The sequence below is a fragment of the Haemaphysalis longicornis genome, unplaced genomic scaffold (assembly GCF_048455015.1).
Source record: "Haemaphysalis longicornis isolate Haplotype H1 unplaced genomic scaffold, Haemaphysalis longicornis Haplotype H1 scaffold_1, whole genome shotgun sequence".
Taxonomy (NCBI): Eukaryota; Metazoa; Arthropoda; class Arachnida; order Ixodida; family Ixodidae; genus Haemaphysalis; species Haemaphysalis longicornis.
In genome coordinates, this window is record NW_027526203.1 from 327,499,437 (window position 1) to 327,643,615 (window position 144,179).

General features: G+C 47.1%; 2 protein-coding genes across 3 annotated transcripts; one reads left to right on the forward strand and one right to left on the reverse strand.

The window, feature by feature from the left end:
* Positions 1-23,067: 23,067 nt before the first annotated feature.
* On the reverse strand, positions 23,068-35,670 carry LOC144151936 (uncharacterized). 2 transcript variants are annotated; one of them, XM_077683128.1, is made up of 6 exons: positions 33,492-35,670; positions 31,718-31,787; positions 31,453-31,641; positions 30,886-30,953; positions 29,202-29,272; positions 23,068-23,494 (listed from the first exon to the last, which is right to left on the reverse strand). In XM_077683128.1, the coding sequence occupies exons 1-6, from the start codon at positions 33,531-33,533 to the stop codon at positions 23,377-23,379; spliced, it is 558 nt and encodes a 185-aa protein (XP_077539254.1). In that variant the 5' UTR covers positions 33,534-35,670; the 3' UTR covers positions 23,068-23,376. The 2 variants fall into 2 exon arrangements, with proteins under 2 accessions (XP_077539254.1, XP_077539244.1); XM_077683118.1 differs by having other exon boundaries at positions 31,718-31,823; positions 33,492-34,655.
* A 7,268-nt stretch (positions 35,671-42,938) lies between these two features.
* Positions 42,939-115,181, forward strand: LOC144151950 (neuromedin-K receptor-like). The gene is made up of 4 exons (XM_077683139.1): positions 42,939-43,946; positions 80,984-81,084; positions 107,493-107,583; positions 115,056-115,181. The coding sequence occupies exons 1-4, from the start codon at positions 43,122-43,124 to the stop codon at positions 115,173-115,175; spliced, it is 1,137 nt and encodes a 378-aa protein (XP_077539265.1). The 5' UTR covers positions 42,939-43,121; the 3' UTR covers positions 115,176-115,181.
* Positions 115,182-144,179: the final 28,998 nt, after the last annotated feature.

The window sequence follows — 144,179 nt, forward strand, 5'->3', positions numbered from 1 at the left end:
AGACGACAGGATTCCTTAATGTGAAAGAAGAGGTATCTCCTGCATAATGCTGAGCTTGCTATTTCCGGTGATCGAAATATACGGAGGAATAAATGCAAACACAAAAAGAAAGGGCACGCAAAAATCTGCAACCCAAAACGAAGACACCGAGACAGCCACAAACTGGCGCGTAGTCCGGAGACTTTAAGGAATCACCCAAGAGCTTGCTAGCCCCGCATTACGTTGTCACTACTACTTTTGGCTTAAAAAGGCCATGCAGACAAAACACATGTTTCCCGAAAACACACGCTGTGGCGGGAGAATCAAAATTTTAACCTAAATTGATTCATTTCTCAGTGAATACGGCATCGTTTGCTGCCAACCATAAAAAACGAACTGTTTCGAATAAAACGAACCGGTATTTTGTCTGCATGGCCCCTTTAAAAAGTGTTGTACCCAAAGATTTTTCAGCCGCAGTAACTTTTGCGCTCCCGCTCGCTCCCATGAGATGCGTGGAAAAGCGCATTCAGTGTCCTCCCGACATCACAGTGGAAGGGAGTACAAAGATTACTTCATTACTCCTATTTCATTACTCCTATTTTATTATTCCTGATTTCATTACTCTTGAAGAGAAAGGTTTTGGAAAAGGCAACTTCAAGGTGCGGGTGATTTATGCCCGAATAAATTGATCCGGTTAGACCTTGCGGAATTTGAACAAACACTGAGTGTCGAGAGCGCAGTGGGGCGTACTGCCCGACCGGAATCGGCTAGTGATCGAGTTGCATGCGCCAAACCGTGGCGGCACAGCGTAGAGAAATGAAATTTTACTTCGGACCTCGGGCAACGGCCGTCGCGAGCGAACTCGTCCTGAGTCACATTGCTCGTGTTTGTCACTATGTCAAGGAAGGACACTAGGCAAGTGCTGTCTCAATGGTTTAATGAACAGAAAAACGCACTGCAATATGCCAAAATTTTTCTAAAGAGCAATAAACACAGCAGGTGGTGTCAATTACAGCTAGTACCCCCGCAGATGAAGCTTGCCGTTTTTTTTTTGTGCATGATGTAGTTTTCACTCTGGTAGTTCTGTCTAATTTAGCCGATAACCTACGTGTCGAACACGTATACTTTTGTAGTTTTTGGAGAATTTACTCTGAGAAACCACTAAAATTGTTTGAGAGGTGTTGTCTCCCCGTTTGACCCAATTTGTAATATAAGACTTATCTCTCTATTTGTGAATTATTGCTATCCTTGTGATGTCGGACGCAATAATGAGCACTGAGACCTACGGTAGTGCGGGCTCAGGTTTAGTTTGCACACTTGGTGTTCGCTGACCGGATTTCAAGCATCATACACACGGAAATGGTTTGCTAAATGTTGCTTTCAACACAAATGCAGGCACCCTTGCATGAAGCAGAACCTGTGACCTTGTGATTAACAAGCGACACCCTGATTACAATTTTTGCACAGTGTTCTTTAGGGGTTGTCTTGCCCGCAACGTTTCTAAATATTTTCTCCAAGGGCCTGGCGTGAATCGGTGGAAGCCCATCGCTTTGCAATGAATGCTTACATGAATTCAGCGGTATTCAATGACTAACGGTTTCTCCAGTCTGCAAATGCGAAGTAATAATTTTCTTACACTTCACAGATTTATTGCTCATTCTGTCGGCGGCTGCACGTGGCCCGTTCTGTTTTAACCCTACGTAATGCACAATGCTCTATACAGCAATTAACTCTTAAGTTTTGCCTCCTTACGGTTATTTTGGTAAATAGTTTACACGGAGAAGACAATACGGAAGTACCAAATTGTTTTGGAATTTCTCACCTCTACGATACCTCATTCTTAACTACTACAATTGTGTTTTTCTCAGGTATGCTTCTCTAGAGTAGGGTACAGGGTGCCAAAGGTTAGTCTAACGCTTCTCGTGTTGAAAGTTAGTCAAACAGTGAAATCAGAAAATGAGAAGGAGTTCGACGAGGAATGGAACAGAGAGAGGTAAGTCGCGAACTATCTCAGATAATAAAACACGTCATCAACAAACATTAGGTTATGAAAATATAAAGAAACAGAAAGCAAATCGAATTTGCGGAGTTGTCAAAATTTAACAGAAGCTGTGTTACCTACATTCGTGCTCATAACAGCAAATACTGAACACACATTAGAAACACGAGAAAGCTTAAGGGCAAAGAGAGAGAAGCTTGCTAGTGGCATAGTGGCAGAGATAGCACGCATTCACTTGGGGCGGGCAACTTTCGATGCAGAAGTATACCCTGGCAACGCTAATTCAGAAAACACTACCGAAAGGAGTCACTTGGGGGTGAAGTTCTTGCAGTAACTAAAGGGGACGTAGAAAATCAATCAAGGCTATACGAAGAAAGGGTAGGCTTCCGTAGAAGACGGAATAACAATGTCTATACAAAAGGATGGAAAATATATCGTAACAGCAAAGTTTTCCAAATTAGGTTGGATATTCGCCCCCGTTAGCTTTAAAGGTACCAAAAGCCTTAGAAAACAAAACCATAATTGTACTACGCGAAATGATGTCAAAGCCCAAGAATAACATGATAAGCTTCTATTTTGGTCAAGTTGTTTATCAAGGTAGTAGAGTCAATCCAATAAGCTACCATCTAAATTTTCAACATCAGAGATTAGAGTTTGGTGTGAAAAATTCCCCGCATTTCCCCGAGGGGAAGAATGTGAAAGTGCGAATGCACGAGTTGAATTTGCGCGGTTCGGTAATGTTCCGAAAGAGAGATCACACACACACTCACACAACTACAAAGAAAGAAAGATGCATTTATTCACAGACACCTATTTGTGTTGTCGTTGTACTTGATTGCTAGAGCGGATCTCAGCTTTGAAATTCCGTGTCAGTACTCCTTTAAGCGGGTGCATTAGACCTTCTCACGCCCGATTCTTGGCCAATCCCCCACGTGGGTATGTGCCATGTCAGCGGCCAGGCAGCGCGCGCCCATCTCCCCCCGTTGCCAAGGAAGACGAGGAGATTCCTGGCCAATCCCCCACGTGGGTATGTGCCATGTCAGCGGCCAGGCTGCGCGCGCCCATCTCCACGTGCGCGGACATCGCTGGTGGACGCAGGTTCAGGGTCGCTTAAGAAGTTCATTGCACTTAAAAAGGTTACTCAACGACGAATTATATTTCTGCTATCAACCCCGTATTTGAGAAATGCGCGGATTATGGTAAACAAGTGGGCAGAGCATCTATACATTACTGAAAAGCAATAGATTCAGATGATATCACCAAAGTAATGGAACCATTTGAAGACAATGGAGCACAAGTGGCTAAGATAGGGCTTTTAGAAAACATACACAAAAGATGGAAGTGCGCAATGATTTCTTCACAAAATGACTGGTTTCTTATAAAGAAGGGTGCAAGAGAAGGAGCCGATATCTTTTACTGATCATTTACAACCAGTCCAGAGGGAATATTTAGGATGCTTGACTAAGCGAAGTCTGGGATAAAAGTAAGTGTAGAATTTTACTGAAATTGAAACTGGACCTAGTTGTTACATCCTTAAAGTATAAAGAGACCAAAACAATGGCACACGAGACAAGAAGACACAGCGCTGACTCTTCCGCACCAGTCTTTTCTGTTTGGCGTGGATCCTGCCATAAAAGGAACTGCGTTTGGTGAAACGAACTTTGTCGTGAGTCAGCGTTGTTTCTGGTTGTATTCTGTTGTTTGTGTTCTCTTCAGATGATAACCGCACCGAGCACAACAAATTTCAAAATCACCGTTTATGTTCTGTATTTCGACGCCTTGGGTGGGCACCGGCTCGTCTTCAACGGCGTCTCTTCCCTAGCCCCATGCTTGTTCGCTGCTTTAACATATCTCATTTCGCATTACGGCAAAGCATTGTATGTCAACTAACTGAAGCCCAGGTATTCGATAGAACTGCTTTGCGCATGTCCAAGTGACAAACTTGGTCGTGAGAAATGGTGTGCAGACTGCAGTTCTTTTAGTAGCACAGGTCATGCTCATGCTTCATGAGTGTTTCCGTATTGCAGTTCTTGTTTACCATCTACGGATGGTGCCCCCTGTAAACCCGTACTAGTGCAAATGGCAATCAACCACAAACTGACCCAACAAGCACAGACATTCTACGGCCATGATGCGGCAAAATTAATAATGTTGATTGGTGAATAATTTTTGCTCTATGTCCTAAACGAGCGGACTTTTCAACGACCGGGCGAAATCATTCATAAGAAGTTTGGTGGTCCGCATTCACTCGTTTTTCTGTCCGCAGCAAGCAGCGAAGCGGGCAAAATAAATTCGTTCGTCTGGGGATTTTTTTCTGGCAAACATCATTAGCCCGCGAGTTCCGCCGCAGTGGTAGCGGTGCCTCCTACGTCTATGCTGCCACGAATGCCGGCGTGATTGGGATGAGCTCTCCTAAAATAATTGGAATGCTTTCTTGTACTTGTGATATTCTACATATTCCTAGCCCGCGCCGTATTGGGTTTCTGAGCTCAAATTATACCGCCACTGGTTTCTCATTAGCTCTTTACTGGAGCTTCATTACGGTGGAGCTGCACCACAGCGAACGTAAACCCGATCTCAGGAAAGACATATGACGTTTTAGAGACTACTTGGGAAAAAAACGCAGAGACCATGCTCGAAGCCCGAAAGGACGCCCTTCTACGAACAAATTGTTTTTCTACTCCAATTAAAACATCCAGTATCACGCATGGCCGCGGGGAATCACCTCCCACTGAACCTATGCGTAGAAACCCCTTTTTTCCGCAGAATAGAAGCGAAGCGAACCAGCAAAAAAAAATACTAAAAACAAAGGGCGTATCTAATTTTCCGATATATATTTGCCCCCTAATATAAGTCTACTTCACAAATGCTCGTCATTTTATGATGCGGTTGGTTGTAGGGTTTAATGCGGTGCCGCACCGCAGGCGATGAGGCGCGCCGTAGTGGAGGGTTCCGGATTAATTTTGACCACCTGGGGATCTCTAACGTGCGTAGAAATCTCGTACACACGGGCTTTCTTGCTTTTCGCCTCCATCAGAAAAGCGGCCGCCGCGGCCGGGGATCGGACCCGCGACCTTGTGCTCGGCAGCACAACGCCTTAGTCACTGAGCCACCGCGGCTGGTCTTTATTTTGCGGTTGTTTAGTAGCTCGACGATTATTATACTAATGACAAAACAAATCTTTCAGCTAAATATTAACTAGCTCGTAACCCGGACGGTCCTTCGGGAGATGAAAATGGTTTCAAGAAAGAGCCATCGAATAAGTGATCCAAGAAGGCTACGCCAAGAAACCTGCCCTGGCTCACCGAGGTATATTTTGCGTATAAAAATGCCATGCCCCCATCATGGATTACCACTAAAGGACACTTGTGATTCATGCCTGCTTCCGATCGTTCTGTGTTAAGAAAAATTTTGATGCGAAAGCATTAAAGGCCCGATTACGCGAAAATCCGGCGTCCGGCGTCGGCGTGCCCCAACGGTAGTCCCGAAAATTACCGTTGACGCAAGGAGAATAAAATAAAGAAAACTCAATTGGATAAATTTAAGTGTGGCATTCAAACCCAGGGCCCACGCTATGCGAGTTGAGCGTGCCACCACTCCACACTCTAAGAAAGCCCCGTAGGGCGTCTTCCTCACAATGACCCATAATCACGAATCGAATTGGTTTAGTGAGCAAATTCGTTGAATGGCGTGGCCGAGCATCCAAGTTGAATGAAACAAATAGCTGCGGCTTAGCTGAGCTAACCATGGATATGCAAAGCGAAAGCTTCGTTTAGCCTCGTTACAGAGATGGCAAAATTACTTCTAAAAATTAATTAAATTACATTACTCATAATTTTCCTAGAATTTTCTAAAATGTAATTAAATTACATTACAAATTACAGGTGGCCGAAAGTAATGACAATACATTACTATTACTTTTCCAACGTAATAAAATTACTTTGAAATTACTTTAAGAAAAATTCATCCCTCATACACTAACAACTCATGTGCACTTTATTTACACCCATATACATTTACACTGCAATCTCAAAAATACTTGATGCGTTTATTTAAATGCTCAGCCAGATCCAGAAACCAAAATTGAGTCGGATAAAGATGCAGAGACAAGAAAAGCTCGCCATCTTTCCCCTAAAAAAGAGGAGGCTAAAAATATTTCAGTTGACGCCCTGAAAAAGTGTACGCAAATCGTAGTTCCTATCGAAAATGAGCCAGATCCTGCTGTTTCACGGACCAAAAAAAGCAAAATGCATTTGCCCAATGCGAGTTTGCTTTTGGCTTGAGTGTTCAGACTGTTTCCTGAGTGTTTTCTTAAGTTTCTTTTGTTTTTTGCGTTTCGGAGCTGGCTTATTATGAATTGAAACGGGAATAAGTAGATCGGCGAAACATCTGTCCCAAGATGTCAACGACGAAGTGAACGGAAAAACTGAACGAAATGAAACAGAGATGTGAAACAATGATTTCATTTCGTCTCCCCCGTTCCTACGACATAACTTAGGTTATATTTTTGCACCGATATTCACCATTTAAGTAGTTAACTAAATAGCCATCGCTTACAAGCCCTGGTAAATCCCCCCCCCCCCCCGCTCTTAGATTACGAACCACTTCATTACGGTGAAGAACAACACATGAGTAGCCTACTTGTTAAGCGTTTTAGAAATTCATGGCAAAGCAATGAAAAGCTTGCTTACTTCGTTATTGCCTTGAGGCGTGCCCAAGATTACTATCCTAAGAAAGAATTCGAAAAGAGCAGCTACTGGTGCCAAGAGGACTCACTTGCTCTCCATGTATAGTTCTATTGTTCTTAAGGCCCTGTTTCGTACTTTTAATGCCTTTCCTACCAAAACTCAATCGCACAGTGCTTGAAAGTCAATTTAAATAAAGTTTTCATAAGAATGCAGCATCAACATGAGTGTTTCGATTCAGTATGAGCCAAATACAAACTTATCACCCAACTATTGCTCAATTCGCAGCATAATTTTTAATACTTTTGGCCATAAACTTCCCCTGGCTGACACGTAAAATATACAATATAAGAGTTTTGACGGCGCTGCATTTAGGTCCGGTAACAAATGTCTGCTTGTTTCTCAAATTCGAGTTTGGTGGATCTGGCTCATTTCGAGAAAATGAGCCAGATTATTTGCAGTGCTATACAGTTTATTTGCAGTGCTATACATTGATATGTTAGATATCTTTATTACATCTCAGAAGAAGCTGCGATTTAAAGTGGGCATCGGAAAGGTGTCCCCGTTTGTACGACAGAATGTATTTTGCCATGCTAAAAAGACGCTCCGCTGGCGTGAGTGAGGGCAGGGTTGTGTTGAACATAAACTTCTTCATTTTCGGGTACCCTTTGAAAACAGTAAGATCAGCGAGCCGCTGCTGCTCCAACGCTCGAGTCCATCACTTGACAACTGAATGCGCCCGTTCCTCCTAATCTTGAAGAAGTCATCGTCGGCATCTTCCGTGCTTGTCCCCGCCGGATGAAAAAACGCGCCTTCCTAGCAGCGGGCTTACACCAGTGACCAGTGTAACGAAGCCTTGAACACAACCTGCACGTTTTCGTTTAACCCGACTCACTGTGGCCACGGCATCCCCGGTACACATGAAAAGAAAACGAAGAGGCACGAGAAAGCAGGCAAAGATCTCATCGAAACGTTGTTTGCTTCGAATTCGCAGTGTTGGAATGCCCCGAGACTCTTGGGCACTGGAACTGTACTTGGTCAACTTTTTATGCCGTACGAGACGCGGACAGGCTTTATCGTAGTCAAAAGTTACTGGGAAAGTAATGAGTAATTTTCATGAAATTACTGGTCTGAAGTAATTTATTACATTACTAAATTTCCAACACTTAAAAGTAATGAATTACATTACTCATTACATCAAAAAGTAATTTAACTACTGTATTTCATTACTGCCCAGTCTGCCTGGTAAAGTATTGGTTTCACTAGGTGAATCTATTATTTAGCTGTAATTATTATTCTTAGGTATACACTCACCATTAAGCCAGGTGTGACAGCTGGGCCTAGGATAGTAGCCAGCCAAGACTGTGATTAGGCTTGGATAGACACACTTCCTCAGTCTCCGACACTAGCTGCGCACGCTTGGCATTCCGGACCCTCTCCAGCGAAGCAGCGCGCCTGGCGATATCCTCAGGGTGGTCAGACGCCGGTTTCCGACGACGGCTCAAAGCTTCCCGCAATCACGTGCTCAGGCGGCGACCTAGCGACCTAGCTGTGGAGAGCGTATGAACCAAGCCGACGGCGGTTCATGAACCAAGCCGATGAAATAATATTTTTCCCGAAAATTAATTTCAACACCTCCGTGCAACGCCATAAGGTGCGCGAAGTTCAGCCAACGTTGGCTACCCAACGCATCCCAGGCGGGAGCCCAGTACCACCATATGACTGCATCTCACCGCTGCAACACGGTAGCATCTTCCAATCGCTCGGCTGCCACGCCACATGAAACCGGCCACATGGAACCGGCGTAGCTCATTAGCTAAATGAAACTTGGAAGGATTAGACTTTTCTTATAGCAGACAACATGGGGTTCTCCTTTTCCCTCCCACATCTTAGGCATCTTACAATCTTTGTAACAAATCACCCCGAACCACAGTGCCACGTATAACAGCAGTCAGGTCGCTTCGGGCCATGAGATGTCCTTGCTGAAATCCCTGACCAGCCCAACGGGCATGTTTATTATTTACTACTGTGGAAGTACGTCATAGGGCATACGCTCAATAAAATTGACTAGTCCCGTCTCCACAATGAAGCTCAGGAGGAGCCGGTATTGGGGACCGTGCGTCCCGCGGCAAAGTTCAGGCGGTCGTCGTGGGTGATACCCGAGGCCCTTCATGGGATGTCATCGATAAGCGCTAGAGCCTGGCTGCACGTGCACACCGCCTCCACCCCCCATGCACGTATAAACGGCAACCGGTTATGTGCGCGTGCTTAGGTGGGAAAGCCCTTGCAGCTGGAAGGCAAAACACCGGCAAAACATTCGCTGCGTATCTGCTCACTTCTCTGCAAATGGCATCGAAAGATGATAGTCTTCTGCCTCCTCTGTCAAGTAAATGCCTCCCCTCTCTTTCCAGCACACCTTTCATGCACTTTCGCCCTCGTCACGATCCTCCTAGGAAAAACACGGCGGAGGTTTCTTCAAGTCAATTCAATTTTCCCGCGCTCCACTGTTCTCACGCCAGCTATTGGTACCTTTCGTAATGTTGGTCTTCTTCTAATGCCGCCACTTTTGGTATTTTTGGGATTAAATCGGCTGGCCAGCAACGAGCGTGCGAACCGGCTTGACCTGGTACATAGGGCCCGTGCAGCCAGCCATAGCCAGAGGATCCCGTTCTGAGGACTCCGTCCAACGGGCGGGTGAACTAACAGTAGCACCTATTATTTATTAAAGATTTTATTCATCTATTCAAAGCGCATTTTAGTGCGCAGCACTTTGGCGTCCGCTACCGTGGTTTGGCGTCGGCATCGTCGATATTCACGTAACCGAGTGAGCGAACGAGCCACCGAAGGCAGAAAGAAAACGGAGAGAAGCGCCTGGTGTGAGGGAGAGGGCGGCACGCACTGCGGTGGTGTCATCTTTCTCACTGCTTCCCCTCCCACTTTCGCCATGCGTCGCAGCCGAGGAGCGTCCTCCCTCTCACACTTTCGCTAGGCGATCCTCAGTTTGCGGTTCATTCGAACCACGTGACAGTTGCGTGGGAGGTTCAAACACGATTTAGATCAGCATTTGATCATTCAATGCGCAGACTAGTTGCAGGTTGACATCTACGTATGGGTCTTAAGATGTGAGACGCGATAACGTTACTTCAACTGACAGGGAGCGTTTTCGAACGCAGTTGCTGATTCACGAGCACTGAAGGTCAGCGATGAGAGAAAAACTATCAGGGAGAGTTTTTAATCGCCATGGCCCAGGAGAGACAAAGTCCTTCTGCATTTATGGGGCATAAGACGTAAGGGTACAAGGTTGCGGCTGCTAATTGATTGTTGGTCAGTTTGAGCGAGAAGGTGTTAGTGTCAGCATTTCAAAGTGTTTATTCTCTGATGCTTAAGCCGGACTGAATATTTTTGCTTTTAGCGAAGAGAGAGAGAGAGAGTGTGTGTATGCACATCTTTGTTCCGGAAGAAATAATTGAGCTGTAGGAAAAGGGGGAAAAGAGATGGTAGGGAGATCAAGGGTGGAACTTGAACTCCAAGGAGCCAGATGCAACACCTCCTTTTTTTGTCCTCTCATCAGCTCGCGCCAATCTGGAGGTAACGAGCGGGTCGAAGCTGCCTGCCGTGTCTTGATAGAAGTGGAATACGTAGCGCTTGAGTTGTTCTCCACTGAGCACACCTTTGGCCACAGCTACGTTGTGTGGAAGAGGATGGACGTTGCTAATATTTTAGCAGAGTTAAGTTAATGTGTGATGTTCTCACCAAACTTCCCCCAGTAGATTTATCCTCCACAGAGTTTGCGATTCTTCGGCATTGATACCCCCTTGTAGCGAGGGAAAAATTGTGTCCCTATAGGCGTAGGATGACGAGACATTCTTGGCCTTTTTCTTGCAGGGAAATGCGGTAGTCGTGGTCGCAAGGAGAACTGTATGTGAGTTCCCGTGCCTCTTGGTCGGTGCCTCCTTCTCTTCCATGCCCTTGTGTCTGGGCGTCCAGGTGACGCTAATAATTTTCTAAATTGTTGAAGGTAGTATCTTACAGAAGCGTTTAGTTATTCTGCCTGCAGAAAACAGTCTAATGGCCTTTGGGAGCCTGTAATTGTGTTTACGCTTTTGTTCGATACTTCCGCTAGTCGGATTGCCAAGAGGATATCTCCAACTTCCGTTTCTTTGTTTCTGTACGTAGAAGGGCAATGCAATCACAAAGATTGCCTAAATAGTCAACTACGTCAACTGCTGCCACTTACTTTCGTAAGTGCCGGAGTCGGTGTATACTGTGGTGTCACGAGTTTAAAATTTTCCTCATATGAACTTGATCCTGCCACATGCCGGTTCTTGTGTAGGTTGGGATCCACGTTTTTGGTAGAGCAGAGTTTTTATCCGCAGTCGCTGAATCGGTGACCTGTGTATCAAGGCGCACAGTCGTTTCTTTTCAGAGGGGTAAGCTGTGTTCCATACGACGGCCTGTCCCGATTTTGTTTTCTCAGCCTGGGTTGGGTTTTCCCAAGAGAGGGGTTTCTCTGATTTTTTCAAGAGCGTTCAACAGCGTTGGAAAAGAAGACGAAGATCCACCGCTGAGCCCCCCTCGATCATTTGTCTGTGCTTTAATGCATGTGTAGTGCAATTTTTCTGTGGAAACCAAGCAACAACTGTCATCAATGTGCTGCTAAGAGCTTCGTGCATCGATAGACACCAGAATTTTCGCAGTTGACCAACGAATGGCCAAGTACTGGCCTGAAACCCCGGCTACACCACCTGGCGCGGTAAGCCTAACGCCCCTGCCGCTATGGCGGCCGGCGATCAACCTTCGCTCAGCAACCCGCCAGCCCCATGTGCAAACGCAATGGAATATGACGAAAACAGCGGAAGAACAATCTATCATCCTGGACCATGGCAAACTCTGCTCAGGCAACGCTGCGTCGAACCCCGCAGCCCCAACCTCCATTGCTTGCCTCCAACTCCCCTGTGCACCAAGTCAGCGAGTCACTGGCAATGCCTCGGAAAATTTCTGCTCCCCAACTCCCCGAAACCGAATATAAAGACGTCTATCGACCTCGCGATGGCCTGAGACTTGCCCCATGGAGCGATCGACAACTAACCAACAGGCTTCAGCAGGCTAGCAACATCCCACAAAACATTTTTTACGAGCAAGTCAGGCTGCAAGTTCAGGCCACAAAGAACATTATGGTAGCTAGCACCCCTAGGCCTGCCTACGCGGCCGCCCTCAGTGCGGTCACCAGCATTCAACTCGGCACTGCTACATATGCGCTCGCGCCGTACATCAAGCCTTTCCATGGCACTGTTCGTGGTGTAATCACTGGCATGGACCCAGGCACAACTACCGAGCAGCTCCCGGACATCATCACCTCCCCACGTCCCAGAATCCTACGTGCCCGAGTGCTTGGCTCGTCTACGACAGCAGTACTCACCTTCGAAGGGCCGCACATCCCTCTCTACGTCAATCTCTACGGTCTACGAACAAGAAGTCGGCCATATACCGCCACTCAATACAATGCTGTGCGATCTGCGGGGATGTGGGTCACCCCCGTGACGTATGCCCAAACCCTGACGTGCGAATCTGCTCCCAGTGTCACGAACGCGACCCCAGCGACAATCACCAATGCGCCCCGAAATGCAGATTGTGTGGCCTGGAACAACAAACGGCAAGCAAGGAGTGTCGAAAGAAACTCAGGCCTCTTACACCCCCTTACGAGTGCGGAAACGACTTGCCAAACTGCCATCCAACGCACGTATCCCCCAAACTCAATCCATCCCCTCAAACACAGTCGCCGCCACTTCGCCTTCCCCACCGCCACCACTAACCATGGAGCCCCGTCGCTAGCCGGCACCCACCCCCAAATACTGACTTTCCCACCTTACCCCCCCCCCCTTACGCAGCCCATCGTCGACAACCAGGCTATGATAACTGCATTCCCGCCAACCTTGAAAAGCGTTTAGAAGAACTACCCAGCAAAACCACATCCACCCCCAAAACTACCCCTCCTCCCCTCACCCCATCCTCTGCCAACCCTACGCCACCCCCGAACCAATTCACGTCACCGGACATTGCTCGCCTTGAAAGCCTCATCCGTGATATCACCCAAACCCTCTCGGAACGCATAGCTGCCCTTGAAAGCAACTCTGAGCTCCCCGCCTCTCTAGAGCCGAAATGCCGCATCCCACGGAAGTACCAAGCACCATCAACCAGCTCCATACCAATGAACGAATCTGACGATGCGCACTTCTCACCAAACACCCACCGCAGTAAGTGCCACACTTCTTCGCACCTTTCTCCCTGGCAATGAAACTGCAGATCATATCGCAACAAGCAGCATATACACAATGAATACGTCCTACCGAAACCTCCCACTCTCATTGCGCTTCAAAAAACGCACACAGAACCCCCCCCCCTTTTAAGGATATACCATATTTGTCGCCGCCTCTGGTAGTCGAACGGCCATACTAGTGCAATCGCACCAGCCTGCCCAAATTCACACCATTCCCACTAAGGTAGACTACGTGTTTGTGGAATTCCTCTCGTGCATTTGCCAGCTTAAAAGCACTTTTGTCCTGAATATCTACAGTCCGCCCTCTCAACAGCTCCTCACATAACTCCCACTTATTCGTATTGTGCGGCAACGCACCAAAGGCCATGCGCTAGTAATTGCCGGTGATTTTAATGCCCCCATACCACCTGGGGTTACCCCGAATACCCCAAGAAGGGCACGCAGGTTTACGAAGCCATACGGCAAAACAACCTTCACGTATGCAATACTCCCGGCACAAGCACCCGTATTGGCAACAGCGTACCTCGTGGCTCTTCGCCTGACTCGTGTATGACTTCTAAAGTTACCGACCCAATGTGGACATGCTTGTCAGACACACTAGGGAGGGATAACCCCATCATCAGCCTGCTGGTGCTTTACACAAAAGCTATAAAAACTCGTCTTGGCACTGCACGGTTAACGGATTGGGCACAGTTTCGTCACGACACCCCTGCCGAACCTAGTCTTTACATCGCAGAATGGTCGGTTGCCATCCTGGACACAGCACGAAGCACACAAAAGAAATTCCGCTAACTCCGGACACCCCGGTGGTAGGCGCCTACCTCGATCATCTTTGGGCTGCCCGCCGCGGTCTAATCAAGCGATGGAAAACTTGGAAGACCAATCGGCGACTCCGCATTCGGATCGCTAAGCTGACCAAGGAGGCTGCTGATTATGCCCAGCATCTTACCCAGCAAAATTGGGCTCAGTTTTGTACAAAGCTTCAAGGAACGCTACGCACGAGACGAACCTGGCATCTTCTCAGATCGCTACCGGACAATAACGAAACCAAAACAGCAGTGGCCCACCAACTGCACCGCCTAATACAAAACTATTCCGGCACGGAACAATAACTTCTAGAGGAGCTAAAGAAACCATGGGCACGACCAGACGGGGACCCGTCCTTGCAGCATGCTCCTTACACAGGCCCCCCAAAACGCTGACGTGGAAGCGCCATTCACCCTTCCAGAAATTGAGGCAGCCGTCCGTAAGCTTACACGCAATACAGCATCGTCTAAAGACCGCATCCAGAGCAAATACCTGCGCAATATCGATACCGTTCTTGAAGCTTTGTTAGAGTATATCAACAAACAATGGAATGCGGGTACTCTACCACAACTCTGGCGGCATGCGGATATTACTCTTATCCCGAAGCCAAAAAAACCTTTGCCCCATATCCCTGGCATCGTGTGCTGGGAAACTGTATGAATATTTAGTACAAAGCCAATTGGTAGCACACATCGAGGATAATGATCTTTTCCCACTGATAATGTCTGGCTTTCGACCCCATCTGTCCAGGCAGGATATTTTAATCCAACTTAAGTCAGACATTATTCATCGGCTCACGTCATCCCACAGGGGTTGCATACTCACCCTCGACATCAATGGTGCTTTCGACAACGTTTCACACTCGGCAATACTTGCAGGACTCGCATCTCTCGGATGTGGAGAGCACACGAATAACTACGTCAGGGCCTTCTTAACGGACTGTACAGCGATAATTGGTCTTGGGTATCTTCGATAGTCCAATTTCACGGTTCACGTAAAAGGTACACCACAAGGCTCGGTCATCTCGCCACTGTTATTTAACATCGCCATGAAGTACCTCCCACCGAAATTGCAGTCAATTCCCCACATTAAACACGCGTTATACGCGGATGAACGTACCGTCCGGAGGCCTACTGGCTCCATTGGAGAAAAGCAAGATACTTTGCAGCGAGCGGTTACCTTTACCCTTCACTACCTCCAGACAAAAGGCCCGAAAAATCGGCTTTGCTGACACTCCACTCTCGGCCTTCTCACAAATCGGCTCGAAGTATATCTTAACCTCAGCTCACCATTGCAGGACAGCCAATCCCCAGCGTCCCGCACCTGCGAGTGTTGGGTCCCACAATACCCAAAAACGGCTCTGGACGTCATACCATTTTACCGCTACAGTACTTGCGCCGAAATTTACGTTTTTGTTCTACATCCGTCAAATTGCTAACCTATCAAACACTTATACGACCGAAACTCGAATACGCATGTGCAATCTGGGATCCCCACCTTTCTAACTTATCTAATACATTTGAACCTGTACAAAACCGTGCGGCAAGGTTTATTTTTTCGGACTATTCCTATCACACGAGCGTCACTAGCCTAAAAAGTCAAGCTAATCTTCCTCTACTAGAAACAAGGCGCAAAGTTAGGCGGCTCTGCTTGTTTCATAAGTTTTATCATATTCGAACAGCTCCCAACGTCATTAAAGAAGTACATCGTCATTCTGACCGCGTCCACCACCCATTGGCTGTTTACCCAGGAAAGACGCTCACCTCTGCCCATAAGAATTCTTTTATTATCAAATCAGCCAAAGACTGGAATGATCTTCCCGCCGACGCCGTGGTCCACTCCAGTCCCATCCGTTTTCACCAAGCCATCGAAGAAATTTTGTACTGACTTTCAACCACTGTATTATTAATGTATGCCCACCCCTCATGTAAAACCCCTGTACAGGGGCCTTTGAGGTATAATAAATAACTAAATAAATAAATAAATAAATAAATAAATAAATAAATAAATAAATAAATAAATATATAAATAAATAAATAAAACCTTGTCACAATTGATGCACCTTCTACAACGCCTCTCTCCCACCGCCGTAGAGGCCTTAAAGAGCAAGATACACTCAGAATCCTGCAAGCTTTGCTTATTAGCCGCATTACGTACGGAACCCCGTACCTCGCTCTCAAAACAACAGAAAAGGCTCGGCTCAACACCATGATTCGCCAATCGTACAAAACTGCGCTTGGCCTCCCCACTGCTACTGCGACCCACAAACTACTCGTTTGGGCAGATCATAACACGTGGGAAGAGCTGCAAGAAATCCATCATTCAGCTCAACTACGGCGCCTGCAATTGACTCCCACAGGTCGACAGGTCCTCACAGCATTAGGACTCCGTACGATACCCCCGAGGGAACAAAAATAACACATTCCTCTAGCCCTGCGAGATGACATCCGGGTGGCCCTAACCCCTCGAAATATGCACGCCAACTACCACCTTTTCCGCCGAGCTTCCCGCGCTTGAACCCTGACTGCGCGATACGGGAACGACCCCACCGCCCTATATACAGATTCTACCCCCTACCCTGGGTGCGCCGGCCACGTAGCCTCTGTAGTTACTCATACTGGCCATTGCGTCAATGCCGCCGCTACTACCACAAGCTCAATCGCTGTTGCCGAAGAAATAGCCAGTGCCCTGGCCGCGATTTCCCGCCCTGACCCAGTCACCATCCTCACCGATTCGCCGACAGCCTGCCGAAACTACCAGATCGACCGAACTTCTTTATCAGCTCTTCACATCCTCAAAAACTTCCGCCATCTCCACGAAGTGGATGATGATGAGAAGGGCGAAGCAAAAATGCTTATCGGTAAAACTGTGAAACATTCGCCCGCACATCATATAAAGTCTCGACACGTCAAGCTTTCCACCGCTCCGTTGACAAGCCCGTCGACGACGTCGATGTTTGTGGTGGTTATGTAGGGGTTGTTTTGGACGATGAGAATCTCCATGGGTAAGTTGGCGAATTCGGTGTGTGACATTTTAGCCACCTTGGCCGTCGCCTTCTGCAGAGCGTCTTGTGTCTTGTACCCCCGGTACGTGTCTTGAGCTCGCAGGCGACGAACGACAACCTCTTCTTCTTCCTCTTCTCCTTGTTGGGTGGCCACGAACGCGTTGAAAGTTTTGTCCTCTTCGGCCAATCTTTGGTTGGCCAATCCCTAGGGGGATCCTGCCACAATCATCGTTAATGTGCCGTGCCATATACAGCAGCAACGAGGGACGGGACAGGGCCCGCGAAAGAGAAGCTTCGCCCCTAAAACTGCTCAACGACCCCTGACATCCGCACCGTCTGGCCTCCTGGACACGCCGCCATCCCCGGCAATGAAGTAGCTCACGCCGCGGCTCGCGATCTGATACACCGAGCCATTGCCGACGGTGGCCAATGTTTCCTCATGATCAACCCCACCCACTCAAAGGCTACACGGAGATTCTCGCTCATTACAGGCAAACTCGCCGTCGCCTCCCACCACCACACTGGCGCCCCTCCAGAGAGGAAGCTACAACTTGGCGACGGCTCCAAACGATTATCTACCCACATCCCAACCGCCTCCACCTCATCTTCCCCACCCAACACCCTTCCCTCTGTGCTCGCTGTCCTCAGCCTGGCACCCTCTACCATATACTATAGGAGTGCAAACGTACTCTGGACTTGCCCCCAATTCCCAACCCCACGTACGAGCAGTGGAGGGCTTCCCTGGCCAGCCCAGACCCGGATACCCAGCTCATCCTGGTGACCCGAGCAAAGACAGCCAGCCGAATTCAAGGCATCCCGTACTGGGGATGCCTTCCACGGGGCGAGGCGGATTCATCAGCCTCTGCTCGACAAATAAAATATTTATTCTCTCTCTCTCAAGAACGGAATTAAGGCACAATTTTAGGGCCTAATCATCGGCATCATTATCAACATCCTATTTATGTCGACTCAAGGACGAAGGCCTCTCCCATTGACGTTCACCGCTCTTGTCCGGCGCTGCCCGAGTCCAGTCTTTGCGTACGAATGTTGATATTTTAGATGCGACTGCATCTCATTCACTCGCCTTGTTCCTCCATACGGCGTTGTTGTTGTCCGTCCACACCCCTCCCCCATTCTCCTCGCCGCGCGAGCTGCGCTCTCCGCCGCTCACCCCCTCTCCTCTCCGATAGCGAACACACTCTCGCGAGGGGCATTGGATTGGATTCGATTGGGTTGGCTTGGCTTGGCTTGGCTTGGATTGGATTTGGATTGGATTGAATTAAAGTGTATTGTGTGGGATTGTTTTGCGTCTTAGCCGCGGTCGTTCCAGCACCGGCGTTCCGATTTCGGGCACGTGCATAGACTTGATCTCCGCTGCAAATTGCACGGTGGTCCCGTTACTTCACCATCCACTACCCGTACACTTCAGCGACCACAAGGCCGTCATCGGTAACGTTACGCCGCGTGTTAAATAAAGAATACATCATACGCATTCCTCACACGTTTCACGCAATTAGAGAATCAACCCAACGGAAACACCAAGTGAACCGCCAAGATGCGTCGCATCTCCACAGGGTTCCCCTCGCGGGTGGTGGTGGTGAAAACGTTTTATTGAGCTGGAACGGAGTTAGTTGAGCCGTTCCTCTCTTGTGGGGGGCGTCCTCAGTCCAGGAGGCCCTGGGCACGTGCGGCCAGTTGCGCCCGGGATATGAGCTGTTGCTGGTCACCCAGGTCGCCGCTAGCCAGCTGGCCCTCCCACTGCTCAGGGGTTGGGTTGGGAAGGGGGAGTAGAGTTGGGGTTAGGTGGCACTCCCACACGATGTGGTATAGGGTGCATGGGGATGGGCAGTGTTTGCACTTTGGAGAGTACTGTGCAGGATACATAGCATGAAGGCGTGTGCCATGAGGAAAGGTGTTGGTTTGCAGCCGTCGTAAGATGCACTCGTCGGTCTTGGGAAGGTTCGGATGGGGTGGAGAGAAGTGATGGCGTTGTCGGCGTAAATGGGCAAGGATGTCAGCGTAGCGGAGGGGTATGGGCGGAGAAGCACTTGGGTCGTCGGCTCCCGTGGGTGCCCGGGGTATGAGGGCGCGGGCAGAGGCGTGGGCCGCCTCATTCCCAGGGAGAGCCGTGTGACCCGGTGTCCACACGATGCGGATATCGGGAATTGGCGCTGATCGTTGGGCAAGAATGCGGAGGGCAAGGGCCGAGATTCGTCCAGCTTGGTAGTGGCGGCAAGCGGTCTGGGAGTCTGTCAGGGTCGTCACGTACTCTAGATCGGTGTGGGCGGCCAAGGCGATTGCAATTTCTTCTGCTGTTGTTATGTTGTTGGTAGGGGTGGTAGCTGAGTTCACAAGACTTCCTGTGGAGTCGACAACGGCTGACGTGTCGGCTGAGTGAGAGGAGTATGGAGAGGCATCCACGCATCGAGTGTCGTCCCGAGATCCGTACTTGACGTAGAGGTGGGCAGCCCGCGCCTTGCGGCGGCCTTGGTTATACGTTGGGTGTATATGGCGGGGTATAGGGGAGACAGTGATGTGACGACGGATAGCTGCTGGAATGCGTTGAAGAGTATGTTCCGGTGGGGGGAGCGGGTAGCCGAGACGACTTAATATTGAGCGACCGGTGGTTGTCAGGAGGAGGCGTTCTTTTTGGCTGGTGAGATGTGCCTCGATGAGCTCCTCAAGGGTGTTGTCAACCCCGAGTTGTTGGAAACGGATTGTTGACGTGGTGATAGGTAGCCCAAGTGCCATTTTGTAACTTCTCAGTATGAGGGCGTTTAATTTATTACTTTCAGCAGGTTTTAGTGTGAGATATGGCGTGCCGTATGTTATGCGACTTATTAGGAGAGCCTGTACAAGGCTTACAGTGTCGCGCTCCTTAAGGCCTTGACGGCGGTGGGTGATTCGTCGAATGAGGCCGACTAGTTGCATTACGGTGGTTTGCAGTTGGGTGAGAGTTGCGTGGCTAGCCCCATCTTGTTGAATTTGAAGTCCTAGTACCCGAAGAACGGTCACCTTGGGAACGGGTTTACCCTCTATGGTGAGTGAGGGCTCAGGCGGTGGAGGTGGGCGTCTGCCACGAGAGCGGGCGCGGAGAACGAGTAGAGACGATTTTTCCGGGGCGCAAGTAAGTCCGCAGGTTGTCAAATAGGTGAGAGTGGCATTGATAGCTTGCTGGAGTGAGTCTTCCTGGTCGCCTACTGATCCACCAATAGTCCAGAAGGTGAGGTCGTCGGCGTAGAGTGAGTAGTGAATGTGAGAAAGAGAGTCAAGAGCTGGTGGTAACCCGAGAAGTGCGACGTTGAATAGGAGTGGGAATATTACTGAGCCTTGTGGCATGCCCTTGGGTGGTGGGTGGAAAGCAGAGCTACGGAGGTCACCGATTCCGATCGTAGCTGTCCGGCCAGTTAAAAATTGACGTACGTAGTTGTAGGTGTGGAGGCCGCAATTGGTGCTTTGTAGGTTCTTTAAGATGGCAGCATGGGAGACATTGTCAAAGGCTCCTTTGACGTCTAGAGCCAGGATGGCTCGTGGGGTGGATGTGCTGAGATGGTCCAGAACCTCTTCTTTGATTTGGAGCAGGACGTCTTGCGTTGAAAGGTGAGCTCGAAAACCAATCATCGTATGCGGGACTAGATTGTTGTCTTCAAGATAGGCTGTAAGGCGAGTATGAATGAGGCGTTCGTAAAGCTTGCCTAGACATGATGTCAGGGAGATCGGGCGGAGATTATTAATGGAGAGCGGTTTGTGAGGTTTCGGGACAAGTGTTATATCCGCATGTCGCCACTTGGCTGGAACAGTGCCTTGGGTCCATTGCGAGTTGAAAAAGTCGAGTAGTGCTTGGAGAGAGTCGTTGTCGAGGTTACGCAGGGTTTTGTTATTGATGCGGTCGTGGCCGGGAGTGGTGTTGCGGGTGAGCTTGGCCAGGACGTCTTGAAGTTCTTGAATTGTAAAAGGGGCATCTAGGGTGGGATTTGGGGCCCCTGAGTAGTCTGGATGACCTATTGTAGAAGAAGGGGGAGGCCCAAATAGGGTGGTTTTGATATCGGAGAGTAGCTGGTCTTGGGGTCCGGGGTAGTTGTGAAGCAAACGTTTGAGGTGATGTGCCGTAGCAGATTTGGAGGGTTTGTCCCAGAGAAGCGATCGCAGTATGTGCCATGTCGTTGTAGTTCCAAGCGTTCCTTGCAAGCTGTTACAAAAGGTAGCCCAGTTTTGCTGATGTAGCGTGAGGGCGTATTGGGCTGCCTCTTGGGTGATCTCGTTGATCCGGCGGCGGAGTTTCTTGTTATGTTTTTGTTTTTTCCATCGGCGAAGTAGGCCCTTGCGGGCGTCTAATAAGTGGAGAAGATGAGCATCCATGACTGGGTTTTCGGAGGTAAGAGGGAGAGTTTTGCTGTGCCGGGATACGGTTTCTTGAATTTGAGAGACCCATTGATCAAGGTCCGTGATGGTGGTGGGGAGTGGGTTAGGATCTTCGCGAAAGGCTTTCCAGTCAGTAAGGGTAGCTTGTCCAATTCGCGTTTTTGCTTTATGTTGGGGGAGAGTCACTTGGATGATGTGGTGATCGCTTCCGAGGGTTTCGTTGAGGCGTTCCCAGATGAGGTGGGAGTGTTGCGTGAGGTGAGGTCAGGGTTTGTATCACGGGTGACGCTGTTGCCAATTCGAGTGGGAGTGGTCAAGTCATTCCACAGATTCGCGGTTGTGAACAAATCCTGGCCTTTCCGTCTGTCCGAAGAGTAACCCCATGAGGTGTGGGGGGCATTAAAGTCCCCCAATAATAGTAAAGGGTGCCTATGAGAATGACAGAGGGCACGTTGGACGAGGTGGTCGAGCGAAGCGAGTGATTCTCGTGGGGGCCTATACACGTTAAGCAGGAATATGCCAGCCCAGCTGCAAGCTGTGCTCCCTTCCACACATCACAGCGAGTAAAGACTGCCCCAAGCGTTTTCTCCCCCAAACAACAACGAAACCCAAGACTTCGGCCGACCTCGTCGCACAGAAGTTCACCATTCTACCAGCCAAGCCTTCCCACCACGTCACCCAGGTAAGCTGGTCGCAAGTGGCTGTGCCTTTTCCCACTGCTCAGCATGCCGACTTCCCCCCTCTACCTACTCCTGTCAACACACCCCTTTCCCCACCTTCTTCCCCCTCTGAACTGACACTCTCCCAAGCACAAGCTCAATTTCAACGACAACTCAATCTCTTGATGGAACGAGTTGACAAGCTTGAACATCAAACGCAGGAATGCCTAATTCAGATAGAGACTCAGAATGCGCTACTAATAGAAAAGATCAACACACTCCCAGTCTTCCAATCGCCCGAGGAAACAACCGTCCTCATCGATCGAAAAATCACAGAGGCCCAAACCACAACGACCAACCTCATCCTCCGAATAGAGGACGCCCTCACCACACGAACAAAGGCAATCGAACAACAAATCACGGCCATGAACTCAGCGCTCGTGAACCTTACGAAACAAGTCTCGGACCTCTCAAGTCGAGAACATACACCATACCCAAAGAAACAGAAGACCTACCCTCAACGAGACGTGGAAATGGCAGCAACTCTTGATGCACTCCAACATGAATAATAATCCGCAAGCCATACAACGTCCCTTAACCATATGGCAATGGAATTGTCGTTCATTTCAAAGCAAGCGTATCTCCCTCTTACATCTCAGTCAGGACAAAAAACCAGATGTCATTGCCCTCCAAGAAGTTGATACCGCCCTTGTCACCCTACGGGATTACGAAACACACGTCTCACCAGCCTCCCCTCGCACGGCAATCCTGGTGGCACGCCATCTCACCGCGCAGATTATCGACATTCACTCCCAAATTGGCCATACATTTATAGAAATTCTTCCTACACACTAAGAAAAAAAGGAGTCCCTGTGACCCTCTTTGGGGGGTATTTACTTGCCACAGATTTGACTCTTCATCGACCCCTTTCGCAGAGTCACGCTACTCTTATTGAAAGGGGGTCACACGGACCCCGTCGCAGTAGTCACAGTAGAATATGGGTGACTACCTCCTTAGAGTCAGCACTGACTGCCACGAAAGAAAAAAGAGAGTCACGGGACCCCTGCCTGATGATCATCGCGACCCTGTAACAAGAGTTGTGAGGACGCCCCCTTTTAAAGAGTCCCGTGATGCTTATGGCGACAGAGTCGTGGAAGTGTATGGGTGACCTTCCCAGAGATGGTCAGTAATACTGCTGGTGGAATCATTGCAGTACACGTGCAAGTGCAATTTTAGCCCACATGCATGCAGCTTCATGAGCAGTTTCATACAAGTATAGCAAAGCAAACCAAAAGTATTTGAAAATTATTTTATTAAAGACGAAAGTGATACACATTTGAATGAAAAGCCAGCTTAGGGTATCACAGCTGTTTTAAACCACAAAATAACCAGCAAATAGCCTAAAAATACAGATACACTAAGCATGTTTTACTGCTTGCTATGGCTTGTCACAACGCAGGTTTGCTAGACTAACAGGCATGATATTAAATCACAAAAACAAGTTTTGTGTTAACCAGCTTTGCATACCTGCTGGTGCAAGGTTAAACTGGTGTGGAAATAAACTGCAATAATTTTTAAAGGCTTCTTTCCTTGTTGCTGTTTTTCTAAGGCAGACTTCTTACACAAGTCCATGAAGTCAATCCAGAAATCTTCACAAGCCGTGCACAAGCGTTGCAAGGTGTCCTCGGGTCCTGGCGTCTCGGACCAGGCCTTGTCTCGGACCTGCCAGAAATATCAATGAAAAGAAATTGAACGATAAGACAAAAGAAAAATGAAATTGTAGCCAGCACAGTAAAATCATCAACAACAGGCTAACTGCCCAGTGCCTGACAAAAGAGAGGGCGAGGAGCACACCTCTTGCCATTACATTTCCTTGCTTCACCATTTGGCTTTTGTTATGAAATGTTTTGTATGAGGGAACATATGTATAATGTATGAAGTCACATATGGACACCCCAGAAATGCAAAGGCTTCAAAAATTATTGCATCCATAAAGAGGATCTGAAAGCTCCAGGGAGGGAGACTAAGAATTTATGAGTGCAAAAGGCTGCTACTCCCCCCTTTTGATGGTATGAAAATATCTATGTAAAGCTTAAAGGCAGCACGAGTAACAAAGCAGTAAGTGAACTGAGACACCTGCTGCACAAAGGGCATGCTCCACACTGCAAAACACTGGAGGGGTACAAAGTCTCACTCAACCTGTTCAGTAAAAAGCATGAGGCAAGTTGGTACATAGTTCTTAAAAAGTCGAGTCCATAGCACATGACAAAGAAGATGATAGGACAAGCACTTGCTTGCAACTAAGTTTATTGAGTGCATCGTCTAAAATGACACCCTTTAATAGTGGGCCGCACAATGGTAACAAAGGAATCATAGTGAAGTTTCTAAATATTCAAGCTCATTGCAATACAGGTTCACTGTGCTCCTGTTTTTTATGTAATAAACATCTAAAAGCTCCCAAATCAGTGCTTTAGCTTCTTTGCAGAAGTCAAACTTGGCCCAAGAAAGGCTTGTACTTGCATGATTCGCAATGAGTGGGTACATGCAAAACGCCAAGGGACAAATTGGATACATCGACTTTCCAGATGGGGACGACACATCATAGATTCCCCCCATTCCCTGGGCAAAAACCGCTGGGTGTGCTGCTTGTTGCGCTTTTCTTTTGCTTTTAGGCTTGATAGCAATTTGCCTGAACCTTCTATCTACGCTTCACTGATTAACTTTGACGCTTTTTTAAAGTTATTCGATACGCTGACTATATTTTCTACTCTGCATGCAATGTCTGCACCCCGTTTCGTTTTTTCCTTCAACAGTTTTTAGCTTAAGTGAAAGCATGAAGCACTAAATAATGCTTACAGTTGTAGTTATCTAGATCAGACTTATTACTGATGGAAAAGAAACCTAAGTTGTCAGTACAAAGGGCACCACTGCCTTGTTACGTGCCTCGGTTTCTTCATGTTTTTAGTGGCCACAAGAAAAAATTTTAAACCACTTGTCTATTTGAATTATTGTCAACGCGTTTAGTTTCTGTACCCTGATTTTTTAACTTCTCATATAATTAAATTTGGCACAAAACTTGTTCCAAAGTTTCTAATTCCCTGGATGGGCTTTTCTGCACGAGTTGTGAGCGATGCAGTAAAGCTGACACTACAGCCTTGATGGGACATGCCACAATAATTAGTTTCCCTATCCCAATTTATTGACTTTGGATGTCCAATCGAACTTCTCATGCACAAGAGGGGCTTCTCTGCACAAATTCAGAGTCATGCAGTAAAGCTGACACCAGCGTTGATTTCAACTCTTTTGTTACCGCAGAAAATTGACCAGTTTTTATGGCTCTAAGAAAACATTTCTTTTTGCTAAATGTGTTGGTTAGGCACATAGTGCAGTGGCAAAAATGCGGATGATTCAACGCCCTTGCTAGCACCAGTTGTGTAATGTTTGCATAAATAATGATCGCATAAAAAAAAAACCCAAATCAAAATTTTGTCACCGTAAAGAAAAATGAAAAAAAAAAAGTTGTGTATAACAAACCACCAATAGTGGAAAAAATTTAGAATACGCTTGTGAAGGTTTACATTAAAAAATCCTGTCCAAGAAAAAATTCACTAGTGAAAATTAATTTGTCCCCGTGGTGCCCACATGGTGCTTGCACGCATGGTGCCCGCGTCTCGTGGTGAAGCCGAACATTCATTCCAAAATACACAATTTTGGATGGTTCTCTGAAATGGTTTGATATTATTAGGGGTCCAACTTAGTCCCCACGTGATGTAAAAACATCTTATTAAGGACTACAGCAAGCACCAGATTCACGGCAAGCAAGAGATGCCAAAAAATCCACTTGGAATTTAAAACCAATCTCAGTGGTGCATTTTTGTTGACATTCTGATCATCACTTATCTACCAGAACTTCCACTTGCGGTTTATTGTCGTCTTCTGACTCGCTATGGTAGCCCTGCTTGCAGGAATAACTTGCGATGCACTAGAATTGTGCCCAGCAAGCTTTCACACGGCGAAAAGAGTGCTGCCTAACATTTTCAAAAAGGCACCATATCAAACCTTTTGGAGACTGCCAGAATAGACAGTCGCAGTAAGAAGCAACACTAGACCTCCAAAAATAGCCTCGTAATAACAAAACTGGCCAGTGAACAGCTGGCAGTGTTCAAGGCTGATTGGAAATCTCTACTTGTCTGAGCTGATATCCGATGACTTGGTGTTATTTTTTGAGTTTCAGCTGGAGCTGTTATCGCAAAAGTAGGGCATGAGTGAAGCGATATCACAAAAGGCGTTCTTTTTTCGAGGAATAGTAGAGGGCGACGGGGGTGCTATGGCCAATCGGCTTGAAGTTGGGTAACTGCGTAGTAGCACGAAATATTAGGTTTGCAACACACAAACAGAATGAAAACTGCTCGATTCGCAGCCGCGGCGGCCGCTTTTCTGATGGAGGCGAAAAGCAAAAACGCCCGTGTGTACGAGATTTCGGCGCACGTTAAAGATCCCCAAGGTGGTCAAAATTAATCCGGAGCCCTCCACTACGGCGCGCCTCATCGCCTGCGTTGCGTCGGCGCGTTAAACCCTACAATCAATCAATCAAAATGAAAACTGCTGGAAAGTGGCTCAAAATGCCAGGTCCACTTGATACACATGCGGGGAACCTTCAGAAATAAGCTTTCACAAAATAAAACGACCCTTTCTTTGAACCAAAGCTCAGTAGTGGAAAGCTGGTGTCATTTCCAGGTAATTATCATCTGTCACTGCCATCGGATTGCAAAACTGGCAAAATGATTTGGTATTTGGCTTGCTGGAAGACTTTTGGTCAAGAAAATTCCATGGTAATGCAGCATGACCACGAGTCGCATGCTTTTTTATCAAGCGCAGCAGCAACGCTCCCTTCTGAGAAACATACACACCTCACCTTGCAAAAAACTGCCGAAAATCTCAAGGTTGCCTAAACGTGTAGTGTCTAGACTAACCACCGTGGTACATGAGAAACAACTACAACATCACAAAATCGGCAATATAAAGCACCGATCACCGATCATCAATGCTGTATATTCCTGATATCCATGTTGTCATTTCTCTTGCAACTAACGCATCCCACTGGTTAGTCTAGGCACTGCAGTTTTAGAATCAGTTCTAATTTTCCTGTTCTGGCTACACTGAAATTTCTGACGGTGTTTTTGAGGGTTGAGCAGCATGTGTTGTTTCGATAGGTGCCATGGCTGCTGCGCTATACAAAAAAGGATGTCACTTGTGGTTACGCTGCATTACCATTAGATTTTTTGATCAAATGGCTCACAGAAGTCAAGTATCAAATGATGTCGTCAGCTTTGCAATCCGACTGCGTTTAAAGGTGAGAACTACCAGAAAATGACACCAGGTATGCACTAGTGAGCTTTGGTTTAGAGGACAGGTAGCTTTTTTTCAGTCAAAGTATTCGTGGATGTCTCCGCATGTCTGACAAGTGCACTTAGCATTTTCAGCCCTTTTCCTGTCATTTGTTTCATTTCTGCATTGCGCAATTTATATTTGGCACTACTAGACAGAGAACTTCAACCCGATTTGCCTTAACGCCTTCGTTGCCCACTACTTTTCCTCAAAAAAAGCATGCCGTTTGTGATTTCACTTCACCCATGCCTTACTTGTGCAATAAGAGTTCCAGTTGAAAGTCAATTGATAACCTCAAGTCATCGGACATCAGTTAAGGCAAGGAGAGAGAGCTTAAAATTGGCTTCAGTTTTGATTCTGTACGAGGATATTTTCGGAGGTCTAGAGTTGCTCCTCAGTAGAACTACATATTCTGACAGTCTGCCACAAGTTTGGTATTGTTTGTTTTCTAAAATGTTAGGTGGAGGTGCAATGCAGGAGGCTCATAGAGCTGAACGCATTTTTCATTTGTCACGCAACAGTTACTCGGGGATAGCTAGCTGGGCACTGCTCCAGTGCATCGCACCTCATTCCTGAAAGCAGGGTTAGAAAAGTGAGCCAGAAGATTATAACAACCAGCAAGTGAAAGCTTCAACAGGTGCATGATAGTAAACTGACAGTGAACGAGTTTTGTTTTCAGCCCCAAGCAGTTTTTGTCCTATCCCGAATTTTTACCTTACCATTAATGCGATGTCAACCATTGACAAGATGTTTCTACATCATGTGGGGACAAATAGTGCCTCTAATAATGCCAAACCACCCGATTTTTTTCAGTAAACTATCCGAAATTGCATATTTTGAAACAGAGGTAGGGCTTCACTGCAGAACGAGGGCACCACACATGGTAACATGTTTTTCATATCTGACAAATTGTACTGGGCAACTAAACTTTTTTCCAAGATGTGTTTTTTATGTTTGGCAAAAATTATACTCCAAACTTTTTAAACTATTTGCGAACTGATATACACAACTTATCCATATTTGCAACGTTTGGCCAAAAACTGATTTTGTTAATTTGCGAATCTGCTCTTGTTGGAAAGGGCATCGAATAATCTGCATTTAGAGCTGATGCAGAATGTGCCTAATCAATATGTTTACACAAAAATGCTTTGTTAGACCCCAAAAATTGGTAGACTTTCTGCGATAAAAAGAAAGTTACCGCCCTGTCTGCGTGCCATATTCCGAAGTCTATTTTTAGCAGATACCAGCGTCAATGCCAGAAGTAGTGTACTTAGCGAGCATCGCAATGCATACGGCAGCTTCTGGATTTTCGGGCCGTCTCGAGCGTTTTGATGTTCGGGACAGGTTTTAGTAGTAGGAAGCATCGCTTCGTTCACAGAAAAAGAATTACCTTTAAACTCTAGCTTTAATCAGCTGTCATGAGACAAATTCAACCAAGCTATTTTTCTTAGAAAACTGTTACTAAAGACAACTGTTTTTCTAGTGGCTCATTTTATTCATGACTATGTTGGCTGAAGTTGTTGAAATTGCAACTGTGTGAGAGCTTTTTATGAGTTGAATATGGGAGCTTTAACCTAATTGCTTGTAGTATTAGCACGACTAGGCCGATCTGGAAGACCATTTCGTGAGAAACGAGCGTTATCACTGCCAAAATAGCTTAAAAATACAAAACCCACCCACACATGAAGATATTCATTGATGCCAGGGTCCGTATGGGAAATTTAGGAGGTGTGTCACGGTGTCACAGTGGTGGCGTGGTTATCAGACCAGGTAGTTGTTTTGAAGGTTGGTAGCTAGTAGCTCACAATATGCCTTTTTTGTCTGCTTCTTCGGGTTTTTGTTTTGGAAGATTATTCGGAGCGAGATATAGAGAAATCGATAGATGATTTTTGAAGACTGGGAACGATTCCAAGAAATTTAAGCAATTTCGCTGACACAACCGTTTTTCTAAAAATTCTAAAACCACACAAAGAAGCAACACTCAGTTTTTCCAAAGCTCCTGCGAAGTGATTTCATTAAAAGTAATTACTGCTGTACTCACCAGTGGTTCTCTGAAGGCTTCGACACCACTTCGAAACAGGCCGCAGGACAGTGTATCCACCCCTCTTGCATCTAATGATAAAAAAAATACATATCACTGACATGGAATTTAATAAGATATGGGGGACCAACAAAAGAGTATAGAGGAGGCCATAAGGAAAAATATCCACAGGGCTCCAGCTTAACAAATGCAATGTGGTAATTGCTACGTTCCTCATATTTTCACGGTGTATTAACAATTGCTTTATTATCAGGGTCTCTACTTCCGCACTACTTTCATTTAGCAGTATTAGAAGTGGAACTGGATTACAAGTTTGTGAAAAATGCGGAATTGCTGTAAACACACAGATGACAACGTCAGCACTGTTTCTGCAGCAAGCAAGGAATAACACATGCAGTAAAGGGTCCATAAAGACTGAATACAGCTTTGTTTAGTTTGAAAGAACTAGCTTTTCAGTACTCACTCGGCTCCCTTCCAAGCCCGAAATACATTAGTCAGAAATACGCAAGCAACACAGAATATTTTCAAATTTCTCACTGAGGCTTTGGCATGAGAGACGCAATATGGGCTAGCACTAAAAAATGTCGACAGACAAGAGTCTTCTGCCGGCCCTGCTACATTAGAGTGGCGCTTCTCCACCACGTCCTCTTAGGTGTTTTCCTAGCATTTTCTGGGCATGTGTTCGCTTCTAAACTTCACTTCACATCAGACTACTGCCCTGGTCAATGAAGGGAGGAAAACTGCTTCTTCCTGTGTTGTGGCCCACAAAAATGATTAAACATATCAGATGTGCAATATACATAGCAAAAGTTGCCGCAAGTGAAGACAGAAGCCGCACCGCACATAGTGAACTCCGTCTGGAACTTCTATCTAGCCTGATAATTTTACTTAGATTTTGTTTCGACGGTAGGCCATATTTGGCCCCTCGCACCAATTTGAGCCCTCCGGGAAGGCGTTGTTGCACTGTTCCCTTCAAGTTTCCATTCTTCTATTGCTCCCTTTGTCAATTTCTGCTCTTAAGGCTCACCAGCCCTCCTTTTCTTCTGTCCCCTATTTTACCCTACCCCAGTCTCCTTTGCCTTTGTGCTATCGAGAATAACTGGTTTGCATGTTTTCATTTATGTTGGTTACATTGCTCACAAAACCGGAGGGTGGAAAAAAAAACTTTTCCGAACTAGTGTTTGCCGTGCTCGGCATTATTTTAGTGTAATATTGCCTTGAGGAAGCTTTGTCCACTGATCAAATCTGTCTGAATATTCAAATTCTGGTTAAGGTTTCTACAGCTGTTGTATGAAGGTTTCGACGTATTCATAGTATTTCAGGATTCCTTCACCTGCTTTTCTCAACGGAATTGGCGGTGGCCAATTTTTGGGCCAGAACGTTTCGCGTGGAATGACCCATTAGTATTATGAAGCTTTGGTTTTTTTATGTGAAGCCTTTGGTGCGTAAACAAAAAGCACAAAACTGACACAACCTCTCTGGGAATAAAAAAGAAGTGACAACAAGGTTCAATTTTTAACAATTTTCACAGCATTTTAACATCCAAAGATGCCTTCGTGCAATAACAGTAGCTAACCGTTATTTGGAATTAATTTGAAATCAACAATATTTATGCGATCTCTAGGAGAGCAAATGGTGGTTACGAGCTGAACTGAAAGAACTTAGAGACAAGTGTAATACAAACCTCCAAAAAGGCAAAGTACGCCGTGAGCATGGACATCCACAGGACTTGAGGATTAAGAGCAGCCATACCTGATAGAGCCAAAGGTGAAGGCAAAAAGTAAGGGCAGGAGCAGTTGCAACAAATGACAATTTTACACAGACGTCAACCGCACAAGCAATTCGAAGTCTCAAGGGCCAGTCCAAAGCAGGCACAAGCAAATTTTATATCCCCTGAAACCTACTACAAACCCGCTTAACCTCACACAGCCATGTCGATGAAAATCTGCAGCCCTGCAAGATTTTACCTGCTGTTATGACATGTTTCAAATGCTGAGTCTTTCCATGCCAAACAGCCAAGTGTATGGTGCTTGACACTCTAACCTTTCGGGAAAAATTAATTGTTGATGCGAAGATTCTCTTGGCCTTGCAGGAGTGTGACACGTTCACACGGAACTCGGGAGAAAGGGAACAGAATGAGTTACAATGGCGAACGGTGAAAGGGAAACTTAGCACCAAACAAGGACACAAGGGTCAACGTGCAGCCCCCGAAATCCAGTTCAAGCGAAGAGAAAAACGGAAATGCTCTCACCAACACGAGAAGCCCCATTCAGCGATGTGTGCCGCGGGTCATTGTTGGTCCAGGTTGCAGCAGAGCATTGGCCCCCGAATGCATGTACTGCTCGGACAAAGAAGCACCACGCCCTGCGTGGCAGGTGTGGTGATCCATCCTGGGCCGTGGCCACCAACCGCGGCCAGGTGTAGAACCGAGCCCGGTTGTCTGCAAGCCAACTCGCTCGTCTGGAACCTCTGGTACACAGAATCCGCAGGCCCATCTCCAGTCCTGGTTAGCTCACCAGCTTCAGAGTCCTCTGGTTCCGCGATCGGCCTCCACCCGAACCTTGTTCCTTGCTTGAGCACCTCCTCCTTAATTAATGTAGACAAGCTGATGTGTTTATGGCTCTGAAATACAGTACATACAACATATAACGAGAGGGAAGATGAAGACTTGGTTGCTGGCTAGTTGAAAGACTGCGCAAAAGATGAGGGTGACAGGAAGAACGCTGAAGCATGTCTACTTGTGCAACACTGGTCTGCACGCTGGAGTAATGCCCAAGTGACAACATGTCTGGCAGACAATAATGATGCAAACAGGCGACTCACTAAATACAGAAAGTACACTCTGAGTGTGTGATCAGGACATGTAATATTTTGCACAGCTTTATGTCGGGCTAATTGGTGAAGGAAAATTGCTCTTGTTACGATCACAGAGACGGGCACAAGACAAACGTCCGCTTTCACGAGAAGATGGCGCCGTCTACTCGTGAAATTGTACGTAGTTTTCTTGTGTCCGTCTATGTGATCATAAAAAGCACAACCTACCTTCAAAAGAATATTTAGCATGCTCCAGGCTTCTTTTGATGCCTATATTAAAGGATTCATTTTGCATTGGGGCCTATTTTCTTTACCTGCAAATATCGCGCGAACGTGACAATACATGCCAATATGCCATTCATAATGGCTTTTCCCCATAAAAAGGACACTAAACGGTCCCAACAAGTTTGCCTATACGGGCAGACCAGTGTTAAAAATGACGCTGCACCAAAGGGTTCAAAACGATTTACACGCCCCATGTACTGTTTTTTTTTGTAGTTCGGTTTGTTATTTCACGAAACGTCAAAGAAGAAAACTACAGAATAAAAAGGGAACACTTGACACACTTTTGAATAGCCTGCCATTGCAAACTAGCGCCGTGTATTACAGAATTGTACCGCTCCGCCCAACAGTCAAATGGTTTTCTGTGACCGACGGTGCAAAAAGCAGCCGTTAGACAGCGAACACAACAGTAGAGCTAGAGACAAGCTTGACGTGGGCTAATGGACGAGGGCAAAAGGAGGGTGTGCTGAAGAATACGGACGGCATGAACAAGTTAGAACAGGCGCCTCGTAGGCGCTGTAAAATACCCCTCCTCCCCACACACACACCCCGAGACTTAATTCCCTGCGAGGCCACATGTCCGCCTTTCACCTCCAATTTCCACGTATATGAATTCTGTGCCCCTGTGAACTCTACGTGAACTCAAAGACGGGCTTCGTCATTAGCTCGTGAAGCTTCGCAACGTCAGGCGTTGTGGAACTGCCGTACTCGCTCGCTGGCGCGCGGCCCGAACTCTCTCTCCGTGTCCTGCATTTGCATACTATTTTCTCCCCCTTGCACATTGCAAATTCTCATCTGTTTAACTACATTTCCTGCGTCCTCACCTCTTGCCAACTTTTTTTTCCCGACAACGCCGCCAGCACACGGTCAACGCGTACGCTGTAGGGGCGCGTTGGCGAGCGAGTACGGCCACAGAACAGGGAGTACGGCAGTTTCACGACGCATATCGCGGCCCGCAGACCGCGAGCAGCCGCGAGGAAGGGCGGTCGCGGCGGCGGCAGCCGGTCTCGCGAGCGCGATAGCTTAGAACAGTCTCAAATAGGGAGGAGGGGGCGAAGGAGAGATTTCACAATGCTTACGAGGCGCCAGGCAGCAAGCAAACAAGCACAGCATATGCAACTTTTTCGGCATGTGTCCGGAAAGCTAACCGAGACAACTATTTCACTTGGTATGATTAGCAGGGGCAGTACTCACGTGAAAAAACACGATGACACAGCCTTTGTTCCGGCTTCGCATTCAACCGTAGCACGCCGTCGACTTGCCGAACTGAAGAACTCTAGTAGACGATTTCAGGCGGTGCGCAATGAATTCCGCACAGCAAATTTCATACCGGTGTCACGCCGTTTCCATTCCGCAGCGGTTTTGATACGCGAATTCGACAAAAATGCGTCAACTCGCCCCGCTGCCTTCGCGCCACTCACTGGCTTACTCTACTTGGCTCGCAGTGGATTCTATTGATTCGCGTTGTCTAAAATATTTGCATTTGTATTCTTGTTATTGAGTTTTAAAGCAAACGCTAGACAAAATAAATCTGGTTCTGGCAGCAACTTTTTATATATGTACGTTTTACGTAATGTACAGAAGTTTTTATAAAACGAACGCAAATCAGTCACGTGACTACTTCGCGGCTTTTTTAAACGCACTAAAAGAGGCGACGCTCGCACACAGGTTCAAATATATAATAATTGTGAGCAACATGCATTAATCATTTAAATAAAAAGATTGTCGCAATATGAAGTAGTTTTTATTGAATAAAAGCAACTACAAGTAAGGATTTGAATGACTAACACTTGAATTCTGCTTTTTGGTCGGGCAGCTTGGTGTAAGTTTACACGACATCTGAACCCAGAGCTCTGTACGCGCGCAAGTGCGATGCCTTACATCGATATGTACTTAATGTACAAAATTACTAGTGGCACATGAAGCAGTGAACATACTGCTTAATTGGTAAAACGCGAATGAGAATAACATCTGCAGTAAAGTAGGCTTTGTTGCACGACAACGAAGCTTTGCAAGAAAGCAGGCACGCAACATCGTGCATAGAGAGGCTGAATTGTAGAGCGGCAGAATTGTGGCGCAAAAGCTAGTTACGTACACGCCACACGTCCTGATATTCTCCCGCCTATTTTGTAGGGTTCCTGAGAAGGCCATTTAGTTGCGTAGCAATATATATTACGAAGCATAGTTTTATTCGTGTTCTTATTCGCAGAGCGTTATCCGGTGCACAGTTGGCAATGTTTTTAACGTAAAAAATAGACCACCCATTTAAATCATATACAGAAGCAATGTCAATCCTACTTTCTGCTTATTTCATCAACATTGAACAGCATTGCAGTAAAGACTTTAATTCGTATATATTAAGTATATTGTGTTATTGCTACATGTGGTTTCTATGCAATGTTAAAATATTTGCTAGTCTTTGCGCACTTTAGCATTTCCATTCGCCCAGAGTTACCGACAATTGTAAGAACAAAATAATTTGGCTACCACAGGTATGGTATGTATTGTAGATGATTGCTTTCTGATACGACATATTCAAAAATATTGTTAAAGTGAACCTCTCTATGCCCACTCATGGCGCTTTTACGGCTGTACGCACTGCAGGAAAGCCAGCTTTATCAAATGGGAGGGCTTACGGTGGTGATGATGATGATAAACTCAGCGCAGGAAAGCCAACTTTAAACAATGGGAGGGCAAATTGTGGTGTCGTTGATAAAACGCGAAGTAGGAAAGCCAACTTTACAAATTTGGAGGGCACATATTGAAAAAGAATAATAAGAAGACGAAGAGGAGCAGGATGAAAAAGGCGAAGCTTTCTCCAATACAAATGAAAAGTCCACACTCCTATCCGCCAAAGTCCAAATCAATGACAACACTGAGCTAACCGAAGCAGCATATTCAGATGACCCAATTACACTCTAAAAATCATAATCACCCCATTAGCTTAGCTCAGCACTTTGCATTGTGGACTTTGCGTTTGTATCGTAGAAAGCTTGGCGTTTCAACCTTGTGTGTTCCATAAACAGCGTTATATTTTTTATGCTTTACAGTCCTAGATAATCAAATTTTGTATCGTTTGCGCAGAAGCGGACAAAGTCACGGGACACACACCTGTGTGCCCTTACTTTTCATGTTTTTGTATCTGCGCCACTAAATCTTGCAATACGGTAGCAACAAACCTAAGTATCACTGTGGAAATTCAATCAGTCAATAAATATATGCTAAAAATGCTGTTGACCCGTGACTCCCATTGCAAAGTGCAAGGGTCCCGTGACCCCTCCCTGTTTTAAAGAGGGTCGTGGAGCGTAAAAGAGAGTCTTAGTAGAGTCTAAGGGAGTCATTGCAGCGACGACTCCCTTTGGACTCTCTTTTTTTTTAGAGTGTACTTCGCCTACCACGCCTAGTCCCCTCGCGGGAAGGTGGGGTAATTTCTTCCCTTCGTCGAGTTAATGGCCTTCCTCTTCTTCTAGACCCATCTCTGGTTCTCCATTTTGTTACCCTGGTGATCCACCGGTTGTCAGTTGGTCTCACGGTTAAAATTGCGAGGTTGAGGACTGCCCTATATGCTATCCTGGTGATGGTGTTTTATTCTCTTCGGTGCGGGAAAATTTGTGGTACGATGGTAAGCTCTGCAATATCAAGCTCGTGATCAGTGACTCTTAGAGTCTTACCGTTTCTTTCTTTCCTGCTCTTTTCTAGGTTAGACGTTTTATAATGTGGGTGATTGGTTACAGATTTTCTTTTTTTCGGTGATTCTGAGCTCGGTTCTGCCACGTCACTCTAGAGCCAGCCGAGCACCCTTACGTGACTGTTCTCTGGGAGGACATCCGTACCTAACAAAACTTGTTGCTGAGCTAATTGGTACATATTTTAAGGAAGAAGAAAACGTGGCGCAAACTAGACGTCGACGAAAGAAACGAGGTAAGACATATATAGGCGCCCGTATATGTCTTACCTCGTTTCTTTCGTCTACGTCTAGTTTGCGCCCCGTTTTCTTCTTCCTTAAATAATCCGTACCTATTTTAAGGTGATCTTTACCTTGGACGCGTAGCGTCCTTCGTCGTTTGCCAAAGGGAGCTTGCAGAGGATACAGAACCACGGAAATGTTGTAACGTAGATTGAAAATTTATGTGATTATACCCTCGGAATTTATTTTAGTTCGTTTCTACTCATAATCAAGGACTTCCGTGATTTCTGAGAGACTGGCACTAATCCTTTGCCCCCGGTTTTAGTTAGCTGACCCAATGCTGGTGGCGGCATCAGTCCCTGTGAAAACTCGCCGGGGTGGCCAGTGGGTAAGGCGTCGCGCTGCCGAGCCCAAGGACGTGGGTTCGATTCCCGGCCCCGGCCGGCCGTCTTTCTGATGGAAGCCGAAAACTGTAACGCCCGTGTGTCGACACTTCTGCGCACGTTAAAGATCGCCAGGTGGTCTTAATTATTCGGGAAACTTCCTCGTAGCCCAGGTGTAGCTTCGGCTTATGTATTGCAGAAATTTTCTTTTCATCTTCCGGTGGAAAGACGCTTTGATGTAGGGGCGTCAGTTGCGGGCGTGGCTGGCGACCGAGTCTGTCGAGTAAGCTACAACGGACTTGGCGTTGAACAAACTTCACTGCGCAGGCGCAGCACCTGCTGAAAATGCGCGTCCCTTCTTTCGTCTCTGCCGTAGTTTAATTGTCCTCCTTTCCACACTTCAGTTCCCTTAATGCAGGCCAGCCCCTGAATCTTGCTGCTTCAGTTGTAGCTTACGGCTGGCAGCGATGGCGCACTTCCGTGCACACTTGATGAACCCGACTGACTGATAGCGGACGGCTAACAGGCACGGGGAAATCGAAAAATGAGCCTAATACCGCTGTCGCGTTAAAAAGACTTTTGTCGTCTTCTTTATTTCTTCGTCATCGTGTAGCCTCCGCGTTGAACGTTCACGTATGATATACCAACTCGCCCAAACCTATACCTTGCTATTCATCAACATGCTTGGCAGCGGCGACGCGCTGCGTGATAACGGCAGAGTAGCGAGCGCCGCCCAGCGTTCGCAATTCACGCGATCACTTTTTGAGACGGACGCAGCAGCTATGCGCCGCGACTGCCGTGACCGAGCAGACTGCCAGAAGGCTGTCCGCAAATAGCCATCGTCAGTGCTTCTTTTATTTCCTATCACAAAAGTCGATTTGGTTGTAGGGTTTAACACGCCGACGCAACGCAGGCGATGAGGCGCGCCGTAGTGGAGGGCTGTGGATTAACTTGACCACCTGGGGATCTTTACGTGCGCCGAAATCTCGTACACAAGGGCCTTTTCGCTTTTCGCCTCTATCAGAAAAGTGGCGCCGCGGCCTGGAATCGAACCCGCGACCTCGTTCCTATCCCAAAAACCAAACAGCTATGTATTTTAGTCAAAATAACATTGTACTACTTGGATTAGATGTTTTGCCTCAAATACGCCCAATCTTTTCGTTTTAGCGAACAATGTTGACAAGTATGAACATCGACACCAGATTAAGTAGTTTGGAAATGTTTTGCCCGTAAAGCATCTCGTTCAGGAACTCATTTACGTTTTGGCCGGGATACTCAATCGAGCGATTTAAAGCAGCCGAAGAAAGATTGTCTTTAAAACGTCCAACCAGGTGCCCTTGAGAAGGACACGTATGCACAAAACACTAGCGCTGGGATCCTAAAAATTTCCGGCCAGTGCCAATTTATTAACGTATATACGTTGTATTGGAAACCATAGAAGGTGTGGAAACATACACAGTTTCGATGTAAAACTCTTGCCAGCACCGCTAAAGCATCTTGGGCCAATTGGGGGCTCAATCTTCTCTGCTGATCAATCGATGCTTAAAATTGGCTTTTCCCCATTATTCATGTGCTTGCAGTGCACCATGGTTAAGAGGCAGCTTTGGGATCAGATGGCTGGCGGCTCAAAACCGTACGACAATCTTGCTAAGTGTGCTTCGCTTCTTAAACGAGACCTAGATCTAGTACTAGTCTCTCACTTCCCTCAAATGTTGTCTATATCCTTCGTACTCCAGAAGGGTTTCCTGAAGGGCCAGTGGGTACATTGTACTACGAAGAAAAAACAGCGCAAAAGACAGGACGAAGGGAAGACAACAAACCACAGGCGCCGACGAACAAGTGGGCGCTTTATTGCAACACAAACATATATATATATATATATATATATATACGACAGAAATAGGAATTGGCAGTCAAGAAGACCTCGGCAGTCAAGAAGACATATATATATATATATATATATATATATGGTATAAGGTAGAACAACGAAAAAATGAAAAAGGAACGAAAACAGATATCTCAATCAAATATGATAGCTCGTGACACAAACGTAATCGCCCACGTGGATTTTCGGTGTTAAGATGCTCAAGACAAGTAAACTATTTCCTTCTCCAGAAAAGCAACAGACGGCTCTCTCACACACGCGTTTCCTCTCTTTTATATTTCAAAGGCTTCAAATATTTCCCGCTCCCTCTGTCCACGATACCGTGCGAGGATCGCGTAGTCATGGAAGAGTGGAGTGCAGCCGCAGGAAGCGCAATGTGTTGCCAAGGTGCTACTTGTGGACGACCTTAAATTGTACGCATGCTCCCTCAGGCGATCATTTAGGCAGCGGCCTGTCTGCCCGATGTACGTACGGCCACACGGCGACAATGGGATTTTCTACACGACTTTTTCAACACAGTCGACATAGCGAGTGCTATGCTTTTTAGGCATGCGCTCACCTTCGGAGCTTCAGCGTTGACACGCTTGCACAAACGGCTCAGTTTGTTAGGTGCGTAGAATGCGAGCCGTACAACCACCTTACTGACAATCTTCTTTAGGGCATGGCTAACACAATGAAGGTAGGGAATGACCGCTGTTTTTTGTCTCTCTTGCTGAGGGAACTTTTCCGGAGGTCTAGAGGAAAGTTCACGCATCAACCTTGACGCCAAAGTGCACATGAGGTCGCTCGGGTAAGCAGCAGACTTCAGGGGGTGTACTCGCCGGCGTAGCTGGTCACACGAACAATGGGACCTTGAACAGGATTTTCTTCCTACAGTGTAAAAGGAAGAAATATTTAATTAATGAATTCTACACTCCAAGGTCCTCGTTCAGGTCTCCTGAGTGACACGAACTTGAATCACGAATTGCTGCCCCCAAAGAAGCGAAATCGACAAAAGACATGGTCCGGCATACGATTGGCCTCCAAAATGTGGGCTGCGTTGTGGAATTTTTGAAAGCTCACAGTCTTCCATCACCGAATTGAATATCGTCCCAAATTCACATTGTTTAGTGAAATCGTATGCTCAGTACTTTTATTCGGAAAATGCGTTCCAATGGGAGACCGGGGTACTGATTCAAACATTCTGTAACGAAGCAGACCTATTGAATTACCTCATAGTGGGGCAACCGCAACCACGTCGGCTGATTCTCCAGTGTTTGGCTAGAGGCCGCGTGGTATGGCGTCAGCTACATTGTCTCGTGCAGAGCAAAAAATTGTGAAACCTCATTTCGCAGTACTCAGTGGCTTAAAGCAACCAACACCGTTTTTCGACATTACACCAACTATTTTGGGGAGCTGGTCCTAACTCATTGTGTCATTTTTCTGTGGGACTAAGGTTAACCAGATCGACGCGAACAAGTTCCAGCTGGCCCCGACGCCTGACGCGATGCGAAAAATGTAGGCGCCACTGCTAGGGTGTTCGACGCACGATGTCATGTCTTCCCGTCGCTTGCAGAACGCGCGTCGCGGGGAATTTTCACTGACGCTGCCCAGACGCTTGCAACATGATCGCGTTGTTAGGCGTTTACCTCATTATTTCTGGTATAAATCATCTTATCACGCCTCTTGAAGGTGTTAAGGGCTGCTTCCTTATCAGTTTTATGTACTAAAATTTCAAATGTGCCCATTTTTTGAAACAATTCTTGAATTTTTATTCGTTCGTACTATCTTGATCACAGTTAGGGTGAACACGGGAGCCGCCTGTCTTCGTTCCGGGTAACTTCGCACGCATGCGCAGTTCGTTTGCAACGAGGCTATGTGATCCGCGTGCGAAGTTACCCGGAACGCCGACAGGCGGCTCCCGCGAATTGAATGACCCGTGCTCCCGTGTTCACCCTAACTGTGATCAAGAGAGTACATACCAACGAAGCGAACGAACAGCCTCTCAAATGAAGCTGTCTCCCATTTTACGGCGTAGGTCATACAGTGTTGCCAGCTAAATATATCCCAAGCCCTCATTGCGGACGCCGCAAGATATATTTAAGAAAAAAATTAGACCAAAAATCTAGGTAGCTCTCAATAGTCTGTACGATGGTAACTGCCGCGTGAGCGCTGATTACTGGAGACTTCTATTCTCCTCGTCTGCTTGTGATAACGAAATCATAAAATAATTTGATGCAGGTAGCATTGCAGTTTAGCCACGGTGCAATGAGGTCCTCATAATTTAATACAATAAAACATTCACTTGCTGTGAAGCCAACATGAACTGTACCTATGAGATTATTGGAAGTAAGTGAATGGATCCGAATGACCGTATTATGAGATTACTTTGAACTGTAAAGACGGGGCCTTTGAGCTCCGTTGGGCACCAACAGGCAGCGTTGCGTCGGCTGCTGATGATTAAAATTAAATTTACACGAATTATTTCAGTGCACCTAAAAGGTACCAGATTATCTAATAACGAATTTACTGCTCTACTGTTACGGTCACCCGAAAGTTTCTCAGCATACAGGGGGAAACAAAGCGTGACAGCGGAAACTTAGTAGAACCAAGGCGGCGAGAAATCATTCTTTGCACGTTTCTGGTTGATTGCGTCACCACACACCATAGCGGTCATTACATAGTGGCGAGCCTCTGTAAGAAGTTGCGAACACGAAGTGCCTCTCTCCAGAACAACGTAGCATAATCAACTGGAAGCATCGATTTCGCGAAACGGCGCCAACATTTCGTGTACGTGCGCTGCTGCACAGATTAGGCGGCTGCAGCCACGAACACTTGGTCCATTCCACTCACGGGTGTCCTAAGCAGACCTCTGCACAGGCCACCTCGCCAACCACGTCTCTCCGGAAGAGAGCGAGGCGCAAGCGAGAGCAAAGCTCTCTCGTCAATATTCCCCGTCTCTATTTCGGCATGTACTTACGCGGAGCAGCGAATGGTGAGTATTTTTCTCTACGTTAAGTTGTTCCAAGAAACCTACCATATTGCGCTCATGTCAGCCAACATACCATTTGCGACCAACAGGACGCGACGCCTCGCCTCAACCATTGTCGCTTTTCTTAACCCCCAGCTGTGGAAATTAAAACGTATTTTTAGGTTGTGTGTCGTAGCTGACTTCTCTCAAGGTCTAGAGGGAAGCCGGCCGCACGAGTATTAGTTTGTACATTAGCTTGATAGCGACAGTATACCACCTTTTTTTCTGTCGTTGTACCTTGTCTCATCCTTTCTTAGAGGGCAACATATTATTTTTTATATAATTTGCACTTATATGGCTTAGTTTAGCATAATGGGGATTAAAGTATCGCAAACCGCTGCCACGAAGCTAAAACGTGTTACGCTGACCGTAGGCCCTATGTTGGTACGTAACAGTGAGCACTTCAGACTTCATTTTAAAATTTTCCATGGCAGCGCAGACCAGCCTGCGAGAAACCTTGTGTCCTGCTTTGTGCATACACAAAAACGCGCATGCATGGAGCCATTGACACGAGGACGTCACTTGGAAAGTTAGAAAAAAATAAAGCATTGGTGAATTTAAAAACAGGCTCTTCGCCTTTGCTCTTCTTTTGGCTAACAGATTACTGCTCTGTGTGGCAACACCGAGAAAACTAGAGGCTTATGAGGTAAGCCCAAAATACTTTCCACAACCGTGTTAAATTATACCTATCGTAAGCTGTTCACGGAACAGGCAGAAGGTTGCGTTGACAAGTCAGTGTTGTTCCCTGTCTTCATGCATACCGCGAAACTTAACACTTAAAGGTACTACTCGGGAAGTTCAAAGCCCTTCAAGGCCCCGTTACTGAGCTTGCTAAAAAATGTTATGCATAGCATTATAGAGTCATTAACCACTCCACGGCACATTAAGGGAAGCCATGTCTGCGTATAAATGCTCGGCATGCATTCGTCTTAATAATAAACCGTGAGTGGTGGAGCAGGGACGCATTCATTGCAGTTCGTGCTGACATGGGACAGTAGTTTGCTTCCACACAGGCTACAGCACTTGGTCTTGGAAATTACTCGAGTTGAGCATACGGCTCGCCTCCCGTTCCCTTTTTGTGCATTTCATTTTGTGCTTAGTAACAACCATTAACTGCAGACACCCACTCGCTGGGAAAAAAAAAACGCATACGCCCACCTGATGTTTAACACTCCCGAGGTTAATGCACACGGTGTATCAACATACCAAACCCTTTTGATTATTATCTTCTCTAGTCAGTTCTCAGAAGCTACGGCATGAGGTAAATTGTGACGCACCAAACGCGTAGGAGCATCGCCTTTCCGGTGAGAACCGACGAACAGAGAGAATGAGCGCGCCTTGCTTTCGCGCGGGTTGAAACTTCGGAGGAGCCGGAGCCCGAGCAGAGGGCGTGGGTCACGTGGTTGCTAGGGCGCTCTCCCTATTTCCCTCTCCCGCACCGAGACTCGCGGCGGAACGGAGCGCTTATGGAACAGTCATCGCAGACTCCCGTGCGAGACGACAACTCATTCGCAGCGCTGGCGGGCCGCGCGGCGAAGGAGTGCGCGATGCGTCCCGCTGTTGTTTTCGGCGTGCGCTGGCTACGATAAGCGAAACTAACTTGACGGGACACGCGTCATTGCCTGTTCAGAGACGAAGTATGGAGGTTGGGCAGCACTTTGATTTGGCTAGTCTCAACCTGACAGATGGTGCGGACAACTCGAGCGCGCTTCAGATAACCGCTGTGGTGAACATCACAAACGACGTGGGCCTGACCAACAGCTCAGCCAAGTTGAACAACTTGTACGAAGTGCCGCTGGACATTGTCTTGCTGCTGTCCTTCTGCTACGGACTCGTATCCTTCGTATCCATCTTCGGCAACGTGCTCGTCCTATGGATCGTGGCATCATCGCGGCGCATGCAGACCATCACAAATCTGTTCATTGCCAACCTGGCAGTTGCCGACGTCATCATTGGCGTATTTGCCATTCCGTTCCAGTTCCAGGCGGCCATTCTCCAGCGATGGGCGCTGCCGTACTTCATGTGCGCCTTCTGCCCCTACGTCCAGGTGGTGTCGGTGAACGTGTCCGTGTTCACCCTCACCGCCATCGCCGTGGAGCGCTACCGGGCCATCACGTCACCGCTGAAGGCACGTTTCTGCTCCAAGACCACAGCCAAGCTGCTCGTCCTGATTATCTGGCTGTCGTCGCTCGTCGTGGCCAGCCCCAATGCCCTCGCCCTCCGAGTGGTTCTTGTCGTCGACAAGCTGAGTGGACTGCGCGAGCGGCCCTTCTGTGTCAACACCGGCATGAACCCCTTCACCTGGAAGGCGTACAACCACGCCCTGGTCTGCGCCCAGTACTTCCTGCCGCTGGGGGTCATCTGCTACACGTACGGAAAGATTTGGAAGAAGCTGCGCCAGTCCAAGGCTCCAGGCAACATGGAGAGTGTCAGGGACGCCAACATCGTTCGCAATAAAAACAAGGTGGGCTCCTGCACTCTTCTGCGCTGTCAGCCAGCGAGAGGAGATTTGGCTAAACACGCTGAACTGACAGATTTAATCTCGGTGCCAGTTGAGAGCGTTCATTGCCATTTCACTTCCCTATTTTCTTTAAATTAAACGCGGCGACGGGCGTGCCTGCTTTAATTCAGAGAAAACAAGAAGCTCTGGGAGCGCAGCGTTGGTTCAGCAAACGTTTCGCACTCATAGCTCCGAACTATCATTCTTGCCACACGCGACCATTGATCGAGTCCTGCTTATCCTGGTGTACTAGTTGAAAAAAAAATCAATATGGCCTATGTGGGCGCTTTTGTGTTTGCCTAGCACATCTGCCCACACGTCGACGATAGCTGTTTCGCGTTCTTGAACGCCGCCGTGCGCGCGAGAAACAAAAAAGACAGCCCACTGTGGCGTAGCAATAAAACACCATTGTCCCATAATTTTTTTAAATGTGAAAATACACAGCCCCTTGTTAAAACAAGAACAGGGGCGCAGAAACGAGATGACATTGCCGGTAGATGATTGATATAGTCGCAGACGTAACCACGGCGAAAAGCCTTATTAAGTATGTTCCAGATATAAGAATACCGGACAAAGCTATCGTAACAAGCGTTTCTAATGGCAGTATTCTGAGTCTTTACTCCACTCCATGTGTTTCCTCGACTGGGCTGAGTGGAGGATACTGCAATGCATTCACATGCGAAAATAGCTTTTAAGGATTTCCTCCCCTGGAAGCTCGAGTGGAGGAGAGATTCAGAATACGGGCGTAAGTTTACTTAGTTCGCGTTCCGCTGTCAATATATTTACTCATCCGTATCGATAACATGAAGTACTTTCCAAAGGAAATGATTGTCCAGGGTACTCTAACTGGGAATTTTTATGCTAGCCATACGTGATCACAACATCCTTTAAAATAAGTGATGTCACCATCTGTTCTAGAACAAACTATAGAAGCTGCCTAAATATGGCAGTAGAGTACCTATTCATGCTGTGTTTGAACTCCACAAAGCTTTCTTGACCAAGTGACGACTTCAATTAAAGGCATCTTGCCATCGACGGGATAAAAAAAAGGGAAGAAATTTTGGCTTACTTCTTTTCTGCACCGGACCGGGTATCTTCATTTCTGCAATGTATACGAATTATAATGATATTCACCTCGTGTCTAAGTGAGTTCCTGATGCGTTGCAGTAGCTACGCAACACGATAGAGAGGATTCGATTCCTGCCCACTGCAAGTGTTCCTTTGACGGAGGTACAAACAGAACACCAGTGTACCCGAGGTTTTCAAATTGAAATTCCATTTATGGGGTTCAACGCACCGAAGTTGCACGAGGTGAGCCGCTGTGGAGGGCCCAGGATTAATTTTTACCACGTAGGGATCTTTGACGGGCGCGGAAATATCGACACAAAGCGTTTTCGCTTTTTGCCTCCATCTAAACAGCGGCCACCGCGGCCGGGATCGAACCCGCGTCGTTAGCCAGAGCAGCACAAGGGCGTAGCCACTGAGCCACCGCGCGGGTATTTCGAGGTTTCTGCCCACGATGGAGGTTTCCGGGTCTCCAAACTATGTTTGTACACATCCATTTACTTCGGTAACCCACATAACTCAGCCGAAGGTTCGGCGCGCAGAAAAAACAAGCTCGGATTTAAATTTTCTCATTTAAAATGCCATTTTATTTCGAACAGGTCGCCCGATTTACGTTAGAAGTCCTATATCGGGAATAAACCAATTAATAAGAGCTATAATGCCGTTTGAACACCACGGGACCGCTTCCACTTCTTTTTGTTGAAGCTTTTAGTTGGATATTCTTACTTATTGCTAAGCGCTTATGCTTAAGAATTGGTAAAGAGGTTTAATGCATTATTTATCGGTCTAGGAAAATAATTCTTGCTTGTACCAGCTTTCAGCGTTTTTGCCAGTCTCGTATCTTTTGCAAGGTTTTTTTTTTTTCTAAGGTGGTTCGGACTACTATCAGGAAGTGCATTATTATGTAAAGAAACCCTAACTTAGTGTAGCTTAATTTTTCCGGAACGGCGTCCTCACCCACGTGAGAATTACTTCATTTCTGGCATCGAGAAGAGGCTGGGACAAATGGCCATCCAGGCCTGGTGGAAGTCGCAGTCCCCGTGACTGTGCGTTTAGAGCAGTTCCACAAAAATAAAAAAAGGAGCTCACATAAGGTTTGTACTAAGTTAATTACGAAACATATTACGACACACAATTTAAAAATCAATACAATAGACATCTGTATCCATATATGAGGCATAATCCACATCGAGCAGCCCATGCCCTCAATGGAATAAGAAAGGCAGGTACGTTATCAGCATTTTACGAAACACGTAACTAAAAGAGAAAAGTAAAAAAAATGGACATAAACAATCTGCAAGAAAAGAGTTCTTCAATGTAGGTGTGCTGAAATCATCAAATAATTACATATACATCCGAAAAAAGCTACACAGTGCGCCATTAAAGGGGCCCTGAAAGGCGTTTTGAGCACACTAAATGAAGTAGCGCTATCGTTGGGTTGGGTGCTCAACGTCATCTGTGCCAAGTATAACTTTTTTTGCGTCCAGCGGAAAGCTCACAATTTCATTACAAAGTTCGTTGACGCATTCCCACCCTTTCCTGTGTGTTTCTGGGCTCCGCCATGTTCTCGCGTATACGTAATCGATTCCCCCATGCGCACACGCGGCAGAAATCTTGCAGTGGGACGGCTTTTTCCCGCACTTCCGGCGAAGAGAAGCGTCGTCTGCTCAACGTCGACGGCTCGCGGCGGCGCCTTTGGTTAATCAGCGCTTACTGCAGCACGCTCAAAGCTATCGTGTTCATCTGTATTTATTTTTGTACTCTATTACCGCACTTCTCGTTAAGGCGCGGTGGCTAGGCCGACGCGACGGTGACCCCGGCTTCCGAGTTCGCAGAGCGCCAATTGTCATGTGACGCCGACGGCGACACGAACACGTCAACCGATCGAAAGTCCGCGTGGTCTAACTGGCTCGTTGACTGAAGACGCCGACAATTCCGATCGGCCGAACCGTCGTCGGGAAGTGATCGAGAAGCAAAAACTGCATGCGCCCCGACAACATTCGTGCTTTAATGAATGCGGCTCTGTTCTGTTACTTCCTAGAGTGTAATAAACATAGTAAGGTCCATGAAGTTCATACAAATCACACTAGCGCTAATGTAATCCGTATTTCGGCTTACGCGCTTCGGCCGTTTGCTTTGGCAATAATTCGTTTTTGTTGCAAACTGCATATTCCTGTGCGACCAGCAAAGCTTGTAGAAAGTATCAGCTCAGTTAAGAGCAGAATAGGAGTTACAGAATGTTTATTAGGTAATACGGAATTAACATCGACCAAAGCTTTTAGTGGAAACCGCAAAACAAAAACGCGGCGAGCACTATTCCCGCAAAGGTAAATCGCAGTCGCACCCAAAACAGTGCGGTTTTTGGAAGTCAGCAATCAAGTACAATATACAGGTTATTTCCCCCGGGTCTCCTTAAGTTCGCTGAAGCAGTGGACTAACGCCTCGCGCTGGCTCTTTTAAAGTCCGTGATTCGAATCCCGGCATGTTGCGTCTTTTTTTTATATTTTTCTGCCTTCTAAGGGGTATGGTTTGCGAATCGTGTTCGTGAATCCAAAACAAAACTTTTTGGTTGAACTGTGAAACTACCACATCAAACGTCAATGCATCGTTTGAGTAATGGGCACGATTTGTTGTTTTAAACTCGTGCTTTGTACATTTAAAAGGCAATTGTACTTTCAGGTGATGAAATAATTGTGTGTGTATCTTGAAAAATGGTGTGTCTTTATATAAAGTAAGCATAGTTTCCTCCCATCCACTTAAACAATATACAAGGTAGATTTTTTGGGGGGGCTGGGGTGGGGAGGGGGGAATATAAGGTCGCGGGCGCCAACCAAACAATCCACATATGTCAATAGGCACCATTGAGCACGTAACGAAGGGACGAACAGCTGTTACAGAGAGAAAGGGGGCTCCAGGCCACAAGAGAAAAAGCGAGTGGAATAATTGTTTAGGGCAATCATCTGCATAGTCGAACAAAGAAGTAGCGCGCATGTCCCCAAAACTTACACTACTCCTCCGAGGCCACTCGTAATATCTGTTACGATGTACTTGTCCAGTAGTTGATAAACAGAGGGTCGCGTAGACGTTTCCCGGAAAGTAAGGGCGAAGGGGGAAATGCATTCCAAAAAAAGTCCCTGTACCGTACCGTGCAACTTTTAGACTGTTTTTTTTATTTCGTTACGGTTATAAATACAACCCATAGAATAACTAAATGGAATACTGCAACTGCCTGTGGACGCGCGTGCATGGCGTCACCACAACACGGCCAAGCTCGAGCTTGGCGGCAACGAGTGGCCAATTGGGCAATATGCAAACCGACGTCGGTTTTTAACGCATCTACGTGCTCACTCTACCAAATTTTGAGGCGATTCTTTCGTCATTCGCTCACATTTTATTAGCGACTGCAATATGTACCAAGACACGTCGTCGCTGTAGTCGCCGCGAACGCGTGGTGACAGGGTCGTTCATTGTTCGCGTGATCTTTCTGCGTAGTGTGGAAACGTAAAAGCCACGCCCCATTCCTTCCATCAGCTTTTACAGTCGTGAGCGAAGTGCAGGATTCATAAAATGATCAAAAAATGGCCCAAACAGAAAGACCAAACTCAGACCAAAGACCAAAGTCTCAAAGCGATCCTGTGCCGCAGAATATCGCAGCAGACGACGCGCGCCATCGGATGTTCTTGGAGACGTCACCGAGAAGCGAGGCATCATGCGCAGTCGCGCTCGCGCGGTGCGAGGAGGGAGGTGGACGAAACAAGGGAAATCGTGGCGCGTCCGAAAATGCGATGTTTAGATTTCCAGGAGGCGATGATTTGCCATTACTGCAGTAATACTCTTGAACCCGTCGCGGTGGCTCAGTGACTAAGGCGTTGCGCTGCAGAGCACGAGGTCGCGGGTTCGATTCCCGGCCGCGGCGGCCGCTTTTCTGATGGAGGCGAAAAGCCAAAACGCCCGTGTTTACGAGATTTCGACGCACGTTAAAGATCCCCAGGTGGTCAAAATTAATCCGGAGCCCTCCACTACGGCGCGCATCATCGCCTGCGTTGCTTCAGCGCGTTAAACCCCACAATCAATCAAACAAAATTCTTGAAGGAGGTGATGACTAGGACATTAATTTACCTAAAAATGCGATCATGCATCAATAAAACTTCCCTCAGGGCCCCTTTTACACTGACAAAAAATAAAGAAATCTAGAAAGTAAATCCAAAGAGTGGTATATAGATGTGTCTTTGCAGACGTAACGTGCAAGTAGACAATATCTACTCATACAGCATACACACGCATACGATGAAGCGAATAGAGAGCGGAATCACTCAGAACCGAACAACGGTTGCGCCAACAGCCGGTTGGGGTCAGATATTTATGACAGATTACCTAGAAAACATGGTCAGACAAGTGTCTTTTTTAATGGTTTGAACTTCCAATCTAAAAATCAGGGGAAAGCGAATTAAAACAAATTAGGTTTAGCAGAACAGTGCAACAGTAAGATCCCAGCCCTTATTATTCAGTTCAGTGAATACAACGCCGATGGGTGAAATCGGAATAACTCAAAAGTAGCAGTAGTAGCAGTCGAAAAAAAAAAAAAAACGGCCGAGGGGCATGTATGTATGGCTTGTTTTCAAAGCACTCCCTTTCTGGAGATAGCACGCCTGAAGAAGAAAGCTGGACGGCATTTCGTCTGATCAGGTATCGTAATATAAAAGATGAAGCCCAGGTCACTGGCAAGGTAAAAAGTAAAAATGACGCTTCGAGAGCGCTACGGCTCCCTTGTTCACAATGAAAGCAGCGAGTCTGCTTTCATCGTCCTTCGACTAGTCTGCTTTCATTGTGAACAAGGGAGCAGTACCGCTTCGGAAGCGTTATTCGACTTGGCCAGTGACCTGGGCTTCACCTTTTATAAGGATCAAACCTGTGATGGGGCTATCCATGGTATTTGTCCCGTCAAAACCTTTGCAGGCCTATTGAGGTGAGATGCCTTTGCATTCCCCGCAGGAATTTGGATGTTCGCGTTACGTAATGCTTCATCGAAAAAGAAAACTGTCTATCGGACGCGCAGGAGCGTTATTACCGAATTGCCATTTGCTATAGTAGACACGTCGTATTTCAAGTTTCGTGTGGCGATGTTTCCTGAACTTTTTTGCTGCCTTACGGTTTTTATCCTCAGAGTTTCTGGCGATTGATTCAGTTCCTTATTGAACAATGACTTCTGCGTATTCGACGCTGCGTTGCCGCACTGTTTCGCATGGCCCGGCCTTCTTCAGGATCAATGCCAAATGCAGAACGAACTAAATAAAGGCAATCATTAAAATAAAGGGCTTGTACTTCGCCCGGCCTTGTTATGGAATGCAAAATTGGAACAGAGCTCAGCTTTGCGTATGGGAACTGCCCCAACCAACGCTTCCAAAAAAATTAAGAAGTGCAAAACTAAAAACGCCAGAATTTATTTTTGCATGTATGACAATAAGGTACACGAGCTTTAAAAAGACTTCTCGTGCAGTCATCAGTCTGCGATAACGCCATGCATTACCCCATGCGTGAAATGCTGCGAGCATTTTTTATGGTAATCCCAATGCAATAACTGATATATTTGAGAGGAAAAAAGCAGAATGGGGAAAGGAAAGATACTATATAAAATAATATGGACCCGTGCGTATTAGGAGACATCAATGGCAAATTGCTTGAACGCGTCTTTGAAAGGATGCCTAGATGCAGAGAGGATGTCTGCGTTTAAGGATTTTTATTGGTTTTTCCTACCATGATGCCCAGACAGGGCTGGCTAGGGGTGCATCGTATGGAGTGAGCCGGGCTCTGGTTCAATAGGTTCAACCACTGTAAGCTTTCTAACATGCGCCCACCAGCGCGTGATTTATTTTTTGTGCTTTTTTACAGCTCTTTTGACATGCTTAAAAAAAGTGTTTCAAGTGGCATCTGGTATAAAGTAGATCGCTGGCACAAAAAGGTGTTTTAAAACCCCCCTCTAAAGAAAAAAGAAACTATGAGTGCATCTGAGAAATCCCTAAGACGTGACCCACACCGCGACATGCGGAGCGTGTCGCAGTGTTTGTCGCTCAGTTATTTCGCTGACTTTAGTGTCGCGGCTTTGTGTACATACACGCGACGTCCATATGAACGTGTGCATGTACACGACGTCCATAAAGCATCGTCCATATGGACGTCGCTTTGCTGCGGCAGGAAGCTTAGCGCCTCTTCCTGCGTTTCTATGGTCTCGTACTTCGTCGGCAGTGAAGTGGCGCTGCTGAACAGCTGGAGATGCCGCCTCCACCGCCTCCGTCTTTCTACGTGGCTCTGCGCTTTCCTAGGCGTTGCCTAGCTGCGCGCGCTCCCGATACACACAATGGGATCATTTTATTTCTTAAATACTTCGTAAGCCCGCACAATCAAACGCGTCGCAGCCGATGAGAAGCATTTCTGTGTCTCTTTTCTGCGTGTCTTTTCTGCTACGTGCATTGCTTTCTGATGACGGCGGGGTGTTCAAACCAATTAAGCACATAACGCTATCGTGTTAAAAAGTGTCTATTGCGCTGTAGACACTGGCCCGAATGAGAGCTCTCCCATATCATTTATTAAGTATGAATTGAATGCTGGATGTCTTAGTTACCAGGGAACGTAGAAAAACACAGCGCTTTTTCTCATGTACTAAGACTAAAATAAACAAATGTGGCAGCAATAGATGATTCAAAATACGCGCTTACTTCGGAAGTAGAAACTATAGTAATCAAAGTAAGAATATTTGTGTCTTACCCGAGAGTTCTGCAGTGCGATAGAGCCAGACTTTTATTTACACGGACGGATCTGCCGACAGATTCACTGGCCGTGCCCATGGAACTTAGCTCGGCGGAGGTTTTAAGACGCGCGCCACCAATTTGCTTGTTTTGTGCCCTTGCAAGTAATAGTTTTTTTGCACGACGAACATCATAGCTACATTTTACCGGCATTGTTATTCTGATCACTTAAATTTCCGAGCATTATTCCGGTTCCTGACAAGTAGTTTTGGCATTCGTTTCGTGTACTTCTTTTTGACGGACTCTCGATCCTCGTATAATTCGTGCGAAGAATTCCTTTGATTCTGCATGGCATTTGGCATTTCTCTCACACATTAACCACAGGGGTAACAATGCGAATTATCCCGCATATCAGCGCTCACGTGCGGAGTATTTACTACGGGTAATTTCTGGCTGGAGTATTCAACGATATCACGTCCAGAACTGAGCAGGAAAATTGGTCCAAATGAGTCAGTGAGCTGCCGAGGAGTCCATTTTGCCATCTATCCAATGGAACACTACACGGAGGACGTTTGGAGCAAAACGACCAGTATTTTTTTCCACAGTAGCAATTCTTTCAGAGAGTACATGTACGACGAACTTTATTGCGAGGCAATTTGCAACTTCATGTGAATAAGCAGATCGATGTTCCCCAAACATTCATGTTTACAAGCACCATAGGCTGGCGCTGGGTCGTCAGATTATTACATCTGGATCGTCAGATTATTACATGGGAGATTACATGTTTCCTCGCTTCGCTCACTGCGTATACCACACTATAATTTTCGTTCATCAAGGCACGTGCCTCTTCCTGCTGTCAATAAGAATGAACCAGCGCAACAAGTCGGTCATCGATCTTGCTTGTGATACGGCGTGTAGATGGGCGTCGACCGGCATTAGCAATGAATTACTGAACCCTGCTCCCTAATTATCTATGAATATTTGGAAGGTTCTCAGGGAAATCGGGATTTTCGGTACAAGTAGCTCGTCTATAAATGTGTTTGTATAATAAATAAATTCTCGCGGTTTGTGGTAACATCGAGTGTTTTAATGGAGTAGGAAATACTGTGAGCTTTTTTTTATCTATTCCCGCTTCAATTCTGCTCAATGGGCCTTCAAATGGCTCGAAAAGGAACAGACGTGTCGTTCCACTCACCTGTGAAACTGTTATGGTCCGTCTGGAAGGAAAGTACGGCGTTGAGCGGCATGCAAAGCCCATTTTATCAAGCGGCTCAGTTGACAACTAACCGCATAAAAATGCCATAAAATTCAAGCAGCTGCAGATTCTGAGATGTTAAAATTTCCGGTGAACACTTGTAAGGTATCAGAAGAACCTCGCCAATGCGTGTATCAACCACATTTATACCACGTTTATACCACATTTAAACGACATTTATAAACCACGTGAAGCACCGTCACGTGGTATTTTTCATATTTCGTGGGGTTTCTTTATCAGTCAGAATAAATGAGTAGGCAATTAGTTCGTCGCTGAAACTACCGCAGTTAGATGCCTCTTGACGGTACCTACAAGTGCCTCATTAACCCTTTAATGATTAGGATTGCACTTCTCGAGTTAGATAATTAATTATAATTAATTAATTAAATCGCACTAACGAAAAAAATTCCGGCCGCTACTCCAGGGTACTGGAAACATTATGCACTAGGGTTTCTTCGAGCAACGCCATTGCTCTTTTTTAAAATCTCGGTGCATGATAGCTGGAACACCCTGTATATGGCCGAACAAAAACTTGGCAAGCAATGCTGCATTTAGCTCCTGCATTTTTATACGGACTTATATGGACAATATTTATTAACGACCGTGTCGAGAATTCTGAATGTGGTTTTACGTGCAGAGCTGCTACCATCTGGCTATGAGGTATGCCGTATAGAGTGCTAAGGATTAATTTAAACACCTGGGTGTCTTTACAGCAACACTGAGTGAGTTTGTCGAAGCCTTATTTTTAGCATCACTGAACTGTTTATCCATGCGTTTCGTTATTTAACAATGTAGCTAAAGTCTATAGCGCTAGTTTACCGGAAACGGGGGACTAAACTGAAAATACCATACACTGTTTGTGGCTGCCGCACCAACTAAGGTAATGACGGCAACACCGGTTTCCAATTAAATGTCCCCTTATCAGTGGCTAAGGCGTTGCGCTGCTGAGCACGAGGTCGCGGGTTCGATTCCCGGCCGCTGCGGCCGCTTTTCTGATGAAGGCGAAAAGCAAAAACGCCCGTGTGTACGAGATTTCGGTGCACGTTAAAGATCCCCAGGTGGTCAAAATTAATCCGGAGCCCTCGACTGCGGCGCGCCTCATCGCCTGCGTTCCGTCGGCGCGTTAAACCCTACAATCAATCAAATCAATTAATTGTACTCTCAGCCTTGAACATTTTGATCTTTATATCTTTCATGACTAATAGGCGTTTTCTATGTTGATGTGTAGAAAGCACAGTTTAAACAAGCTAGAAACCCGCCAAATTTATTCCTAGAGAGTTACCAGTCTGCCACTCGACACTCGCCGCGAGCAATACTAACGCTCGACATCAAAGGAGCTTTTATAACGTGTCGCACGAGGCAATTCTGCGAAGCCTTACAACGCAGGTTGCGGGATGAGAACATACAACTACATTGTAGACTTTCTTTCAGACCGCACAGCCACACTCCAAATCGGGGATATCACTTCAGATCCCATCACCCTCGGAAGTAGAGGTACACCCCAAGGCTCGGTCTTCTCCCCACTCCTATTTACCATCGCGCTCTTGGGTCTCACGGCAATGCTGGGGAGTATTCCAAATTTAAACCATGCGCTCTACGCAGATGATATAACAATTTGGACTGGCGCTGACTCATTCTAAAGAATCAAGACTGCCTGCAGCAAGCAGCCGACGCTGTAAACCAGTACGCAAAGGAAAGTGGACTGGAGTGTTCCCCACAGAAGCCGCAACTCTTGGTGGTCCGGCGTCTCGCACAAACAAATGACAAGGACAGCATCGAAATCAATTTGGAGGGACTCACAATTAAGCCCTGCAGCTCACTCAGGATACTTGGGCTTTTTGTGCAAGCTGACGCAAAATGGGACTTAATGCTCCAGCGCCTCACTAGAACGACCGAACAAGTTGTGCATATGATTCGTAGAGTTACAAATAGACACCGGGGCGCGAAAGAAGACGATACCATCAGTCTTATCCAGGCCTTTGTTCTATCGAGGCTGACATACGCAGTGCCCTACATGACTCCGACCAAAACAGATACGGAAAAACGTAAGACTCCCCCGTAAAGCCACGAAGCAAGCCCTTGTGATCCCCATGAGCGCGTCAACCGATAGGCTCCTTCGCATGGGTCTGCACAACACGGTAGACGAGCTCATAGAGGGCCACCTCTCCAGCCAAAGAGCACGGCTTGCAATGACAAAAACCGGTCAAAAACTGTTGAACCGAATCTAATGGAACTCCCCAGACGTGAAGCCGAACAAGCAGCTTCCTGAGCGGGGGCAGCATAACGTTTTATCCAACCCACTGCCAAAGAACATGCATCCGGTTCACCACTCCGGTCAACGAGAAACTAGAGCGAAAGCCTTAGACAAGAAATACGGCACCCTTCCGGAAACGGTCTACACGGATGCAGCCACAATCCAAGGTAGAAGAGCAAAGACAGTGGTAGTCACCACAAAGGCAGAGCTCCTTGTCAGTGCCACCGTATTAACCGCACCGACCAAAGAAGTGGAGGAGCTACCTGTGGCGCTGGCCCTCACGCAGACGGAAGCCACGGTGGTTGTAACAGGCTCACAGGAAGCGTGCAGGAGCTTCAGGTCGGGTTGCGTGGCACCAGAAAAGCACCGCATGCTCTCAACCAAATTCCGCCACAGAAAAGTAAGGATTGTGTGGACGCCTGCATATGCTTCCATGGAGGGCAACAAAATTGCCCACCAAAAGGCCCGAGAACTTGCCGACCAGGCCTAGGAGGATGTGGAGAAACCCATACCTCTTGTAACATACCAGGAAATAATACAACATTACAAGCTTAATCGACGGACGTTCCCGCTACCTCACCCAAACCTCACGAAATCTTAAGAAACAATACCTAGACTCCTACAAACCAAAACCTTCACGCATCCAATTAGGCACACCGGATATCCCCCACCCAATATCCAGCAGAATGCAAATACTGCCAAGAACCTGGTGCACTAAGGCATATTATCCTAGAGTGTAGAAAAATCAAGCACCACCACCCCCTTTCCCGCATCCCAAATCCAAAGAAGCAGTGGGAGACACTGCTGTCCAGCCCCTGCCTCTCGGACCAGCTGCTGCTGCTCACCGAGAGGGCCGCCAGTGCTAAGACAGCTCATGGATTCCTCTGAAGAGGGAACCACTCCTACAAGAACACCGCAAATTCTCTGGCAATAAATGTCTCTCTCTCTCTCTCTCTCTCTCTCTCTCTCTCTCTCTCTCTCTCTCTCTCTCTCTCTCTCTCTCTCTCTCTCTCTCTCTCTCTCTCTCTCTCTCTCTCTCTCTCTCTCTCTCTCTCTCTCTCTCCCAGTCTGCCGTCGTAGTTGACATCATTTAATCGCCGGGAAAAATAGTGCGAGGGAAAAAGGTTTTACAAATGCACCTTTCTCTTTAAAATGTGCGTAAATTGACCGCAACAGCTGTGAACAGTGTATCTGAATTCCGTACTTTATATATGCTATAAAGGCAATCGGTTAATGTTTACAGCTCATTTCAGCGTACCTTTATTGTGCTGCAAAATCTCCATACGCCATCGATCCTGCCATCGGTTTAATCATAAACTCAGCCAACGCGTCCGGGAATCGGAGGCAGTTGAACGCGTGCTCAATGGAGCAACGCATTACCACTGACCGACTACAGCGGCCGCCTTGTCGGGGGTTGGGCTAGTCTGGACATGCAAGGCCGCAATGAGCATAAATGCCCCAATTCCCGATTTAACCTAAAATTTATTAGCTTTTATTTTCAGTCCACATATGTTATTTTCTCCTTTTTTCGGAGTTTTCGCCTTGAACACAAAAATTAAAAGGCAAGTAGATTCGTTCGCTGTCGTGGAGGTTGCAGGGGTTCTCAGAGTTTTCGCCATCAGTGTGACCAAGAAAGTTTCGCTTTAAATCCAAATTGCTTCGACCATGTCGCAGTGGCGCAATCGATTGGACGTCGGCTTCATAATGCGAGGGAGCTAGGTTTGATTAAGGCCACCGGAAGCGTTTTCTTCTCGAGGCGCTTGATGTGCCTTCGCTTATCATCGTTATCACCATCATCATCGTCGTTTTGTGAAACCCATTGTGTTAAGTTGGATTTCATGCATTGCGTTTTGGTGGCGGGACGGTCGCCATCAGTGAGGCAGAGAAAGATTCTCTTTAAAATCAAATGGAAGTAACATTGGTACAAAGCTTCCTTTACTTTCGTCATTTACGCAAGGAAGAAGTTCTAGGCAGAAAAGCAAAACACGAAAGCTAATGTAGGAAAAGGGAAAAATTCAGAATTGTTAAGTCGACTACGCAAGCACCTTTACTTACGAAACTAAGTCTACACGAGCGCAGCTAAGGCTATTGTGGCAGCCTTGTTTCAAGTCTGGTAATAATAGATGCAGTGGGGAGAGAATAAATTTGCGCTAATTTGCTTTTCCCCGTTCGGTGACCCTCAGCGTCTTCGCCTCGCATGCCGCCCAGTCTGGGACAATGGCTCGTTCAATTTGCCATCCAAAGAAGCTCAAACTATTCTCTCGTGAAGGCGTGGCCTACTCTCTCTCAGCGACCGTTAAGCAATATTCGCTTGCGAAGTCAAAGTCGTTTTGGTGTACCCGGGATTTATTTCTAGTAAGTACAGGAGAGCTGCGGTAGCATACGAAGTGCCGAATGCGCCTCGAAATCAAGACCGTATTTGGTCGCGTTCAAGCATAAGGATAACATAGGCTCGAGCTATAAAGTAAGACTGCCAGATTGTTTTTTGCGTGTTTTATGCCTCCCTCAGCTCACCGTTCACGGGGTACAAACTTATACGCTGCGACGTGAATGGCCTATACCTTGCGATAAGATATATAAGGATAAGATATATTCGGATAAGATATAAGATAAGATAAGATATATTCGAGAACTTCGAAATTTTTGGCCCCTCGACGTACGCGATTATGTAATAGGGGGAATACTGAGCAGATTTAACGTTAGCATCCAAGTGGTACAACCAAACGGACCTCCGGACACCACTACTTAGCAAGTCATATTTCCCGACAGCGGCTTTGGTCAGTGGCGCCCGTCGAACAAACAGGTGCATGTGGAGTGTAAGGACCAGGCGAAGAAGTGGCTCGTGCGTCGCCGCTTCGTTATTTGCTTTCCCTAACACCTACGTTATTTTTTAACGAAACTTGTGGGGGGGGGGGGGGGGGGGCAGTTGGTTCATGATTCTTAACTGTATTTAGCGCAAAAACCAAAGACGGTACACAAGAAAGGAGGCGGGACAAGCGCTATTCCCGTCTCCTTTGTTGTGTACCGTCTTTGGTTTTTGCGCTTAATACAGTTAAGAGTTATTTTTAAACTTCTTTTAAAATACGCATCCTTGTTATTACCTCCAAATAATCTGTTATACCAAACGTGTATACTCTCTCCAAGACCCCTTTAATTGCGCAACCAGAAAAAGAAATTGCGCACGACTAATTCTATAGTAATGTACACAAAATAACTGGTGCAAGAATTGTACGCTTGGCGCTTTCTTTCTTGATGAAGGCACGCTGCCCTCTGTTAGCAGAGCAGTAACCAGAGTTCATCCACATATATTCTGTATGCTAGGAACACCTTTTGTCTGTCTTTTATGTTAGGTGTGTAAAAGGTTCCTAAGTAATTAAAACGTATGGAGTGTTTGCCGAACCACCGTTATATTAGGAAAATTACAACAGAGTGAGCGTCCCGTTGCCGTACGTGTCCTCTCGTTGTTGTCATCTGCTTTTAACTTTGGCATATTTTTCCTCTTCTCTCGGGTACTATGACTCGGCCCATTCTCATCGCCAAGAAAAGGGGACATTCTGCGGGGCAGTACTTCGCTACTCCCCTAATTGCTTCTTCTCTAATTACCATGCTCACATTACTCGCTCAGGCCTGTGTAAATGTCCCTAACAAAGGCTCCTAAGTCAAAGGCCACGAAGCATTCACTATAGGTCTAGCTTTATCCCTTTGCAACACTTGTTTCTTCTCTCCGTTAGTGTGACTCGGCACATAGCCGCCATGGCGTCTTTAAAGAAACAGAATAATTAGCGACAACGTACTTTGCTACTCGCCTAATTGTTGCTTTTGTGTGGTCGCAATCGCACGTGCGGTCGCTCCGACGGATTTGTTTTGGTTTCACTCCATTGTCTGGGGAGGACTCATGCAGTATATTGAGGAAGGATACAAAACACCGCCTCCTGTAGAACAAGGATCGTCTGCCAGCCTCGATGCCTGTATTTATAAAAATGATTAAGCAACGAACGAGAGCGCCTGTAGATATTTGGAATTTCGCTCCCGATAAAAGAAAACTCGACGGAGCATATCGTCGACGGAGCATATAAACTGCACGCTCTTACGACTCATATACAGCTGCAACCGGAAAATCTCTCATTTTATTTTTTTGAGAAAAAAAAGAAAAACAAATAACATCACGCCGCACATCACTTCAGTGTCACTCTTCATGAAACTTGTAGAATAACATGGCAATAATATTAACAGCAAGATATGGCTAACGGTAGCTATACTTGATGGGACAGAATGTTGAGTATTTCGCCTAACGTTCTTTTTATCGCGTAACTTTCATTTTATTTACTTAGTAAACACAGTCACTGCTCATGTGACTGCACTGATCTCTCACAGGACGCGTAGCGCTTCACGAGCATTGAGCCGGTGAGCTCCACAGTTAAGTTCATAGCTCCACCCGGGAATATTTGAAACAAACACATATTTAATAACAATGATGATATCACTAACAATAATATTGACAATAATTTTAGCCATATTAATAACAAACTTTGCCGGGTATCTGCTTGCTTCACCCCCTCCCCTTTCGCGCCTATTAAATTGAATTCCATAAAAGTCTGTGCAATGCAATTCAATTTTCCCGCTTCGCACTGCCGGCGAGCCATCTGTTAAAACATCGTACATATTTCCCTTTATCTCTTGTTTCTTGTTCAACCTCGTATAGCGTGATTTCGAGCTGTTATTTTTGTCTTTGCTTTCATCCTCGCCTTTCTATGCCATTTTTAAAGGGTTGTTTTTACATTTGATATCCTAAAAACCTACCCAACGTGTGTTCTTAATTAAAAAACCGCGGCTATTCTCAGTCATGTGCTAATATTTTTTCCTTGAATGTGCCTGAGGTTTCGTTCGCCCTAAATAATGTGGAAATGTATGACTCATACCAGCAGGAAGGTGGGAAAAGAGGTAAAGGAAAGGCAAGAATGTCAACATGCTATGGCCTAGTTTGCTAACCTACACGTGGGAAAATGGAACAATGGGAAACAAAGAAGAAAACAGAAAAAGAAGGGTTTAATACTTTGGAAAGGCCCTCCCCATATACACTTCGCGGTCAAATAATTTTTCACTTTGTCCTGGTGGATGAACAGCACGGCAGACAGACAGACAGACAGACAGACAGACAGACAGACAGACAGACATACAGACAGAGAGACCAGTTTTGGCATTTAGGTAGGCCAACAGATAGTACCGTCTTTAATAATTATAAAGCTTATTGACATCTTGCAGTAAACGCAACAAAATGTCGGGACTGGCAAAGCCAACTAAGAGCCTTGAGGGAATATGGTCAAGGATCGAAGCAGCAATGAGACACTACATAAAAGCGAAAAATATAAATGTACTGATAACTATTGTCACGAGAAATCGAAAAGCAGTCTAACAATAAATTGAAAACATTCACAGTTGAATATTAGCAGTCTGAACAAATCCTTCGGCGCAAAACCTGCATACATGTTTAGAATGCGAAACAAAGCGAAAACGCCCGTGTGTACGAGACTTCGCCGCACGTTAAAGATCCCCGGAGGGTCAAAATTAATCCGGAGCCCTCCACTACGGCGCGCCTCATTGCCTGCGTTGCGACGGCGCGTTAAACCTTACTATCAATCAGAATGCGAAACCGCTATACCTGCCACTGCGCGCTATGAATCCACGCGGCACGTCCTCGTTTCGGGCTTTAACAATGCGAAAGAATTATGAGCCCCATGAGGCGGAAACCCCTCCTTGAGAACGGCGGGTGGGGCCAACAACCGGCGCGTTGTCATCTCACTAAAATAACCGTGACAGGGAAGGGAATCGAACCCAAGGTCTCGCGGTGACCGGCAGGTGACTTCGCCACTACTTCGCCCGAGCGACATGCGTAACACAGTTTTCGAAGTACTTTAAATATAAACAAAAAATTGCCTATAGGGAAAAAAATCCCGGCGACACTTAGATCTCCATAAGCCCGTTGAATGGGAAAGAATTATGAATTGCCCTGAATCCCCGGAGGCTGCCACGCGGCAGCGTATGATTAAAGTTTCTTTGCTAAAGAGTGGAAGTAAATATTTGAAATTAGGCGGCAGCCACTATGCACTTTAAGCTTCAACAATTTCAAGTTAAATGTTAAAAACACACCTAAATACTGTAACGTGTAGCGTACTCTGCGGGTGGACATGAACATGGGGGACCAGAGTGATTGTTGAACACACCGTACGACTACTACTTGATTCCTGAACACAATATATTTGTTTTTTCGTACATTCACCTAAAGGCAATCCTCGGAAAACAACATCAGTATGGTGCATAAAGTATCTTTATGGTGATGATAAAATTAAAAATAACCATAGTCACAAAACAACTTTCAAGTCCCATAATAAGCACAGCACATCTGGTAACCAATCTGTCCAAGCCAGCTTAAGGTTATTATGAGACCTGAACCTGAAAACTCAAAATGGATTACTGCTACTTCCTTAGTAGTGCGAAAAATCAAGTGCAATAAAGTCAAGTACGAATGTTTTCGAAACCAATTGCAGTCCATAAAGAGAATACACGGAAGCTCTACATTGTAATACTGTGTATTAAGACGATAAAAAAAAAACATTGGAATGGTAAATCCATTTTACTTTAAAGAGAAATTTCAGCAATAGAAGACGGCCTCAACCTTGATTTTAGGATCCTTTTTGATCGTTCAGAAGAAGGTTTTACTGTATATCACTGAAAATCTTAGGAACATTATTGCAGCGTCTAGCAGTACACCGTGCACAATTGGAAGAGTGAGGCTTCATAAATTGTACGACTGTTCGGAGTGGTCTCGAAGCGACGTGCTCCTCTTTAAACGTACGGTATGAGAAATTATGCAGAACAACTGTTTGTACGAACAGTAAACGAAAATGAGGGAGATTTGGCTCGTAAAAAATTTCCAACGACGACAACAGACAAAAGTTATGAGCCACGATTTTCTCGATGCATTCCCTAACAGGCCGTCCACACGGATTTGCAATTTCTAATAGTCGAAAGTAAAGGTAGTAATCCTATATCCCAGTAAACTATGTTATCGCAAACCATCCTTTGTGAACCGGGTTGTTTGTTGCCAGCGCCTGATCTCGCATGGTTATCTCACACTCTGCTGAAAGCGAACGATCCTTGTGTGGCTTCCGGCGCTAGGCGGCGGCCAGCTATGTAGTTTGGTAGAAAAAGACTGTAACCCGTTTTACATTCACGTGTGATTTTCTCGACCAGATTTCATGTTTCTGAAAGGAACGGCGCTCGCACACACTTGCACAGGAATATTGTTGCGTCGGGATAGACGCAGGCAAAAGCGGTTGTACGGTGGTGCACCGATTTATTATGCGCGGCACCTAAAATGGAAAGGCGAGAGAGAACTTCAAATCTCAACGAAAATGGCTGACCGAATCAAGCGCGCGGGGTCCGGGGCACGCGTTTTATGTCGTCGTCTTCGTGCTACCCGGCTGACCATGAAGCACGGCACTCATCCATCACTCAAAGATTGTACCAAGTGCTATAACCGGTACAGACCTAAAACAGGGGATTACCCTGCTTAACACACAATCCACGCGACATTTTATCCAGGTAAAACACCGCGGCACTCGGTTCGTCGATGCTACCCTGTGCGCGTTACTGACTTGTCATGTTTGTGTTTTGTATAATTCACTGCCGAGAACAAGTTGATCCCAAGCAACTTCAATTTCTACAGGAACCTTGAGTCATGCTTGACAACGTCACGATATTGTCGAGATGCCGGCTACATGTTTGTTCTTTGCCCACTTTGCGACGAAGGCAAATTGTGTTTGTTTGAAAGCGGCTTGGACGACAGATGGGCTGCTAAGTTCACGTACCTCAGTTAATCAATGAAGACCGCCGGCAGTTGAGTTCTCCTTGTTGTGTTCACCTTGTGTAGCCTCCGCGCCGAGGGGCGTGAGGGAGACCACCGGAATGTCTCTCTAGTTGTCAGAAGTAATTTCGGCACTAGAGCCTGCGAAGCGCGGTTGCGTTCTGATCGGTAGAGTTGCGCTAGCTGCGAGGTCAGTTTAGGGGCTCAGAGTTGTGAATCGAGCTAGGGGCGCCGCGGTGACTAGAGATGTTGTATTGCTCAAAGTTTTACGGAGTATGAGCTCAATCGGTCACGTCGGTGTCACTCGTCGATTTGGAGGGTAAGGTCAATGGGCGTTACCGCTCCTTTTCTAATGCAAAGACAGGAATTTCTGTCGGCATTGGACAGAACGTCGGTAGGCGCCGTATGAACAATACTTAGAGAGGCCGCCCGAGGATCGATGACAAGCGCTCAGACTTGCTTTTTGTTGGTTAGTTTTTATTAGTGGTGTTCTTGTGTTTTGAATAATACCTTGGTGTTTATGACTGAGTGTGTAGATCACTTGAATATTTGAGGCGGTCTTTTTTCGAAAGGAGCCAGATCGAAAGACTGAAACTAAGTCGGATGAAGCTGCGGGGACAAGAAAAACTGGGCAACTTTCCCCTAAAAAAAGGGCTGACTAGAAAACAGTTGAGATAACACCCTGAAAACGTGTACGCAAATTGTAGTTCGTATCGAAAATTAGCCAGATCCGGCTGTTTCACGCATCAAAATGAGCCAAATACATTTGCCAAATGCAAGTTTACTTTTGGGTTGAATGTTCAGACTGTTGCGAGGGTGTTTTCGGAAGTTTCTTTTTGCGTTTTGGAGCTGGCTTATTATGAATTCAGATGGGAATTAGGAGATCGGCGAAAGATCTGTTTCCAGATGTCAATAACGAAGTGAACGAAAGAAGTGAAAGAAATGAAACACAGATGTGAATCAATGATTATTTCGTCTCCCCCGTTCCTATGAAATATCTCTGGTTATATTTATTTTTTTAATTCTATATTTACAATTTCAGTACTTAACTAAATAGTCGCCGCTTACAAGCCCTGGCAAATCCTCCCCCCCCCCCAACCCCTCTCTGAAAGTGCGAACCACTTCATCAAGGTGAAGAATATGATATGAGCAGGCTTCTTGTGAAGCGTTTTGGAAATTCATGACAAAGAAATGAAGAGCTTTCTTAACTCCTTAAGTGCCTTGAAGCATGCCTAGGATAATTATCCAATGGAAGAATTTGAAAAGAGCAGCTAATTGCCCCAAGAAGACTCACCTGCTCTCCATGTATGGTTCCACTATTCTTGAGCCCCTATTGCATATTTTAATGCCTTTTCCACCGAAACTCAATTGCACAATGCTTGAAAGTCAATTTAAGTAAAGTTTTTATAAGAATGCAGCATCAATTTTAGTGCTTCAATTGAATATGAGCCAAATCCAAACTCATCACCCCAATATTGCTCTAATTCACAGCATAATTTTAATTACTGGTGGGAGTAAGCTTCCCCTAGTTGACATGTAAAATATATCAGATAATAGTTTCGACGGCGCTGCATTTAGGTCCGGTAACAAACATCCGCTTCTTTCTCAAATTCGCGTTATGTGGATCTGGCTCATTTTGAAAAAAAAAAAAAAAAACACCTGATTTGTGTACAAACGCTTGGTGTTTGTTCTTATGGCCAATCGGAGGCCTAGAGTATGTTAGTTAGTGGGCCCTCGCCACTTTCTGTTGGAAGACGCCTTGGAGGCGTGGCTTTTTTCTAATAAAACTGAACAAGAAGAACAACAATAAAAAGGACAAGTCGAAGAGTATAAGTACCTTGGACAAGCTGTCAGCGCTGATCCAAACCCCGAGAAAGAAATTCGGCGCAGAATAGGTATGGGCTGGGGTGCACTGGGCAACGACTCCTAATATTGAAAGGTGAGCTACCTCTGTCATTGAAACGAATAAAATATAACCACTGCTTGCTGCCGCTGATGACGCATGTAGCGGAAGCTTGGCACCTTACTAGCCAAATTGAAAGCAAACTTAGGTCGGCCCGACGAGCCATGGAACGAAGGATACTAGGGGTACCCTCAGAGACAAGAAACGAGCCTCCTGGATCAGGGAGAAAACTCGAGTAGAAGATGTCATAGAACAATTTAAGAAAAGGAAACGGACTTGGGCTGGCCATGTGGGGAGAAGTGACAGCCGGTGGACCAGCAGGGTGACAGAGTGGCTGCGGAGAAGAGGGCCTAGGACAAGGGGAAGGCCATAAACTAGATGGAGGGAGGAAAGGAGAAAATTCGGAGGCTAGGAGTGGACTCGGGCAGCGGAAGAGAGGAGTGGGTGGAGGTCGATGGTAGAGGGCTTCGTCCTGCAGTGCACCCAAATATGATGATGATGATGATGATGATGATTATGGTGGTGGTGGTGGTGGAGGTGGTGGTGGTGGTGGTGGTGGTGGTGGTGGTGGTAATGGTGGTGTTGTTTGGTGTTTTGGAGAGCGGGAGCTAGGGACCTAGAGAGGAGAAGTTAGAAACGATGGCCAGTCGACCGAACGGGAGCGAACGAGGGCAGATGCCGGGACACGCTCGCGAGATAAATATATTTAGCTAAGTGCATCTAAGCCTTTCTCTGTTTTCATGTAAATTGTGGACATTCGACAATTGGTATCTCTTGAATTGTAACCAAATGTCGCCATCCGTAGATTAAAAAGAGGACCTCCATAGCCATTGCGTATTTCATCGCCGAACCGAGCATGCTATTGTAGGGGCAGGCCAAAACCAGTCGCTACAATAAGCAAGGGCCTAAAAAATTGCTTTCCTAGGAGGCGACAGGGCAAAGCACTTTATACTGAAAAATAGCGCAACGCCACATTTCTAAGCTCAGCGCAGGGGTATGCTAGATGAGTTTGCCATAACTTACAACAGTCATAATAAAGTCCTAGGTATCTAATGGAGTTAATATAGTCGAATGGTGCGCAGTGACAGGAACACAGTCCTGACTGTGCAGAAAAGCCGAAACATTTATCACTGCAGTTATCACAGTATTTCAAAAACAAAGAAGCTTGCTGTTTATACAGTGATGGCTAGGCTATTTTGTGAAAAACATTTCCTCACTTAATGAACATTTTCATGCGTAATATTCACAACAGTTTGTTAACTGAGTGTTTTGTGGGGGCAATACCATACCCTGTGCGTACTCAGGCGCAACGCCCTTAGCAATTACTGACGAGAAATCATTTATAAACATATTGAAAAGTAGGGGGGGACGAGCAAATTAATATTCGGGTGAGTCCTATTTGAGTTGTTGCTGACCAGGGTTCTATCGCACAATACTACTCGCGTTCGTCTAGTGAGGTACTTCCTAATAACATTACACAACGGCCGCCAGACCCAACTAAATAAGTTTTGTTAAGTAACATATTGTGACCAACTGTGTCAAAAGCTTCTTAAACGAGGCGTGATTGAAATGGATAGAAGCATCTGCTAATTAGGCAAATACAACATTTGATTTATGGTATACACAGAGTATTGTATTTTGTGAACCTTCCATTTCTTCTATTTCACTCTGAATATTCGGTACATGCTTCACGTAGCGTGCCGACGTGATGTGACTGGCCTTTAATATACATACATAAATGGCGAAGGGCCCTTTTTTGTTCTGCACTCCCCTTGTATACGTAGCTTCGGGGGCTTCCTTCCACATCGCTATGGCTGACGACAGACATGGCCTTGGTCACGGGCGGGGAAGACCGAGAACGTTTGCCTCGGCCGAAGAGGCTAGGGCAACTAACAATGCCCCAGTCGATAGGAAGCGGCTGAGGATGAAGCTGCGGCAGCGGCCCGACGACAGCAACACGAAAGTTCAACCTAAATTTCTACAGCCGATTAACAGTAGGTCCAACTAGAAATCGCCCTCACACAACGTTAGAAAGTTCCAAGCACCCCGTTGATTTTTCTCTCTTTTCTAACCTTCTCAGGGAACGGTTATCTTTATTTGAAGAACAGCCAAACTCCTTGTGTTTATGTACTTATTCACTAATTTATTTAGTGATGCGAAGTTCTGAGTAGCCATGACCGAGCGGGGATCAATAGCGTGCCCTTATATAAAGGTCGCCGCAGGGAAGGCAGGATAAGGAGGCCGCATACAGTGCTGACGTGACCATGACGCCCTCTTGAGGGGAATGAAAGACGGGGGCTGATTTATTGCCCAGAAGCATCGTTCTCGTCCTTGTTCCCCTAGGCTGTTGTCTCTGTCGGAGCGACAAGCGGGAGCAATGCTGGCTAATTTGTAGAACCCTGGCGCTAAACGGGGGACACCTCTCCCACCCCTTTAATAAAGTCTTCTCAACTCCAGCACTACTGGGATGTCACGGGAGTTAGCAGTACAGTTCATGGGCCTCTATGTTCTGTTCGAGGAAAAAGCTGCAGTTGGGAGGCTCATTGACGAAGACCGTTGTCTGTTGTCGGTTTGTGCGCTGTGTAGAGGCATGGATTTCCAACTAGCCGGAACCCTTACTCTTTGAGGAGAAGCTGTCCCACTTGACCGAGGTTCGTGTTCGCAGGATCGTAGCTGGCGAGTGATATACAGCTGGGGATGAGCTGGCATCAGCTAAGAATCTGTCATCGACTTCTTTCCGCAGCCAGTCTGGGTATTGTTTGTCGTTGAGTAAGTTGCTGAGGGCGGGTCTTCATCCTTAAAAAGAAATGCATAGACCCAGCGCCTGTCCCGCGTGGCCCCCATGCATGTTCCAGATCGTCCTGGAATGCAGTATTGGAAAAGAGCTGGTCGGCTAACGGTGAATTCCGGGGAACCCAAAATGTACCAAGATTAAAGTGTCATGCCCCAGGTCTTCCAGTAAAGAGTCACTGAAGTAATTCGTAAACTGTGCGGGATTACTAGCGCAAATTGCAACCTGGAGTCTGTAGGCCATGTTTCGACCACTCTCGCTGCGCTTACGCGACTTTATACAGTAGAAAAATCAGTTAGAAAATACTGTCCTCCCCTCTGTACCCCCCTTGCAAATTTTCTACGATGTTTCGTATGGCATCAAAACAAGATGGCTTGGCTTGCCTGCGCTACTGTGGGGCTCGCAGACCCTCCGACAGAATCAGTCGGCCGAGCGTTTAGTCAGCCGCGGCCGGCTGGTCGTCGCAGTTCGTTCTCTTAATCGAAACTAAGCCACGGCACATTCGGGCCAGGGAGAATGTGCATTTAGTTTGCTAGTTTGTAGATTGTATCAAGCCCTAAGTACAAGTCTCTCCACACAAGCACACATGCGATGCTTCGCTGACTGGTATGCTAGAAGAAAAATATAAGGCCAATTGAACGCGGGAGGAGAGCCGGCGAAGTTAATATAAGTACTAATGAATTAAAATCAACCGAAACTTTTATAGTACAGCGTAAAACCACGGTGCAGAAAGCAATTCTTTCGCTGGGTGCATTGGCACAACGGTCAGCAGCATGACCACTTTTTTTCCGAACGCTTTTCCGTGTAAGCAATGCAGTCGCTAGACATGAAATATTGTCGGAATTTGAGGGACGCTTACTCCACGAGCGCTATACAAGAAATAGTCATCTAACCTGCTTGAAATGCTAAAACTAAATTAAAATGTAAACTGGCTATGCATTATATACCTTGTATTTCCGGCCCTAACATCGCTGGCAAATTGCCGATTGGTCTGGAGCACTAAGTGCGATGTTTTGCAAGTTGGTAGTTCGAATCCCCAAGAGTGCATTTATTAACATGAATTTATTTATTTTTGGGCAATGTTTCCTGCACTGAGTTCACCATTTTTGCGTTGCCACGTTCATTGCTCCACGAGCGAGTTCGCAGAACGCGTGCAGACTGACACTGCCGTGCTGACGAGTTCTCGTTGGCGTGGTGGTGCCGTAAGCACCGAGTGCTTGCGGGCAAAGTCCTGAATCAGCCGACCCTTAGCCTGGTGCGCGCACAGGCCTCTTACGATACAGGCACGAGCCAGGCAAGCTCCAAAGATGGGGGAAAAGCGAATCGCATTTGAGCGCCTGCGTTGCAGCGGAGGGCGTCCTCCACTGAGTACGCCTCGGCTAGTGATCGTTACAATTCCAAGCCGTGCTGGTAGGCTTATCTGACGCATCCGCATCCAACAATAACGCCGGGTGCCAAGCATGTTTCACAGAACCGAAACCAAAACTGGTTTGAATTCTAATTTGCACAGCGTCCAATCACGTAGCACGTTGTACTTACGTCACTTCTGCTAGTTTGTGCGGCCGCCGCAAACCGTCCATGGTAGTTTTTCTTTACGTCACTGCTGCTAGTTTGTGGGGCGCAGCAAACCGTCCATGGTAGTTTTTCTTCTTTCAGGCCTGATAAAAAAATACCGCCTTATCGCCCAGATAAACGATGAAAAGTGTTTTCATTTGGCCCAGTCTATGCAGTGAAAGCAAAAACAGGAGCTTGACAAATTAACTTCACTCCCTTTAAAGCGAACAGCCCTTTCGGGGGTTTTACCGCCGCACAACGTTTTCTTCAACAACTTTATGTCTTCATCTGCCCTGACCTGATATGGTACGGGGTTTAAATATCTAACCTATGTATTTAACTTCGATTCATTGTGAAAAATAGAAAGAACAGGAACAGAATGAGACTTTCCCGGACGACTCCCCTGCTATTGTAATGACGTCACATTGGTTTTCGTTGTGGCTTCGTGCTTTTTCAGCCATCAAAATTGTAATCGCTTATTGGTTTATGCTTAATATCTACCTTTTGTTTGTCGATGCCCCGTTTATTCAAGTGCAGCACACCGGAAATGTGGTCAGTTTTAACCTGTTTATTATGGAGTATAGTGTCGCAGCCTTTGTCACAAAGTTGGCAACGAGGATGGTCAGAGAAAAACACCACATTAAACGTAATTTAAGCTGGGGAAAATGCGCATAAATTAATGTAAAATGTCTCGAAAGTTACCGACATATTCGAGACGCTAACCTTACGGAGTAATTAAAGGATCTGTGAGTACCCTGAATGGTTTTCAGGACACATTTGGCAGTACCTTTACACTTCGGTAGATCGCAAGGAATAATTAATTTGGAGCTAGGAAGCTGCCGCATGTGCCGCTTTTCAATGCAGTGCACTTATTCGAAAAATAAAACCTGGCACAACATTGGTGCTGGTAGCTTATATGGTTTTCAGGGCATAGCAAGGTTTAACCATAATCCCCTCTGCCCCTTGGTCACCAAGAAAATAAATAAATCATATTTTGAATGCAGACAAAAATGGCTGTGGAACCATGACAATGGTTTTTTTTTACTGTCCAGGAATATGAGTGGGATTTATACTCAATTGCTCATGCGGGTGGTTTAATTTACATTGTGGTTTGGCTTATTCAACTATAGCCTTATCAAATTATAGAAACGGTTTAACGGCGCTGAAATATCCGGTTGTTGATGGATTATTCTTAATCAGCTTGAAGTTTTTATTATCACCGAAATGTAGTTATACAGACGAGTTTATATATTTTTTTTGTCTCCACCAGAAAATGGCCTTCTGGGACTTGTACAGAAACAGAGACCTCGTGCTTATTGCAGTTAGCTGCTCAGAAAATTGCGTTGGGTGACGTTTATTCCACGACACAAGACTAAGCCCTCCGGCTTACCCTCGGCTTTAATTTCATCCAGAATTCCCTTTTCTGCCGATGCGTACGGCATGTATTAAGCTTTTGCAGAAATGAGGTTAGGAAGGGGGGTTAGAAAACGACAATTCATCCTGCGGCACGTGTGAGTCTAAATGGGAAGCATTTATCTGTCCAAAAATTAACTATGAGTAGGTAGGCAACACCAGCCTTTTAGCAATAAACTTCCTTTTTATTATATAGACGCATTGTACTCTTTAGTGAGGTATGAATTTATCAACGGAAAAAAATGCACGGCGTCGGAACTGGCTTTAAATACACCAAACACATCCGCACGATACGACTTATGGCATGTACATGCAATATCAGCGAGGTTTATATGTTGAGTTCTTCGCATGCGTTGTCGTTATGCGATCTCTACAGAATACCGATGTCTGCAGCGTGCACTCAACAAATAAGAACCTACCTCCTCCTCTCAGGATTCGTTCTGTTAAACGAACTAAAACATTCCTCGCGGTACTTAACTCTGCTTACGTGTTTTGAAAGCAAAAGCCTGGCTATAATTACAAACAACTGTTTTATTGTGACATCGCCTTTGCATGGCTTTCTTGGCTTTCATTTCTTTGTCTTTACACATGAATTACTTCATCCGCCTTCTTTCCTGCTACACCGTGTATGCGTCTCTTTCGCCGCTTTTGGTTTCTTCGTCTTAGGGCCCGAATTACGTCAGCAAGCAGACTGGCACATGCTTGCGATGGAATTCTAGGGAAGCTTCTGGCATTCTAGGGAAGCTTGCACATGTTTGCCCCGGAATTGTAGGCAAACTCTGGCACATGCCACAGCTTCCCTAGAATCAAGGTTGTGGGCGCCTGGTATTTACCGGTCCTACTCACGTGTCATCACGTTCAGGTGTCACGCGGCACACACTAATTTGCAACGTTTACATTTCAATTTCACAGTGTTACGAATTTTGTTAGGCGGTGTTACGAATCGGCCAGCGCCGCCGTACTGTCCCGCATCACTCCTCGGCTGTGCGGCGAAGCCCCTGCGTGCTCCTTCGAAAACAGGCGCAACCATGTCGGTGGCAAGTTTCGACAAGCCGCGTCAGACGCTTCGCTCTCAGCGCATTTCAAAACTTCGGCGGTTGGCGGCGAGGCTCGTCTCCACGCTCTTCAAGGACACAGAGGCCCCGTCGATCGCAACGGAGTCCTCCTCTCTCCCCTCTCTCGGACTCGACGTGCGCCGAGGCTATGAACGACTAACGAACTCTGGAAAGAGTGTTGTGTGTGTCTGTGACGTTCGTGGCGTGTTGCCGCTTGTTTCGTTTGACCGTTATCGCTTTTGGGTATAAATAGAGCTGCCCAAGCGTTGTAACTCATTCCTGTTAGAGCAGCGAATCGATGTTGTCGCTCTGCTCGAGTCCTGTATTGTAACCTCGCCCGTCGGGGCATTGTTCTTTGGCTTCGGCTCACCTCTCGCTATAAAGTAAACAGTTACGTTATCCTACTGCTCTGGACTTCTTCACGGCTGCAACAGCGGCTGGCCGCTCGCATCATACACGCTACCACTCGTATGTCGGAGGCCACGGAGCTCGGATCGGGTGCCCCCTCCCGGTCGCAACAGCGGGTACATCGCCCCTCAAAGTTCCCGATTCTTGTGCGTGCCTGAACACGAAGAAACGAACAACGACAACTTTTGTCCTGTGCTGGCAACATTAACCGCCATAATTTGTAAATAGTTCTGCATATATGTTTGTCTATATTTGAATGAAATACCATGGAATAAAAAACTGCACACTTGGTAGAGCACTTGGCTGATACGGTGAAGCGCCAGGTTAAAATCCCATCGCGTCGCACATGTCTTCTTTATTTATTTACTCTTTACAGCGGCGGCCATTTTCTTGACCGGACAACAACAGCGGTACTTTTCTCAGAATCGGGCACTTAAGGATTTTCACCTTTATAATCAGTTTGGAACCATTCGAGAAAAAGGCTCTGGCTTGTCACGTTATGCAGCTACCTTAAACACTCAATTCAGCAAAGTTCTGAAATGTCGACCACCCTTTCTTACGCCGAAGTTCATCACCTTTTAACAGCTCAGAGCAACCAAGATGGTTGCGGATAACTTTTTGTCGTTGACTCTCACTGGTGGCCACGTCTGTCAGGAAGTTCCGGATATCATCTCGTCCCCTTTGCGACGTCCGCTTTTTGTTTGGAGGATAAGGAGAGCCGGTAATGAAACTAAAGGCGATGCCCGCGTGACTGGCAAGTGAAGTCATGTAAGCAGTTCTGTCACGGCCAAGTAGCAAGGAACCGGAAGCAGTAATAACCACCATGAGGTCCTTTTTGCTTGCTCGTTTATGCCACCGTTGCTTTGCGCCCCATAATTTTTAAGCCGAAATGCTGGAGTACCCCATTTCGACAAAAACCGTCATTCTTGTTGTGGTTGTTTTGTGGTACATAAAATGTCCGCTGCTGTGAATAGAAAATAAAAATAGAAACAGATTTAGTTTCGTGTGGGATTTTAATCCGGGTCTCCAGAGCAGAATCCCAGTGCGTTGCCACTTCGCTAACTGGGCACCCTGCGTGCCGCGTGACAGGTTAACGCGACGGCCGGTGGGTTGAACAGATGCACGCCAGCCACGGTGAACTTTGATTCTGGAGAAGCGCCGCGCGAGGTGTGGCCAGCCTGCTTGTCGAAGTAATTTGCGCTGGAACACGACAGAACGAAAACGAATGTAGAGACGAAAACGTGATGTAGCAGTAAATACCTCTTTGATGATTGCTAGGCCTTTGCCTTCAAAGCACCCATGTAGACCTGAGTGCCCTAGGAATTCATTGTATTTCCTGTCAATGAAAAATATTGATGTGTACGCACAACGCGCGTCTGCAGGCGCCCGTACTCGGGCATGGACAAAGGGAAGGACGAGCATACTCCTGGAACGTCAGCAGAGCTGACGGTACAGAGATGACGTCGTGACGGCTGCTCGAAAAAAGACTGCAAGGTTCACATAGTTTCCTCGTTGATGCTTGTCAAACCAGCATGAAAGTCCGATTAGCAACGAGGATGGCTGTACTCTGTTTTGAGTTGAGCAAGGACTCCTGGTCAACTAATTTTCGTATTGCATTGTAGAATGCTCGGAAATTTATCTTTACATGCCGGACCGACCACTGATTCGCAGTGTGTCGCGTTATCGGTTGCGTATCGCGTTATCCAACGTCACTGATTTGTGCACTGGTGGCCTCGTCAGTGTACATTGCGGACGGGTAGGCTCAGCGCTTAATCGCTTTCCCATTCTGACAGCGTACCCAAGCTGATTTGGACAAAAAGAAACGGTTGATTAGCGTCCCTAGTATCGGCACTCTTTTCTCCTATTGTTCCGCGCCGCCGCCGTGATCATTGGTCAGTTCGCATCACGTGACACTTGTTTACACTGCGACGGTTCATAGGCGCCGCCATTTGGTTGTTTATGAGTTTTCTATCGGTCAACTTTGGTAGTCTCAGCTTGTCCTCCCTGCTCTGCGGCTGCGCGCGATTGGCGTCGTTCCGAATGCTAATCAAGGATAACGCGCTTCGCAGCCTTTCAGCTGCGGAAGTCTGTCCGAAGATGCCGTGTTTTGGTCTTCCGCAGTGTTGTTTACAAATGACCTCGACCAGATTAGCGATGAGGCCACAGGAGCGGCAGTCTGGCAACACTGATAAGCAACAAAATGGCGGCCGATAAACAAAAAATTCGGGACAGAACCATTGCTAATGCCAACAAGCGCCGTTTGCGTGTTGTCGCTATCTTTGCGTTCACCTTCAAACCTGCAGTGAAGCGCTACGGTTTCGTAGGGCTGTGGATGTGATGGTAAACTCATCCGTATGCTCTGCGTCTAGCTACTCTAATCAGTGTCAGCCGCGGACACTCGGCCCCGAGCTCATGAAGCCACGAATTCAGGCGTGGGTGCGCCCACCGAGTGGATACACCATAGGTTAACCTAGAAGTTTAATTGAAACTTGTCAGTTATACCTGCAGTTATATATGGATCTCGGGGGCATCTGAAATCCTCGTAATGGTGAACCATTTTGAATTTTTCTTGAGACGGGTAATGCAGGCGAGGTATCAAGAATGCACCTGGCTTATGAGGCGTTCTGTTGTGGAGAGGTAGAGATCAATACCACTAGCCGGTTTTTCTGTGTGCTTCGAAATTGTCTAACATAAGTGTTTTGTTTTTCCCTACCCCCCCCCCCCCCCCTTCTAGTGGTAAGGAATTGAACTAGCTGCTTCATGCACAGTTGCGCAACACCGTCAGAACCGGGCCCCATAACCGGTTCATGGGGATCGGTCAGTGCAAACTTTGCATCAAGTGAAAGAGCGGGGGATTTTTTTTTTTTTTTTTGTTGCTAGAGCCGCGACCGCGAACTACCTTTGGGTCCTCAAAACGGGAGATCCCCTTCTTAGACCGCCATCGATGAGTTTTGTCTGCATGGTTGCTGGTTTCTAAAGGGGTTCAACATCTGGATGAGCTACATACTCCCGCTAATTTGCTTAAGTTCTACTAGCGCTACTTCTGGCCCCTGTATCACCGTCAGGAACGTTGTTTCTGCAGGAACCAAGGCGCTTAATTGCGCACACCGTTCTCGGTTCGCGTTACAGAGACTGAGACACTGGCCTGCTCAATTTATTACCAAAAATGCCCAAACAACCCTGCTACAAAACTATTGCGCTTTCCAACAACCTCGCAACACCCGGCTTTGCGAGTAACCAGACTCTCCCAGCAACGACAGTGCAATATCTCTTAGCGATGCCGCTGTTACATTAGCCCTTCTTTGAAGGCAGCGCGCTATTACCCCTGCCTCAATACACGCAAGGAACAATTACATCCACAGGATGTGGCGTGCTCACTGGAGAGCCTGAGATCGCGTTCCAATATAATGACATATCAGGTTTCGTCGCGGAGGCTAGTAAATCCCCTCGGCAAGATTGGTTCTTCGGAGTTTTATACTGCCCTTAGCTTACGGCCGCTTAAAATAATGCGAGACATTGCGCGTCGTTGTGCCGCATCAGCTAAATCACAGTGCCAAATTCAGGACAAGGATGGAGTTGATCAAAGTGTTCTATTGCGTCCACAGACGTGCAATCAGCCTCAAGGACACCATAAAAGCATCTAATTTTTTTTCTAGATTTCGAAATGGACCTTAGGATCCTTGGGAGCTAAAGCCCCTGGGAAAATGAAATACGGCAGGGGGATAGGAGCCTTTTATTCTTGCTCTTCATCGGATAGGAGTAACATCTAAAACAACTAATATTCATCAAAATCTTGTCCTCCTTTCACGTTTATTTTAATGCATCGCCATTTGCAGATAGTCTCTGCGTAACCAATTGCAGAACTAGAAGCGATTTTATTTTTGTAGTCATGTTTCGTAGTTTTACAGCGTAAGCAGTATTAATCACTTCCCCGGACATCTGTCCGTCTTTCTGTAACGCTTCACACGATGGCTCCGTAGGTATAAATTTGGTTAAAAGGAGCATTTAATGAAAGGCGCTAAGGCGCTCGTATTTTATTCCAAAGTGCTTATAGTTCTGATGAAAAGGTCTTCCCAGGAATGCATTTATATATATTTGGGAAAAGCAGTTTAAATGAGCAGCTTAGGAACACGTGGGATCTTTTGGAGGATGCACTATTAAAAGGCCGTAGGTACTTATATTTCGATGGGACACTCCATGCCCCTCGAAAAATGTATTTTCAGCGATGTACTTCAATAGATTAATGAAGGCGATTTTCTAGGAGTGGGGTTCATAGTAGTGAAGCCCACTATATAGTTCATGGGCGTAAAAATGTTTACTTGCACACTTATCTAACGACGCTAAATGAACCCGTACCAAAGTTTAGGAGGAGTTACGGCTATGTTATAATTATGGCTGAAATAACAACTCAAGAAGTCATTGTAATGACTTATTCAGTTCGCTGAGTTATGGAGAGGTTTACAGACCCGTTGGATACATCCAGGTTTATGCGCAAAGATGAACGACTGGCAAGAATGCTTACGCGCTATTTGAAAACGCTCACTTCGGAGTTCCTGCAAGTTTACGATCTTCAGTGTCTCGAATTTTGTGGGTTGGAGTGAATACTCTGTTAAAGTAAATGAGGTTGAGTGCGGCTGGCAATATGACGCAGACCCACAAGAAGGGGACACGTGATATGGAGCCGATTTACATTTGGTGCTTATTTCTTGAAAGGGTGCTTACGTTAATAGAGATCCGCAACAACCAAGGAACGCAACGAAATAAGGAAGAAAGGAAAACACCTGGGGAACCATGACTGAGGGTAACATTAGGGTTCTTCCGCTTCGACTGCAGTTTTCACGTGGCTCGCGTATGTTGAGTTTACGATTTTCGATGTTTGAAGCGCACCCTGAACTTGTAAAGCCTGGGATAGCAGACGTATGTTTTTCTAATATCCTAAGCAAATTGTGCGTTCCCTTAATGCAAGCTAGCCTCGACGGACACGCTGCTTGGCGGACAGCCACTGGCTACGCTGTACAATTACTAACTTCCGTCGCCGAGATGCACTCAAACAATGAACGACGCAGGACTTGGTGCCCCGAAAGAAAAAGTGAACAAAAAATAACCCCTATTCTTTATATTCACCAGCTTTTCACAATCTAAAATAGCTTGGTAAATAGGAGAATGTATTTGTATTGTTCTCGGCCCCCCAATAAATTTTCTAAACTTTGCAATAAAGAAAATTAGCCTAACCACCTGAAGATGACCGCCTACCGCAAGGTACACCTCAGGCCGTGCATGGCATTCTCAGAAGCAGCGGTCCAGACTATACTGTTATCGTGCAGAAAATCGGGAAAAGGGGAAAATGTCAATACACTCTACCGCAGCATACATTCCCTCTTATGAAGCGGTGTCAAATGCACGTCTACGGCTCTGTATTACACTGTGGGTAGCTAGCACTGTGCTGCAATAACACCAGCAACTGTCGGGTATGCGACTATAGAACTAACGCTTAGCTTTGACTTGTTATGGTTTCAACCGGTACCCAGAGCTTGGGGTACAAAAGCGGTTTTTCCCGTGGGAACCAGTTGACATCAGCCCTCAAAGTAGTATTTTAGGCCGAACTTCCTATACTTAGGCTTAACGTAAAGAAGCCTTTAGTTGAGTCTTAAGACGTGCGAACAACGTCATATTCACTGGGCGTCGAGCTGTGGGCACTGGCTGATGGTGTTAGACCTCAAATCGTGGCGTTAAACCTAACTGTAAGGTCGACGCGTATACACACGTCGTCCTCTCCGTCTGCTGCACGTCAACATTTGCTGAAGTCAGTTATAAACCGGAATACATATTTGGGCTTCAGAAAATTAGACTTCATAAATGATGCGTCACCAAGTGAACGATCGTCCGTGAAATCGACCGGGTTAGGATTATAGTCTAATCGCACTAAAAACACAGCTGAGACTCGAACCCGATTCCCCACCGGGCCGCCGGGAGACGGTGCCCTAAATTACGAAACACAAACACCGATAGCCGTTTAAGATGCCCAGAGGTTGTATGGATATTCAAGGCGCGTCATTACTAGGCGGATAGTACCAGGATTGTGTGCACGTGACTCATGCATGGAATAGGCGCTTTACCCCTACGCGTCATCCCGTCTAGACCAACCATCCCAACTGCGACTGGCAATGTGATGTGGGTGCGTTTAGCAAACAAGTTTCGTTTGCATCAGCATGCAAGGGACAGCGAAACGAAAATGAACACTCTTGTTTCCGGCGTATTCATCCGTAGCACTTCTTCGGAAAGGGCGAGGGATTAGCGTGGGAAGGGGCTGCATTGCCACGGGCGGACATATTCGCATGATACTTTCGTCAGGTAGTCTGGTGCACAAGTTGAAGTGAATGATTTATTTATCGGAGGAAGGCGTAGCGCTCACCCTATAAATACCATTGGAAGTGCGTTGTGTCTGCGCTCCCCTCCGCCTCGCAAATGGCACAAAAGAGTCAGAAACTACTATATTACAACGTTAATGTAGAATGGTGGCCACATGGACTCTACGTTTACCTTTACATAAGTCTGAATAAGTATATTTTCATGTAAAATAGAACTCTCAACATTTACACCTGAGAGCGACAGGCCACAGTGGGGTGTAGGGGTACGTAACGAAGTAGGTCACACACGAACTTTTTTTTTCAAAAAACGAATACTTAAATTTTGCACTCAGGTGTCGATGCGCTATGTGCCTTAATTTCTTTAAAACATCATAATAAAGAGCAATTCGGCAAGTCTGAAGTCGTAACTATATCAATGTCATAGCAAACGAATTACCCACTGCTTAATGTATGATTGAGCAGTAGGTAGTTTAGTAGTTCCTCAAATCAGCGGGTACTATTCGTTGACAGGTAGTTCATAAATAGATAAGTTGCTTGAATGAGTGCTGCCGGTGGAAAGTCATTCATCTTTGCCTGATAAATGCATTTTGTTTTGAAAAACAAATTATTTACCTTGCTGAAAGTTCGTGTCTTGAATTATGCAGAGCTAGAAAATATAGGACACTGTATTGATGAGCGCTGAATGTAGTTACCAGGATTTGTGGGAGCATTCATGAACTTTAATAACTGAAAATGGAAGCCGTGGCCTTCGGGTTAGTACCAAGGTATCCCTGTCACTAAGTATGCAGTGGCGGAATTTATATACTTCAGGGAAATGCGTATTCGGCCCATGAAGTTTATTTTTTTTTCTGCAGATTCGTATCTTTCACATTCGTAACTTGGCACGTTCGTATTTTTTCAACTTTATTTCATTCATAAAACCAGAAAAACTAGACTGTCTGTACGCTTCTTTTAATCATTGGCACTTCTTTTATAGCTATTACTGGGTCTTATTACAACCGCTACATCCATAATATCTGGTTACTTCCGGAAAGCACCCATGCTTGAAGAACTGTCCTGCTGATCTTGCCCTAATGATGGCGCAAGGACTGCTGTCGTGTTAGCGCGGACATTTTAGCTACAAGCGCTGGCCCCATGGAGGAGAATCCGTCAACCACTTAATATATCCCGCCTTGACGTTCCTCTTACATTGAATTCGCTACTACGTAATGCGCTCTTTGCTTCTTCGAGTTAAAAACAATATCATCGTAACGAGGCATCAATACACTATGCCGATGCAGCAAAAAGTAAAATTAAAGCGCCTACCTCCCAAATGTCCCCAGAAGGCTGCACGTAATAGTGGAATTTAAAAACAATCAAGGTTTAGTAGTTTTAAAGGGTTTCCAGGAGTAAATCAGCGCGTTTTCGTGATTTTTCTGGGATGATGTACAAAGCAATAACAAGGCTACCACTGGAAAATCCCTATTCCAACGGTAGCGGAAGAAATTTCAATTAAAAACATCCTTCACGAAGCAAGTGAGATGTTCTTCGAACAGCTGAAACTTACTTTCAAATTCCTTCACCTTGTAGAAGCCTGCAGATGTGCCAAGGATTGGGATGTTATGATAGAATCGCAAATAATGGTAGACCCTGAAACTGCAAAACCAGCGCCGCGACGCGACGCAACAGTGGTAAAGCGTGTAAATCACTCTTGCGGGCATTTGGTGAGCCGTGACGCAAGCAGGGATCTCTGCTGCCTTCTATCTTCGTAAGAACAATAACAAGAAAATTTGCAGCGGATAGCTGGATGAAACGTTTTTCGTGTAGCTATGGGCTGATAGAAGTCAGGCCATCGTTTGCGAAGCAGCGCATTCCCGTGTGTATTTTCCCATCATCCATCTAAGGCTTCCGCTTGTGTTGTCTTCGATCGCCGACTAACTTCCCTGCGATTCGGCCCACGCATCTGACCACGCTCCGGACAATAGCCTGCCCGGATTGGGCAAAAAATAAAAAATAACTAGCACCCCTAAGCTACCATTCCCAGGCCTCATCAGTGAGAACGACTTTTATGGTTGCAGTGAAAGACGGATTCGGCCTCGTTTCTTTTCCTTGAATTCCAGAGGCATTCGCTTTTTTCTTCTTCTCAAACGTGCAAATATTGAACGCAATGAATGCGCACGGCATTCATTACGGCATTCAAGCGTACGGCGTACGGCAAGCGCGCCTTGTCAGCGATCAGGAACTCGCAAACTGTTCCAAACTAGGACGGAATGGGGAAGTTGGAAATGACCATCTCTAATTCTTTCGCCTACCGTTCTCACTCTACTCTTTTCTCTTTCCCTCCCGCAGGTCATAAAGATGATGGCGATCGTGGTCATCACTTTCGCCCTCTGCTGGCTCCCGTACCAGACTTACAACCTTCTCGCCGAGATTTACCCAGCCATAAACTCGTAAGTTTTTATTACGTGCCCCAATGCGGAAGCACTGTGCGTTTCCGGTGCTACCTTTGATAGCCACGAGCGGCGAAATCGTGCAGGCGAGCAATTATCACTGCTGCTAGAAATTCGCGTGGTTAGATGCTACGAAATAACACGTGCGTCTGCGCTCACTACCTGCTGTAACACACACAAAAGCTCTTAACGCGTTAGCGTGTGTTACAGCATGCTCTTAACGCAAATTCTCTTAACGCAACACTTGTTTATTCTCTGGCAGGGGGTGATTTTAAACCGTGAATCCAGCGGATGTTTCGTTATACATAAACATTGTTTGGTGGAATGGCTGTATTGACAACGATAGGGTTACACGAGCAGTGTAAGGCAGCTCTGAAGGGAGGCAAGGTTCTGCGAAGAGGAACGCTTATATCGACCTGAAATGCAGCCGTGAGGGTAGCCATAGCCTATGTCTGTATTTGTATACATATATAACCACTTCAAGTGAATGTCAATTTTTTACTTCGCCACAGGGGTAGTTTGTTAAACGTTCTGATTTCAAATTTTTTTTACAGCCTTGTGGACAATATTTTATCTGAGCGTTACGTTGCAATTGACCTTTTGTTGAAAGATTAAAAAGTAGAGGTTCGTATTATTTGAGGTGGCAGTTTTATTAGTTCTAATAAGAATGCTTAAATTTGCTAAATAATGGACTTGCGTCACTAGATACCATGCCGGAGCCTGAAAGGCGAATGGAGAGGTAATGCCGTTGTACTCTTAGCGTCTGTAAATATACAAGAACAATTTAGTTTAGGAGGAGAAATATCAAAGACACTTCAGTCTTCAAGAGGTTAAAATAACCGAGAGTTTCTTTATCAAGCATGAAACTGACAGTTTAAAAGCCCTTTTCCTGCGCTAACTCTACCAACCGTGTGAGGGACGAGTGACTTGAATGCTCAAAAGTACTGAGTTGGGCGAGTTGGGGAATATTGATCATTAATGATCAGGGCACAAAAACGAGGCACAAAACCGAGTAATGGACAGGACAGTGCTGCAGTGTCCTGTCCGTGACACCCTTTTGTGTCTCTTTTTTTTTTTTGCACTCATTATTAATGAATCGCTTGAATGTGTTTTCGTACCAAAATTATATCTGCTTGTGTCGGTTCAACTACCTTTACTACGAGAACTGTAACCACTAAATCCCCAGTGCCTGCTAGGAAAACTAGAACCTAATGAAAGTTAAAGGGAGTTCTCGGGATACGGTAAGACCCATGGTTATGCCATCTGTTTTGCAGAGGTTTTGTGATGGGTTTGACAGCTCAATTGGCTAATACGTCGAGAGGGAGTTCTAAAAAAAAAGGTTCTTTTCTATCGCTTCCGACTACCTCCAGCGTAAGTATTGCATCCGTACTATTCGTTGGCTACAAATCCGGTTAGGAAGGGGGAGTGGGAGGGATCATCTTACGTCCCGTAGGGTTCCGCCAGCGTTATCCACGTGCCTTCCATAGTATCTACCCTGACAGAATGTACATACGAGCAATACCTTTCCAAACGGCTACGGCTGGCAGCACATTCCATACATGTCAACAGTGCTTAGCGAACAGTTAATCTTGGGCATATTTAATGGACAACTCAAGTGCCTAACCGAACCCCTCAGTGTTCTTTAAATTTATAAGCCGCATTTAATTGGCTGTTACGTAATGAGGCTACGAAAAGGGGCCCTATAAAGAAGCAAGCGAAAGGCGCGCCCAGGGAAAGAACAAGAAAAAATGCCAACAGCTGCGACGTACTCACGAGTTGTTTACATGTGGGTAGAATAGACGAGCAACACGTGTCGTTGGTAGAAGATATGAAGATATTTACTGCGTATTTTCTTGTTGAGCGTGCGGCTCGGGCCCTACGGCCCATCTGGAAAGAATAGCTTGAAAAGAAAAGATGGCGAAGACTATCCAACTGTGAATGCTACCCGCGCGCGCCTAATGACAACCCTCCAATTGAACCTTTCGGCCCCTATTTTTCCTTACATTTCTCCCTCCTTCTTTGTTGTTACTCTAATCATATTTATATTTTATTCAAACGGATGGTTGGTAAAGAAGTGTGACGCGTTAGCCATATAGAACAATTGAAGATTCACGTACAACCCCTTTGTGCTACAGCCGCTTCCGAAACTATTGTCGCGCACAAAACGGGAAGGATTTTCTTACCGCGACAGCGGCCAAGAGTTTACAGGGGTGGGGCAGCTTCACTTGCACGCGGAGTTCACGCACGAGCATGCCCGCTTGTCATTCTATCTGTTATTCAAGCGCAGGGACAGCTTGCCGGCGTGCTAGCATGCTGATAATTGGAGCATGATGACAGTGGCTGTTGAAAAATTTCATGGCACTTGTCTGGATTTAAATAGGAGGCGGATAAATGGCGGGTGGGCTGGGGTACGGTGGAAGCTTGTGGGCATGTAGATAAGTTGGAGGGACGACGGCTCCAACATTGAGCAGGAATTCAAGGACGCACTTCATGGGCTTCGCCAATCGAAGACACAGGGCACCGTGGAGGTTCTCACCTGGAGCGGCACGGATTGATCAGGGATGATTTAGAGCTGTAGGGAAGGCATTGATCATGGAGGAAGGGAAAGGAAAGACAGGCGCGAAGGAACTGAAAGTAGGTGTGAAAAACGAAAGGGAGGCTCCAACGTACCTTGAAGCCGGGGGTGCCTATAAATTCTGTATGCGATGAAAGGTGGCCTAAAAGAGGGAGGGGTTTCTCTTTGACGAATGTAAGGGCCATTCATTACGAAAGAAATGGGGCGGGAACTGAATGCTTCCGCTAGTGCCCCACGGGATCTTCAGTCATTTGCGGCGTAGTTTACATAATTCCGCGCTTCCTGGCGGTCCTAGCGTTCCGGCAACGGTGGAAAGTTGCCCGGTGCAATATCGCGAGCGAAGGCAGGTGCAGGTTAGTGTCCTCCGATGTCTTGATGTCCACTGGTCCGTTCAAGGAGAAGTTAGAGCTGAGATTTTTGTTTCAGATTGGATCGAAGGGCCGATGGTAGTTAGAAAGGAACCTTAAGTGTAGCCAAGGCCCTTTCTGTGCGCGTTGGGATTGTTGCGACATTACGTTTAACGGTAGAACAGTCTCTGTGCAGGCTGCCTCTCAGCGAGAGTTTCTGGCGGAATGGCTGCCTGGCAGCGAGTAATTTTAAAGATGAGGCCTACAGGAAATAGTGGAGCTGTAGTCTTTGCCTAAGCGCCGCCTCTGCCCTAAATATTCTGATTCTGCGGGGAAATATCAGCTGCACGGTCTACTCGCCGGCGATGTCATTCTGGGGTGCGTGTTCCCGGATACAGGGTAGATGTTTGAAGACCATGAAGGAGCCCGGAGTAATTGCGGGGAACTGTGCCGTGCGGTGCGAAAGAGTGCACGTCTGTTGTGTGGCATGCTGCTGTGGTTTAGTTGTGTGGCACGGTAGGTACAAAGTCTTTCCCCGAGGGCGGAGAGCTGTGACTTCAAAATTGGAATTTTTGGTGTAGATGGGTACACCAGGAGTCACCGTTGAGCATTTAGGTTCCCTGCATTGCGGAGTGCCAAAAGTACTGAGAAAAAGGTGCCACTTATTCATGGGATCTATCTGAGCAACATTACTACCCTGGTGTCGTACCAAGGCGCCCTCCCCCTCCACTGTTCAGAGCCTGCGCGTGGGCTCCGAATGCTGACCGGGGGTTCAGGGTGTGTCACTATCATAAGGAAACCATTCCACGTTCTGCGGAACTGAGTGCCCTACACCGGATCATACATGGGCACTGGACATACACAACCGCCACATGCATCCTACCGAGACCGTTGCGAAGACTAAGCTGATGGACACTCATAGAAACACGTACATGAGATGTGGGCGTGCACCCCTGTAAAGCTTGGTTTCGGGCTAGTTTGTATCGGTACATGGTAAAAGGTAGAGCGCTGAAGATTACAAGGCGGACAGAAAAAATGGGGATACTGAACGGTTGATGTGCGGTGTTTGTCTGGTAAAATCCAGCGCTCTACAGTTTACCATGACCCCCCCTCTCCCCCGCCCTATTGCTCACAATTCAATAAGGAGCCATAGTAGCATATGTGATCTGCATCTTTAAGGACCACCGAATGATGCAGCCGTCATTACGGCATGAGGAAGTCGGAAAATCCGAGCCCGTTAACTGGCATTCCCGTCGTTGTTATCAGCGCTTTATAGTTAAGCTGCCCTCGTTAAAGCACTGGGATCGCGCCACCTAAAACTGATAGCGCCAGAGGGAAGTCTGATTACCAAGGGAACTCTAACCCTACTGCCCAGGCCCGTCGCCTAGACACTAGCGCCAGCGTGGCATCGTGGGAACGCTGAAAAGTGCTCCATTCTCACTTGCCATGGCTCGCAAGGAAGCTCAAAAATTTCCTGTGGCTGCAAAACCCATACAACTGTAGTTAAAAGGTTATTATAAGTTCCTTAACAATGTAAAGGCGTAGTTAATAAATACTTGTCCGTCGGTAAATTCCTACCAGCTATATGGAACACGAATGCAAAAAAAATCTAATCTGGCATTATTGCTCCACACGTATGCACGAAAGAGAACTGAAACAATCACCGAGAAAATAAAAATGTCCATCAGGAGCCAGAAAAAGCTCTTATCGCAAGCTAAGATAAGTAAGAATGAAACAGTTGCGATAGACCACGTGATGGCACGTGGCTGCAGCGAAAGATTTCCTTCTAGTATATGTTAGTATGAAGCTCTATGGCATGAACGTCCCGACTTCTCTTGTGGGCAGTGTCCACCTTGCATTATGATGCTCCGGACCGCTGTTCGTGTCTTCCAGACTTGTGAAGAAATGAGCGCACTTCAGAGATGCAGAGTTGATACTGCGAGATCAGATTTCTAAGGGAGCTGCGGGGACCTTCTATATGGGCAACATAAGGCGCAGTTTGCTGCGCTATTGGAGCACCGCAGCTGCATCCGTCAGGAGTATGAATTCTGCGGAGTGTGCGGATTTCCCAGTAGTGGAAATAGGATCACCCCGTTGTGAAGGCTTCTCACGATGGTATGGATTTAGCATCACCTACGTATGGAAAATTGTGGCGCATCGCAAACGATCAGTCTAAATGAACTGTACTCGGTTTTTGTATGCTTTCGGAGCCATTTTTTGACAAGATATGGCGGGCAAATAAGCAGAAACACTATATAAAATTCATGGTAAAATTCCTAACCAGTCATTCTAAACGTTACCTGGGCACACATTTGAACATCGGTACAGGGTACAACCCCTAAATAACTCTCGTGAGTACATTAGTGGCTCCAATCGCTCATTTAGCGCTGCGTTCGTGTCCTCACCGGCTTCAATAGTGGGCTGTCAAGACACCTATCGTCTCCATTCTGGTAGTATGCTGGGACATGGACCCCATCCCAAAAAGAACTAAGTGCGTTGTTCGTGGTTTTGGTCGACGCTCTCCGTAATGAAAGGTTCATATATGAATTTCAGAAATCTGCGGACGGCGATTTTTCAAGGCGGGATATATGTTCTAATATTACACCACTCATAGAGCTTGAGGTGAGCTACAGTGGATGCTGCTCTAATGGCTAGAGTTGAATGAGATATTTTTGTGTGGTTCACTGGGCCCGAACCTGCCCTTGTTATTTAAACCCCTTTTTGGCAGCTGACAAATGGAGGTATCTTCATCCCACTTTCTTTTTTTACAACCCTCATCCTACGAACACAACACTTATCCCTAGCAGCGCCATAAGGGCAACAAAAGCAAATAAACGTGTTTCTTTTACTCGTCGTTGCGAAAAAGGGGCGAGTGGCGAAGAACTTTCACTGGCTGTTTCTCACTCGAAAGAAAAAAAGTTCACCGCAAGTATTACGTAGCTTTTGGTGCTGAAAAGTAAAGTTTTCCAGAGGCTCGCCACACGCAACATTTAAGGCAGCCGCTTAGCGTGAAGCAAGGCCCTGATGGATAACCATCCCATGAAAAGCCTACTTATGATCCTTACCACCACGAAAAACAGCTATCATTTGCCGCTGCGCACTAACATGGGTCAAAATTGGCGAAGCGAACTGCATGATGTATAAAAGAGCGCCACTGGAAAGTTGGAGCTCGTAGCACTATATCACTAACGCACGAGTGAACACTGAGCGAGGCGAAGTGATGCTTGTGTTATTGGTCTGGAGTTATAAGCGCTTTATTTCGCGCATGTCAAGGCGCTTGCATGCAGTAAATTTGAGCTTAGGTTCTGGCTCTGAAGTATTCCTGGAACTTCAACACCGCTTTTACACAAATTCGGCACCTTCCGAATATGAGACGGCGTTGGAGAAACTCGTGCATCGAAACTCGCTTTTCTATGCATTGATCAAAAATCGATAAAAAAATCTGATGCAGCCACGCAAGGATTTATCAAAGAAAAATAATATACCTTAGGGGGTAACGTATCAGGCCCTCGAGAATTGTTTATCGGTAGTGCTGAGTGAGGTTCAATTTTTTTGTTTCGTCTGATCTGGATAAATTTTTCAATGTATGTAGAGATAATACGCGTCCATGGCCCCACGCTTCTACCTCGGCAGACTCAGATGCTTCCCGAAAGGAGGGTCCGAAAGGCCACTCGGCTGATGACCTGCGAACGGAAGAATGCGGCGCCCGAAACCTAACAAAAGAGAGTGAACAAGGGAAAGAGAAGGCTGAAATGGTAACAAGAACTGAGACAGGCCGACTTCATCTACAAACGATACAGGAAGCAGCCAGGGACAGCGGATGTATAGACGAGAAAAGTAAGTGAATTTGTGTGCACAGACAAAGTGGTCCGCTCTAGTAACTCCCGTCGCATAGGCAAGTAATCCGGAGAAAGTGCCCCGTCTAAGATGTCCTGAGATTGTCTGAGCCATGAATGGGTCGCTGTCCAGCGTGTGCGACGCCGAAGAAAGCCAGTGCGCTTGAGTAGTGACGCCCAGAAAGGAAGGGCCAACTTCGTTTCTTGGGCTTCCTTTTTTTTCTGTCCGCCTACGACCCAACGGGCACTCTCTCAGCGTGGGCTCACGTTGCAGCTTCGCTTTTCCTAGTTGCCACAATTAGCAGGAATGAGGTTACGAGGTTAACCTAGTTAAAGAAAACGATCAATAATGGATTAGTATCACACGGGGCCGGGCATAACCACACTCGAAGCAAGAATGGAGATGATCTTGTACGACTTTAGGCGGCCATTTAGGATATCTTCATTTAAATACGTTAAATACTGAATTTGCGCACCACGTGATCGAAAGTGATATTTAGTTCCCAAAAGCCATCATTCGGTACTGGTTACTGCAGTATGTCTTCATATTCCCCGGCCGCTTGATACGTGACTGTCTGAAGGCAACGCTCCACTGCATAGCTTCTGCTCCATGTATATTATCAGTTATTTGGTTAGCTTATTTGCGTGACGTGCCAAGCATTTTCGGGCTTACATTAAACTTACAGCGAAGTCCTGACTGACAATAAGTAATTCGGTAAATTTTTGCAAACTTCTTTCAAATTTGAGAAGATCTGTTTTGTAGGCAAGCAACAAAACGACAACAAAACAAGCCTCGTGCCCTCGTTTGGCTCTGCCGTCGTAGGGACCTCGAGCGGGAATGAAACAAAAAGCTTTGGGCAGTTTTCGGGAGGGAAAAGCATTTTATTTTCGCACCGATAGCAGGCATCACAGTTTCGCGACATCTAGTGAAATAGTTTAACTACTTAAATCACAAAAGTAGTAAATAATCAAATTCATTAAATATATAAATGACTTATGCAGGTCAGATTGCAATTGACATCATAACGATTCAGAGGAGAATTAAGCGATTATCATCGTCATCATCGTACAAAACATTGGGGCCCGGCTGAAGAAGGCACCGCTGGCGAGCATTGCTTTTGTTATATTTAAGCACACAAGCACACAAGCACACAAACTTCTTATTAAGGCGAGAAGGCATTTTTTCCAACCCGGATTCAAAAGGCAAGCCTTGAGCTATCATCATTATCATCATTTGAAACATGATTATCGGCGAGAGGCAGGCACCTCAGGCGAAAATTTTTTTTACACAATTTTAATGCCAGCGGACAAGTTCGCAAGTCATGATGTTGGGCAAATTAAACTGTAAAATATGACCTTTACGCAAAATTTTTAATTGAAGGGGAAAGCAGTTTTTGGAATGATGAATTCTTAAACTGTTCGTAAAAGCGTTGCAGCGCCCCGGAAGCTTCGCGTCTTTAGGGAAACCCAAATTTCCTCGTTGCCTGTTTTTAAAGTGAAGCTTTTGTGTCCTCACTGATCCAGTTGTACGCCAATACGCCCTGCAAGAAAGACAACTTTCTGTGACGATGGGGATGAATGATTTTGGGTGAGGTGAAAGAAAAAAATGCTTCCCATGGCCGGAACCGCACCTGGGTCCCTCTCGTTAGGAATCCCGCTTCTATCCGATTGCTCCATTTCGAAGTGGTCGGAGACAACCGAAACTGCAAACAGCAAAGAGCACGAAAAGGGCCGCGCACAAATACTTTATATGTCCGCACTTAAGGGGGAGGAGGAAAAACTATTTATCCTATCCGTAAGGATTTCGGTCACTCCGGACCCGTGACAGATGTCCTCAGTCTCGGACTCCCTGGCTGTAGCCGGCCTTCCGTTCCCTAGTTACCAGCCGAAGCTGGGAGCAGGGGTCGGCGCTGGTCAGCGTCGCCGCCCACTGTGAAGAGGTAGCGCTGAAATTGGGAGGGAGATCTGGGTTGTTTGAGCTTGCCCACACTATGTCATATGGTGTTCCTGATGCGCGGCAGAAGATTCAATGAAGTCAGTGTTGGGTGGGGAATATTTTGTGCCAGGGCGTGTTGTGGGAGAAGGCGAAATTGACTCCTTCCTTTTTGGTGAGTTACTGACGTCGGGAGTGGGGGTGGGGATTGTTGAAGGGCTAGTCGGTAGTGAGAGAGTATGTTGTTGTATGTTAGTAGGGGTCGGGGCGTGTAGTGGGTGGGGGTTGGAATAGGGTTGTGGCTGTCCGCAATAGCCCGGTGTACTGCTTCTCGAGTCGTGGTATGTGCTGGTCATTGCCGACTATGCCTGAATGACTTGGGCCCAGATAATGCAGAGTTCAGATAGGAGTGCCTTATTTTTGAGGATATGGAAACCTGCCGGGGAGAGATTGCCTCGCAAGAAGTTGCGACAAGCTTCTTGAGAATCCGTCAGTATGGTCAGGTAGCCGCTCTTTGTTGTGGTGGCCGCCATGGCTATGGCTGCTTCCTCGGCTTCCTCGTCCGTGGTGAGTACAGTGACTGTAGCTAGAGTCTGAAGTTTATTATTCACCACTGATATCGCATAGGCGTTTTTGTTTACGTAAGCAGAGAAATCTGTGTATAGTACATCCTTTGATGTTGATATTGTGCCTGAATATATTTGGCGCGGACTCTTTCTCGTCCAATGTGCAGGTAGAGTGCATATGGCGAGTAACTGGGGTAACGTGGATCTGTTTCCGTATAGACAGTGGAGTGTATACGCATTCTGCATCTGAAGACCGGGGGTGATAAATAACCAAGGTGCACCAGGGTCGCGCGTCCCGCATTAGTGAGTTGGAGCCGTTCGAGTTGTGAAGTGCGTTGCGCCTCACTGAGCTCTTCCCAGGGGTTGTGTAAGCCCAGTTGTAATAGCATGGCGTTCGATGTGCATGTAGGAAGTCTGAGGGCCGTCTCGTTGGTTTGTCGCATTAGAACATTTAGCTTTCGCAATTCGGATGGCTTGGAGGGCAGGTAAGGCGTTCCGTATGTAACGCAACTTATGAGCAAGACTTGAAGCAGACAGATTTGGTCTGGTTCCTTCAATTTGGTCCGTTTGTGCGGAATACGGCGAATTAATTGGGTTTGCTGAGTCATGGTGCGTTTAAGTTGTAGGACTGTATGGGAGCCAGATCCGCTCTGTTGGATAGTAAGTCCTAATATGCGTAAATTGGTAGCACTTGGAATAGGAAAGTTTTCAATATGGAGTTCAGGGTCATCCTACTGGAGAGATCCTTGTCTTTTCTGCGTTGTGATAGGGTAAGAAGGGCTAATTTTTCAGGTGTGTATTTGACACCACGTTCCTCTAACTACGGGCACGTGCAATCAACAACTGTTCGATGGGCTTCTTGCTGCTCCCAGATGGATCCTGTGATTGTCCATAAAGTTAAGTCAGCTGCGTACAAAGCATGCTTCAGGCTGGGTATGGTGGAAAGTTCCATAGATAATTCTTTGATAGCGATGTTGAAAAGGAGTGGGAAAATGACAGACGCCTGTGGGGTACGAAGTGGAATAACGGTAAACTTAGGTGAGCGTAGGTGTGCTAGTTCCACCTTCGCCGTGAGTTCGGTTAGAAATGCTTTAATGTAGTTCTAGGTATTCGTACCGGGGTTGAGGGTGGCGACACCGTGTAGGATGGCGTCGTGACTGACGTTATCGAAGGTTCCTTTGATGTCGAAATCAAGCATGCAGTAGTTGTGATTTTTGGACATACGAAAGATGACGTCTTCCTTTAGTTGAAGTAGAATGTCTTGAGTGGACAGGTGTGGCATAAACCGTACATGGTATTTGGTAGTAATGCGTTATCTTCGATATAGTTGGTCAATCAAGTGTGAACCAAATGTTCCATTGCCTTACCGACCGACGAGGTAAGAGAAATAGGACGCAGATGTGAAAGGGAGACGGATTTCTGAGGTTTCGGAACAAGCGTGATGTCAGCGTGGCGCCACTGGGATGGAAAAGTGCCGTGGGCCCAGTGATCATTGATGTATTGGAGGACATGCTCAAGTGCCTAGTTGTCAAAATTGCGTAGGAGTTTAATGGAGATGTGGTCGTATACGAGTGTAGTCTTGCTGATGAGTTTACTTAGTTCGGCCTATAGTTCTTGCATGGTGAAGGGTGTGTCAAGTGTGACGTTGTGGGTGCCAGAGTACACGGGATATTTCGACGAAGGCTGTAACGGGTCACGTGCGAATTTTTTGTAGGGTGTCCGTTAATTCTTGCTCGGTGCCTGGGTGGTTGTGCATAAGGCGGCGTATGCGCTGTTCAGCGGACGCTTTTGTCTCTTTCGTTCCCATTAGGGAGCGTATTAGGTGCCATATTTTGCGGGTGCCTGCGATGCCCTGCGAGCGATCGCAGAATTGTATTCACTTGTGTTAGCTTAAAGGTTGCGAGAAAATGTTGCAGAGGACGTCTGCAATTACGTTTTAGATGTGAGATGAGATACCATTACTTAGTCGTTGGGAGTGTCAGCTTCCTTACCGTCCTTCCTAAGCTGTGAAGGACCGCTGAGAGAAAGAGACTAGCAGCAACGGTTTTGTACAGCGCGAATTACAAAAACAACAACCCAAAGGCGTTCGCACCGGCAGGGGACAATGAACCCCACAGCTCAGGTGCGGCGCCTGCTGAAATCCCGTATCCTGTCTGTTCTCCGTCGTATATGTCACTGTAGGCAGCCCACCGGCACGCCTCTTCCTTTTTTGCCTCTTCCTTTTTACATGTCCGTTGCCCTTGCGCCCGTTTCCAGCAGCATGGGGATGCTAGCTTCTCGCTGACGCCGCCTTTGCCTCCGATTGGTGGTGAGGACATCGTTTTCGCGGACGCCTAGTGCCCGCAGAAAACGTAATGAGCCCATAAACGCTATTGCGTTAAAACTTGCACAAGTTGACGATGGGCTATTGTGTAGGTTACGTGAAACGTGTGTAACACATACAAATCATGATAGTACATGACGGTTTAACCATTGGCACCTTCCAGTTTCGCTGTGTCAGCATACCATGGGCTACTCCAACCCAATCCAATTCCGTCCAAGCAAATTAGGCGCTCTATCCCAGATTGCACGGCGATTGAATGCTTAGGCGACTCCGTAACTGTAGACACGCTTGCTTCCGTCGGTAAGACAGATAATTAGCCGTCGCATTTTTAATACCAATGACCTGAACCAGCCGCTTCCTGGAGCCATTCCAGCAGCATCACGAGGTTCGGAGGAACACAATCAATTGAAGTTTAAGAATCCCATAGTCCCATACTATTTTTCTGGGATAAAACTGTATTACCACGGTTTCGTTCGGTTAATTCACTCTGAAGTGCACTGGATGGCTAGCTAGAAGCGATCCTGTCTAGTTTGTCATGCTCATTTTGGCAGTGCACATGGTAAGAACTTCGTTAAAAAATTAAATAATCCAATTCAAAACCCACCGAAGGACGATTTGCGTCGTACAGCATACCATGAGAGTGCTGGACGTGTAGCCTAAGGCTGTTTCACGCTAAAGGGTGGAGGAGGTGATAACCGGTTGGTATTATAGGATACGAAAGCGCCTCACTATATACTTCCACACAGCATCTATCCCGACAGCACTTAACCTTGGTCCGGGACAATAGATAGCATCGGGTCAATTCAGGCAGTACGGGTGGTTCACGGTTGAACCTTATCCAGCGTAACTAACATACCCGCTAGCGACAGCAATTCTCGCGTGATGGCAGACAGTCGGGGGCTTGCTGTCGGATTCTACAGCGTGTCACTGCGCATGATTGTGGTAAACGCTGGTAGTATCAACGAGAAGCACACCGACTTTCCTTTCGCAACATACGCTGAGTTGCTTGTACAAACTGGAGCAGGGTAAACTTGCTGCGAGCCACTTGCTATAACACTAAAAACCGGAAGAAAAAAGACCGCATCTGGTGTAATACTAAACATCACCCCGCCCCTAATGGCCGCCAGCTTCTATACCCGTCATCACTTGTGCAAATTTGTCTAAGCAATGCGTTGCAACGTTAACTAGAGCGTCGTCAGATTGCGTTTTAGCGTTCAAGACAACACGCTTAACGCGTTCAGTGAAGCGATAAAGCGCTGTCACGCGAGTGGCTTGCATGACTATTGATATGACAAATACTTAACGACATTTGTGCTACAGGTTCCATGCTTGTTCCAGACGCTGCATGGCTCATCCTTGTTGTAAGGTTTGAGTACGCCATATGCCCAACCCGTCCTTTTTTCAGGAAAGAGCACCAGTCTTTATTTTTTTCTATATAAGAGCGCTTCTAAATGAGCAATTAACCTGACGCTGTCTAAATAAAAGGACCTCGTTTAAAAAGAGGGCTTCAGTAGCTTCTACAGTTAGTTTTGCTTCCATCACCAAAATAATGGTTCGTACGAAAGAAAATAACTGAAGCGTGTTACTGAGTGTACTTGCGACAACGAAGTTGCTTCATTCGTATTGCTGAGCAGGATTCTAACAGGTGAAATTGGGCGAACTGTTCGGAACTTTATTACGCGTGAACGAGATACTCCAAACGCAATAGATAAGCTGCGCCTTTATTTAGGGCCTCTATATCCCTCTTTGAAAATAGGCAAACTAGTCATAGAGCCTATTCCATTCAGCATGTGGAAAAACGAAACCGAAACTCAAAATGAAGAGCTTGGTTCGGCTAGATAGCAACACGCAACCGAAAGAATCCAAGCCAAGATAAGAGGAGAAGACCCTGGAGAAGAGGAGAAGACGAGAGAGGAGAGAGAAAGGAAAGATGGCGCGAACGGAAGCCTAACAAGAGGCACGGTTATTGTAGCTCCTTACAACCGTTAAATAAATAAGTGTTTGTGTCTAAACGACGTCTCCTACCTTCAACGATTCCCACAAAAGAAAAGTTGGTGCCGAAACCCGGGATGGTGGGAGGCCAGGACACTGCATCTCGTCACCTAACGTAAGAATAAAGAACCGCGTGGGAAGAACGCTACCAGCCCAGCTCCGCGGATTCAACGGTGACGCCCACAGGAGCCATGGAACGACTGAAGCAAAAACGCGCAGCCGTGCGTTCACAGGTGACGAAACTTCTTGCCGAAACTGACGCATATATCGAGAGCCAGGAGAAAAACGAAAAACATTTGAAAGTTTTATTAGCGCGGATTTCCGCCATTCAGGCTCAGCTCAACGAGGCAGACGCCGCCATTGAACCACGCATACCCGACGAAGAGGTCGAGCAAAATTTCGCCCGAACATTGGAATACGGCGACAAGATCGTAACTTACATCGCTATGCTCAAGCAAGAGATAAACGATGCTCGCGAGAATCGTCCACCCAGGGCAGAAACCACGCCAGCCCAACAGAACGAGAAAGCAGGGGCACCGCCCTGTAAAGTGAAACTACCGAAGCTCGAGCTGCTCAAGTTCGACGGAAAGAGCGTTAGCTGGCAGGAGTTCTGGGAGCAGTTTGACCAAGTTATCAACGCCAACAGTGAACTCACGGTGTTGGATAAGTTTGGCTACCTCAAGGCAGCAGTGACAGGAGACGCGGCGAGTGTCATCAAGGGCCTTCCTCCGACAGCACGATGTTACGAGGACGCCTTGGAGCTGCTCAAATCTCGTTTCGGCGACGAAGAGGGGCTTATACAGGCGCACATGCGGAAGCTCTTGCGCGTCCCGCCGGTGAGGAGCGCGGACGACGTGAGGGGCCTCCGTCGGTTATACGATACCCTCCTGTCTCACATCCGAGGCTTGGAAGCGCTTGGCCAAAACCAAAACACATTCGAGGCGCTTCTCTTCCCCGTGGTACAACGTTCCCTGCCGAAGGAAATACTACTCGACTTCAACAGAACAACCGCAAAAGAACAAGCGGCGGAAAGTTCGGTGCAGCAGACTCTACTGCACGAAGCAACCCTGGTTACAGAGGATGCACACGAAAAATCATCAGAGAAAAGTGCAACAAAAAGAGCGACGGTATCGTCCCTTTCCCGACTGATTGCCTTTCTGCGCATCGAAGTAAAAAGCCGCGAAGGTTTAGAAGTGCAGCCAAACGTGGATGCAAAACCGCACCTTCCCGGAACTAAAAACGACCACAAGAATGTTTACAAACCGCACAAAGGAGGCAATCCGAAGTCATCGGTGGCGACACTGCACCAAACAACGAAGACTGATGCCTGTTTCTTCTGCACAGAAAAGAGCCACGAGACTGCGGCTTGTTGCGCTGAAATCAAGCTGGAAGAAAAGAAGAAAAGGCTCATGGCAGGAAGACGATGCTTCCGCTGCACAAGACCCAACCACCGCTCAAATGAGTGCAGGAGTAACGTCAAATGTGCAAAGTGCTCGAAACGACATGCCACAACGATGTGCGACCCAGAATTCACCGCACCAAAGGCACCATTGAGCACCAGCAGCGTGACCACCGCTCCAGTGAATTTGGAGTCCACAACGAACGAAGCCGCCAGACCGGTCGTCTTACTACAGACTGCAACTGTACATTGTGCAGGAGCGGACAATGCCACCTCACTTCGAGCTCTCTTCGATGGTGGAAGCCAACGCTCGTTTATCACAAAGAGAGCATCCAAAAAACTCGGGTGCAAAGTTGTGGGATACGAAGCACTAACGGTCGGTGTGTTCGGCGGAAGTCAGTCCGAAAGAGACTTTAAGAGAGTGCTAGTTTCTGTCATGGCACAGAACAAGAAAGTTCACCACCTTGAAGTTTTGGAAACCGAAGTGATCTGCGACTAGAAGGTTCCAATTCCAGAAGCCCACCTGCGAGATCTCATGGGATCAGAGGCTGTGGCTGACCGTACAGGTGACCAAGATCAAGGGGATATTGACCTCCTTATTGGCTCAGAACATTACTGGGATCTTGTGACCGGAAGATCGAAGGCTTTGGATGGAAAACTCCGAGCAGTTGAAACAGCTTTCGGATGGTGCATACAGGGCCCAGTTGGAACGAGAGTCAGGGAAGCACAGTGCATGCAAACAATTGCACTGAAGGTGTCACTTGACGACTCTGATGCCTCGAACTATTTAGAACGCTTTTGGACGTTGGAGTCGATAGGAGTAACGGACGATGTGGCCGGTTGTCCAGAACAACAACTACTTGATTCGTTTGACGAAAACATCAAGCAAGTTGGGAGTAGATATGAAGTTGCACTTCCCTGGAAGGAAAACATCGAACTCAAAGACAACAGGGAAGTCGCGGAAAAACGCTTGGTGCAGCTAACGAACCGCCTCAAGAAAGACCCTGACCTGCTGCAAACTTACGATGACGTCATCCGACAGTACTGTACGGAGGGCGTGGCCGAGGCTGTGGTTGAAGAGGATGTGAGCAACGGACCGATATACTACATGCCACACCAACCGGTGATACGGGAGGCAAGTGACACAACGAGAGTCCGAGTGGTATTCGACGCGTCATCGCATGGAAACCACGCAAAGTCGCTCAACCAAAACCTTGAAAGTGGCCCAAACCTGACAACTGACCTCGTTGGACTACTGCTTAACTTTAGAAGGCACAGAATTGCGTTAGTGGCAGACATCGAAAAGGCATTTCTGCAAATCGGAATACGAGAAGAAGACCGAGACGCCTTGAGATTCCTTTGGTTCGAGACCGCACCAGAAACGACTGAATTGAAGCCGAAAGTGCAGGCGTGGCGAATGACGAGGGTCCCGTTCGGAACAACAGCAAGTCCCTTCCTACTTACAGCAACGCTAAAGAACCACCTCAGAAGCATGGAGGGAGAGTATCCCGTCACTGCAAGAATTCTAGCGGACTGCTTGTACGTGGACGACCTCCTAACTGGAGCAGAAAATGGGGAAGAAGCCTTGAAGATTTACACGGAAGCTAATGCTATCTTCAATGCTGCCTCCATGAAACTGCACAAATGGGCAACGAACAGCAAGGAAGTGAGTGAACACATCAGCGACGGTCAAGAATCCAGGCATCTAGGTTACCTCTCGGGTGTTCTCAAGGTGCTGGGATTAACATGGAACCCCATCAGCGACGAGCTCACATTCACGCCGACAACGAGCGCACCGCCCGATCCTGGAACAAGCACGAAAAGAACTGTGCTAAAAACTACAGCTCGACTGTATGATCCACTTGGATGGCTGACACCATTCACCGTTAGAGCCAAAGCCCTATTCCAGGAACTCTGGCAACGAAACGTGGAGTGGGACGCAGTGTTACCGCAGGACTTAGACACTAAGTGGGTGCAGTGGTGTTGTGAACTGAACGAACTGCAAAGAGTGCATGTACAACGTTGCTACCGTGCTGCCACGACTGGACTTCCGCAGAAAACGTTGCTACATGTGTTCGCCGATGCTAGCCCTGTGGCCTACGGGGCAGTGGCGTACATTTGTGTTACAGATGCGGAAGGCAATACTACGTCTAGTATCCTCATGGGCAAGTCGAAGATCGCACCGATCAAGCAGCTGACACTGCCGAGGCTGGAGCTGATGGCTTGTTTGTTGGCAGCTAGATTGGGCCGATACATAACGAACAACTTGAAGGAACGACCGCAGGAGACATACTTCTGGACAGACTCGACTGTGGCCCTGCACTGGGTGACAGGCGAACCGTCCCAATGGAAGCAGTTCGTGCGGAATCGAGTCACCGAGATACAACGCATCACGAACCCTGCGTTTTTGAAACACTGCCCTGGATCTGGAAATCCGGCAGACTGCATGACCCGAGGGTTCAGCGGTCAGCAGCTTGTGGAAAGTTCCCTCTGGTGGAAAGGACCTGAGTGGATGGGGTTGCCCGAGAACTTCAACAGATGAAAAAAGGGTTCCGGCAGTTCTCCAGGCTACAAGCTCCACGTCACAGACAGTGCTGGACATAACACGATACAGTGAAGCAACGAGACTTCTCCGTGTAACAGCTTGGATTATGAGATACGTTCATAAGTTGCGCCATACCAGCAATGAATCTGGCTCGTTAACGACACGCGAACTGGACGAAGCCGAGAAACACTGGATAAGGCTAGCACAGCGTGAAGATCTGCAGCGAGAGATCGAATGCACACAAACGGGGGAACGTTTTCCCGCAGACTCACCACTCCGAGATATTCCCGTGTTCATGGACAATGACGGTGTGCTCCGAATCACGGGAAGACTCCAGCAAAGTGAGAAGCCGTACAACGAACAGCATCCCGTCGCGTTAACAAGCGGCCACCGGTTAGCGGAGCTGATCGCTCGCCGATGTCACCTTCAAGTGTTGCACGGAGGAGTGCGGGACACACTCGTACAGCTGAGAGAGAAATTCTACGTATTGCGTGCACGCCAGCTGGTGAAAAGAATAATTAAGGGGTGCATGACCTGTCAGAGGTTCAATGCTCGTCCAGCCACCGAGGTAATCGCATCGCTTCCGCGAGACCGAGTCACCGAGGCACAACCGTTTGAAGTCACGGGTGTCGACTTTGCGGGACCGCTTCTGGTCAAAGGAGAGAGCGCAATGCACAAGTCGTATGTTACATTGTTCACTTGTGCCGTAACCAGAGCTGTTCATCTTGAGCTCGTAAAAGACATGTCCACTGAATCGTTCTTGATGGCACTCAGGAGATTCATATCCAGGAGAGGAATCCCTCGAGTCATATACAGCGACAACGCCATGTCTTTTAAAAGAGCAAACAAAGAACTTTCGCAGCTCTGGAAGTCATTGCGCCATCCTGCAACACTTGACTTCATCTCAAACGCACGCATTGAATGGAAGTTCATAGTTGAGCGTGCTCCATGGTGGGGTGGGTTCTACGAACGCCTCGTTGGATCCACCAAGCTTGCACTGAAGAAAGTAATTGGCTCAAGATATTTGTCATTCGATGAACTTGCAACCGTGCTTTCAGAAGTAGAGGCAGTACTGAACTCCAGACCATTAACTAACCTCTATGACGAGGCGGGGGAACCGGAACCACTATGTCCTTCCCTGTTCTTGACGGGCAAACGACTGACCACGCTACCAAGTGTGGGGATTAAGGATGACAATATTGACGACAGCCTGCACAAGCTTTGGACCCGTCGACAGCTGGCCATCAAAGCCTTCTGGCGTATATGGACCAAGGAATACTTGGCAGAGTTGCGAAATCTCCACAACGGAAAACGACGCCAAGGGAAAATCCTTGCGGTTGGGGACTTGGTTCTCCTTCGAGACTCGCAACTACCCCGGCGGCAATGGAGCCTTGCAAGAATCCAAAAGGTGTTCCCAGGACGAGATGGAAAGATCCGATCGTGCATCCTGAGAATGCCCGGAGGGTCAACGCTCAAGCGACCGATACAGCTAGTGTACCCATTGGAAATTACGTAGCAGTAAAAGAAAATGACTTCCGTCATTTTGGGGGGGAATGTGTGGAAAAACGAAACCGAAACTCAAAACGAAGAGCTTGGTTCGGCTAGATAGCAACACGCAACCGAAAGAATCCAAGCCAAGATAAGAGGAGAAGACCCTGGAGAAGAGGAGAAGGCGAGAGAGGAGAGAGAAAGGAAAGATGGAGTTAAATTTCGCCTATCCATCTTCTTGGCGAACTGATGGAGACGAAATAGTGATGTTCTTTTGATGCGCGAGCCGAGAGGATGATCTCGACTCGCTCCGATGACCGACGACCGATGCTTGGAGCGGGTGAGGGATGAGGACTGCCTTCCTTGCTGGATATTAGGTTTATTTACATTATTTACAAAACTCCAACTTTACATCAGGTCAGAGTGACGGTTACATTGTCACTCTGACAGCAGCAGCCTGTTCGGCCGAGATCTATACTAAACTAGATCCCCTCTCGACCGACCTCCGACAAAACCCAACACTCCGGTTTTGATACGAAAAACCCCGCCTCCAAGAAGGGGGCGTACAAGAAAGAGAGAAAAAACATTTCAAAACAATTATTACGAACATTGATTGGCCACAGGAACCAGCCAATCACACACATGTCCCCACCTGCGGTCACGTGACCTAACACTCTCTCTCTTATGCACTCAAAGTGCGTTTCCTACGCACGCTGTTACACCCGGCCAGAAAATACAGAACATCTGCGGCCTAAAGTGAACCATCCATTACGTTCAGCGGGCGGCATCTGCACAAACAACAGCCAAGCCGAGGGCCCGGAGCGGTCCTCGCGCGGCTGACCTCCCTCCGCGCGGCGCCTCCCGCGCGGCGGGACAATAGGGTTGCTAATTCCCTCCCAGACGAAGGGGCGCCGCCGGCCACCCAAACAGACCACGTGGAGAGACGCTGCCAGCCGAGGCGACCATCGTCGAGGCGAACGACCCATCGACGAAGAGCGCCCGCCGCCGGAGTCGAAGATTTTCCAAACTTACACCGCGCGCGCTTTCAACACTCAGAGATACGATCATCTGGCCTCCCGTCAGCTTGTTATGCCGAATGACCCTGCCACCCTCGACGCGACAGAGGCACTCAGGCTAATCGCCCCCATCCTTTGACAGACAAAAGGACGGGCACAACAGCTCTCCGCGGCTCCGAACATGGCGTCCGCGCGGCTACATGAAAGGGGCACGGGAAAGTAGCCACCAGCGGAGGCGACGCCAATACATGGGCCACCGGCGGCCTTCATTAATTACATGCGGAGCCCGAACTTAACACCTCCGCACTAAGAATGTTGTCCGTACACTAGCTGTACGTACAACATCAACTCTCCTGCAGGTTATGTCTTACGGCAGAGTCAGAACTAAAAAAAAACACACTCAAGCCGTTACGCAAGTACAATACAACGCGGGTACAATACAGTACAACAAAAAAAAATTAACCCGCTACACACCTACCCAAACAGCACAACGCGCCGGCCAACTGCACCAAAAACGGATACAACACGGTACACTCAGTGCCTTTGCCTAGCCATGGCTTGCGCAACATCAAACAATAAACGAAGACGCTCAACTACAGGGCCTGTGAGAACAAACTCGTGGCACCCTCTACCATTAAAGGCAACCAACCCCACGAAGGGTATAAATGTTACAACTTGACAACTGGATGAATGACACCATCCATCCTTAACCGTTCAGCGCATGTAGGAACATTCTTTCACTCTAATGAAAGAAAAAAAACAACACCCGAACAAAACCCAAACGCTCAAAATGAGGCTACTCCTGCACCAATAACAAAACGTTTAAAGAAAGTTCAGCGTTTCTTCACGCACTCGCGGACGCCGGTTCTTCCGGAATGCGACACAGATTGTTCGTCCCGGTTGCGATTCACTCGCTGTCCACATGCGATGTACTGAAAGTTCACTTTTCAGTACTTCAGACACTAGTTCGCACACAAGCGCCACAAGTGGGCCCTACCTGCACATTCCATGGCCCACCATGACCACATGCCAACGAGCGCAAATAAAGAAAGGCACTCGCCATTGTACCCAGAGGTAAACTCCCTACCATGCTGTAACAGCGGCTCTACTCCTCAGGAAGACAGCGTTAAGACCGCCAGGCTGCGCTTCTCGCAAATCACACGACTTACGACAGCTGAACGCAACCTACACATGCACAATAAAAAAAAAACTAAAAACAGGGGGAGAACTACAATACAGGTAAAACTAAGAATAACGCTCGTCGGAGCGAACCCTACACATAAAAAAAAACAGCAGAACAAAAAACGCAAAACGCTAACCACTAAGTGTGCGGCAAACAACACTGAACCGTCCCTGTCTCGCACTGCACACTATTCAGCGCTAACGCCCCTTTCCGCGGCGGCACACACCGACCGTCGCACGGAAGCTGATTCCGTGTTGTGCGCCACCAGCTGATCCTACACGAACCCTGGTTCGGCTCGCGGTGTCCTGTGCTCCCGGGAGAGAAGGAACACCCTACTCGGCGGTAGCGCGTACGACGATGTCGCACCTGCGCCGCCGCACCTGCCGCCGCCTTCCGCGTTCTCGGGCGTGTCGGAATCGACCTACGCTCAAGACGCCGCGGACCCCCTGCGCATTCATGCTTCGCGCACGGAAGCTCCACAATTAGGCGCGCCGATCCGCTGCCCTCACCTGACGGCTGTGCTACCTCTGCACCTCCCTGCGCGGCCACGGCAACATTGCCCGCCGCCACAGAAAGAATCGCTGCAGCTAAGACATTTGTCTCACGCGATTCCAAGATCTCATCTGCAACAGTGGGAACGCCAACGTGTTGCCCAACAACTGGGGTGGCTTCGGCCACCTCCACGACATTTCCACTCTCCTTCTCCCGTGGCGCTCGAAGCGCCCACGAGGGAACAAACACCGTGAAAAGATTGGCGTCCTCTTCGAGTTCGCCGATCCTGCGGAGCTTCGCTTTCTCGTAAGCGATCTCCGCCCTCCCTTGGGCTAGTTGAGCACTGAGCTCCTCAGCCGTCCACACGGACGGGCTATCCGCGCCCCGGCTACCCGCTAGCCTAGCTTTTTCCAAAGCGTGCTGGGCATTTTTGAGAGCTAATTGAGCTCTCAACTCCTCAATCTCGAGCACAATGGCACTAACCTTCCGGTCGGTGCCGCGACATCCCGTTAGCATAGTGGCCATGGTGAACCCGGAGAAAACAAATCAGGGCCCACCTGTGCTCGCTCCGGGTTCGGTCGGGTCGCAGTGTCGCTGGTGCAGCAGCTCGTGGACCCGATGCGCCGCTCTCGCCGCTGGGATGAGGCCGCGCTCCCTGGGCCAGAGCCCACGAGGCCTCCCGCTGAGGTGTCGCCCCGTTCAACCGCGGCTTACGCCGCCCTGGGCCAGAGCCCGCGAGGCCTCCCACTGAGGTGTCGCCCCGTTGAACCGCGGCTTACGCCGCCCTGGGCCGGAGCCCACGAGGCCTCCCGCTGAGGTGTCGCCCCGTTGAACCGCGGCTTGCGCCGCCCTGGGCCGGAGCCCCCGAGGCCTCCCGCTGAGGTGCCGCCCCGTTGAACCGCGGCTTACGCCGCCCTGGGCCGGAGCCCACGAGGCCTCCCGCTGAGGTGTCGCCCCGTTGAACCGCGGCTTACGCCGCCCTGGGCCGGAGCCCACGAGGCCTCCCGCTGAGGTGTCGCCCCGTTGCCGTTGAACCGCGGCTGCTGCCGCACTGAGCCGGAACTCACGAGGCCTCCCGCTGAGGTGTCGCCCCGTCGATGCTTGGAGTCTGGCTCGTCGTTGGTCGGAGCCGAACCTTGCGTTGAAGGAGTCTCTCCGCAATGCCCCACCAGCTCCAGCCGATGGTCGTGGTCATCCTGTCGACTGCGCCAGTTAAATTTCGCCTATCCATCTTCTTGGCGAACTGATGGAGACGAAATAGTGATGTTCTTTTGATGCGCGAGCCGAGAGGATGATCTCGACTCGCTCCGATGACCGACGACCGATGCTTGGAGCGGGTGAGGGATGAGGACTGCCTTCCTTGCTGGATATTAGGTTTATTTACATTATTTACAAAACTCCAACTTTACATCAGGTCAGAGTGACGGTTACATTGTCACTCTGACAGCAGCAGCCTGTTCGGCCGAGATCTATACTAAACTAGATCCCCTCTCGACCGACCTCCGACAAAACCCAACACTCCGGTTTTGATACGAAAAACCCCGCCTCCAAGAAGGGGGCGTACAAGAAAGAGAGAAAAAACATTTCAAAACAATTATTACGAACATTGATTGGCCACAGGAACCAGCCAATCACACACATGTCCCCACCTGCGGTCACGTGACCTAACACTCTCTCTCTTATGCACTCAAAGTGCGTTTCCTACGCACGCTGTTACACCCGGCCAGAAAATACAGAACATCTGCGGCCTAAAGTGAACCATCCATTACGTTCAGCGGGCGGCATCTGCACAAACAACAGCCAAGCCGAGTGCCCGGAGCGGTCCTCGCGCGGCTGACCTCCCTCCGCGCGGCGCCTCCCGCGCGGCGGGACAATAGGGTTGCTAATTCCCTCCCAGACGAAGGGGCGCCGCCGGCCACCCAAACAGACCACGTGGAGAGACGCTGCCAGCCGAGGCGACCATCGTCGAGGCGAACGACCCATCGACGAAGAGCGCCCGCCGCCGGAGTCGAAGATTTTCCAAACTTACACCGCGCGCGCTTTCAACACTCAGAGATACGATCATCTGGCCTCCCGTCAGCTTGTTATGCCGAATGACCCTGCCACCCTCGACGCGACAGAGGCACTCAGGCTAATCGCCCCCATCCTTTGACAGACAAAAGGACGGGCACAACAGCTCTCCGCGGCTCCGAACATGGCGTCCGCGCGGCTACATGAAAGGGGCACGGGAAAGTAGCCACCAGCGGAGGCGACGCCAATACATGGGCCACCGGCGGCCTTCATTAATTACATGCGGAGCCCGAACTTAACAGATGGCGCGAACGGAAGCCTAACAAGAGGCACGGTTATTGTAGCTCCTTACAACCGTTAAATAAATAAGTGTTTGTGTCTAAACGACGTCTCCTACCTTCAACGATTCCCACACAGCAATCAGTGACTTAACTTTCAAATTCGATATTATTGAATGTCTAAACGCACGCGTTCACAATTCCATTGAGTTTCCCCCGTAGCTGAGAAGTTCTCGTGCACTGGCGTCTAATGATTTTATTGGAAAACGAGTGCCTCATAAATCCGAACATACGGTGTCGTTTAAGAGCCCACAGCGGATGGTATCAAAAAGCGTCCTGGGGCGCAGGAGGTCCCGACGGAGATCAGGAGTGAAGTGAAGAGGTGACTGCGTTTATATAATACTAAACAAAACGAACTCGTTAATGTTCCTCGGTACACTTAGGTCCGCTACGTATCGACGGGGAAGCCGTGATACTTACGCATTCAATGCACTTAAGCAGGCTTAAGTGCACCGAGGAATTTTTGGACAAGGTGTGTGTTAACAAACAGGTAATGGCGTCTTCATTTCTGCAAGGGTAAACTGGTAAAAGGTGATAGATTCCCGATCTGAAATGTAGGGCGACAAGGACATACCATCACACCAAAATTGTTCACAGAATGTCTGCGAAATGTATTCAGGAGGCTTGACGGGAAAAACTTAGGCTTACGGATAAACTGGGAATACTTGAGTCATTTGAGGTTTGCAGAAGACATAGTTTTGCTCAGTGAATCTGCAGAACTCCAAAAAATGACGGAAGAACAAAAATTAGGAAGCTTCACTGTGGGCTGAAAGGAAAATATGAATAAAACTAAAGTATTATGAATAAACAGGCTGAACGCGTCTTCTTCAGCCTAGGTAACGAAATGCTGGAACAACTAGAAAAATATAGCAACCTTGGCCAGATGGTCGGGGCTGATCTCGACCACGAGAAAGAAATACAGCGCAGAGTAGGAATGGGTTGGCGTGCATTGGGCAAGCACTCTGAACTAATGGAAAGTAAGCTACCTCTATCCCTAAAAAGAAAGGTATTCAACCAATGCATCGTGCCGGTGATGACATATGGAGCGGAAATTTGGCGCCTTATTAAACAACTAGAAATCAAACTTAGGCCCGCCTAACGGGCCATGGAGCGGATAATGTTAGGAGTAACGCTTAGGGACACAAAAAGAGCAACCTGGATTAGGGAGCAAACCCGGATAGAGGATATCATGGTTCAGGTTAAGAAAAAGAAATGGATTTGCCATGTGGTATGACGAACTGATAAGAGGTGGACCACAAGGGCAGCAGCATGGACACCGAGAGATGGAACTAGAAGAAGAGGAAGGCCATTAACTCGATGGTGCGAGGAAATAAGAAAATTCGGAGGCAAGGAATGGACGGGGTCAGCGCGGGACAGAGGCGAGTGGAGGTCAATGGGGGCGGCCTTTGTCCTGCAGTGGACCTAAATAGGCTGTTGTTGTTGTTGTTGTTGATGATGATGATTAAACTGCAAAAACACCCGCTTGTAGGAGAGCGTATCACGGGCCTCATCACAACCGCAGCGATGGCTCAGAGGTACAGCACTCGCCTCGTATGCGGGAGGTACTGGGTTCGAATCGTGGTATCACCGGGCACCCACCGGTTTCTTTATAGGGTACAGGCGTCCCCGGTAGAGTGCGGACCCTTGAAAGGGGAATTCATGCCTGGAAAGCTACCTGTACCCTTGCGAGGGGCCCCTGACCCTTGTCCATCTGGCGGGGCCCCCGGCCATCATGCCGCGATGCGGCATTGCCGGGGGTAAAAGAGCCTGCCACAGGCGGTGTCGAGTTGCGCGTCCAACGTGGCTGTGGAAGGCACCATGTGCATTCGTGTGCCTTGGTGGCACCGGCCACCTAGCGGTAAAATAGTTCCAAGCGACTCCCCGGCCTGGCGCTCGGCCCTTGTGTGAGACTACAACGCTTGGGAAGTTCACCCGGCTTGCACGGGAAATCGCCCCTATGGAGAGGGGCGGCTGCAAAAACGCAGAAACTTTTTTTTTTGCAAATCAATTTATAGCTGACCTCGTAAGTCGGCTTTAGCATGTGAAGCACCAAAGTTCGATTTTATTACTTTACATTAATTTTGTAATTTCGCACTCTGAGTGGCCCCTGCTTTGACAATTTACTTTTTCTAATTTTGCAATTAGCTGCATCCATTCACCGATGCCGCCTCACAGCATGATGATGTTATCAACTTATCTGTGACAGCTGATAGTGTGCCTTTCAATTTCAGTACAACCTATATTTGGGTGGAGCCTGATACTTTACAAAGAATGGCAAAATGTCGTAGCAAGCTATTTGATACGATATTGTGAGATGTGACATAGTGAATGTGAACACTGCTTTAAGCGCTCTGAAATATTGCAGGTACCGTTATATCAACGTCATATGGTTCTGCATGCACTGGCTGGCCATGAGCAACTCCTGCTACAACCCGTTCATCTACGCCATCTACAGTGTGAGTATATTTTAAAAATTGGCCGCGTACCGGATCACGTCGATGTAACGTCGTCGAAATGAGATAGTATTCCGCCGCCACTGGCACGTAAATGCCTCTCTTCTCTCTCTTCCCACCTTTCACGTTCCCCCTCTTCCTTTTCGCTCCTCCCACGACAAACATAGAGGAGGTTCGCTAAAGTCAATTCAATTTCCCCGCTTTCCACTGCACGCGCCATCTACTGGAACCTTTCGTTTCTGTTGAACTTGGAGAGAGAAAGAGAGACAAACATTTATTATACTGGTGAGCAGGAGGATGTTCGTGGTGCCTCCACCCCCGCCACGAGGTCCAGGTTCGCGCCCCAGCTATTTTTGTATTTTAGTGTCAAAATGGTGTTTTCAACACGTATTTTATTTAGCTTCGCAAATTTCAGCCACACGTGTATTTTCAATTATGAGAACAGTGCGAGCATCAGTCGTGCATTGCAGCTTTGCGGTTTCTTTTTTCTCAACTATGCGGACAAGTATGAAGTATGTTTCTAGATTCAGTGGTTCAAATAGGTTTTTCCTATATAAACTTCTCGTTCAAAAATCCGATTGCGGTATTCCGACATGGTAGAAGCAGGTTGAATTTGGGGAGGGGTGCACGAACGTGCGAAATTAGAAGAATTATGCACCCTTCCGTGAATCTTTCTTCATGCGAAATCAAATGCCGCAGGGTCAAAGTCAAAGCCGCTGCGGCCAAAAGTGCAAACTGCGTACGATTTAACGTCATAGCTCTACGAGTGAAAGTTCAGAAACTCAGACGGCAACCAAGAAATCTCTGACGACAAAGCTTCGCGTTCAACCATTATCGCCGTTAGAGGGACGGGTGGATGTTTTTTTTTTTTCTCACTTGGCTGTAGTTCCCGTAAGAGGGCGGCAGTGACATTTGGAAACCTCAAAGGGGCCAGAAAGACAATATACACCTTTGTTTTCGTTGAAGAAAAAAAGACAGGCAGAACTTCAAAAATAAATAAATGAAAGTTCTAAAGTTGCAGTGACATCTACGTTTAGTTCTTAAGATGTACGACGCGATAGCGCCACATTGACACTGAAAGAGCGTTTTGGAACGGAGTTGCTGCGTTTACGATTTCTGCTTTCCAAGCACTAAGAGAGCCATGAGAGCAAGACTAGCCTCAACTCTTTTGAATCGCCGTGCGACAAGACAGACAGACGCCACCTACGCTTGTGTGGCTTAAGATGCGGGCCTGAACGGTTGCGGCTGCTTGGTGTTGGTCAATTTCAGCGAACAGTCCAGTGCCTGTGGTTCAAATTGCTTATTCCTTCATGTCGTGGCAGGTCTGGACAATTCGTATGTTGCTTAGAGAGAGATTGAAAGAATACCTTTCTTCAGTAAGAAATAGTGGGAGTGTGTGCAGAGGGGGACCCAAAGTCCAGAGCTACGGATGCAGCAGCTTCTTCCCTGCACCCTCAGGCTGATCTTGACGTTACGATCTGGTCCAGGCTGGCTCCCATTTCTCCACAGAAATGGAATGTGCAATGTCTGAGTGGTTCTCCCCTGAGCATCCCCTTGAAAATGACTGGGTTGCGTGGAAGGTAGTTCATGTTTACCGCATTTAGAACAGTTTTCATTCCCCGTCAGTTGTTTCCTACCGAGCATCTTCACCCGAATGGATTTGCGAATACATAGATTGGTTTGTATCCACCGCAGAGTTTGCGATTCCTCAGCCTTGGAGCGCTTTATGGCCCACGAAGGATCGTGTTCGTAGGTATAGAAAGAGGAGACGTTCTACGTATTTTTCGGGGAGGGGAGTGTGGCAGACGGGGTCGCAAGGAGCGTGCTATGTGAGCTCGTGTGCTTCTTGGTCAGCAACGTTAGTCCCTTCAAGACCCCCGAATCTGGGTGTCTATGTAATTTGCACATCATTCATTGGAAATGGCAGAATCTGTCGGGAACGTTTAGGTGATCTGCCTGTAATGATTTTTCAAATGCTGTAATGACAGTTTTTAATAATTCACGCGAGCGTTTGTTCTTCACGTGACTTCATGTGAGCGTTTGTTCGCTCGCTCCCTCGCTCGCTTGTTCATTCGCTCGTTCGTTCGCATAGGCCTCACTGCCGCAACTGAGCCGCTCTGCACCGCTCTTAACAGATCAGATGTTTAAGCTTGGGCTTAGTCCGGTGGCACGGCGTCGTCCAGGATTGGGCGTGCGCTTGTGGCACGTGAGAAGCTCGCAGAAAACCAAGAAGGAAGGAAGGAAGGAAACTTTATTAAGAAAGGATGGCCCGAAGCCGCAGGGGAAGGGGGAGGGCAGGAAGGACGCTAGTAATGTCCAGCCATCGACGCCGCACAGACAAAGCTCCAGAGTGCTGTCAAGGTGTCCTTGACACGCCAAGAGGGCCGAATCCACTCTTCGTAGGAGTGGACCCACGCCGGGCGGTGTTGGGCGCCAAGTAACCAAGAAAACAGTTCACGTGCGTCCGCGCCTCAAACGGGGAGCACAGTCCCCGAGTACGCGCTACAGACGCCGAGTTCGTAAAGCCGGTTACCTCGTGTTCTGGCACGTGCTAACGCGGTATACATTGGGATAGATGTGAAAGGCTGCGGACAAAACGATCCTGTACTGCAGTCATGTAGAACTTTCAGCGGCAAGTTCGGACATCCGTGTGAGGTGCAACAGCCGGGTCTCCGACGAAGGGAGAGGGGCCACCAGCTGTGCTGTTTCTCCAGCCTTGCACCACTAGTGCAAGCTGCGCCAATTTTTCTGAAGTAGCTATCCAATGCATTTATTGCTGCAACAGAAAGGGAGGGGACAATAGCCGCTACATTGCTATAATGAGGCAGTTCGTGCGCTCAAAGAACGCCAAGGCTCGGGAAAGAGAGAAAAATCTTTTGAGCAGGTTTACAACTTATCTGATGGGCATAGAGCTGTAATTTTTGGATGAGGTACTTTGTGATCCCCTATTTTAAGTACTGGATGGGTTTGTGGACTACGTTCTGAAAGCACTTAGGATATAGGAACAAGTTGAAAGAACGGTTGCAGGGTCCTTTTAAAACAGGGTGATGTGCAGTAACCGCCCAGGTTCCAAGTTTACTTCGGTAAAATACAAAAAACGCGACCACGTCCGGCATTTCGCTTTAATTGGCGTTAATCTTTGCCCTCGTAATTGGATTTAGCCCCCATGGACACACTGCACACGCTCCCAGTGGATTTTTCTTTCTCGGTAACCAGAACAAAATTCAGATTCAGAAGGACCTTTCCACCTGTGGTACTATAGTGCCATCCAGAAGTATGTGATTGAACTACCTCTCTGCGACGATTGAATTACAAGTCCACGACTTGCCGTGCCAGGAGTTTATGAACGGCGTTCACGCGTACACCAGAAATGCATGGTAGCGGATGGCCTAAACTCCCCACAGAGCATTTCCGTCGGTGTTTCATTGTTCAAGCCAGCCATGCTCCGTGGTACCCCGACGGTACCCTACGCACTAAAATGCGCAATTTCAACTCAGAAGGAACGAGGTTCATAAAAGAACAAACAGGCAGCAATTCGAAAGAATGGAGGCTGAGCCGCAGCGCCCGTGCCGACTGCACCGAGTCGACTGGAAATGTTCAAATTTCCTGGACCTTATACGCTGCGAGCGCGAAAAGAACAAAGGGAAATACGCCTCGTCAGAGATGAAAAGACACGTTGACCCAAATCCGGGCAATACCCCCACGCCCGGAAAGCGGCCCGCCGCCGCCCGCGTCCCGCGTCCCGCGTATGCGGCTTTGGGGGCCAGCGACCAGCGCGGTAGCGGCCACGCAACACGGAGCGCTTTTTATCTGCCGTCCATGGGGAGCGGAAGCGCCCAGCCATCGAACGCCGAGTGATCCGAAAAACTCGCACGCCGAAAGATAGAAAGCTGGGAGCTTCGGAGGGCACACGTGCGCTCTGAGCGGCGGGGAAAGTCGGAAAATGAGGCGGGGGAAAAGTATGTACGTCGCAGAGGAGAGCAAATGCTGAGCCCTTTGTGGATTACTGAGCCAGGATTACGCAAACGTCACTAAGGGTATCGTGACCTCGAAACGGCGACAAAAGCGAAAAAAGCCGCGTCGTAATGGCGCTCCGCTAATCATCGGTAACACCTCACTATCTGGTCGTTGAGTTGAGAACATAAAAGACGGGAAATGCGGAGGCAACCCTCGAAGTACGACGACAATACATAGGTCCTGTTGTCGTAAGAAACGGGCCCTTTCCCCTAGCCAAAGATAAATTAGTAACAAAAATAAACATAAAAAGCACCGTGGTTGTAAAAGGATGTAGTTCCAAGCATTTAAGTGGAATGAGCTAATGCTTTTTTATTACTGGACTGAGGTCTGAAGGCTGGACTCTAAAAAAAAAAAAAAAGCCGTGCAGGAAAACGAAGCCACATTAGAGGAAATCCTGCTTTGGAAAATTAAGTGACCTTTAAAAGAAAATTTCCCATCAATTCACTGGCGGGATTTGATCTATGGCAAACCTAAGGAACAAGTGGTTGTGCAAAGCAATATTTTTTTTTAATCGGAGGCAATTATTTTCTTTTTGGATTTTTTTTGTCGCCATACACGATGTTTAGGAAGTTCAGTGCTTTTCTGGGCCGATAAACTTCTGGTTCCAGTGCATTCCTATCATGGCGTATGATTTCAACATGACTGGATATTTTTTTTTATTATAGCCATAATGTACAGCGAAAATGACTTGAATGTTTCCTTTTTTCAGAAATTTTTCATTAACCCCTAGAGACCCGTTGGATACTGCACTGATTTACGCTGATATGAGTAACCCTTACGAAAATGTAAACGTTGTTTTAGAGGGTTTCCTTATAACCAACTCCTAATGGGCGTGTTTTTACGTGTTTTTACTTATACCTCAATGTGTTCTGGACATTGCTGTATGATATTGGTTATTGCTCACACTTGTTGCCCATACAAATGCCTGAAAACTAATTTCAGGATTTTCTCCTAAGAACCCTGTAAGAAAGGAGCGTGGTTTTCGAAATTACACCCAAAACTAGTGAAATCGTCTAAGATAGGTTATGTGCTTCGAAAACTGCGCGTATAACTAGGGCAAAAGAAGAGGCACATAGGAGCAGCGCTCTGTTTGCCTCTTGTTCCGTTCCAGTTATCCGAGTTGTTTTCGAAGCAAACGAGTACATAAACTAGCCAAACTTCACATTTTGATAAGGGGTGATATCAACGCGAAACCTAAAGTATCAACGCCAAACCCAAAGACATGAAAGTTCGGGGTTGCGTTCGTATCATGGCTACAGCAAATCAGTAAAGCTCAACTTTTTTTTATTTACACGCTATGGGAGCAAAGAAGCCTATAACGCGTAACTCGTTATAGGCTATAACACATTTACTCTTGGACCTGTTGGTCGACCGAAAAGCTCCGATTAGATCTGTGGACACACTGCACGTGCGTAAAACGGGGCTTTCATTGTGTCGAAACAGTTACTTGAAAATCGCGAACAAACAATGGTTCTGCATAAGACTGCATACACTCAACGATCATGAAGAAGAAGTACAATAGTATACCTTCATCTCACAAACCACGTATCGGTATACATCTAGACCGTTCGTTGATGCGTTTACTTATTCCGCGAAAAAAGTGTCGCATGGGTTTGTTCTTCCTTTGCGACATGGGTCCTTGAAGGTTTCACAATCGATTGGTGGTGCTTTCACCGCAGGTTGGACGCACGTTTCGTGCAGTTTCGGTGTCAGAAAGCTTTGGCGCTTCTCTTAACTTTGATAAGAAAAGGGGGGTAAAGTTTTTGATTATGTCTCAGGATATTTCAGATATCAAACGTTTTTTTCGCTCATGTCTATACGAAGTAAGTTATTTCAGGGCTTGCCGCAAGCAACGTCTGATGAACCCAGCGACCAGCCGGGAAAATGTATTCGGTATTTGGGGCCAAATTCCGCTTTTTCACAAATTTCTAATTATTTGTTAGACTCGTGAATATATTTCGAATGAAGCCCTAGTTCCAGCCATTTAGCATAACCACGTGCCTCCGGGAGGGGCCCATGTATTGAAAGCAGGCATGAGTTCCTAATTGTGTACAACGCCGTGGTAAACTACCTAATTATGAAAACTGAGATGACAAGTGTCATACCCATTCGTGTAATTAGTATACTGCCCTGCCCCTTCCCTGGGCATCGCTGGGTACTACCGCTAGTATGAGTATAAAATAAGGCCAGGACTGATGAAAATCCTTGGGGTCCTGTATCGTAACTTCTCATTCTTCATGGGAACGTTTTCGTATGCTTGAAAGCAGCGCTGCGCACGGATTGGTGTCACGGTGTCAATACACTTCCAATCTTTTAGTCAGAGAAAGCAGCGTGTTAAGATGTGTACATAGAAGTAACAATTTGTCGGGGTAGAATAGACTACCGAGTTATAAACTTAAACAGAAAGTACCGGGTTGTCAAGCTGTCATAAAAGTGTGTTATTTGGTTTCAATCACATTGTGCTACGAACCAGTTTCTTTAACATTCCAGATGACGAGTTATCCACCATCGTGTTGCGATAAACGCCCAGGGCGTGCAAATTTTTCAGGTCACAGTTCATGGTGAATGGCGGAGCAGGGGATTGATTAGTACACAGCACGACTGCTATTGCTCACCTGCCTGAGGTGCCGAAAAAAATAACCCCAAGCCCACATACCCCTGAACAGGGTAAACAATACAGAAAAGGTTGTGTACATAGCGCGAAAAGTGGTAAAAGGCAAAGAAATGTCCGTGGAATCAAGAGGCCGACTCTGCGTCTGTGTACATTACCCAGTTTTCTTCCAAAAACGAAGAAAAACGTGACTCACGTCCGCTTCCGAATGGCGTCGGCCGCCACCTCCGCGTCTAAAGAGCGACTCACGAAGCTCGCACTCGGCGTGATAGGCGCCTTATAGAAGCCTGCAGCCCCGACAGTGTCATTGCGGCCGCCGGCGGCTCTCCTGCGCGGGTCATATGCTTCGTTCCGGGCGCTAACCGTGTCTGCAGGGCGAATTCTTCCGCCCTTCTCGGCTGGCGGCCCCTCGCGCTGAAGATCGCGTGGCGCCGCTGCAGCGAATATGCTCCGACGGAGGACGGCTGCGTTGTTGCGCGACACGTACGAAGGCATGTCATAAGCGCCCGGGGACGATGGGTCTCGGGAGGCGGGCACGCGCGTTCCCGATTACGGAAGCATAGAAAGTGAACTACTTCCACGCACGCGTGACAGGGTGGTCGGAATTAAGACCACGGACGGACGTTGCGAACGACGCTGCAGATGTCTTCACGCCTCGGAGTGGCACATGGACGTGCGCGCTTGGACGTAAGGGGATGAATTATTAAGTAGCGAAAACAATAAAACAACGCAGAAATGGGAAAGCTGTCGTTCTTACCTTTGGAATCTCGAGCTACTTCCTGGCTGAGGGCTTGACGTTTCGTCCCTCACATCCCTGTTGCCTTTTTTTTTTGTTTCCCACACGCAGGAGAAATTCAGCGCCGAATTCAAGGCGAGAATGTCCTGCTGCTTGAAGAGGAAGTTCGAAGACAGCGCCTACATGGCCTCGTCCATCATCAGCCAGGTTTCATTTCGAATAAAGTATTAACGTGTGTGTGGCTGCTGCGTTCCTCTCTTTTATCATTTCTAAACACAGACTGTAGTATAGAAGTTTATTCCGCAGTTTTCGCTGTTTGGTGTGCCAACATAAGGCCAAAGGCCAAATGAAAATAGGCTTATTTAAGCTTGTCGCATGCAACTGTCTCGGAAATGCATGCTTGAACTTTTATATTTAACAGTGTAATGACAGTATACGTATGAAAAGTACGTGTAAGTCTCACAGGCAACAATTAAATAGCCGAAACCCAGCATCAGAGGGTTGAGCGGCTTGAGTTTCTCGTGCCAAATATGCCATTCTTTTTAAAAGTTTCTGCTTTTCTAACGTTGCCCCTAATGTTGCTTTGAGATAAAAGGCCACAGAAATTGCTCTGCCGCCTTTCCTGCCTTCAGGGGAGGCATGCAATTTTGGGGAGTGACAATCAATCCACGACTAAACACGCAAAACAGAGAATAGCTATCGATCTGTTGTCGGGTTTAACGCGCCGAAGCTACACAAGAGCTACAAGACGCGCCGTAGTGGAGGGCTGGGGATTAATTTTTACCACCTGGGCACCTTTACCGTGCGCCGAAATCTCGACACCAGATAATAGTTTGCATGGACTGATATTTCGAAATGTGCGCCGAATACAAGGCGTGTCGAAAACTCAAGCACGAAGTCCGCTTTTGAGAGCCAAGGTACCACCTAAAAATTTCACCTAAACTAGGGACTGGGCAAGTGTACACACTCAGAGAAAAGTTACAGGGGGAGAGTTTTTGAAACTATGACTATTAAAATTACGTGCATGCAGATGATACCATGGACAGTGATGCATCGCCCGGTGGTTAAAAATTCGGCAGAGGCACTTAAGACTGCGTGGGTGAAAAAATGCAAAAGCACAACGGCCAAACTCTACGCTCCAAAACAACGGCGAAGTCAGCTACGACGCCCGGAAGCCGTCGCGAACTGGCGGGCTTAAAAAAAAAGGCCGCGTACCAGCTTGATTCGCTGCAAATTGCGTTGAAAGAAAACAGCGTTCCGGCCACTGCTGCCATGCAACACCGCCTGCTCCCTGCCCCTCCAACCCTCCACCCGTTTCCCTCACAATCTCTTCCGCTGTGTCCATTTATAGCGAGATCCTGACACACCATCCCTGCTTGCTTAACATGTACCATCATAATAGACCAAGATCACGCCCTCTGGAGTCTACAACCATACACACCATTACAAACACACCTTACAAAGGATGCCTGACCGCAACAAGAACCACCGAAGAACAACGGCAACTGGCGGCGTACAATCAGGTAGAGGCTTGAAGACGTCACCAGAGGTCCTCCGGAATGTGAGGACTAAGCAGGCCCCGTGCATACATTTAATAAAATCTTTTCTCTCCCCTCTCCCTCGCTCTCTCGTCCACTACTGCATTTACTACTACCCCATCTCAATCCTGCCGATCCCATCCTTTTTTTCCCCTCACATTTGATAATCCCTCCCGTTACCCCACCTTCCAGTACCCCACCTTTTTGCACTCTGCTCCTTCCATCGTTACCCCGTACATTTCTTTGCTCTCGTCTTTCTTTTTTTCCAAACTGACTATCAGGAAAAAAAATGAGGTAGCACCAATTAAAACTGCAGCAAGACAGGAACCTCCTCCTGGTTCGTCAACTTATTGTGAAATGAAAGTGAATTATTGCGTTTTTTTTCTGCTGCTGAACAGTGCGTGCTGCTTTGAATTTGATATCTTGGTGACCGCTTTTCTGATGGAGGCTAAAAGCAAGAACGTCCGTGTGTTCGAGATTCCCCAGGTGGTCAAAATTAATCCGTTGCCCTCCACTACAGCGCGCCTCATCACCTGTGTAGCGACGGCGCGTTACACCTCGTAATCAATCACTCAATCAACTTGATATCTTCCAATACTCCGTTTTGGGCACATGACCCAGCATATTGCATATACAGTACGTCGATTCCGGATAATTCGAAGTCACTTAATTGGCATTTCTGGTTAATTGGAAATTATGTGGGTGGGGGAGGCTCTACATGAAATACTGTCCAAACACTCTTCGAAAAGTGGACGTTAATAGTCTACAATTTCGTGTAATTATCAATCATTTTGCGATATGAGGCTTTGAGGGATTGGACCATTTGATAAATTTGCTATTTTTGAAGTGAAAAATCAGATTTGTGCGCAGTAAGGTCTGGCGTGCGGTGAAGGGCAATGAAATCATTGAGGTTGTTCGATCCCACGAGGCCAGTAGCGAAAGTGGCATGAACGATGACGTTAAGACTGAGGCACAACTGCGGGTTGCGTTGTAGCATTATTTTGCTGCGGAAAACATTACAGAAGAAGCACTTGGACACATCTACAGTCTGCAGAATTTTTAAGTTCAAATTTTGAAGGTTCAACGCGCCAGAGCTCACCTCGGCCATAAAGCGTGCCTTAGTGGGAGGCTCAGGGTTAATCTATACCCCCTGAGGATACTTAACATGCGCTGAAATCTACCACACTGGTGTTTTCGCTTTTCGTCTCCATCATAAAGCAGCCACCGCGGCCGGAACCGAACGTCCTCTGGCTCAGCAGCGCAACGCCTTAGCCACTGCCTGAGCTACCGTGGATGGTAGTCTGTAGAATTTACTTTCTTCAGCAAGACTTTGAAAACCGGTGCAGAGGTAATTACCAATTTTTTTCATAAACTGATTTTTCAAGCTAATAAAATGTTCCTTTTGTTTTTGTAATGATTGGAAGTTCGTTTAATTGGAAGTTTCTCGTGGTCCCCATCAACTTCGTTACAACGGGAGTCGACTTTTTCGGGCTCAGATAAAAAGCTAAACATGATGTAGCCCTAAATGCATTGCCTGATAATGTATATCACACTCAGTGTCACACATTGGTGAAGTGCAATCAAAATACGCATTCTAGTTTATCGCATTGCCGTTAGGATTTATTGCGACCAGGGAGGGGTCCTTGTAGATGGTGTTACGACTTTTAAGAAGCACGCTAACATAGAGGAAAAAATGGTATGCAAATCGATATTCAAAATCAGCTTTCTTTAAAGGGCACATGCAGACAAAACACGTTTGGTTCATTGTAAAGATTGCCTCGTAATTAGCATACTAAAATCACTTTATCTTAAGCCCATTTGTGTCCACTCCAGGACGAAGGCCTCTCCCAAAGATCTCCAGCCACGCCTATCGAGTGCCTAGAGGACGATAGTGTGATTGTATAATCATTACTACTGACATCACTACTGACAACGTAAACTTCGCTAAAATAAGCTATATAATCAGGAAAAAATGGAATAGTCATGCGACCCACTAGCTCATTTCCCGCAACAGCACCAATGATGTCATACGCCCAGCTGTCCGCCTGACTGAGGCCGGCAAAAGCAAACACAAATTATGCAGGGCTTAGAAGATTGCCAAACAAGCTATTTGCGCCTAAATTTAGGGCAAAATCTTTTTATAGCAGTAAGAATTGCGGGGTGAACAATTAATAACAACGAACACGTAAACACCGAAGCAGATAGTGCGGCACTTTGCCGGCTGACACTGCCTAACACAGCCGTCGGGCGCGTTGGGCTTGTCTGACAGAACACTGACCAATTGACATAAACGGCACCATCACTTACATGACCATGTATGTGGAGTGCTAGATTACGTTTTAGAAAACGATTAGTATTAACCATAATAAAAACACAGCAGGTATAGAAGTGCGGTCAGAAGCAAAGTGCGACCACTAGTACTGCTGCTGCTGCTGATGATGATGATGACGATTAGAGGCCTTCCCTTTGTATCAGGGCGTCAGTTATAACCAACCGACTTGCCTGTGTTATTCTACTTATTTGCCCTACCCTTAACTAACCTTATGGGTTAGCCACCATCCTCCCAGTTTTAAACTCCCATCGCTTCCCCCCTTCCCGCCCTTGCAAACCTGTTAACCCCCCCCCCCCCCGCCCTTTCAGCGGTTTTGCAGCGCCACCTATGAAAGCGGGAGATAAACAAGATAACCAAACAGCCGCCTGTGAGATGGTATCAACTCTGGTGAGCAGGCTATCTTTAGTTTTAAGGCCCAGCTCCGGATACATCATTGTCTGAGCCTCTGCGTCACGAAAACACACGATTCAGCGGGAAAATCGAAATTTTGGCTTTAAATATTTAATTTCTCAAGGAAGAAAGCATTGTTTGCTCCATGACAAGCGCTGAGGGCACTATAAAACAATAAATCCATCGAATAAAACAAATTTGTATTTTGTCTTTTGTCTTCATTTTAGATTTTAAGTTACGGATTCGATGAAATTCGAAATGTTCACTTTTATAACACACCCATATATATGTATATATATATAGCGAATCAGAATAGGAAATGAGGGGCTCGTAGAAAATAACACAGACACAAGGGTTGGCAGTCAAGAAAACCTCGGAAAGCAAAGGGGAGGTTGTGGTAGGTCATTGAAACAGATCAAGAATTTGGAAAGAAAGAAAGAAAGAAAGCGGAGAAAAAATGCCCGCCAGGTGGGATCCGAACCCACGACCTCCAGAATACCGGTCTGTAATATATATATATGACACATCCTTGCAGCTCGAGGGTGTTGGGCAAATGAAAAATAAATAACATAAATACCCAACCACACCCAGTGTTCTGACATCAATTCACAAAACACGGATCCTGGCTTGCTGATTCGGCTTCTCGGCTTAGCCAGCATGAGGGGCTGAATGGGGTACAAGCAACTGTAACAATCCAGATACAAATGGAGGAAGCCATGTTTATGAGTCTTATAAAAAACAAAAGCTGACAGCCGTCTCCCAGCAGCCTTTGGACACCCAGCAGCTTCAACTTATCTCAATGCAGCCGCTCTCGCCGTGGCGGCTTCAAGGCGCCAGGAAGTGATTCTTCCGGAACTGACAATTTCTCTACCTCGCAAGCTGCACCTGTATGTTGATGTCTCTCTCCCTCTCCATTTTTTTTACAAATTGTAGTCAGCGTGTCTAAGGCGTTGGGACGCTGAACACTAAATCAGAGTTCTTGGGGCTGTTTTCTGTAACATGCAGGCGAAACAAAACCCCAATCACATTGATACTACATGTATGGTGAGGGACAGCGAAAGCACGAAAGTCCAGATCAGCGCATGGACATTTTCTCTTTCATTATAGTTAAAAGAAGACCTTCAAAAGCAGCGTACTAGACAAATTCACGAAAAAAAGAAGACGACACGATAACGCTGTTGTAACCCAATACCAACTTGCCCAAATGTCTATTCTTCAGAGAAACCCTGGACGTATACTGAATGACCAACTCGGAGAAAGGTTTTATGTTCAAAAACGCGCTTTACCGCAGCTATACAATACTAAAATAGCAACACTAACGCAAAAAGAACTTATAACTGAAGCTTACCAACGTACTAGCTAAGACCTCACTCCACCCCTGCAGACAACACGCTTTTAAAATCCCCTGCGGGCATGCTTCGCCACAGGGCACCAAATAATGACGTCGAAGTTGGCAGTGACCACATGCAGCATATCATTACACACGACAAATGTGGTCTGCGCTGACACATCACACAAAGCAATCGTGACGTTTTGCATTACGGAATACAGGTGAAAGATTTAGGTCTGCCTGGCCTCGTTAATCGTGTAATTCACTTTCACGCTCACATTAAGGTGCGGTTCGGTGAACAAGACTCGGGGAGTTTTCCTAGGGTGCAGATATCGAGGTACCTTTCATTTCTACTTTTCGCGTTTCCAGCAACCAAAGCGACAGCTGAAACGTTGCACCTTGCACATCAAAACGTTGCACCTCAAACGTTTTTTTTTTTAGAGGTAACGTTTGCCTGTCCAGTATGATCAGCGTAACTGCGTCGGTACGGACGATTTCGGTACGGATTTGCCTTCTTTTAGACAACTCAGAGGGGCTGTGCAGCGGTGCATATAAATCCTTCCAGGTTCCTGCTTACTTCCTGGAAGCACTTTAAAAGCTCGCTAAGAACGGTACTCGGTAATTTGGTCACACTGCAGCTGATACCTTTTTCAGTCTCGGCCATCCTTTTGTTGCGCTTTCGTTCCCAGCAGCTGTCGAATGCTTTTATTGCTGCAACTAAAAGGAAGCCAAGCAGAACTACCGGCGATATTTCCTGTGGGATGTCTGCGATAACACGAATATTTTCGGGGACTTTTCCCGCTATGTAGTACGCGTCGAGCCGCCACACTTAGCCGGGTATTTTGCGGTCACCTAATGTAAGGACAGCCTGCCCTTGCAGACCCTGTTCCCAAAGCGATTAATATTTTGTGAACAGTTGAGCCAAGTGTTGTACGGGTACTTAATTAAACATCATCCTATAAGTAGCTTGGTCGCCTTTGCGGTTTTGAAGTAGAAATTGGGAAGTAGAAAATTCCTCTTTTTAAAAGTCATGCCTCAAAGTTGTTTGTTTGGGAAAAATAAGGGCTCGGTTCAGAAGCATGCAACCAAAATTTTACAAACCTAACTACGTTGTCGTAAACTACTGTTTAATTTGCATTGGCCTCTTGATAAAAATTGCGTGCGTACGTGTCAATTCCTTTCCGACGTCACGCGCCAAGGTCATGAGGAATAAGGCGTTGTGTGCTTATATTACCAGTTATATACCGGTTATATTTCCAGCCCGTGTTGCTGTATTTCTGATAAAGGTGCCAAGAACGAAAGCGCCTGAACGTACAACATGATCATCTAACTTAATTGGTAGCCTAGCACTACTGCGCAACTCAGTGGTATACGGTGCCTATGTCTTCAACTGGAATTCGCCTTTGAGAGGGAGAACATTTGCTTTGATGGGCCAAGGCTTCCCGTGCTTCCTATTGAAAAGATAATTCGGGGACTTTGCACCTTGCATGCCCCGTATATTGGTGTTTCAAATCAACTGCTTAGAAACTGGTGAGCGTTCCCTTACAGTCCACTGCCACCATCATGATTTTTAGCCGACGACGAAATGTTTTCCATTAAACGTGGGGCTAAGGTTTTAGGCGATATCAAATTTTTACAGCTCCTTTCTGGCTCTATGAATGCTGGCCCTATACCCAAGCCATATTTATGTCTTTTGTTTTGTTTCACTTTTACTATTACTGACATAATTTCTATTTATGTTTACATCACTGTCATTAAATAATTTTGTCTTTGGCGCTCTTTACCCTAGTTTACTTTGCGCCACTTAACATCAACCATCATAATCAGAAACTGGTGAACGGAGCGATGTCGTCAAGATGTTAATAACCGCACTCCGCAAATTTTAGGCGTGTTCTCGACATTTAACAAGGGTCATCATACGTAAGCTACCTTCACACGTAAACGTTTTGAGCTGGAACACCTCCAGGTGACTTCGTAATATCCTGAAATTTTCAGGTTATGTGTGTAAACCACCACGTGCAACCTCTACCTGGAGCGCTCAGCTCGAACATGAAGTGGTCGACGTAGGTTGGGCCCAGCGTAGTGCGAAAACGTTTTATCTTTTTTAAAATTTTATTTCGCTTCCACCTTAAAAAATGGCGCCCCCCTCCCCGCGAGGGGAACCCTGTGTAGATGCGACGCATCGTGGGGTTCACTTGGTGTTTCCGTTGGATTGATTCTGAAATCGCGTGAAACGTGTCGGGAACGCGTATGATTATTATGTTTTATGATTATTATTATGTTTTATTGGCCAATCTTGGTCAATCTCTCTAAGTGGTATGCTTGGGGCTTCGCTGTCGCAACGACCTTTACTCCATCATTGTTGCTGTAAGTGGGAGCTTCTTTTCTTTTATTGCAAGTGTTAATCATTGCCCCATCATGCGTTGTATCAGTAGCTTTTTGACGTAGTTTGAATGAGTTAAGGATATAAGGCGCGTTCGTAGCATTTGATTCTGTGTCGGTTTTGTGGCGCAGTGGGAAGAGCACCATGTACCTCGCGTTCCGCCAACAGGGTCGTGGGATCGAAATCGGGCGCCGCTAACTATTACTTTTTTTTATAGTGTAGGGGGAGGGGTGTGGACGGACAATGCCGCATGGGGGGACAAGGCGAGTGAATCAGATGCAGTCGCATCAAAAATGGTCTCCATTGCAGGAACCTCAACCACGACGTTGTGTTGGTGTCCACTAGAAGCGGGAGGCATTGGTTATAAACCACCACGTTTCTCCTCAGTAAAATTAAATGGCAGGCAGTCGCAAACATAAAGCAGCAATCTTTTTGGAGTGCATTCGTATTCTGGGGCCTGGGAAAACATCCGCTGCCCCCCTCCCTTAGCAGAAACAAATCGGATCCTGGGGTAAAGATAGCCACAATTTATCGAGCAGACCTGGCCGCAAACCAAAGTAACAGTCGCGGAGTAGTGTACGGACGCCCACAGTCACTAGTCGATGAATCGAACGGCACTGGAAGCAATCACACTGCAAAGATTAAGTCCGGAAACAGTGCATCGCACAAACAGTCGTTACCTTCATTTCCAATATTTCCAGTAAACTGTTTGGTAGAACATGTACTTCAGGAAAAGGTACTGCTTTTGATATCGAAAAAAAATTATTTCTTTAAAAAAAAACGGAATGTTTCAGCTGCCGGGAGTCGTATTGATAGCATAATAATTGGACTCCGCGCTCATTACCATGGAATACAGCGGCACTCGATATGCTGGACAGCTACTGCGCTTAATCATACGGAACTTAATTAGTGTATTTAGGCTGCAGGTTGTAGCCCGAGAATTGCAGAAAATTTTGAATGCCACCAATTACACTTTGTCGTTTCAAAAGGAAACATGCAAACAATTAGGGATTGCAAACGTAATTGTGGGGTTCCGTCCTTTCTCTGCATCTCGTTGTAATGATTTGGCAAGAAAACTAAATTTAATGACAGTTTTTGTGCATGCGCATACCTGCACATACATACATACATACATACATACATACATACATACATACATACATACATACATACATACATACATACATACATACATACATACATACATACATACATACATACATACACACATACACACATACATACATACATGCATACATACATACATACATACATACATACATACATACATACATACATACATACATACATACATACATATGCTGTGACGCTGATTGTGGACGGGACTGCAGTAATTGTAATGGCAACTTCGCAAAAGCGCGACTTGTGGACACTCACCCTATGTTGACGTCTGAAAGGAATGACGAGAAAGTGGCAGAGCTTTCCACTGGCCGGGCCGGCAATAGTCATTGTTAACCATTTATTTTGCTCTCTCGTTTATTTCCATTCTTGTTTATTGTCCTCACTTTTACTACAAAAAAGAGCGTACACCCGCCTAAAGCTACACTTAAAGGCGGCTTGACGAGGCGGCTGCCCCAGTCACTGACATCAACATCATGGTCGCATGCAATCATATTAGAGTTGCACGTTTTGTGAAGCAAGCAAAGAAAAAAATAAAACAAACAGAACCATAGAAAGAGGTAGAAGAAACGGCGGCAAATAAACTCAAATTACAGCCGGGACCATCTTGGAGAAAAAAAGTAGAAATGCTTATTAAGGGTAGCGTCCATACAATTACGACAATATCGGCAAAAATACTAATACAAAACATTTTTTTCGACAAATGACGGGAGTTTCCAGTTTTTTTCGAAGAGATGCCTTATATATAGGCACCATAACGACTGTTATCTTAATTATGAAGTTTAATCGTTTGAACTTTGCATAAAATTGGTATGATCGTTATTCCCACGCCGGAGTCTCTGCAATGAAACAAAATCGCATTTAGTTGTCATGGTCCCTTTAAGGCCGGACAAGTGGTATCATTTTTGCCGTTGCCCTGCGAGACTTAGGATGCATCGAAACTAAAAAAGGACGAACCGCATGATGGGTTCACCCGACAGTCATGTTCGTATAACTCTTTGACTTAGACAGATAGATAGCGAGATATATATATATATATAGAATAAAGGTTGGCAGTCAAGAAACCCTCGGAAAGCAAAGGGGGAACGCGGTAGGTCCTAGAAAGAGATGAAGAATTTTTTGAGTCAGAAAGAAAGGGGTGAAAAAATGCCCGCCGGGTGGGACACGAACCCACACGACCTCCATAATATATATATATATATATATATATATATATATATATATATATATATATATATATATATATATATATATATATATATATATATATATATATATATATATATATATATATATATAAAGTGAGGGAGAGGAAAAGAGGAACCGGGGTTATCGCCCTCTTTTTCCCGCACTTCTAGTACCTTTGGTCATCAATTTCACTCATCGCCTGTGCCAGTCGCCTTGGGATAGCCTCTGCGCGTGGGGGGGGTGTTGAGGTGGTATCGCTCAGCATAGCCTTGCAGGAACGCTTCTAAAGACGTCGAGCGCACAACCTTTCTTCTCTATTGGTTGGCGTGCCACCAAAATAGCGGAAGCTATATATCGTAGTATTAATTGTTTGCCTATTTTTTGTGCAACGAAGTAGTCTTGACTACTTCTCGACGAGTACAGGGGGCACATACATCTCCGTCGTCGATACATTTTTAATGCATACATTTTAGTTAACGCGCGGTATCCCTACATCCTCAATAATTGGTTTCAATGTTCGCTGCAGCCGATAGCTGTGTGGTACGAAAATATTCCTCTACAACAACTAAAGAAGGCAAACTCATTTAGAGTCAACAATAAACGCCTCGACAGTTGTTAGTTGTATCACACAGTGAAGGCACAGTGGTAGCCGTGGCGCCTTCCCACGTCGAAAAACGGGACCAAAAAGAGACAGAAATAAGCGCTCCTGGCACATTGTACATTATCATTGGGCTAGGAAGAGTCCGAGTATTGCTTTTGATGCACGCAGCCCTTCCTGCTTGCTGGAATTGTCCAACACGATGCTCCCGAGAGCCCTATATGAATAGCCGCAGCCATGCTGCCACTGATCTTCTTACTGCCATTCTCAGCCGGCACCTAGGCGCGCGCAAGCGTCAGACGGTACATCTAGGGTATTAGGTGCTTAATGCCTCCCTACGGGGGAGCTACATCTCGTCTTTTCTGGCTCCATGGAAGAACGGCAGATGTTTTTCGCTGCTCTCCTCTCTTCCCTCGACGGCGATGCGCTATTGGCGGCGATGGCCACCCCTGGAGAGACGCAGGTAGGATACCTGACCCTACATTTCCATTCATAATCCCCATCCCCGTCCCCTGGGTATGTTTAGGCGGCAACACAATGTCAGTCGGATAGTTACGAGCGCATTCTTTGCTATTCTGGCTTCGCCAAAAGCACTAATTATTATCTGGCGGGTGCCTCGCTGCATCTGGTCGTAATCGCGTTTGGTCTGAGTATTTCCGTTTTTAGTCTCGGGGTAAGAAGCGTAATTATGCAAGCCGTGGCTATTTTGTCCTTATGCATGAATAAGAGCGCAGCGAAAAAACAATAAAGTGGATGGTAGAACGCACCCCCCCCCCCCCCCGCGGTGGCTCCGTGGCTAAGGCGTTGCGCTGCTGAGCACGAGGTCGCGGGTTCGATTCTCGGCCGCGGCGGCTGCTTTTCTGATGGAGGCATAACTAAATTCTGATGGAAGCATAACTAATTAGAAGGAAATACACAATATACAATATTTTCTTGTGGATACAACTGGACACTTTTACTTTACGAAAGAAAAGGAATACAACAATCGTCTAGTGCTAAGGCACACAACACGTGCTACTCAGGAGGAAGAAAAATGTTTTTTTTTTAGTTTTAACCCACGTAACGAGGTAGTAGTTCGAAGTATACCAGATACTGCCACGTATTGATTCAATAGGTCTGATATTTGTGAAACCAACATTTTGTGCCCATATGTTCTCCGAACACGGGTTTTTTGTTCTCAGTTTGCTACTTAATTCATTGGACGTGTCTTTTCTGTGTGTTCCATAGCAAATATATCATTGCTTGTTTTGCATTGGCAATTTCTAATGCCAACGTACTGCCGTAATTAATCCGGAACCCTCCACTACAGGAGGTAGTCAAAATTAATCCGGAACCCTCCCTACAGCGCGCCTCATCGCCTGCGTTGCGTCAGCGCGTTAAACCCTACAATCAATCAATCATGGTAGAACGCGAAGAACCCACGCACTGGGCTCCCTACCTTTTTTCTTATTTTCTACAGTTCACTGCACGCAAAGCGATCCCCCGGTGCCATTATTCGCGCTGGGACAAAAAAGTGCGCGCCGGTAGCCTCTAGTTTTCTTTCAGTGCTCACAGCCTCAGTTTGCGGAACGGGTGCACTATCTAAGAATCCTTCCTCTGTTACACGCTGCACATTATAGGAGGGCGTTGCGCCATCGTACGGAGATCCAAGGTGTGTCAGCAGCCGTGAATTTCCAAGTTCTTCGGAATACATTCAATGATAGGGATGAAGAGCAGGCTAGCTAAAGCTTGGGAATTATTGTTGTGAACCTAAAAATTGCGGATGATGCTTGGAACGTTCTGAGAAAGTGTAGGCGAAGGCTTAGTTGTATCTTCTCTTTATATGCTGTTGAACTTGCTGTTGAACTTTCACGTCACTCTTTTCGGGCCGCTGCCTCAGTTTTGTCCATCAACGGTTTGTCCCGACGGCGGCCACGGCGAGAGGAATTTCGAGCTGCTCTAGCCTCCTCCGCCACGGCGTGCTTTCTTGATTTTTCCCACCCGCGACTTGGGTCCCGTGTGTCGTCACCCATAGCGTTGTGTAAGGAATAGAGACCGAAACATTAGGCAAAATGGCTATTTTTTCCTTGAGTCCGTATCGAGCCTATTTTCCATATGAGCACGAACTAAGAAAAGTGAAACACTTCAAGCAATACTTTAGCGAGCCTATAAGTGGATATTTTGAGGTTCGTGCCTATATGGCTTTTGAGCGCTTAAAAATGCCTTTTTTGGGTTACATGCTGCTTGGATCTGGGAAGGTCCGCAGTATTCAATTAATGAAATATGCCCCTGTTTGGTGTTTTTCGCGCCCATGTTTCGCTAAAACTGTTCTCGCTTCAGAGGCCCCGTCCCTGATGTAGCACAACGGCAGCAGCACTAGCAACGCACGTTAAACCACCAGTCAATGAAATTATAAACATGCAACAAACCAAATGACATCATAGGCAAACTATATCAACACAATTTTTGGCTATATAAAACAATGATAAATCGCAAAAAACGTATAATGATAACAGATATATGCTACGCAAAAGATAGAGACCGTGACACGAGTAGAAAAAGTTTAGGAAGAGGAAGTTTTACCCGAACAATACCAAAGCAAACTTTTTTTTTTTTTTTTTTTTGCAGTTACGGTGGGTACGCAACAACATATACCTAAAACAATATTCAAGGAAACGTTCGCATGACCGCACAGAATACGGCATATAAAGCGGTCGCACGCGAGTCCCGACGTTCATTTTTGTCCAAAAAAAAATTATATTTTTTTTCGAGGAAAATGTACCAAAGAGAACTTTTTCACGATTGTCTGGGGGACATGGCGAAGCAAAACCATGCCTGACTAGGCCATGTCACCCTATAGCTGTAGCGGCTTCGAATGGTAATTTGTTTACAATTTTCACACACAACAACAACAAAAAAGATGTACATAACTGCGGAACAGAAATAACTACCACATCAGGTAAATAAACAGTTTTTTTTGCATATGGCATTGCAAAACAATGAAATTAGGATAATAGATTTTGTGTACATGAACTGATGTTTTGATTCTAGTGTGTTGCCCTAGAATGACGGTGCGTTAAGTGTAAAAATGCGGTTGTTAGCTGTATATTTGTCTTGCCGAGTTTAATATTTTGTAATGCGTAGTAAAGTGCAAACTCGGAGAGGAGGGTTACATAGCGAAGTAACACCTGTTAGGAACTCTTGCTTACACCAGTACAGGCTTTATTGAAGGATAATCGAACAGCCTGGCGCGCATATTTTGTGACTTTTAAATGTTTCTCCGAATGTTAGAGGACATTTTTTGAAAATAAAGTCAGAATAAAAAAGCCCACGTCTGAAATATAATCTCACTCGACGTGGCCTAAAAAAAACCCAAGCCTTTTGTAGCGTCGACCCCTACACCAAAGGCATTGGAAACAAACATCATGCATGCTTTGCCGACACGTTCAAGGCAACGCAACAAGTGAACTCAGCGTCAGGAGCAAACAAAAAGGCGGTGAGCGCTAACCGCAACAGAGCATGGATAAAAGAAGCATTTCAGGGGCTACAGGTAGGACTTCAGAAGCCAAGTCACGCTTGCTACATCCTTTCGAGGCATGTGTGCGATGTGGCCTGCTCACTTTCCCCTATATGTGTTTGTTACTTCGGACACTGCATGTGCTCCCTACACGCGGTAGGAACAAACTGGCAAAACGTTTTTTGCAACAGTACTGATACATTAGTTGCGCATACCACTTAAGACATACTTCGCAACTATAATAAAACAACAGTGTGCTTTCCCGAAAAGAAATTGGCATCGAGGAATTCCAATATTAGGAATTCCTCGCAGCTTTCCATTACCGCTGCCTAGCTAATATTCGGCTGGGGTTATTGACACACGCCCACCGCGGTCAGCTGGAGTCACGAGACATACATCGCTGCTATTTCAATAAACCAAGACAGCGAGATACTAACGGGGCATTTTCCTACTGTCGGCTTTTCCCTAACCGAGATCGCGAAGACGTGGTACCTCAATAATGCGGATCGCATACCCGATTGGACGACCCTTAAAACCGAGATCCGCAAGATTTTTGGGACATCCGAAGCTCGCTCTGAGTGCGCGAAAAAAAAAATGGAAGTGCGCGCACAACATCCGTGCGAAAGCTACACGTCTTACATCGAAGATGTCCTCGCACGATGTCGTAAGGTCAGTAAGGATATGTCGGAGTCGGACCCCGTACGCCAGATAATGAAAGGTATTAACCAGTTCACTTTCACTGCGCTCGCCCTTCAGAACCCAAGAACCGTCTCGGATGTCACCACTACATGCCAACGTCTAGACGATCTGCAGTCGATCCGCATTCAGCAGGATACATCGGCCACGCGCTTAGGCGACTAAGACCTTCGCGTGCTTATAAGGCAGCTGATTCGGGAGGAGCTTGATGGCCGTGCCTCTGCGTGTGCTTCCGATCCTGCTCACCAGTCAGCAAGTCCCAATCTTCGAGAGATAATCAAACAGGAGCTTGCCTGTGTGCCTGGTCGGTCTGTGCCTGTTCTTGCCGCTCCTTATGCCGCACCATCCTATTCTGAAGTCGCTGAAAGACCGCCTCTATCCATGGCCCCGGTTACCTCACAGCCTCTGCCCGGATATATGTGGCAAAGATCAACCCTGCCATTCACCCGCAGACTATCGTACGTGGGGACCGCCGAGCTCCGACCACCCGCCTAACCCGCCAGTGTGTTTCTACTGCGGAATTCGCGGCCACATTGCTCGGTTCTGTCGCAGGCGTCTACAGGATGAACGGTGCGGCTACGACACCTTAGAGCGCGACTTAACGAGCCCTTATGGATACCGACAGCGGGGTTACCAATCTCCGACCTGCCACACCCCTCCTCCAGCCGATATACCTGAGTCACAACGCAATTCCCGTGATCAACTACGCCGCTCTGCCTCGCCTTTGCGCCGAGCTGTATCACCGCTTCGCCCCCTCGTGCACGACAGCGCTCACGTCTCGGAAAACTAAGCCATGCAGTTTTTGGAGGGGTAACCGCATCCAGGGAAAAGATAACAACTCTTCCAGAGCATCCCTCGAACATTTTGTGTGTATTCGTCGAAGGCATCCGCGTCGAAGCGTTGGTGGACACTGGTGCAAGCGTCTGAATTATTCATGCTGATCTGTGCAAAAGGTTACGCTTACGCAAGGTGAGAACACCGTTTAGAGGTTCCTCATTACGTGGTGCAAATGAAACACGCATCGATCCTTCTGCATATTGTACAGTACGTGTCTCCATGGAAGGACTTCGTCATCATATTCAGTGTGCTGTACTCTCCACGTGCCCATACGACCTAATTCTTGGCTGGGACATTCTTGCATTGACATCCGCTATTATTTTTTGCCGAACTCCTGCTATTAGCGTCACAGATACCAATCATTCAAGTGTTTCCCCGACATTGCCAGTTTCTTTGGTGCTGGCGACCGATCACGTTGTGACTTCCCGTCTTGAGCACATCCTTCCAGTTTCTGCTAGCACTATACTTGATGGTGATGTTCTGGTCATCCCCTGCCGCCGCCTCCTTTCCCGCGGACTTGCGGTTGCCGCGTGTCTGGTTCGTTTCTCCGAAGGGAAAGCTGTTATACCTGTGCAAAACACTACTACAGAAGACGTTCTGCTTCCGCAAGGTTCCACAATTGCATCTCTCTCCGATGTCGAGGTGACCATTCTGCCTTCGCGTTACCGTCCCCTTACGTGCCTGGCTTCAGCGACTACTTCCTCGACGCCTCCTCTTGCAGTCACCGTCAGCCCGAACCTCATAGAATCACAGAAATTATCAGTGCTGGAGCTTTTAAATAAGCACCGTGCATCGTTCGACTCCTACTCAACCGTTCTTCCCCACACAACCACGGCCACGCATCGCATCGCAACCGAAGGGTCGTCCATTGTTCGCCGTCGCCCGTATCACGTCTCCTCATCTGAAAGGAAAGTCATCGAGGAAAATGGGGCTGACATGTTCAAACGCGATGTTATTCGGCCTTCATGTAGTCCTTGGTCGTCTCCGGTCTTGCTGGTACAGAAGAAAGAGGGCACCGTACGCTTTTGCGTTGACTATCGTGCCCTCAACAAAATTACCAGAAAGGATGTATATCCCACGCCACGCATCGACGACGCCCTGGACTGCCTGCAAGCAGCCGAATACTTTTTGGGCCTCGACTTGCGTTCTGGCTATTGGCAGATCCCCATGCATGAGTCGGACAAAGAAAACACAGCGTTTGCTACTCCTGATGGCCTATATGAATTTAATGTCATGCAGTTCGGGTTGTGCAACGCTCCGGCAACATTTCAACGCATGATGGATTCGGTGCTCAGAGGACTGAAATGGAAGACCTGTTTCTGCTACCTGGACGACGTCGTTGTCTTCTCGTCGACGTTTACAGAACATCTTAAGCGTCTGGACAAGGTAGTCACATGCATTTCTAACTCCGGACTTCAACTCAACTAAAAAAAAAAAATGCCGCTTTGCCACCAAAACCATCAAAGTGCTTGGCCATGTCGTTAGTAAGGATGCCATCAGATCCGATCCTGCGAAGATCGCTGCCGTTTTCAGCTTTCATTGTCCCCGCAAACAAAACGACATCCGTAGTTTTCTCGGGTTGGCTTCGTATTTCCGCACCTTTGTCCGGACTTTCGCCACTATTGCGTCCCCACTGAACCGTCTCCTACAGTCCGGCGCCCAGGACGTTTCGTCCGATGACTGACAACGCGCTTTTGACGATCTGAAAGTCGCCCTGACATCTGTTCCGGTGCTTTGCCACTTCGACGAAACAAAGCCCACTATACTCCACACGGATGCCAGTGGCCATGGCATTGGCGGTGTTCTCCTCCAAAGTGATGATCAACTTCGGGAGAGGGTCGTCGCCTACGCAAGCCGTTCCTTGACCCCTGCAGAGAAGAATTACACAATCACTGAACAGGAGTGCCTTGCCATCGTTTGGGCTGTTCAGAAATTTCGCCCTTGCCTTCATGGCCGTCATTTTACAGTGGTGACGGACCATCATGCGCTATGCTGGTTGTTCACCATGAAAACCTGTCTGGGCGCCTTGGCCGCTGGGTTCACCACCTCCAGAAGTACGATTTTTCCCTGGTGTATAAGTCAGGGAAGAAGCATATGGACACCGAAGCTCTCTCTCGTTGCCCATTGTCTTCTTCATCTTCCCATGCGCAGGTGCACACCGATAACACACTTTGTTTGGCTCCCGTTATCTCCTCAAGCATTGATGGACGCGTTGATTGGCCGTCGCTGCAACGCGCAGACGCATATTCCGGCCCCATCATTGGCTATCTCGACGCCCGTTTCACACCTCCAAACAGCCATGCGCATCTCCAACTCTGCAAGTTCAAACTATTTCATGGCGTTCTCTACCGGCAAAATTACCATCCAAACGGCAGAAAATGGGTCCCCGTTGTGCATCGTACACTCCGGCGCCCTATCCTCGAAGCCTACCACGACGCGGCTTCCGCTGGACACCTTGGCTTCGCAAAAACTTACGAGCGAATACGTAGTCTCTACTTTTGGCCTGGCCTGTCCACTTCTGTAGACAATTTAAATACGTTCGCTTGTGCGCCTCTTGCCAGCACCGCAAGCGCTCAACTATACTCCTCCTGCCGGACTACTTCAATCTCTACCTCGTCCGTCGGCGCCTTTCGGGACCGTCGGCATCAATTTGTTCGCACCACTATCTCCAAAGCGATCTGGATACCGTTGGATAGTTGCAGCTGTCGACCATCTGACACGATACGCTGCTGAAACAGCACCCATTCGCTCTGGAACGGCTTCTGAAGTCGCTGACTTCATACTGCACAACATTATTTTGCGTCATGGCGCGCCACGCGTCCTCGTCAGCGATCTCGGCAGGGCTTTTCTGTCCTCTGTAGTCGAAGAGCTTCTGCGTGCCTCCATCACAGCTCACAAAACTACGTACAGCTACCACCCCCCGATTAATGGTTTAACTGAGAGATTCCATCGAACCCTCGCGGACATGCTCTCCATGTATATCAGCCCTGATCATCGCAACTGGGATATCATCCTGCCCTTGCGACTTTCGCATACAATACTGCACCGTAAAACACGACTGGATACTCACCATACTTCCTAGCATTTGGCCGCTCTCCCTCTATAACCTTCTAGTCAATTTTCTTCTATGCTCCTGTCCCCTCTGTAGCGTCATCTTAGGAGCAGTACGTTTCACGGCTCGCCTACTGCCGCGAACTCGCGCGAAGACAAACCGAAAGTCAACCGCAAGAACGCAAAACTCGCTATGACGTCGCACATCGCTCTGTTTAATTTCGACCGGGTGATGAAGTGTTGTTATGGACCCCTGTTCATGTACCCGGTCTGTGCCAAAAATTTCTTCACCGCTTTCTTGTTCCATACAAAATCGCAGAAAAGACTTCACCAGTAAATTACCGTGTGACACCAGTAAAACAGTCGTGAGATTGGCGCCGCCGTGGTACTGAAATCGTACACGTATCTCGCCGCAAGCCGTTCAACCGCAAGACCGCAGAATAAGTCGGGGCCAGGCGGCCGTATGTGAGACACCCTGCCCATGCCTCTGTGCTCTTGAATACGTTACGGACATTTCCTCGTAATCCGTACATTATCCTCAGTGCTAGCTCTCATGGCGCCGGCATCATCATCACCTGTACATAATCATCATCACCACTTAATAGCTCTCTTTCGTCCGAGTGTCCGAATAAACCAGTCACTCTTTCCATCGTCTCTCATTATTTATTTATTTTTTAGCATACCTACATTAGGAAAAGCAATTGTTGTAGGGGGGTCTTCATTCGGCAAACACTTGAAAACGGCGAACCGGCGAAACTAATGGATACTAGTGGCGGCCTGAGCTAGGACACTGGAGCGCTCACGTCGTTACGTAAGGGAAATTGCTCTTGTGCCTCCAATTCCTGGATTCCCCGCTGCGACGGCTTCCGACCCGCAACGCACCTGCACTCCTCAAAGATACGATGTGTTTCAGAGCCGCGGAGCTGAAAAACACGGACAAACGGAACCAGCTGCTAAACTCAACGGAGCAGAATCGGGGAGTGACGAGCCCGGCACATGATTTGACTCGGAAAATGTGATCTATGCTTTGAAGTAAACGAAAGTGCAAAGTTTTCATCGCTCAATATCACAGCACAGGCTGAATTTTGGAGTCACATAGAATGGTGGGCATCATCACTCACCGAGCTGTCGTTATTTTCGATTAGTGCATTGGGGCGAAGAAGAACGACCCGCAGGAGGTTTCAAACGTATACGCCTGTCAGTCCGCCTCCGACGTCTCCCCTACCGACTGCGATGGCTCAGTGGCTAAGGCCCTGTGCTTCTATGCCAGAAAACATGGGTTAGATCCCCATTGCGGCTCCCGTTTTTACTATGGAGGCGAAAAACAAAAACCACTGGTGTGCCGAGACTTTGGCACACGTTAAAGATTCCCAGGTGGTCCAAATTATTCGGTGGCTCTCCACTACAGCTCGCTTCATAGCACAGATGTAGCTGCGGAGCGTTAAACATCCGAACGTTTTTTGTTTTTTTTTCGATGTCTTCAAGCCCGAAGAGCAGGAGGCCCTGGTCTCTCGTGCGAGGATATCCAGCAGCCGCAGCACTCTCGCCTACCGGAATAGGATGGCCACCCGCTGCCCATAGATTGTTCTCCCCTACCCTTTCTCTATTGTTTGAGTAAACGTTCTCTCTTTCTCTCTATCTCTCTACTATCTCTCTCTCCCAGCACCCATGGCTCTTTTTGCGCCGCCTGCAACGCGCTGAAAGCCCTAGAGAGCGCTCACGTAATTTGTGTACCCAATACAGGGAAGAGAGCCGAGCTATGTTCGTGTCCTTGAACCTCTTCCAGTTTCTTCCACTGATATCCGTTAGGTTCCTTCTGGAGGCGTAAATTTCCTTACTGGCGCTCGAAAGCACCTTCTGTCATTCCGCACAACAGTAGATCAGCATCTCTACTTGGGCTGTTTCAGGCCGCTTGTATTAGTTTATTTTCCCTATTTTTATCCTCCAGCTTTACATCTGGAAGTTTACGGCCTCCTGCCCTCCTCCACTTTTTTTTAAATGCAGCAGACTCCCGATAATCTAAACTGGGAAGGACCCCAGGATTTTCTTCGAATTATCAGAAGTTTCATAAATATGACTCGCGGCAACATTCCAACTCGCGTTGTAATAAAACACTAACATATATATTTTAATAGAACATTCACACACAATATTGCAGTGCTATTCACGCTTTGAAAAAATATAACAAAAGGAAGACTGCTCTGTCCCACCCTGAGCGTTCAAAATAAAGCTTTCGGTGCCAGCAGGGGTAGCCAGTAATTTAGAGAGTTTTGTGCACTGTTCAAGAACTTACGGACCCCGGCAATATGCTGAAGGGATGCAAATGTGCAGCTGGAAGCGGCAAATGCAGCAGATATTTTCCGACAAGGGCAAGTAAAAAGTCCGAATTGCCCGAATTTCAAGAACGGAGGTGTTTGAATGAGGCGGCTTTAAAATACGTTAAAAACGCAGCGGTCCAACCAAAACTTTGAAATTTCTTTGAATTAACCAAAAGTTTGAATTACCCGAGTTTGAATTATCGCTAGTTTACTCTTTATATCCGAGTATAAAAAAATAAATACTATTTGTGAGCTCTGTTCGCCGAATTCTCACACCTTAGAATATTATTCAGTGTGTTATCCTCGTAACAGCAGCGCTAACATCCGGCTAAATATTGTTGGAAATATGTTTCCAGTGTCCCGATCGTCATATAAGTGCGAGCTAACAGCGCTTTAAAATTACTTTATTAATATAATTACGCTGTAGAGCATGAGTGACCAACTAGATCAAAAACCTGTCGCTTTAACAGGCATATATTTGGGCAACACTCTAGTTTACGGGATTGTCATGGCGTATCTGAGAACGCTTCCCCTTGTCACGAAACGGTTAGGTTGTTTTACAGTGTGAACCTTTCCTTTCGCTTGCTGCTAAAAGGTGATGAATTGTTAACGGAAGTCATGGCATTGCCGCGGGAACTTTATAAGTTTATAGGCTGGGCTGGAATTACCACAGTAGTGTTACCCGGCCTCTGCAAGTCGAAAGGACAGTTTCCTTTGGGTTGATAACTCAGTCGCGTGGCGCATTTGGGTCAACTTTAGCTCGACCACATCGCGATGATCAGAGTCTCAACGTGCCCCAGAAAGTGAAGCACATCTTTAACTCTTCATTATGAGGGACTTAGGCAATGGTGCCGTGGCACCCTCTTCCCTCTCGTGCGCTCACTTTCACAGAGAAAACAGGACACAAATTAAGTATTTTAATTTCTAGAGCAAGTCTGCTGTATTCCCTCGTTACCAATTTACTTTTACGTTAGCCCACTTACAGCGACAGTACGTTAAGGCACATTGCATTACCCCGGACCACACGTGAATGGGCTAAAGAAGCGCCGATTGGGGCGGTATAGTAATATTCCCTCTCCCTCGCTCCCCCGGGTATCTACCGCAGCGGCAGAGGAGGCATACTTTCGTGCCGTCTTACCCGAGTTTTAGAAAACAAGGCGAGGTTTTCCAAGCGTTTCGTCTAATCTCGAGATGCATGCTTCTGAGCGCTGTCGACTTGGGGAAACCAATTTAAATCAGTCGCGCCCTGAATACGCTGACACAAACGCTTCGCCAAGAAGTTGTACGCCTAAACTGCCGAACTGTTCGGGATGCCGCAGGTCACAGCAGTGGACGGATCACGGCGCTGCGCACGGTCGACTGAGCCCGGCGGCCAGTGCGGAGGCACCCCGAGTGTACGCGCAAGGAAATGAACAGCCGCTCGGCGCGACTGCTGGGGCGGAGAGAGCTGCCGAATCGAGCGCAGGCTTTTCCCGCGGGCTTCGGCGGTTCATACAGATTGCAACGACTTCGCCGTTTGATCAGGTTTGGCCGCCGCCGCCACGGTCTGCTGCTTTCAAGGTCAGGGATGTGTGTTCGTCGCCCGCGCCTCCTACGGCGCTCTTTTGGTGGGGCTGATGAGCGCGGACGATGCTCCTGCGCGCCAAAGTTGGGCGCCACCTTGGGACGACGGCTCGAGCCCGCCGCCACTGCCGCCTTCGCGGCGTGTAACGGCACCGCCGACTCGTCAGACGCGGAAGTAGTTCTCCGGCGAGCAGTAATTACCGGCGGCTCGTAGAGCGCCGCACCAACGGGCGAGAGCTCTCCGAGTGCGTCGTTTGTTGCTTCTCTTCCCTCCGAGGTCGTCCGGCTGCTCGAAGAGCGCGTGGCCACTCCTTTGCTGCGCAACGGCCGAGCGTGCATACCGAATCGACGCGAGCACAGTGTGCATCACAGCCAACAACACCTCGTGTATATATACAGCGGGACACGGCGACGATTTCTATCCTGGATCTGGCGAGCTCGAAACTAATATCTAAAGAAAGGCCACACTCCTCGGTCTGAAACTCTGACATTTGCCTCTTTTTCTCTCTCTCCCTCCTAAAGTAATGAAATGCAAAAGGCAGCCGTGCAACCCCCAACTAATTTTCAGTAAGGTTGACGTCTGTGCTAGTTGGTTCAACATGGTTAAGCTACAGCGCAATACAAACACACACAAGGAAATAGCTTACTTAAACGAAGCACGTGTTCGCACTGGACCGTTACTGCGGGCGGATAAAGTGTACTGCGTTTTATATCCCGTTTATCTTGTTTGCCTGCTTTTAAGCTGTTGTGTCACTATATCTTGCATGTATATAAATGTTTCCCGTGTAAATGAACTATGAGTTGGAAGTCAGCGCTACGTATGTCCCTTACTTGTCCTTGTGTGTGTTTTATTGCGCTGTAGCTTAAGTAATTTTCAGCGTTAACCACACCGCTCTCTAAGTAAGAGAGAAATATTACACAGTGTGTGCACTTTCAGCGTATCAGCTAAAGCATACTGGGTTGGAACAGTGTCGCAAACAGGCCCGAAATATCGGCCCACGTCGAGGTAGCGCCGCTGTTGAGCTGCTTGAAGGCGAGAGTTGCCTCTGTTGCGGCGACGAGGAGCTAGCTAGAGGCCAAACTTGGAGCTCCATGACCGGATGAACAGCATAACCACGTTACAGAACACTTTGGTGGGGCAACATCTGAACTCACACCGGCGGAGTAACAGCTCTCAAACTCTGTCTAAATGGCACTGTTTTTAGGTACACACGTGCAGCCGTAAATGAAAACTTTGCAGATGGCACTTTGCAATATACGAGGCAGTCAAACGAAATACCCAGAACAACTCAAAATTCGCGAAAGCTGAGGTTTTTCCCAAGCCGCTAGCAGGCGCTTACACCGGCGCGCATTGGTAGAAGGGCTCTGCCGTCTCCGTGTTTCGCGACTGCAATGGCTGTTGGTTGAAGTTTGTAGTAGAGACGGATTCTTCGCGGCAGCTGAGGGAACTGCGAGCGAATACGGGAGCTCGCCTCATGTGAGTGAAACACTTCTCAGCTTTTTCGGAACAACAATTATATTAGCGCGATTTTTCATTAGCCTATCAACATAAGCGGGAAACAAATAGTTTAGAAATGGACTGCTAATAAAAATACAAACTAGATTCACCAAGGATGTAAAAATGAGATGATAGTGACTGCGTCATAATAAGCTTGTGAAGGAAGTGAACGTATGGAATATATACAAGATCGAGCCCAAGGACGCGGGTTCGATCTTGGCCCGATGCTTTTGAGGCGCAAGCGAAAGCGAAAACGCTCGTGTTTCGATATTTCGGTGCAAGCTAAAGGCACCCAACTGGAGAACATTAATCCGGAGCAGGAGGGCCTCCCAGCCCGGGTGTATATTCGGCGCGTTAAACGCCCAAAGTTTGAATAGATAGAAGATTTTACCAATGATGTTGTGCTACTTGAAACATACGTATATTTTGTCCTCGCCGTCCGGATTGTCGCTTACGGAGGGGCTGCTTAACCTGCATTTAATTGTGTTGCAGGTACTTCCTATCTAGACAAAAACCTCCCCCCCCCCCAAAAAAAAAAATCCAATCCCCTCCATATACCGACGATGATATATAGCCGATACGCGTAGCAAATACAAATTGCTCCGACCCTGTCGAAGTGGCGCAGTGGTATAGACGTCGGTTTCGTAACGCGACGGACCCAGGTTCATTTCCGTCCACGGGAAGCGTTTTTTTTTTGTTTCATCGTCATCACGTGCCTTCCATTGGGCAAAGTTGGCTTTCCTGGAGTGCGTCTTGGTTACGAAACCGCCATCAGTGATAGCAAGAAAGCTTCGCTTTAAAAATAAAACGTGCAGCCGTGGCGCCGTGCCTTCTTCGGGGACAGGGCAAAAGGAAACTCCTGATTGCAGAAATGCACGACTGCCTTTTCATCAGCTATCCCATAAACAAATCATTATTGAAAGAATTAAACTGCCCTTTCCTCCGTGAATTCGCAGGAGTGTTCGGTATGCTTTGCACTCGTCTTGTACCGCCTTCATCACTCTGCATCACGTATACATTTCAGTCGGCGTTAACACTTCGCGTTTGTTTCCTTGGTCACCACCGCCATCATCTGCCGCTGTGTAGCTACGGCAGAAGGGATGCCTGTCCCAATGATTTACGCGCGATCCGGTAATGTATAATACACATCCGTTCACTGCTGCAAGGTTTCCCATTTCATACCTGCACCTAGTTTTCGGTTCCTCCTCGCCTCCCTCGGCGTACAGTTGCTCACGCCGATTCGCCGACGGCGACAGAAGCAAAAGATAAGAAAAAGCGAAGGGTAGGATTACAGCAGGCGTCGGCACGTATGCGCCATCGAGGTAAGAAACTCGTAAGGCGGAAGAGGTGGTGGGGTTCCACACGACGGTTACAAACGGCATAGAGCTACTGTTACGCGAGGATTCGAGACAAAATTCGGAAAAAATTGTAGTAGGCGCGTTGCTCATAAATGTACCGTGCTTGTAATTAGCCAAGCCATTTTAAAAATATTGCTCAATGTTCAATTCGAGGCTTTGAATTAGTAGTGCTTGAACGTGGGCTGGTAGGTTTTATTGCATATTTTTGCATATTTTGAAAAAAAAAAAAGAGCGCGTAGACTTCCAAAAAGCGCTCCATTTTGCGAAGAATACATCTAATTTCATTCCCATTCCATCCCACGCAAAAAGGCAGGTATATACCCGCGGCGCCGTGAAGCCACAGGTGCGGGCGCTTAAGCGCTGCGCAATAAAAAACCGAGCGACTTGCTTTGTCTAATCGGAGCAGACACAGCGGTCAGCGGGGTCTCGAATCGCCGAAAGCCTGCGAGGAAACGGTTCATGACGTTCACCTGTCACGCAAACCAGCAGCGCCCATCGCTACAAGCACCACTTTAATAAATCGTTTCTCGTTCGCAGGCACACATCGGAGCTCTGCAGTGTGGCCGACAATTGCGGAAAATCAACTTCTCGTCACATTGTGAGAAACATTACGTTCAATAAAAGTGTGCGGAAAACTTTGGAAAGGAAACTTTTGGAACATATTTCATCAGCTAGCCGCATGCACTGCTAGGGCGGCAGAGTTCTGAGAACTTGATATCACAACAGAAGCGTCTTGACCGTGTCGAGGTACATAGAGATGACATAGCAATACATTTAAACTTCGTAAAAATTCACAAGTACAGCAGCTTTGGTGCTTTCCGACTGCCCGCGAAACAATAAAAAAGTGCGGATGACGCCATAATTAATGAAATTGTTCTTACCGCATTCAGAAGCGAAATCAGTGTTCCCAATTGTACGCTTCATAGCAATCTACACAGTAAAATTGCCAATACGCCCCCGAAACGCCAACGTAGCGGGAAAAAATATTTATGAATCTGGCAGGGTGTCGAACCGGAACCGAACCGAACCGAAAACCGGAACTGAACCGGTATTTTTGCCGGAACTGAACCCGAACCCGAACCGTTATTTTTTGAGCACGCTGAACCCGAACCGGAACTGAACCGAAAAAAGAAATAACGGTTACCCGTTCATGCCGAAACGGTTCGACCCTCTGTTGATGACATTTCACAGTCAATGCAATTCAGGCTTTTTTTTCTTTCACGTACCATCAACTTCGTACCTGCTCGCTCACTTCCCCCTCCAGACAATTGAACACTATCACGCTCTATGTAACAACAAGGGAAATGAATGAGCACCAATGTAGCAATGGTCTGTTGCTGCTGGAAGCGCGAGCGTAGTGGAAGCTGACCAAAGGAAATGTCATTCTCCGCAGCTTGCAGGGGATATAAAACGATTTCGCCCTTCCCTAGCTGCAACTTTAGTGGAGAAATCAGGCTGCAGGAGTGCTCCAGTGTGCAGCAGCGAAAGCCCGATGTGTGCAAACCTTTTCCATTTCATAATTTCTTTAAAAGGTCCGACACCTGCAAATTGTAATATTTGACAAATTTGACCGCAGGAGCTGCTCAGTGGCTAAACCGCTTGATGCTGACCAAAAGTGGCTTCGATGTCCCTTACCCACGACCATTTTTGAGGACAGTACCGTGGACAAGCTCCGTTTTTTACAAGTACTAATTACAACAGATATGTCAGGGAAAACTGTTAAGGTGCGCACTTAATCTCTTGGCAAGAAACTGCAGTCCTCGACCTTGTCTTGGAAGCAGCAACAGTAATAAAGCAGATGACACGTGCAGAAAGGACGGCCGGTACCTCACACTGTCCCATTCGCCGAGCGATCATCTTTTCTGCTTGTTCTGCAGTTTTTTCTCTTTCAGATCTGGTTTTTTTTCGAAGGTGCACTTGTACTGACTGCCCAACTCGCTACATTACTTCTACTGCTACTCGATCCGGAGGGGAGTACTGATTTGATTTGATTGTGGGGTTTAACGCGCCGACCCAGCACAGGCGATGAGGCGCGCCGTAGTGGAGGGCTTCGAATTAATTTTGACCACCTGGGGATCTTTAACATGCGCCGAAATTTTGTACACACGGGCGTTTTTGCTTTTCGCCTCCATCAGAAAAGCGGCCGCTTCGGCCGGGAATCGAACCCGCGACCTCGCGCTCAGCAGTGCCTTAGCCACTGAGCCACCGAGGCAGGTCAGAGGGGAGTACTGCTGTGGACGAATTAAAGAGCGCCTACCCAAAAAAGTTCTTCTCATGCTCCGCGCGTAAAATTTCCCTTTCATTTTGTAACAGCATAATCTGTTATAAGATTACGCAATGTAGCACACGGAATGATGGCCGGGGGTCAGGCGGTACGATGACATACTGATTGTAATGCACACATCCAGTATAGCTTTCGCAAAAGGAATTGCAGTGGTCAGAGCAATAATGCAGTGACTGAGCGTTAACTAAAGCTTACTTTTAACAAAAGTGTGGCTAACACATTCGATAGGGTGACAGCTAAGAAATTATTCAGGGTGACCAAATGATCTAATTCATTGGTAGTATTTATGTGCCTGTAGTAGGGTTTTTCTGTTTTGTTACAAATATAAAAAAAATGTGCGCCATTGGTATTAAGCGCTGATATTTCAACACGCCAGTACGCAGACCTAAATTTAAGGCTTCAAGGTAAGCGTTATAGGCCATTCCATAGCGACGATTGCGATTTCACCAAAAAATGAAAGGGCAGAATATATATCCCACCGTCATATCTCTTGGCGGTGGCTTTATGAATAGTCGCTAGGACAACATAAAGTCTGGACGAGAAAGCAGGTAGTAAATCGTCACCACTCCATCTGTTTTTCTAATATCTCGTGATTTTTTAAAGTTTGCTTTGCAATCGCGCCACTGCCCATGGGGAACAGCAGCATTTTGAATTTTTGTTTGTGTTTTGACTTTACTGTCGCTTTAAACTACTAAATGTTTTTTTTTCTAATTTCAGTGACAATTCAAATCATCGAACCGGTTCGCGAACCGGTTCAAGCTCCCGAACCGGTTCGCGAACCGGTTCGGCACGTGATTTTGTCGAACCGGAACTGAACCGGAACGAAATTATTTCACCCGAACCCGAACCGTAACCGAACCGGTATTTTTTTCGGTTCGACACCCTGGAATCTGGCAAATACGTATTCGCCCTTACTGAGGCAATAAAAGTGAGGATTCCGTAGCGCGTCTTCGGCAGGCGATCGCAGGAAAAAAACGGCGTTGAATGCGAATGGCTACAACTACGATGACAAAGCGAGATGCGGCAGTTTAATCGTTATGAATAATATGATCCTGTCCACCAACAAGCCCACTAATGAAATTAGCAAACGGGGACGACTAAGCATGTCGCGCGCAGTGCACTAACAAGCGACGCTACCAAGCTCGCCCCGTGCCGAGCAATTTCAAGCTCTCTTAAATAAAGTTTACCTTCTCCTCCTTCACTCCAAAAGCGGGATTGTGCTAGTACCAAGTCGT

What these genes read in the sequence shown, in the direction of transcription:
- LOC144151936 (XM_077683118.1), bottom strand. Translation starts at nt 33,533, where the DNA reads ATGCGAAGCCGGAACAAAGGCTGTGTCATCGTGTTTTTTCAC. An exon ending in GTGTCATCGTGTTTTTTCAC is followed by an intron (nt 31,824 to 33,491) that starts GTGAGTACTGCC and finishes ACTGTATTTCAG; the next exon opens with AGCCATAAACACATCAGCTT. An exon ending in ACCAGAGGACTCTGAAGCTG is followed by an intron (nt 31,642 to 31,717) that starts GTGAGCTAACCA and finishes GTTGGCTTGCAG; the next exon opens with ACAACCGGGCTCGGTTCTAC.
- LOC144151950 (XM_077683139.1), top strand. Translation starts at nt 43,122, where the DNA reads ATGGAGGTTGGGCAGCACTTTGATTTGGCTAGTCTCAACCTGACAGAT. An exon ending in ATTTACCCAGCCATAAACTC is followed by an intron (nt 81,085 to 107,492) that starts GTAAGTTTTTAT and finishes GAAATATTGCAG; the next exon opens with GTACCGTTATATCAACGTCA. An exon ending in TCATCTACGCCATCTACAGT is followed by an intron (nt 107,584 to 115,055) that starts GTGAGTATATTT and finishes TCCCACACGCAG; the next exon opens with GAGAAATTCAGCGCCGAATT.